The sequence below is a fragment of the Xenopus laevis genome, chromosome 1S (genome assembly GCF_017654675.1).
Source record: "Xenopus laevis strain J_2021 chromosome 1S, Xenopus_laevis_v10.1, whole genome shotgun sequence".
Classification (NCBI taxonomy): Eukaryota; Metazoa; Chordata; class Amphibia; order Anura; family Pipidae; genus Xenopus; species Xenopus laevis.
Window position 1 is genome coordinate 85,483,531 of NC_054372.1, and position 144,179 is coordinate 85,627,709.

Below are 144,179 nucleotides of genomic sequence, written 5' to 3' on the forward strand. Positions count from 1 at the left end.
ACAGTTAAAAGCAGTCAACAAAATATAGATGGACTCACATGAAGTAGGTCTAGTACTTTGCCCTCAAAGCTTAAATAAAGGAATTATGTTGATATAACTAATTCCTCTTAGTTGTATGTTTCCAAGAGGAAATATACGCTGTGTTTAGCTTGAACTGGATAAATAGGCATTGTCATTTACATGCATCTAGCCTACTGTTTTAACTAAAATGAAATGAAATGACAGTTATTTAAATTACCATAATTACCCTTTCTACTTAAACCACTTCTATAAAGAAAAATGAATGATCACTTAGGGGGGCATTTACTTAAAATCAATTTTTTCTCACTATAATAAAAAAAATTATGAGAAAATTGCAACAAAATTGTGTTTTCCCCTTTAAAAGCTCAATGAGAAAAACCTGAGGTTTAATAAATAGGCCCCTTAGTATTTTAAAATAAAGTAAATAAAGAAAATGTAGATAGTTTACATTTTCAATACATGCCTTATTTTATTTAGCTATTGGCTGAACAAAGGTCATATTGTCAATTGTCTTGCTGATAATAATTGGTACATTTGCAATTGCAAAGAACTGACATAGGGAGAGTTATCATGGCTTGTGTTCATATATACAGACAAATAGAAGAAGTCTTCTGCACTCAACCCATTATCAATATATTTAAGACGTTGTACCTTAATCTACCAAAAAATGCCTTACCATTTTAAACAAAACAGGGATTGTTTGTACATATATTGCCATTTATTTAAGCGGGCCAACTGCGTTAAAATCATCCCTGGTATGGCCAGTCTTACACTCAACTTGTATCTGATTCATTAAGAATTCTGCTGCTTCAATATACATTTTACCTGCAACTTACTTGCTGCTTTCAAGGTTAAAACTCCCAACCATGGTTGCCATTTTATTGGCCACCACTGGGATCACCTGACTATAGTTGGAAAGGGTGGGAGATATGAATTTTGTGTTCACAGCCTTATTGCACTCCTGCTTAATGTTTTAGAAATTATTGGTGAGCACAACTTTCCCTTGTTTGCTCCTGGAGCTCTAATATTGTAAAGCAGGCTCCCTTGTAACTATGTCAGCAGTCATACAAGGTTCTGTGTGCTATGCCCCAAACATTCCCAGAAGGTGCACTGTTTGGAATACAATGGATTTAGCATTTAAGGGGTCATGCTCCTCTGCCCACCTATAGAATGAAACAGTTCATACATAATTGTAGTGTGGCTGCCAAAACATATTTTGCTGAGAGGTATATGTAATTTGTAAATGCATATTTTTCGAGTATTTTCAACTGCCGGAAGCTCTTTACTATCCTACAACTTGCTGTTGTGAGGATATTATGACTTTAATTGTATATTTTATTTTAAAACAAAGTCATAGTATTCCATGTGTCCCCATCTGTCCAAGAGACATACTGGTTACGACAAAGCTGGTGGTAATTACAGTATATTTTATAGTTTACTTTAAAAGTATACTTTTAACAAAATTAAATGGTGTGTTTTTTTAGCAATACACTCAGTAAAACATGCACACTTACTTTGCTTATCCTTCATTATTATATTATACTGTTATCTGTATGGCTTTGCTTTTTTAACCTTTTCCTTGCATCCACATAAAATCTTATTTTAGGGCAAGGAGCTTACAGCAATGTAGATTCAATTAACGGGTTACATTTAAATGAATGGGGAAAGCAAGGTCTGTCTTGGACAATGTGTTACGGTAACTTCTTATGGAACAAAATTAATGTATTCTAACAGACAGTTTATTTTAGAAATCAATGTTTAACAGGTCATAAACATCATAATTAAAGGAAGACTATACCCCCCCCGAACAATGAAGGTCTCTATAAAAATATATTGCATAAAACAGCTCATATGAATAGGATTCTTTATCCAGAAAGCTCTGAATTATGGAAAGGCTATATCCCATATACTCCATTTTATCCAAAAATTCCAAAAATTTGAAAAATGATTTCCTTCATCTCTGTAAGAAGAAAACAGTACCTTGTACTTGACTCAAACTAAGATGCAATGAATCATTATTGGAAGCAAAACCAGCCTATTAGGTTTATTTAATGTTTTCATGATTTTCTAGTACACAAGGTATGAAGATGCAAATAACGGAAAGATCCTTTATCTAGAAAACCCCAGGTCTGAATAACAGTTCACATACCTGTATTAATTGTGGGGGTATAGTTTCCCTTTAAGAGGCACTAATGTTTTTTTTAAATGGTATTGTGTGAATTTAACCAACACTTCTATATCCAAAAATTTTGTAAATAATTTAATTAGTCATTTACATGCCTTGTATGCTTTATAGATGGAAGTGGGTTTGCTTTATTTAGAAAAAAGGATAATAATATTGTGATAGGAAGAAACAATAAGGATGATGCAATGGTCACCTCCAGACTGCAGATAGCACTGTTAGGCAATCCAGAAACAGCAAGGTTGATGCTATCTGACTTTGTAAGGGATGCTGGGAAAGAGGAAGTCAAGGCAACAAGGCAAGGAGAGAGCATGCACAGATCTGGCAGCAGCAGGGAGACAGAGATCCCTTGTGATGTAAAGTTGGTAAAGTGCAGGAAATGCAGTACCAACTGCAAGTTCCACTTAGTGTGCCAGTAAGGGTTGCCACCTTTCTGTGGCCCTTGATCCAGACAGGGGGAGAGTCAGTGGGCCGGGCCAGTGATGTTGCGGCATGGCTATGATGCTCCGATCAGCGATTGGCTGATTGCTATGTCAATCAAGGGAGATCCTGCCCGGTTTTCCTTATTTGTAAAATGGGGCAGACTGTCTAGATCCGGGCAACCCTTCTGAGAACCATGCTGTCTGGGTCAAATACAGACAGGTGGCAACCCTAGTGCCAGTAAGTGCCAGTCAGGGAGGGACTTCTCCCTCCTTGCAATTTAGGTCCCGTAGGTTCTTGTTCCAATAGGCCGTCACTGTAGCTATTGCAAATCTAGGGCACAGTTAGGTACAGTTATAATTCATGTCTCAATATAACCAGAAGGTTCATTAGGCAAGCTATTTTTCTGAGCAGAGTACTTTAGAGCCCCAGGTTCCAATGCCCATTAGGGTCAGCCACCGCGGCTTAGTAAGTGGCCCCGGTCTAACAAAAGGAGAGCCAGGATAACAAATTGCATACTGCACTTCCTGGGAATACCACGTGGATATCCACTAACTGATTACAAATTCTGGGTACTGGAATTCATGGATGCAACATGAGGGATAACAGATAAGTGTGCACCAACGTAAAGTGTACACAAATAGCAGGTGTGTACTCTCAGTTATATGTGTTGCACCACAGGGTTAATGAATGGTTAATCACTGTATTACTTTGTTCTTTACTTACATGCATTCTATTTACTGTTCATGGTTTTTTACGTTTTAGTAAAACAGAGACTTCTGCTTTCACTCTCATTATAAATACAGCAAGTGTGGCGTTTTTACTTTGTACCAGGCTGTTAAAGGAACCCATACCCTGCCACGCTACCTAGAACATAACAGATAATTTGGTGCATTATATCCCTATTTAAAGGAACAGTTCAGTGTGAAAATAAAAACTGTGTAAATAGATAGGCTGTGCAAAATAAAAAATGTTTCTAATATAGTTGGTTAGCCAAAAATGTAATATATAAAGGCTGGAGTGAACAGATGTCTAATAAAACAGCCAGAATCCAACTTCCTGCTCTAAAACTCTGAGTTAGTCAGCGACTTGAAGGGGGGCCACATGGTACATTTCTGTTCAGTGAGTTTGCAATTGATCCTCAGCATTCAGCTCAGATTCAAAAGCAACAGATATGACCCATGTGGCCCCCCTCAAGTCTCTGATTGGTTACTGCCTGGTAACCAGGGCAACCAGTCAGTGTAAACCAAGAGAGCTGAAAAGTAGTGTTCAGACTGACATGTTATACATGAAATCACTCCATTCTTTATACATTACATTTTTGGCTAACTAACTATATTAGAAACATTTTTTATTCTACACAGCCTATTTATTTACCCAGTTTTTATTTTTACACTGAACAATTCCTTTAAGCAAAAGGGATATTACAAGTCATCAAGGACTTTCATGAAAAAATAAAGGCACAAGGCTGTAGTCTAAGGCAGTAAGGGTGTATATTAAATTTTATACGTACTCAAGTTTATGTAAGTCATGTAGCCTGTGACATCATTAAGCACCAATTATAAAAATATGATATATAAGAGCCATGAATATCTTGTAAATCATATCCTTTTGGGCTCATCGTTTAAAATTGAGCTTAGTGATGTCATGTTTGTTTATAATAAATAAAGTACCCCCTGTTGAATAATAAGATGATACTCTGCCTTTGGCCTTGTGCTTTTATTTGGTCATTGAACTCTTCAGCGACTTATATATAGTGAATAAAGTGCCCCCACTTGTAAATTCTAAGCATATTATAAGTTACCGAGGAGTTTCGTGACCATATAAAAACACGAGGCCGAGGTAACTTCTAGTGTAAAATACTTCAAAATTCAACCATCGAATTAAAATAATTTGAATTTGAATATCTAAGTCGAAGTATTTTTCACCAAATTTGGCCATCGAATGATCAAAGTAAAATTGTTCAATCGCACGATTAAATCATTTGAACGATTCGAACGATTTTAGCGTACGAACAAATTATTTTACTTCGATGTGTAAAGACTTAGAAAATGGTTGTAGAAGGTCCCCATAGGCTAATATAGCACTTCGGCAGGTTTAATTTGGTGAAGTATTGAAGTCAAAGTTTTTTTTAAAGAGACAGTACTTAGATTATCGAATGGTCGAATATTCAAACTATTTTTACTTCGAACCGAATTCTAAGTAAATTCGAAGTCGTAGTATCCTATTCAATGTTTCGAAGTATCCAAAAAATTACTTTGAATTTCAAATTTTTTTACTTCAAAAATTCCCTCGAATTCACTTCGACCCTTGAATCTGCCCCCTAATATCCTCATATTTTGCAACAGGGGATACTTTATTATAATACACAAGTTTCAGTGAGTTATGTGACAAGAAGGACATCACTACTCATCGTTTATAACTGATGACATCAATCCTCACTGTTTATAAGGATATAATGGTCATGAAGCTCCTCGGTAACTTATAATATCCTTATATTTTACAAGAGGGGGTACTTTATTCACTATATAATGCACAAATATCTTGTAAATTATATCCTTATAATACACATAAGCTATGAATATCTTGTAAATTATATCCTTATAAACGGTGAGTCTGATGTCATCAGTTATAAACGGTGAGTTCTGATGTCATTTCTGTCACATGACTCACTGAAATTTGTGTATTATAATAAATGAAGTACCCCTTGTTGGAAAATATGAGCATATTAGAAGTAACCTCGAAGTTCCATGACCTTTATAAAAACACTCAGCCTTCAGCCTTGTGCTTTTATATGGTCATGGAACTCCTTGGTGACTTATAATATCCTTATATTTTACAGGGGGTACTTTATTTACTATATAAATAGCTCTTGGTGATAGTTATAAATGGAGCTTAGTGATGTTATTTTTGTCACATGACTCACTAAAACTTGTGGATACTTGAGGGTATTAGAAGTAACATTGGAGTTCCATGACCTGTATAAATATAGTCATGAAATTCCCCAGTAGGGATGTCGCGGACTGTTCGCCCGCGAACTAATTCGCGCGAACATCGACTATTCGCGTTCGGCGAATGTTCGCGAACGTCGCGCGACGTTCGCCAATTTGGGTTCGCCTTAGCTGGCGCTTATTTTTGCCCTCTCACCCCAGACCAGCAGATACATGGCAGCCAATCAGGAAGCTCTCCCTCCTGGACCACCCCCACACCCCCTGGACCACTCCCCTTCCATATATAAACTGAAGCCCTGCAGCGTTTTTTCATTCTGCCTGTGTGTGCTTGGAAGAGCTAGTGTAGGGAGAGAGCTGTTAGTGATTTGAGGGACAGTTGATAGTAACTTTGCTGGCTAGTAATCTACTTGATACTGCTCTGTATTGTAGGGACAGAACTCTGCAGGGATTTGAGGGACATTTTAGGTTAGGTAGCTTTGCTGGCTAGTAATCTACCTTCTACTGCAGTGCTCTGTATGTAGCTGCTGTGGGCAGCTGTCTGTCCTGCTGCTGATCTCTCATCTGCATCTGTTCTTCAAACAACTGCCACCTAGCTGTCTAAATATCAATAATAATACCGTCTCCAGAAACACCACCCGAGTGACGTTTTTCAAGCAGCAATAATATATTCCGTATCCAACGGCTGTAGTGTATACGTTGCCCTTGCAGGCATTATTTGCCCAGTCTTTAACCAAGTGCCACCTAGCTGTGTGAGCTTTTTCACATTCCGTGTCCAGAAACATCACCTGAGTGACGTAGTGTGATTTCTGCCCTTTACAGCACAAAACGCAGCGCTGTGTCAACAATGGATTTTTCAGATACATTTTTGCCCTTGATCCCCCTCTGGCATGCCACTGTCCAGGTCGTTGCACCCTTTAAACAACTTTAAAATCATTTTTCTGGCCAGAAATGTCTTTTCTAGCTTTTAAAATTCGCCTTCCCATTGAAGTCTATGGGGTTCGCGACGTTCGCGAACTATTCGCATGTTTTGTCGCAAGTTCGCGAATATGTTCGCGAACATTTTTTCCGCCGTTCGCTACATCCCTATTCCCCAGTGACTTATAATATCCTTATATTTTACAATAGGGGGTATTTTATTCACTATATATTTTACAATAAGGTGTACTTTATGCAATATATATATTTTAACTGTTACCTGTTAATTTTTTAAATTGTGTACCAACTGAATAAAACAGTTAAATGTACCATTTTTTGTGAAAAATAAAAGAGCTCAGATTAAATACACTTATCAACTCATATCTTTGAATGTAAAATATAGCGTGTGCAAAACCAGATTAGTATTGAGAGTTACTAATAAGTAGATCTTTAAAGGAATAGTTCAGTGTGAAAATAAAAACTGTGTAAATAGATAGGCTGTGCAAAATAAAAAATGTTTCTAATATAGTTATTTAGCCAAAAATGTAATATATAAAGGCTGGAGTGAACAGATGTCTAATAAAACAGCCAGAATCCAACTTCCTGCTTTTCAGCTCTATAACTCTGAGTTAGTCAGCGACTTGAAGGGGGGCCAGTGAGTTTGTAATTGATCCTCAGCATTCAGCTCAGATTCAAAAGCAACAAATATGACCCATGTGGCCCCCCTCAAGTCTCTGATTGGTCACTGCCTGGTAACCAGGGTAACCAGTCAGTGTAAACCAAGAGAGCTGAAAAGCAGGAAGTAGTGTTCAGACTGACATGTTATACATCAAATGACTCCAGCCTTTATTCATTACATTTTTGGCTAACTAACTATATTAGAAATATTTTTTATTTTGCACAGCCTATCCATTTACCCAGTTTTTATTTTTACACTTAACAATTCCTTTAAGCACAATTAAATAAGAGTACTATAATAAAAATAGGCTCAGGATTTAATTCCCCCCCCCATTTTTTTTTATAATAGCTGGTTGTTTAATAAACACAGAGTTCAGTCACTTCAATTGTATTTTATTACAATTAGAAATATAACAAAGTACACACATTCTTATGGATGGTTAGCAACATGCAAAAGTTGAGCATAAGAAAAATAAAATATAGCAATTAATAAAGGATTTGCTGATTTCTGTAAATGTGTTATCACCTATTGAACAAACGTAACATTTAAAAGGCTCTTAAAAACAAAGGCACTGCGCATTTAATAAATATCATCAATAAATTGATAAAACTTTATAAAAATAACCCCATTGGGATATTGTAAACAATAGATACACATTTTGCTATAATCTTGTGTTTTCTTTTATTTAAAACACTTTCAAATTATTTGGCAACAAAATTAAATGATGCAGAAACCAATGTTATTCCAAATATGTACAAAGGCACAACTTATATTTTTGTATATTTGGGAACTAATTGCTACCAAATGAACTAGACATTGTTTTTCTGTTAAAAAAGTTTGCATATTTAAAAAATCAGCAACATTTAAGTAACAAATATGTGCGTTGGTAATGTTCTGTATTAACATTGCAATGCTAATAGTGATATGTGGGCCAGCCAATAAACCGGGCTGGTTCGGGACAACCATGCTGCCCCATTTTACACTGCCGATTTCTGGCACACCACTGCCTGTCCCGCCCCTTTTGTGACATCATGGGCGGGTTGGCGCAGGTCTATAAAAGGAAGACGGGTGCAGGTGTGAATCGGGGGGCATGCGAGTCTGGGCTGGGTGCGGGTCGAGTTTTTCTAGACCAGCACATCACTAAATACTATATAGACATTTCACAGAAAAAAAGATTTTTCTTTAAAAGTATAGTGCTACCTACACAGCAAATTGTTTTGCAAATTTCGTCTTATTGTAAAAGTTGAATGGTGCACTGTATACATAAAAACTATAAAATACTTCTAAATCTAATGTATTTTTCATGTAAAGCTTAGAAATGTGGAAAAAAAGCTTTGATGGCTGTGGAAGCATATTCACTGCAAACAGGCTCCGCTCAACAAGGAATAGGGTTGCCACCTTTTTGCCTGACTAACTCAGGGAGAGGCGGGCTGTGATGTAGCAGGAGGCGGGGCCATGATGTAGCAGGGAGGGGATGTGACATCGGGGGTGGGTCTATTACATCATGATCATGGATTGGTCAATTGCCATGCCAATCACAGGAATTATACCTAGTTTTCCTAATTTGAGCAGGCCGTTTTGACCCGGACAGCCCTTCAAAATACCGGGCTGTCCTGCTCAAAAATGGACAGATGGCAACCCTAACAAGGAACTAGGGTATTGTAATGAATATGTATGTTTATGTACATATGTAAACACATTCAGTTATAAGTGCATTAACCATTTAGGGTAATTTTAAATATCACCAGTATTCTTAACCAAAAAGTAAAGCAAATACTAGTGATGCTCACTTTGGGTAGTGCCATATTTGGACATTGGCCAATCGAATAATTTATGTCCCTTGGAATTCAGATGAAGAGCGCAAAGAAGATTTCAGCCCAGGATGCCTCTTATTGAAATGTTTGCCTTTTCCCCATAAATGTGATGATTGCTGAACTTATTTTTAGTGTCATTTGATAAGACTTCCTGCTCGCACAGAGACATCCCATTGACCCAGCCACTGGTCATTGTCTATACCAGTTCACATCAAAGCAGGTGCGATTTGTCAGGTTTCGACTCGAATATCCATTTGCATTTGAAGTAGAGTATCGAAAGTGACTAGATCATTTGAGCCTTTTTCTTCAACTGCTATCTCCTTCCTCCCCCACAGTGTTTCCGCTCATGCTAACATAATTTAGGATCGTCACCGTGACACAACACACACATTCCTCACAAAATAATATCATATATACAGTTTGTTTGTGATGGGTGGCACTCTTCTGTTTGCCTAGTATCAATTGAGGAAAGGAGATCTTTTCACTGCTGAATCATAGCCAATACACAATTCCTTTGATTTGTGAGTAATGCACATACAGTGGTAGGTCATTCAATGTCAAAAGGCATAAAAAAGATGAGCAAAATCTTCACAGGCTGCTGCTTGCTGTTGCCTTTAATTATATTAATTAAACTTTGAAATATTCGTGCAAAGAGAGTTGCTGAATTGTGACGACGAAGAACCTTTGGAGATTTGGGGAGGGGGGATTGAATCCTCTGCAATGTCAGCTTTTTGGATTTGGGTTTCTAAAATATATAATAAGTAATATGCCTCAAAGCTACATGTTATGTGTAAAGCAAGGTACTTATTCATCTAGACTTTGTAGGCAGGGGGAAATTAACCTGCAGACAATGTGTCATGGTCTTGACATTGCAGTCCCTCAAACTTACCTCAGCTTACCTCTCGATAAAGTTTGCTTGCAGAATATTGTTCTGATAATTTCCTTCTTAAATGCATAATAAATAAAAATGTCTTCTAAAATAGAAAAAGGCAAAATCTTACTGCCTACTAATACCTTCAGAAACCAATGCGTGTGCACTTTTCAGTTCTACAATAGCAAAATTTGAGCCAGAAGTTTACCTGTAAGGCACAGGGTGATGAGATATTTTGGAAAGGGCTTGTTATATGACATTGCCTTAAGGTGGTGAACTTTTGTATTTGCTTGTCCTGGTGGAAACTATCTACTCTACTTTTGGCCTGAAGTGTCTATTTTAATGGCTCAGCATGCCAGCAGCCTATTTTCTCTAAATAAGGACATTTTATGGCAAAAAAATGTCCACTGGCCATTATTAGTTTGGTTTTGGTTTGGTTGTCTTCTGCCTGGTTTTCCCCTGTCACTTATGAGTATATTGCATCTTTTGATTTATATCAAGCTGCAATATAATGCTTACAAACTATAAATTGGCAAAAAAAAGTTAAATATAACAAAGGTTAGCTGTGCAAAACCATATTTAAATTTAAGCAGTAGGCTAGTGTTTCAGAGGAAGGCAAGAAATCTTCAGTGATATTCAGAGGCATTCCTTTGATTGTTGATTGTCAACAAACTACGCAGCGGGGTATTTTCTGCTTCAATTAGATGGGGCTCTTGAGAAATTAATACAACGACCCTGAAAAAAAACAATAAAGCATATTGGTTAGACAGGTTTGAGATCCAACAATGTTTTCAATATTTACTGCCATTTCATTGATATTCTTGGTTCCCCTTTAAGTTAACTTTTAGTATGTTATAGTATGTTATAGAATGGCTAATTTTAACTGGCCTTGAAACTTGAACTATTTGCCACCTTCTAGCTCTTTTCAGCTTCAAAATGGGGGTCACTAATACCCTAAAAAATAACTGCTCTGTAAGGCTACAGATGTATTATTTTTTTCCTACTTTTTATTGCACATCTTTCTATTCAGGTTTTCTCATATTCATATTCCAGTCTCTTATTCAAATCAATGTATTGCTGCTAGGGGATATTTAGACCCTAGCAACCAGATTGCTGAAACAGCTATTTCATTTGAGAGCGGCTGAATAAAAAGTTATTTATCTCAAAAACCAAAAAATAAATAGTAAAATAATTCTAAAAGTTAATTTAAAGGTGAACAGCCCCAACAATTTAACAGGGTGAAGAAAACATTGTTGTGTAATTGCTCTCTCTCTCTCTCTCTCTCTCTCTCTCTCTCTCTCTCTCTCTCTCTCTCTCTCTCTCTCTCTCTCTCTCTCTCTGTCTCTCCTACTATGTAGTTCACCTGTGAAATACAGAATGGATAATATCTAAACCTGATCATGACTTAAAAAAAGGGAAGGATGGGTTAGTCACTTGGTTCTAAGTTGTTTCAGTGGTATCCCAGCAGAAAATCATAAGAAATCATCTAGTTAATGCAAAGCATTATAGGTTTAACTGTTTTCAAATTAAATATTCTTGAAAAATACAAGTCTATTTCTCTCTCTTTCTCTGTCTATCTTTCTTACATAGGGCAAGCAATGTAGCCTGAACACCCTTTAAATAATTGTTATTATTACTGTTTACATTTTAATCTCCAACCTAGACATGGGTCTTGGTAAATAATAAGTAAGTTTGAATACACTCAAGATAAAAGTGGATTGCTTTTGTATAGTAGGCACATGAAAACTAAGATATACAGTAAATACTGTATAACAGAGTAAAAAAGTATTCAGTTCATTCAAGATACTACTTGCAAATAGATATTTAGAACTGCATGATAATCCTTTTTATGGTTCTGTTTTTAAGGGGGTCTCTCTTTAATGATATCTGATACCAAAATAATTGTATTCTGACATTAGAAGAGGAAATATTTCAATAATTTACTTTTAAGGAATATTAAACTGTAGAACTACACTAGCAGAACGATCTTGCTATGCCACAATACTGCACAAAACAACCCTCTAGATGCCACTGTGTTCCAGCTGTCAGCTTCATCAGCTGAAGTCTTCACAGTAAAATCTGATAGATGGATCCATCACAGTCATAATGAATTCACAGTTAATGACATTGACCACTGGGTCCTCTAAAGAATCTACATGCCAGGATACATTTGATTTCCATAGTCCTCTCAGTGACAGAAGACAATGCAACTCTGGCTAATGGCTGCATCAAATTTTCTAGTAATAAAATAGCATAATGCATAGCAAGTTTTATTTTGTTTGTGTTTTGGAATAAAATGTGCATTTTCAATGCAAAGTAATTGGTTAAGATCCAGTAACAATGTAATACTATTATTTCACTAAAATAATAAAAATAAACCCAAGAGAAAACATGTCGGACTGGCTTACTGGTGTACCAGGATATTATTCCCAGTGGTCCCTAGTCTGGGTGGTGGTTTGGGCCCCAATTCTGAACCACTGAGAAATAATTCACTACTATTTTTACAAGTTCTGCTTGTGTTTTTATGTATTCCCAGCACTGTGAAAGACAGTAAATGCCCCAACTAAACTTTTTTCCCATGATTCAAAATGTTCCCATTTTTTTATTAAAACAAAGTTTACCTCAGTCCCATCAACAAATGTACCTAGCTTATCAAAAAATAAGATGGAAAAAGTCAGAATGAAAAAACGTTGTGACAAAATTGTGCGTCAATTCAAATTGTGTGACTTTGATTTGACACTATTTATCGAAGGTCGAATTTCGAATTGATGTAAATTTTTGTTTTACTCTAATAAATTCAAATATACTCACAAATTGAATGGTAGGTTACTTCTGAAAAAAATGTGAACATCTAAAATTCAATTACTGTATATGGGAACAACTCGAAAATTTGTTTTGTATTCGTATCGAATACGAATAAAATACGAATTGAATTTTCCTCCGAAAAAAAACCTCAGATGTCAGTGGACCTCTGCCATTGACTTCTACAGGAATTTGGCAGGTTTTAGGTGGTAAATAGTCGAATTTCAACTTTTTCCAGTTTTGACCAATCTTATGGAATCTTATGACTTTATGACCAGCGTTAAAAGCCCAAAACTTTTGACAACCTAAAAGCAAAAAACATGGGGGGCGGAGCTACGATGTGATCCGTGATAGACGTGCAGTGCCAGAGCTCCCGTATTAATACATATCCTGACCCGATTCCTGCCTATATTTTCGAGCCGGACGGCATCCAGCAGAGAACCGACAACCCACAGCATTATATAATGCCTTCTAAGGGCACTGCGAAGTCCAAATCCGAGAACATCCCAAAGATGTTTGCTAGGCCGCATCGACAAGATGGCGGCGGCGGCGCTAGGGAGAAAGACGCTGACGAATTAAACAACAGCAGGCCTGTCTCCCCACAATCTGAATGCGCCGATGAGCACAACCCGGAACCTACGCTGCAAACGCTCATGCTAGCGATTACCGACTCCAGAGCCTCACTTGCGATGCAGATCTCTGACACGACTTCCACGATGACATCCAAAATGGAGGAGATCAAAGTGGATCTCTCGTTGTTGCGGCAGGATGTGCACAAGCTCCGGGAGCGCACTACTGAGGCCGAAAGACGCATTGGGGCGTTGGAGGATGATATGCCGCCAATTCAGAGACAAGTTCAGCAATTACAACGAGATCAGCGCTTGCTCATTGAGCATGTTGACGACCTAGAAAACAGACAACGTAGGTCGAATCTGCGCGTAATTGGCCTACCCGAAGGTAGTGAAAGCCCTCAGATGGAGGCCTTCATGGAGGATTGGCTTAAGACTAAGCTGGGGTCTGATACCTTTTCGGCACAATTTGCAGTGGAACGGGCCCACCGTGTACCAGCTCGCCGACCTCCTCCAGGGGCTCCCCCCTGTCCAGTGGTCATGAAGTTGCTGAACTTTAAGGACAGAGATGCGGCCTTGCGCGCAGCGAGGCTTAAAGGGGAAATCATCCACGAGAATGCCAGAGTCTCCCTGTATCCCGACTTTTCCTCAATGGTTCAGAGGAAACGCAGCTCATTCACAGAGGCGCGGCGCAGACTGCGTACACTAAAGATCTAATACGCTATGCTATTCCCTGCGAAGCTGCGCATCTCTACTGGAGACTCCACTCTGTTCTTTGATCACCCAGAGGATGTTATTCAGTGGATTGAATCGAAGCACCCCGCGGGGCGACGACAACATCCCCCAGATCAAGACGGCGACGTCGTCTAATTCAGAGGCCCAAATCTCTACTCTACGCAAGCAACAATAGGCATGCGGCTCACGAGATAAGTTATTTTTTGCTGCCTCTCCACACAAGATATTGGGGTGTTACTCTGGCACCTTGACTCCATACTCACCGGCAGGTAACACTCCTATACTATACTATTCTATTGGGATATTGGACTGTGGACTTTGCATTTTCAGTGACTGTCGGAGTTTGGATTGGTCCATTCCTATCTGCATGGGCTGTTAGCCCTACATAATGGGAACTGTACTGGCACCTACGTAAGCTATCTTTACCTCATTTATCGAAAAGTTTGGGGGTCATAGGCTTGCTAAGTTGCATAAGCGGGCAGGGGAGGGAAGGGACAAGTTGGGAAGTTATGAAGCTTGAACGGTTTCTATGCTATGTATATAGTTCTACTGGTATAAAGATGGTTGGCAGCCGTCCGAATTTACACATTCCAATCCTGCGTAGCTCCACCTCGGGTGTAACATAATGGCTTCCATCAAAATTTGCTCCTGGAATGTACGGGGCCTAAACTCAAAGTTTAAAAGGGCACAGTTATTCCAATACATTAAAACCCACTCACCGGCGCTCCTTTTATTACAGGAAACCCACTTAGTAGGTCAGAAAATCCTGGCTCTTAAAAAAGCGTGGGTAGCGCACCATTACCATGCGACCTTCTCTACTTATGCCCGGGGAGTGGCAATATTGGTCAGGAAACACATTATGTTTGAGCTAATTAAGATTCATCTGGATACTTACGGAAGGTATATTGTCCTCTACTGCAAACTGAACTCTACTCCCTTGCTCTTAGCGAATATATATCTTCCTCCTCCTATGTCAATGGACACGCTAGACAAAGTCTTTAATAAGATATTGGAATTTCCCCCTGCTCCTGTTTGTTTAATGGGTGACTTCAACTCCCCGCTGAATCCCGCACTTGATAGATTAATATCCCAAACAACAGCACTAACACCACTAGCACACTGGGCTGACACGATGGGTCTGAGGGACATATGGAGGTGGAAAAACCCAGCAACCAGACAGTATTCCTGTCATTCCGCTACCCATAATACGCTTTCCCGAATAGACCTGGCACTGGCATCCCCCGAATTTCTGCTACTAGTTTCGGGAGTTCAATACCTCCCTAGGGCCTTTTCTGACCACTCCCCTCTAATGATATCACTCCAGGTGGGCGATGTGTCATCTGATAAAATGTGGAGGCTTAGTCCATTGTGGTTGCAAAACAAAGAGGTACAGGAGACAGTTACCCGGGAATATGAGGAATACTGGGACATCAATAAGGATACAGTCTCCCCTAATATATCTTGGGACGCATCCAAGGCGGTTGCTCGGGATTCCCTCTCCAGGGCCATAAAGGGTGCGAGAAATCATACTAAACAACTGGTAGATGACGCCACAGAGGTGGTACGACAGGCCGAAGCAGCATATGCTGTAGACCCCTCAGACGCTAATCACAATCTAATGTGTCAGGCGCAGCAGGCCCTAGAATTAGCTATTACCTCCCTCACAAAAAAGAAGGAGCTGTACACGACACAAAGACTATTTGATAAAGGGGAAAAGGGCGGAGCAACTCTGGCATACCTATCAAAAAGCGTTACACCCAGCACATTAATTCCAAGAATAATAACAAACAACGGCACTATTACCTCATCCCCAAAGGTAATTACCGAGACTTTTAGGGACTTTTATGCCGATTTATATACATCAAAACTTACCTGCTCACAAATTGATATTGCTAACTATCTTGGGAGAATCAATTGTCCTCAATTAGATGAACAACAGAGAGCATACTTAGATAACCCTATTACTCCGCTTGAAGTTGCAGTGGCACTCCACTCCCTCCCTAGTAACAAGACACCAGGCCCTGATGGTCTACCGGCTGAGTGGTACAAGCGGGTGGCTAAAGAGTTGATTCCACAATTTGTACACATGGTGGGGGCTGCATCTGAGGTAAAGCAGTTACCACCGTCTTTGTACTCTGCATTGATCGTGCTAATCCATAAACCCGGCAAAAATCCTGATCTGTGCGACTCGTATCGCCCAATTTCGTTGATAAATACAGATGCCAAATTGTTGGCCAAAATTTTGGCTTCCAGACTAATAAAAGTCATAACATCAATAATTCACCCGGATCAGTCAGGATTTATGCCTAGCAAGTCCACTACTGTTAACTTGCGGAGACTCTATACCAACTTGCAGGTCGTGCATGAGAATGCGGGTTCAAGGGTGGTGGTGTCTCTGGATTCAGCCAAGGCCTTTGACTCCATTGAGTGGCCATACTTATGGGAAACGTTAAGGGCTTTTGGCTTTGGCCCCAGATTCATCTCCTGGGTTCAATTACTTTATGCAGCGCCCATCGCTCAAGTTCGGGTCAATAACTCCCTGTCCTTACCTCTTCAATTACATAGAGGCACCAGGCAAGGGTGCCCACTCTCCCCTCTCCTGTTTGCAGTAGCAATAGAGCCTCTGGCCATAAGTATAAGGAATGCCCCTAATATAGTTGGACTTCGCTACAAGACATCCGAGGAACGCATAGCCCTCTATGCTGATGATATTCTGTTATTTTTGGCAGATCCGGGTCGTACACTTCAGTCGGCCTTAGATATAATACAGGACTTCGGTATATACTCTGGTCTGAAGATAAATTGGGGTAAATCACTCATAATGCCCATAGATAACATCCCCCCACATCAACAAACCCCGGTCCACCAACTAGTCTGGGCAGCCCAAATAAAGTACCTAGGTGTAACTGTGACATCAAAGGCTACCGATTTCCCTGAGCTTAATTTAGGTCCACTGGTGGCTCAGTTTACAGCGGCTTCTACTCAATGGCAGAACTTGCCTCTGACATTATGGGGGAAGATTAATATCTTTAAGATGGTTTTTCTCCCAAAATTTCTATACTTTTTCAGAAACACTCCGATCAAATTATCGAAGGAATTTTTTCGGAAAGTCAACACGGTGTTAATATCATTTATATGGGCAGGGAAACAGGCCAGAATTTCCTGGGAATCCCTCACGGCTCCACCTTCGTGTGGGGGTCTAGGTCTACCAAACCTTTGGCTGTATTATTTAGCGGCTCAACTATCACATATTCATGAATGGTTTAATCCTGATCCCGAAAACCCCAATATGCTATTACATGGCCTGCTCTTGGGCTCCTTGGAAGCTTTGGCACTTTGTCCCATGCGTAAATTGAAAGATCTACCCCAGCTTCCCCCAGTTCTATATGCCCCATATATGGCCTGGCAGCTGGCTCTCCGACTGTGCAAGGTGTCTCCAACTTTGTTCTCCCACCACACTCCACTGTGGGGGAATTCCAATCTCCCGCATCTCCGCTACCTCACTGATTTTCTGTACTGGTCCAATAGACGGATCAAAAAACTCGGAGACATCCTGAAAGATGGGGTCTTTGTCACTCTCCCCCAATTGCAAGAGATATGTCCTGACACAGTAATCAACCCCTTCAGATACTTGCAATTAAAGCATGCCTTTAAAGCTCAGTTTGATGGGTATATACCCTCCTTTCACAAATTTGATGTTTCCAGTACATTACATGCGGAGAACCCGCGCAAATTGGTATCATGCCTTTACAGGAATTTAATGGAGGCGGGGAGTACTCCCTTCCAAGTAGCCCAGCGGAAATGGCAGAGAGTTCTACCTACGGTAACTGATGATGTGTGGGATGAGGCTACTGACAAAGCCTATAATTACCTTATCTCAACGAAAGACAGGCTGATTAGTTTTAAAATATTGCATTTCTATTACTATTCCCCTCTTAGGCTGAGTAGGATCTTCCCTGATAAGTCTTCGGCATGTCCCCGATGTGCTCAGGCTAATGCGGATTTTATCCATATGTTGTGGGAGTGCCCAAGAATACTCCGGTTCTGGAAAAGAGTGGTTTGTTTGCTTAGTGATACTTTAGCCCTTCCCCAGGTAGTCTCCCCTGAAGCCTGCCTTCTGGGGGCAATAGATGAGCTAGTTCCTAAAAGCGGTACTAGGATAATGTATAGATCCCTGTTATTTTATGCAAGGAAGGTAATTATCATGCACTGGATTCAACCTATGCCTCCCTCAATTAACCAATGGCTTAACATGGTGAATCATATGCTTCCGTTAATAAAGCTTACATATGAAGCCCGTGGTCACCCTGAGAAGTTTGACAAAGTATGGGGTCAATGGATAGACATATACCCTATGGTTTCCGGAACTGTGTGAGCGTTGTAAATTAAAAGGAATGTGGTAACTTATGATGTATAGTGTCACGTGTGATATTGTGTCGCTGTGCAACCTTTCTACTTTTCTGTTACTTGTCATTTGATGTACTGCCAACTGTTCTTAATAAATAAAAACTTTAAAAAAAAAAAAGCAAAAAACATGTTCCAATTGTTAAAAGGACCATCTGCCATTGACTTTTAGATGATTTCGACATGTTTGAGATGGAGTATTTTTGGATTCAAATTTTTAGCAGCTTTGGAGCATAATAAATCTCCAAAATTATGAGGTTTTTTTCCCTCTAGAAATTCAAGATTTCCCCATTAAAAACTTGACCAGAATAATTTGAAGTTTAATAAATAGGCTGCTTGGACTCTATTTTGGGCCAAATATATTGGCACAGATAAGCAGGAACATCCAGGGAGACTGTAAATTATATGGGACTGTCAGTGTATTGGAGGGATGTAATTAAAGTCGGTAGTGGGAAGAAATACATTCTCAATGAGAAAAGTTTTGCCTTTGTGCAAACACATTTTTACTTTGCATGAATTTAATATAGCTTTTGAGAACCCAGAAACTGTGCAGCTATCACTTACGACAGTGGAGGAAGGTTTGCAAATATTATCATTTGCGCCAATGCATAGTGAATGTAATAAAGGTTCTTACTGAAAAAGTTATGTTTGCTCCAAAAGACACCATCAAGCACTTCATTAAAATTCGCAATGCAATAAAATATATTACATTAAATTCAATTGTATTAAATGTTATTAAATTTTATTTATTCTTATTTACTCAATTTGTTCTTTTTGTGACCTTTATTACATTCCCCCATAAGTGTCTTAGTAGAATTTGAAGTGTAAATGGCAGAGCAAGAACTAATAGTTGCCAAATCTTTCATTCTCTTTCAAACATAGGAATACCAGTGTTTTTCCAAGCAAGAAGAAAATGTAGGGATCTTTAATGCTTGGGAAAATTACAGACAAAGAAGCACTTTATTGATTTAGCTATTACACGTGTAGTGGCAAAGAATAGCGGGGTTATCAGTACCTTACCTCCGTTTCTTTAAAATTGCAAAACATACTGCCCCACAACATTTATAACCAACTCTGTGTATGACATAGCTATGCATGAGACACAATTTGCCGTGTAATTTGCTTCTAGTACCATTCTAAGTGCAAACAGATTATACCCCATCTAGCACAGCAATTGCTCTTCTCCAAAGTCCGCCCATTTACTGACACAAAACATATATAACCAAATTTGTAGTATGACTTGCTTTGCATGGGGCACATTCTGCTATTTTGAAGCCATCCAACGTTGGGATGTTCATTCACAACATATTTCACAAGGTTTAGCTTGGCTAGAAAACTGTAATCACCTAATCCAATTTCATATTACCCTATACACGAATAACTATCAAGTTAAAGTTAATCCATGAGATAAGTTTTTGCTCATAAAATAAAGTCTGTCCCATTATCTGGTATATTTTTTAATTATCTGCTATATAGGACATTAAGGTGAAAGATTTGCTTGTCTGTGTCATTTATATCAATAATTTGGTTAAAACACTATCAGAATTATTAATTATCAGCGAATACTAAAACAGCATTCAAAGTTTATGCAGACATTTACATCATTCCCAGCAGAACAGTAAAACAGAAGAACATTGAATGATGACAGGCTAATAAGCTTGTTAAGTTATCAGTATGCAAATCCTTAATATTTCCCAGTAGTTTTGGAGTTGTAACAGCAACATAGAAAAGCATAAAAGTAAACTATTAACATTTGATACTGTCTAAAGTAGAACATTATGAAAGTGTAATACTTTACATAGTGCCCATAATAACTTTTCCAATGTAGACATTGACATTCTTAAAAATTTCAAGGTAAACTCAGCCTTTTTATGTGGTTGTTTATTAATTTAATGTTTTCTCTATGTCTGCAAATTGGTATATAAACTGCATTTACACAAAGAACAATCTGTAGCACCCTCCATTAGTTGGAAATGAAAAATAAAAAAGTGATGTGCAGGGTCAAATTGATATATAGATAACACAAAGAGAAAAGTTTGCACCACCCCACTATGACAATCACAGATTCCCACCATATAAAACGGTATTAAAACATAACTTTTTATAACAACAAATAATAATCTGTCCAGAAGTCACCAAGGTTAAAATATCATTAGGAGAGCAAGCTAAATCAACTCAGGGGTTACCAGCTTATTGACAGATTTTAGAGGAATAGAACTCGTAATAGGTGACTGATCACAGTAAGTAACTTCCTATACTTCTATTGTGGGCTGTTAGGTTGTGAGTGCGGTATTAAAGGATTGGCAGATGAATGCAATCCTATTGCTAGGTGACTAATGCTAAGGAGCTGGAGTGACACTAAGGCAGAAACAGGGATACTGCTACTCTGTCTTCTGTATTCAGGCAGCCTTGTTCTAAGCCAGTGCAGCTGATACGTGGCCAATGAGTCACCACAATGCGATACTATGTTGCATTCATGCTGCTCCTTGCCTGTATGTGTGAGCCAGCCCTCTATTATTTGTTACTATTAAAAGTTATGTTTTAATACCGTTTCATATGGTGGGAATCTGTGACTGTAATAGTGGGGTGGTGCAAACTTATGGGTCAAACTTTTCTCTTTCTCTTTATGTTATCTAGTATATAAACTGATTGCTAGGATGATATTTGAATCCAAACCCAGATATGATCAGACATTTGTTAACTGAAAACATCAATGGTTTCTTTAAGCCCCACATGGGGGTTGTGATAAGAATGAACCTTAAAAGTCTGTATCTAGTACCATACAAATGTACATAAATTAGAAGGCAGCACTTCTACAAAAGGAGATAGTAAAATGAATCATCTAGAGAAGGGCTGCCCCAGTGGTGGTTCATAAGTGATTTAAGGAATTTTTATGCTCATGGGCATAATGCTTATGTATAACATCATAAATGTAATAGCTGCATTGTTAATTATCAAACAATTGAGATAAATTGCTTAGTTCTCAAAAACTCAAGAAATGATTATTTACAAAATATTAGGAAAACATGGCTGGCCTGCCTACTTACAAACAAGATTTTTTTATACATGCACCATTCTGGTAATGTGCTATTCATTTATATTAATAATCACAAGCAATTCATGAAAGAGATAATACCACAGTTCATTGAAAAAGATAATAAATACTGTAAGATGGGAAAAATTGGATGGCCCAACTGCTGAGGATGGCATTTTTTTTATGCTAAAGTCATCTTTTCTTTTTCTTTCCCACAGTAGTCCATAGTTAAATATTTATGTTGTCAGTAAGCTTAACGTGGCATTTAACACATCACATATTAAGGAGCTGGGTGTATTTAGAGCTGAACTCTGATTTTTATGGCTCTATATGGTTAAACGCTGGAAAACGCTGGCAGTTAGACAGTACATCCATCTTGAATATTCCTTTTGCATAATTGTGGCAACGCCTTTACTCAATATACAAATTATTGTCTACTGTTGGAAGGTGGCAGTTATGAGTGAAGATGTTTAATTCATGTTGATAACTTGCTATCTTCATATGTCCCTCCTTCTGAGTAAGGAAGAACAGTAAAGGACAATCTTGTTAGCAATTGTTGCTTTGACACAGAAGTAGCTGTGATTGTTCCACTGATTAGCTGAAAAATACCCAAATTAATCCATGAACTAACCAATCGTTGTTCTGTGAAATATGGTGGAAATTGAATTGATTACATTATATTTCTGCATTCATTCACAAACCATCGAACTTTATTAGATAAATGATACAATTCTGTAGGTAGTATACTAGATATGAGCAGGGTATTTTACCTAGATACAGGTTACGTTTCATATTAACTAAAGGATAACCACTCCATTGTGCAACTGTGGTGCACTGACCCACATACTCTTACTCCTGGCAGATGCCACTCCTCCAAAGAATGAAGGATGCTCACAAGAAACAGTACAACTTGGAAATTGAATTGATTACATTATATTTCTGCATTCATTCACAAACCATCGAACTTTATTAGATAAATGATACAATTCTGTAGGTAGTATACTAGATATGAGCAGGGTATTTTACCTAGATACAGGTTACGTTTCATATTAACTAAAGGATAACCACTCCATTGTGCAACTGTGGTGCACTGACCCACATACTCTTACTCCTGGCAGATGCCACTCCTCCAAAGAATGAAGGATGCTCACAAGAAACAGTACAACTTGAATTTGTGATGCGCATCTGCACAGGATTCTAGGAAATCAAGTGCACCAGGTTTTGAAATCATTGACTTCTGTGCTTCCTATAACAAGAAGTAAGATAAGATAAAATTATAAAAATATGATCATAAACAATTATAATTATTTTTCATAGAAATATCTGCATATTAGAAAAAGCTAATTGATTAAGGTGCAGACAACTAATCTAAGTTTTTTTTTACCATTTTTGCTCTATTTCATGTTTGCTATATAATTTTGCTTAAAATGTAAGTTTACCATCTATTTTTTTTCTTCCTATTTTTTTTAATGCACTTTCAGATATATGTCAGTCGTTTGGCCAGGGCTATTTTGCAGAAGGAGCAGCACGCACAGATGGTACTAATGCATAAATGTAATCTAGCAAAAGGATGCCAGTGCCAACCTAGAAAATGTTCCAAATAACTGCAGCGCACTTACAGGCATACAGCAATTGGCAAAGTTAAAGCTGAGATTTTTGCGACCGTTTTGCATTCCCAAGTCACCGATGGAAATTCTAAAACAAATGAGCATATTTTATTTATTTAGTTTTCCGCTTCATGTGTTACATAGACATGGCATTAAAACATGCTGCAGGTATGTGTAATCTGGTAACTGTATTAAAATTTTGAATTGAGGTATATGATGTGTTATCCAGGATGCTCTAGATCTGGTTTGCAGTATAAGGGGTTTATTAATAAAAAGGAGCAGCAAAGAAAAATGAAATCATTCAAAAAAATAAGAATTGTTAATTTAAATATCATCTAAATATCACTGGCATTGCAGTTTTTCAGAGATTTCTGGGTAACAAATTTCCAAAAAATACACACTATTTATTGCACCTCTTACTGTAGTTTACAAGAATAGCACAAGACACCAACTAATATTTATAAAGATATGAAAAGTAAATTGATTTGTGACCATATACAGTCCAAAGGTTTTGACATTTTATAAAGGGCATGGAACTTTGTGCCCTGTATAACCAATGTAAACCACCTAAAAAGTTGTGACAGAAAATATAATCTGCCATAATTTGTGTTTGGTTTACCAAATCAAGGTGGATTGGTGCTAGCAGTAAGTTTCAAGGCCTGTGTAACAGTTGAACACCTTTTTATCTTGCATGTAAATAGTAACATTTTTGTGGGACATTGTAATTTTAAAAAAATTAAGAATACTAATTTTGAAATTTATCATGTACTGAATTTAACTATTGACCATCTAAAACCTTCCGAATTGGTGTTTTAGCCTATGCGGGACCTCCAACAATCAATTTGGAGTCATTTGGTGGACTTTCTAAAAAAAAAATGTAAAATTTTTTTTTATGTTTAGCTTACGGGAGTTGATGGGCGTTTTTAGAAATTCAACCCTTTAGGGGCAGATTTATCAAGGGTCGAATTTCGAGTTTATGGGAGTTTCTAAAAACGCCCATCAACTCCCATAAACTCGAAATTCGGAAAACGCCCCTAAAAACGCCCATCAACTTCTATAAACTCAAAATTCTGAAAAAACAACCAATCAAAATGTATTTAAAAAATCAAATTTTTTATATTTGGGTGAATAGCTTTATTAGGGTTAGGTTAACTCTATAATACAATTTCACTTGTGTCTGAACACTAACACAACATGGAGCAGTGCATCTTTTATCTCTTCATTTCTGTCCAACTTGGCCTTGTTTAGTTCTGTTTAGTAAATGTTTGCCCTTCCTACCCATTAGTTCGGTGCTGAAAGATTGTTAAGTTACATTTTTGAGCTTGCCCTGAGCAAGTCTTCTGATTTGGCAGTTTCTAAAGAAATTGCATGTTATGCAAATTGGGACCAAGCAAAAAATAGCAGCTGATTATCTGAGGCGCATATTGAGATTGTAAATAACTCCAGATTTAACATTCTCAGTCACCAGTTTACAGCTTGTTGTATTCTCATCATTGCTGACATACAGTATGTCTACCTCTATCTGCATAATGCGGTAGAGCTGCCTATGTAATAACACAGTATGCATCTTGGCTTAGCTTCTTGTATCATTTTGTTGGCAGGACTAGAGATGGGCGATTTTTTCACCGTGTTTCACCGCAAAAATGACGCTCATATACTTGTATGGCGTTGTGCGTCAAAAAAAAGATGCATGTCAAAAAAATTTCACTGCGCGACATTTTTTTGACACCCATAGACTTTAATGGGCGTCGGCGACATTTTGCCTGTGGCAAATTTTTGTCTAAACTAAATGGGTCAAATTCACCCATCCTTAGCCAGGACTTTTTGCTAGCATAAATTCGTCAGCGTGACCATTTCATAGTGATCTTTCACTGGCGTTCAATTCTGCTGAGCGAAACTTTGTAAGTACTCTTACACGTAGGTCAATTTGAATAGGGGGTACATGTAGGTGGTATGGACTCCCGTTTTGCTTCGCCAAAAAATCTGTGAACTTCCTGCAAAATTACTGAAACGGCCAAAAATTCACGAAACAGAAAGATCACGAAGAATTAGTGAAATTCTGCAGTTTTCACGATAATTTCGTGAAATTCGGACATTTTCACGCAAAATCGAGCAATTCGAACCTTTTCACAAAAAAACGAGATTTTGAAAGTTTTCATGTAAAAATCGTGAAAATCGGAAATTGCCGCAGGCGAATTTTCACTGATGAATTTTCGCGAGAGATTTGCGAATGTATTGCAAATTCATGCCTGGCGAATCTATTCACTCATCACTAGTATGGATGTCTTTATTAGAGATGTTGGTGCAAAAGCTTGAAGTGGCCACTTTTATTACTTTTTGTTAATAGTTAGGACATTTAAAGGCAATCCTGCTTTAAAAAATGAAAAAACACAAGCGTTTTTTACAATTTTTATGACTTTCCGGCATACAGGATATGATGTTACTGACATCATATTGAGGAGGATGTAGCTTGACAATTCACAATTCCAGTCATGTAAATTGAAAGATTAACACCTGCCTCAATGAAAAGCATGGTACCATTGTGACTGGATCATACTTTCACACATCTGTAAGTTTCATCCAACATCATAAATTTTGATAAATGATTGGATTTTGATAAATAACCACCTAAATGTCCAGTTGCCTTTGACTTAATTCTACTAGATACTGTATATCATGGCCAAATAAACTTGCAGATTACAGAAACCATCTACATTTTAACCTACAGTGCCGATATCAGGGAATCACACCCTGCAGCCTATGACTGGGGTTTATCCAGGGGTGCTTCGCCAATGAGGCGAGTTGAGGCTGCCGCCTCAGGCGGCAGCGCCCCACTAGGTGCCAGGGGCAGCACTAGATATTAGTGCGGACACCCATTTGGAGCAGATTTTAAAGAGTGGTTCCAATGCTGGTTATGTGGGTCCCAGCAATATGATAAAAGGAACATTTTTAATAAGAAAAGAGAAGATTAGTTCTCTATTTTTGGGGGGGGGGCAAACTTTAGAAATTCCAAGATAAAAAAGTTATAGGAATGCATATATTTGAATATGGCAATGAAGGTTAAATTATATGATAGCATTTATTATTCATATTTCCATAACTGACCATATTGACCCATTTGTAATAAGATAGGGTAGATGTTGAGGTTTTGCTGAGTAGTAGGATTATGCAGGATTTTGAAAATATAAAATGAAAATATCATAGTCTAATAACCTTATTTCTATTAGAAGTCTACAGAAAAAGTCAAGATTCAGAAACTAGATAGGCTTAGTAAACATTATAACAGTAATTGCAATATGATGTCAGGGCTGTGTGTGTTTTTTATTTGAAAGTCTACCATTTGGACAAGGCAGTGTTCACGGGGCTTTACTCCAACTGTCCCAAAGGATGGTGCAAATGAAAGTTAAATGATGAAGCTAATGTAAAAGGAAATGTTTCCTGGTCATCAGTGAGCTGTTCAGAAAAAAAATAGCATCTTTCAGTGTCTTTTCCATGGAAGTAAGGTCATTGTTAAGTGGCACATGTTGCTTTTCATTCCACAATTGTTTGCTTAACCCTTTTACACGATGTTACAATGCTCATACTGTGGAACTGTAAAAAAGGAGTGGAAGTTGGGGATTGAGAAGTGCTACAAGTCACTGTCAGGAGAATTGTTTTACACTTGCAACTAGTGATGAGTGGATTTGTTTCGCCATGTATGGGTTTGGCACAAATTTTTGCATTTTAAGAAACCACGCACAAAATCACCAGACGTGTTACCCAACCAAAAAAAAAAACCACAACAACATGAGCACCAGGAACGCATCATTTTATCCTCCCCTCTCCTTCCACTTCATTCAATCGTTTTACAGCCCTTTCACTGCCTATATAAAGAGGTGCACAAGTGGCACCTCCTTTGTGGTTAGAGTAGAAGCTAAGATTTCAGTTTACTCTTTTCCCTCTTCTGCTTGCCTGCTCACCTGTGAGAACCAAGAGCCTTTGTTAGGGCTACGTTTGTTTGTCCATGTCTATCTGTGTGTATCCCTTGTGGGTGCACACTTCTGCTAAATTTACAGATTTTTTTTACTGATTTAATTTAGTGTTTTATTTTTATGTCTCTCTGTGAAGAGGGGTGAAGATCTGTCACAAACACTGGAGAAATTGATCTCTTTTTCTAAAATCTTAGTCCAAAGGATTAACAACATGTTGAAGGTGTGTCTGTATACAGGGTCGGACTGGGGGGCCCGGGGCCCACCGGGACTACTGTCCAGGGCCCCCTGACCCCCTGACCCCCCCACCCCCCTACTGTGATGCGCACTGCGCGCCTGCGTGACGGCGCGGCTCGACGCTCCTGCTTGAAAGGCGCCGCTCAGGGATCTGTATGAATGCCGCTGCGCGCATGCGCAGATGGAGCAGCGCGGCGCTTATAGAAATCTTTTTTTTTTCAAACAAACTTGTCGGGAGAGGGGTCTGGCCCGGCGGGGGCCCATTAAGGGTCGGGGCCCACCGGGTTTTTTCCCGGTTTCCCGCCGGGCCAGTCCGACACTGTCTGTATACACAATAGGAATCAGACAACTACGGATACCAAAAGATAAATTTGGAGCAGGCATTCAAATAAAGGCAGTCTTTCACCAGATAGTTAAAGCAAAGTAAAAAATATTTATTGTGTCTTCCACATTTCGTGTCATAAACACTTAATCATATGGATACCACCAGAGGATCCACCAAATCTGCATCTACTTAAATAGAACAATAGGCACAACCACCTGAGGGGACATAATCTTGTCATCTAGACACCAATACATCTCCACTCAACTGCATGAGAACAATAGTCACTTGCTTGGAGGCTGGGTGAATAGATATAACAGGAACCCCCAGGAGAGACTTGGTAGACAGTCTTCAGAAAGGAAAGAACTTCTGCATATCAGATCTACTGCTTCAGTTACCATATAATTTATTTTGAACTTTTATATTTGCTTGGGACTTTGGAGCTTACTTATTATTACTTGTCTTCCATAGACTAATTTTTTGCTGGCATTGGATTTTTAAGGAAAGTCAAGAAAGCATCTCAAATTATGGGAGGCACATCATCAGGAAACAGGCCCAGAATTTTCAAAACATGTGGTAATGTTAACACATTCCGACTTCCCTTCTTTTAAAGAGGGCAAAGAAAGTATTAATAACTACTTATGGACTTTTGAAATCATGTGTGAGGATTATGAGGTCCCTAAAACTGAGTAGACAAAAATTCTGGTGGGCAAACCTATGGTTAAGGAAAGTGATGTTTACCGGGAAATGCCGTACCCACAACAAATTGACTATTGTGAAGTTAAACGGGTACTTTTTAACAACTATGCCATCTCGCTTCCTCACAATAGCCATGAATGCAAGTGAATGCCATGTGGCAGAAATTTCAGTAGGTTAAAGCCATTCTCCTGACTACTGACTGCTATTTAAAAATTTTAAATTTTTTTCATATAATTACTCAGTTGGTACTTTTTTGGATTATTAACACAACCATGACTATTCTCAGTCTCAGTCATGTAACATGACATTACATAGCAATTCAGATTCAATGCATATACACATACATATATATTTCATTCATTTTAAAGTGGGATAAAGAGCCCACAGATATTATCTGATGGTGGTCAGATTTATTATCCAAGCCACTTATACCCTTAATGGGACTTCACTAGGCAAATCCATTATGGAAAAGGACCTTGGAGTCCTTGTAGATGAGAAACTTGGCTGTAGCAAGCAATGCCAGTCAGCAGCATCAGGGGCAAATAAGGTCTTGAGCTGTATTAAAAGGGGCATAGAGTCACGGGAGGAGGGGGTCATTCTTCCACTGTATAGAGCACTTGTAAGGCCCCATCTAGAATATGCCGTACAGTTTTGGTCTCCATCACTCAAACAGGACATTATTGTATTAGAGAGGGTACAGAGAACGGCAACTAAGCTGGTAAAAGGTATTGAAAATCTTAGCTATGAGGAAAGACTGGCCAAATTGGGGATGTTCACGCTGGAGAAGAGGCGCTTAAGGGGTGATATGATGACTATGTATAAATATATAAGGGGATCATATAACAATCTCTCTAATGTTTTATTTACCAGTAGGTCTTTCCAGCTGACACGAGGTCACCCATTCCGATTAGAAGAAAAGAGGTTCCGCCTAAATATTCGGAAGGGGTTTTTTACAGTGAGAGCTGTGAAGATGTGGAATTCTCTCCCTGAATCAGTTGTACAGGCTGATACATTAGATAGCTTTAAGAAGGGGTTGGATGGCTTTTTAGCAAGTAAGGGAATACAGGGTTATGGGAAATAGCTCATAGTCCAAGTTGATCCAGGGACTAGTCTGATTGCCATTTTGGAGTCAGGAAGGAATTTTTCCCCCTCTAAGGCAAATTGGAGAGGCTTCAGATGGGTTTTTTTTGCCTTCCTCTGGATCAACTGGCAGATAGGTAGTTAATAAACAAAAAAAAAAAAAAAGGTTGAACTCGATGGACATGTGTCTTTTTTCAACCTTACTTACTATGTTACTATGTTACTATGTATTATTAGCTGTGCCTGTGTTTGTAAGTTAATGATATATATTCTATAGATGAGACATATATATTCTATAGATGAGACATATTGGTAAAAAAGCAATATAGTTGCCATGGGTCCTGTTTACTGACAATCAAATGTTTTCCTAAATTTCATAAAAATTCCAGTGTAAAAACCAAGAAAACAATTAATGCAAAATTAAAAGTTTTCGAGGTCATGTAGAAGACAGTGGGTACTGTGCTGATCTGATTGGACTGTTTTTGATCAATTTGGACTTTTAGAGGTTTCTGTATTTTTCTCTTGCTAGTAATTGTCCAGAAAACTCAAATTTTTAGGGGTTTTAGAGGTACTTGGATTTTTTAGTGCATCGCAATTTTTTCTAACCTCTACAGTCAACAAGGAAAAATGTTTTATTGGTAGCCCCAACGCGGGGAAAAAAGGTGCCATGAAAAATTTCTCATTTTGGTAAAAAAAGGGACTGTGACCAAAAATTTGCTGTTAAAAAATGCAAATAGATTTCGATTTATTTAGCACAAAAATGTAATAAAAATTTAGCATCTTAAAGCTGGTGATTTTATATAGAAATAGAATATAGAATATGACTTCACTGCACTTGCGTTGTTTTTTCAAAGATTTTTCTCACACGTGAAATTTTGATCTTTGAGGTTTTTTTTTTTTTATAAATGAGCACATATTTTTGAATATTTTTGAATAATGAAGAATATGTTCCATAAGATTAAAATATAATTATGATTTGATTGGAGCACCATTTTTAGTTGTTTTATTAAAGCAACATTACAAAATCAATTTTAAAGAAAACTATTCCCCTATAATGAATACTTAACCATGGTGGCCTTAATACTGGAAGATATGTACCGTATATAAGTAAATATTGACCTTTTACCTTGAGCCAACATTTTGTGATGGTCTGTGTGCTACCTCAGAGATCACCTGACCAGAAATAATGCATATATAATATATAATGTATAATAATTACAGTAACAGGAAGAAGTGTGGGAGTAAAGCTGGCCATAGATTTTTGGACTATGTGTTGATCGTCCAGACATTTCTCATGCCATGGCGATCGGTTGTTTAGTCATATCTCTGCATGTATCTGATGATATCAATGGCAGATAGTCACTACTATTTTTCAGACATACAATTTGTATGATTGCTGTCTGTTAATTCATGTCTAGAACTTGTCTGATATGTTATCTTTACTACTTTATTTATGTGAATGGTTAGTTGTAGGTTGGAAGATTACAATGTATAATTTTTGTAGCATACTACATTAGAGTCTATGGGCTTTCTTTCTTCACACCTTGTTTCTGCTTTGGGGTTACCAATTAAAATTGGGAGGGCAAAATCACATGCATTTTTCATTGCTACACACATGCCCTACATTGTTAGAGGACATAGGCTACAATTGCTTTTTAATTAGAAAAAAAGACTCCCATGTTGGAAATTTCTTAAAAACTTGTGTAGGTAATTGCTATCATCTACTACACAGGGGCAGATTTATCAAGGGTCAAACTGGAAATTTGAATACATTTTGATTGGTTGAATTTCAAGTTCATGGGAGTTTAGGGGAGTTTTAAAAAACTCACATGAATTCAAATTCTACCTTTGATAAATGTGCCTCCCTATAACTCTGTTGCTGTTTAACCAAAAAGTGAAGTATTTAAAAAAAAAGAATCAAAAACATTTACTCCATCTGTTCTTTTTAAAAAAATCTCTTAATGATATTTATAAATGTATCAATGTAATCTATGCAATATTCATGTGAGGTTGGGACATAAAATGGATACTGGTATGCTGTGTGCAGCCCATGGGCCTCTAGATGGCCGAGGCCAACTGTGCCATAGAAGATACTAGCAGCACAATTCTGTTGCAGTTTCAACCCTCTAAAGAGTAGGGAAGAAATGTTTATTTCCTTTTTAGCAGCTAAATACTTTTAGTCCCACAATAAGCAATCAACCTCAACTGTGTATGTTGTCAAAAACACTTACTGCACAAGCAAAGACCTGTGTTTTTTTTGCCACACACAATAAATCTTTAGTGCCTTCACTTGATATGCATCAATCCATTTTATCTCAAGAGGCACGCTTTGTCTCTGTATGCTTCTCTCCATCACTTAACAAGGTCATTTTTAGAAGCTTGCGTATATTACTGTTTAAGTCTGTATCTGTTTAGATTAACCCATCATGCATAGTTAGAAAGCTATGTACTCTGATGCTCAATGTGCAACACGCTTTCTTGAAATGCTGTTACTAAAATTATTTGATATGGATGAAAGTCTGTCCATACATTTAAAACAGATAATTACATTAGCAAATACTTCATAAAACACATATCAGAATCTGATGTCTTATTTAGTGTAGAGTCATATTTGTGACAGCAAATTTAGGAGGTTACTAAAATCCGTTTTTTTCTGGTCGGACTTATAAAGGGAAAAACAATTTTTTAGTAGTTTTCAAAAAATAGCGAGAACTTTTCGGCTTTTGATAAATAACCCCCTAAATGTAGGTTGTGCATATTTTTACAATTACATTTTTCATTGGCAGCAAAGACAGGATCACCACTTGTTTGGCACTTCACAAATTTATTGCACAACCAGTTTGGAAAAATCAAACTTTTGGGACACAAACTCCTTTCCTAAAGAATCATGGTGTGTGTAGTTCCTATCTTTGCTGCAAAACTTGATATGTGACTACTTGCCAGGCATCCTAGGAAATGATGCACCACAGGAAATTGGTGGAAGTGGTGTAGGAATATACATTTTTATTTACCACACTTGGCTTCTGGTGTACTATACTGCACAATTGCAATAAGACATTATACAGTTGTAGATAAACTACAAGGAATCACACTGAATACAACCATAAACAATAAAATAATAAACAATAAAAGTGCAGTATAACACATGCTCAAAGTAGATGTGTATGTGCGAACTAAAAATTATTTAAAGTGACAGCAACACATAAATTGTGCCCAATGCAGTGGTGAAAATATAGGGGTGCACCTGCACCAGGGCCCACACCCCTCGGGGGCCACCAGCAGTTCTCGCACACGCAAAATCATCTGGAAATCTGCTCTGGGGTAGGGGGTGCCCAGCTGCATGACCTGCACTCTGCCCCACAGGGTATAGTTACATTACTGATGTTCCTCTTCTACCAGTCACACAGTGAATCAGTCTACTCACCAGACTCAAATAAAAAAACAAACAAAAAAAAACAGGCATCTCAGTAACATTAACTGATAAAAAGGGGATACCTCAAAGCAAGCAAGCAAGCAGATGTTAGTATGCCAATAATCTGTACAAGAGATGGACCAAAAAGAGCCACAATCAAAATTACTAAAGTTAAAGTCTAATAGTAGTCTATAGTTATTTTTCGTGTGTCTCTTTTAGAAGCCTCAGTAAGGAAGCTGCAGATAACATCATATTTTATTAGGACCACTCTAAGGGCTGATGACACATAAACTTTGGTATACAATGTGACATTACAATGACCATTTATATAGCACAGGTGTTGTGTGGTGGAGGGATCTCAATTTTAAGGATGGACTGATGACTGATCATGGCTTGCATAGTCATCAGTCCATCCTTAAAAATGCTAAAGCCAGGACAAGAACCTAAATCAGTCAGTTATAGGCCCATTTTATGAGGTTTTTGAAACCACAAATAAACTCTCTTTCTCTCATTTAGATCTAAATTTAAAAAAAGTGGTGAATGATAAACAAAATATGAATATCTCTAAACTTCTAAAAATTCAAGTTTTTCTGACAACTAATAGCCAAAAAAGAATAAGTCCTCTAAAAGTCCAAATTGATCCTACTGGTTTCTACAGGACCTCAACAGCTTTTAACTGGCAAATTTTATATTCAGGTTTTTTGTGGTTTTTACACAAATCTTGACTTTTTAGATGTTTAAACAAATACAGAAAAACCACACATTTGCATGTTAGTAAATAGGCCACTTAATATGTAGCTAAGAAAGGAAAAATATCCAGATACCCAGGAGAAGCAAGAGATGTAAAAAGGATTGACAATTCGAGTGCTGGGCATACAGGTGACGGGATAAGTTGTAAGAGAAAGGGGGAAATATTTATATAGGATTTCTCATGTGGGTGATTTTAGGCACAGTAAGTACTGTATGTTGGGACACAGGAGCATAATTGACTTGTCTAGGTTCTCAAGGAGTAACCATACAAAATCAAAAATAAGGTCTTTAGCATGAGATCCCACATCAAATGCTGGTCACTTAAGTTATTATTAACATTATTTTTTTTATTCCGCATTGCTGTGTAATAAATAGGTTTATACAAAGAACATACAGAATTACATACACAGTGAGCAATAACAGATTCAAAATGTGAAGAGGGCACTGCCCAAAAGAGCTTACAATCTAAGGGTTATTATCATTAGTCAGTCAGTAAAGAAAGTAAGTATGTTTGTCAGACTAAATCTTGCCCTTCATTTAATTACACCATTTGATGTTAAAGCTATATCTTCTGTGAATATACACTTAATATGTGTGATACTTTTTGTGTTAGTACTGTTTGTTCACCCTAGAATAAGCAACTAAACTGGAATTATATTAAATACACCCAGAGCAGAAAATAAACAACATCTTCACTCTCTGTCACAATTGCTACTGAGATGGGTTTTGGGAAGTCTGCTACTGTAAATAGAGGCTGACAGGAAGTAATTATTCAGATTCAATTCAACAAGAATGTCTACAATGAGGTGTCAGATGCAGGTCGTTAATGCTGACAAAAGCTGGAGACGGCTCCAACATCTGTCCTCTTCCCGGGTGGGCTGACCCCACCTGCCATCATCTAGTCTCTTGGAAGTATGACTGGACATAGCACTAGACTCGGGCAGCAGGTACAGTCTCCGTGAATACTAATAATTTTTCTTATGAGCTATGCAAGCAATAATCCTTTATGTCCTGAGACTAAATAATGAGCCTGCCGATAAAAAGTCACAAGCAAAATCCTGACAAATATTTGTTAAAGCCCCTAGTAGGATATCATTTGAAGGCCAAAACAACAATGTAATATGCTAATGTATTTATGTATTTGGCATGGGGAAAGTAAAAAATGAAAAAAGAGGCTATTTTAGCCCAGCATAACAAATGCTACTTGTATTATATAGTATTTACAAAGCCTGTCCTAAATTCTAATAGATTATTTTCTTTAATAAATTTAGTTTAGAATTAAACCATCAAGCAAAAGCAATTGGTGAATTGGAATGGCATACGGGTATGTATGCATTATGGATCAAAGTGAATCATGGAGACTGTAATATAAAATGCAGTTTAGTGGCAGAAGTCAGTGATTAAACTATATGCTATACTATATTTGAAAGACACTGTACAAGAGACAATCATAAAATAATATGCTTTAACCAAGTATGGAAATAGAACTTAACTGATATTTTGCATGAATGTTATAATTGAACAAAGCAAGGGAACTAAAGTGCTTGACCGATACTTTGTTTAAAATTAATTTCTTGGGTGAAATTTTCCTGGACATTTGGCCAATATGTGGGACTGTTTCATTACAGTCCTAGGATGAGGATAATTCATCAGACTAACTATGGCTGCCTCCAGTCATATGAATAAACACAAATATTCAGTTAAGTAAAATGACCCATGCAGATGAAAAATTATGTTATGCCATTTACAAAACAGTTAAAGAACAACTGAACCTGGGTAGAAGCCCTAGTTAAAGATTTGGTCTATTTTCCTTTCAAATCTGTGTTAAAATGAACATCTTTGACACAATTAATGTAACTGGTAAAATTTTTCACAAAATCAGCTATCAAGCCTTCATTAGTTTGTGTTTACATCATAGCCACAGACATGTCAGATGCTATTCCTCCTTTCATTCCCCATCACTTTCTCCTCGATAGACACAGTAACCCTTAGAAACCTGCTGCCCCGTTCCTTCGTGTCTTAATTACTGCCTTTGTTTATTAGTGACTGGTTTTCTGTTTAAATATGTAAGGACGGGCAACAACCCTGCAATATGAATTTACATTTACATTGCTCTCACTCTAAAGACACTGAAGCATGTGGATAGTGATTGTATAATAAAATAACAGATTCATTTCCAAATCTTTATCTCCATAAAACGGAATAAACCCAGAAAAACATAAACAGTATTAGTATAAGGACTCTTTGGTCATGGCATCACAAGAATACTAAAATAGGGTTTGAAATGAAGAGCACATCAATCTAGGTTATCTAAAAGTTTTGCATGGTAATCATGGGCGTAACTACAGAGGAAGCAGATCCCTGGGGGGCCCAGGAGGTATAAGGGTCCCCCCGAGAACCAAATAATCAGCAAATTCAATATCTATTGGTAGAACAGGACAAGATCTGTTTATGTTTGGGGCCCTAAACTTAATTTGCTGTGGGGCCCAGTAACATATATTTATGCCATTGCTGGTAATATTAACTTTGTGCAATATATAGGACTTACTACATTAGCAATTCCATAGAATAAAAAAATCACAATGGGTAAGATTAATTTTCTTCATGAGAAGAATATATCACCTTTTTTTCTATTTGAAAAAGCACTGAAATCTATGTGGAAATCTGTAATTGGGTTCAGCAATAATACTAAAAATACTCTAAAAATAGTCTATTAAATAGTGAAGAACCTGTTATGCACTAGTAGAAGTACAACCATTATAAATGTGTTGATCACTGATCACATTCAATGCAATTCTATATCTAAAACCGAAATTGCTCGTTCTTTAACTATTAGGTTGTAATTGTCAAAAATTTTTATTTTCGTTAATGCTAGATGCAAGAGTACTGAGAAGCCATGTACAAACACTTACATTGCAGCAGAATTAGTGTGCCAGTTTATATCATGCTTCCTTTTATGTAAAGCAATTCAAGAAGTGAGAATTATGAGAATTCTTGGGTAAGTGGTTCATAAAAATCAAAACAAATGCTGATGTTGTCTTTAATATTAAAAGGACTTGCCATCTTATGCATTTTTGGTGAAAACATGCCAGTGATTAAAGCAATTATTTTATTGAGAAATCAGCCATTAGGAGGCAGATTTAGAGCTATTTTTTGTGTACTTCGATTAGAATTTGAAAAAAATCGAAAATTAAAATATCAAAATTTATCATGTACTGTCTCTTTAAAAATTCAGTTTCACAACTCAGTACTCTCTTTAGACAAGCTGGTAGAAAAATTTCCATTTACACACACCCACTTATACCTAAGTCTGCAGATCATTCACTTCGCGAACACTACAATCAAACTTCTAACAAATAATGACAAAAATAACATATTAAACCGACTATGGAAGAACAAAAGTAGGAAACTCACAACTTCACACATTTATCAAACCATTAAACCACTTCTAGACATAGATAACAATGATAAACCTACTTTCAAATGGATTAAGGAGATACCTAATACCACAGAATCTGACATTTTGAAACAGCACACTAAAATTATGACATTACTTCCAGCAAGCAGGTATCAGGAAATGTCATTGCAAATTCTCCACAACTCATATCTTACTCCACTCAGAAGATTTAAAATGGGTAACCTCTCCTCAGCTATGTGTTTAAAATGCCACGCCCCTGAAGCAAATCTGATACATACCATGTGGTCTTGTCCCTTAATGCAATCTTTTTGGAAAGAAGTAATTTCATATGGTGCACAGATGATAGGGAAACCCCTCCAAATACACATAGCATGGGCTCTGTTCAGTACACTTAATTCATTTCCACAAATCACGAAAACTGAAAAACACCTCATGGGCAGATTGGCAGCAGCTGCCAGGAAAACGATACTGCAACAATGGCTACACACTGACCCTCCATCAATGACGTTGGTGAAACGAAAACTACACCATATTTTCCATATGGACTGGCTGGAAACCATAACCAGGAAAGAACACAACACATCAAAATTCTTCAACACCTGGTCTACCTACATAGCACACCTCCCACAACACATCAAATGCCTCACAATCTACACCTTTAGACATACGTCATGGTATGAGATGGAGGTTCTCAAGGATCATCCTTTGATCATGGAATCATCCCAATATCTAGCAACTTTACAACAAGAACCATCAAGACCTGATACCGCGCCTCCCAGAAGTCATCAAACTAACAGACTATTGACCTCCTATCTGAATTAATCCTCACAGGTCCTACCCCCCCACTGCTATAAACCATAATTGAGCTTATGTTTAAAATGTTATTGAACTGCTATATAATCGTAATCACAATTGCTATGCTCTCCGCTTTATGGAAACATATAAATATTTGTTGTGATTATACTTTGTCATTTACAATAAAAAACAAGCTTTTAAAAAAAAAAATTCAATTTCAAACATTCACCATCTAAAACCTGCCGAATTGCTGTTTTAGCCTATGGGGGACCTCCTAGAACCCATTTGGAGTCAATTTTTTTGGGAAAAACTTTGATTCGAATTTGATCGAATGCGATATTACTTATATTAGTAAGTTTCAAATTCGAATGAATATGGACCTATTCGATCGAAAATGGACCTATTCGGCAAAAAAATCCTTCGACTTAATTTCGGTTGGTTTTTTTGAATTCGAATTTTGAAGTATTTCAAATTCTAAATTCGATAAATATGCCCCTAAGTGTTGATGTTGAGTATATTTCAATGCCATTGAAAATATAATGTATTCATATAGCACCTGAAACTGATTTCCAGAAAAAGCATGTAAGAAGTATATTGGATTGGTTGGATGTCTTACCAAGATGCATCTGAGTGCATTTAGAACGGATAGCTGTCAATACAATAAACTTTAAAAATAAAAAAATCTTGAAAACTTAACTTAATGTTTTGATAACAGCAATGCAGCAACAACTTCACTTAAAATGATACTGACACCAAACATTTTCTTTTCATAATATTAATCTACATTAAGGGGCACATTTACTAATTCACAAATTCAAATATCGAATTCGTAGGATTTACCGCAATTCCTACGATCGTACGATTGAAGGAAAAATCGCTCGATCGAATGATTCGAAGGATTGTAATCCATCGATCGAAGGATCAATGGATTACATCTGTACTAACATTGTACCTCGGTAGGTTTAAACTACCGAAGAATGTAGTCAAAGTTTTTTTTAAAGAGACAGTACTTCGACTATCGAATGGTTGAATAGTCGAACGATTTTTAGTTCGAAACGGAGTCGAAGTTGTGGTCGAAGTCGTATGGCCTATTCGATGGTCGAAGTACCCCAAAAAGACCTTTGAAATTCGAAGTTTTTTTACTTTGAATCCTTCACTCGAGCTTAGTAAATGTGCCCCTAAAAGTAACCTATAGGTCATGTTGATTATTTTTCGCTGATGGTTCAGCTTTTGTAGGTAATTGTTACTTGAAGTTCTTAAACCTTACTGTTTTGCCAACCTAACTGTCCCTTCTTAATTTGTCCGTAAGACTATGCACACATGCAGAGAACCACCATGGTTTCGTTGTGGTTTTTAAAAAAGCCAACTGCTGCGTAAATACGCTAGTGGTTTCCAGTTTAGGCTATGGCACTTCTGTTAGTGTATTTACACAGTGGTTGGCTTTTTTAAAAACCGTGCAAGGACCGTGTCGGTCCATAGGCAACATGGATGTAAGAAAGGTAATGTAAAAGCATCAGACAAATACTTTTATGGCAAAATTATAAATATCATGTTATGGTAGATATAATTATTTTCTGGTGTCAGTATCTCTTTAAGCCATAAATCTAAAAAGTGATATTTCATATTTATTTTACTAATATATTTATATATTTATATATATTTATTTCTACCATTAAGAACATTAGCATTATAAAGTCCCTGTAGAAAGTATCAGCAATACAGACAGAAACTCTCAAAATTACACCTAAGACATGGTATGAAAAATCTTCTTTAATTATTGCTATAATGTGATTGTATACTAAAAAATAATGTAGTACATGCTATGGTCAGGCCATTAAAGCTGAGCACAATAACAATTAGATCATTCAAAAAATTATTGGTTTAAAGGCTTTCCAGTTAGGGAGAAAGGTAAATGTCTTGGTGAATTATATGGGATGCCAGGTGCTCATGCAATACACCATCCACAAAAGAACTGTATATATTCACAAGGCACTAACCAGACTTCATTAGATCATTGGTGTGGATTAAACAAATGTATTTACAAGAAAATCCTTCCAAATACAAATACATTTTGTTCCTGATATGGCATTTAATCACTGCAGTTAAAAACTTAATATATACAGTAAATAAATATAAGTGGGTAGGTTTCCTGAATTTAACTTTCTAGTATTATTAGATTAAATGACTATTAAATACATAATTATTTGCATTTATTGTAAAACCATTATGCTAATAATTATTTGTAAAGGAACCACAATACATTCAAATAAAACCACAATCGGTAACTCAAAATGATCTAATAAGATTATATTGAACAGGTATGATAACATTTTGTCATTTATTAAGTACATCAGATGCACATTTGTGGATACTACCTAATTAACAAGACATATTTAAATCTCTTGACAATCAACTAAGATAACAACAGAAGTAATTCCCCACCCCTTCAGCTCTCTCTCCTGTGCCATAAAAAACAGGGTTGTGAAACTTTAATCCTGTTATCTACAGCCTTCTCCATCAGTAAAGCCTACAGATTAACACAGCAGACATTATTGAATTTACAACCAGCCGTTCGGACATCTGCCCTACTTTCAAGCAGTTAATGGAAAGGGGACTAATCTGGTTAAGAGCTGTAGGACTAGTTCATAAATCTTGGCACAGGAGATAGTTAAAGCTGTCATGTCTCCCAAGCAAAGCAGGCATGAATTGAACTGTCAGACTGCGCATTTCTTGAGGGAAGCCAGCCTATCCAAAAATGGATTAATGAGGTACTGAGACTTAACATGAGCAACATCAAGCTGACAGGCCGTTTAGGGTTATATGGAGGAGTGGGCATTATGCATATAATAATAGCTTGTGCTGGGAATCTCTTCATACACATTGTTAGTCTACTTAACCATTTCCATTGCCTGAGGTGTAGAAATTCTCTTCAACAAATCAGTGTGTACCAGTTCAGAAATCATTTCCAAGAATACGATTTGCTGGTATTAAACATAGCTAATTTTAAAAAGATATATAGAAAAGACAAACTAGACATTGTAAATTTGTTGAAATGTGCTGCTTATTACTGATTCCTAATTAGACATACAAGAAAATGTATTGTGCTGTTGGATAACAAATGGAGAAATATTTATGTATTCTTAATAATATGTATTCTTAATCATTCTAAATGATTATTTTTTTTTAAAAAAACTGAATGCCAATTTAATGTTCTATTTATTAAAACTTGTAGTATGTTCAGTTAAAAAAATCGTTAGCTCATTTTGTAGCATAAATGTCATAAAAATAGTGTAAGGGGCAGATGTATGAAGGGTCGAATATCGAGGGTTAATTAACCCTCGATATTCTACTAGGAACTAAAATCGCTCGACTTCGAATATCGAAGTCGAACGATTTAGCGCAAATCCTGCGATCGAACGATCGAAGGATTATTCGAACGATTCGAAGGATTTTAATACAACGATCGAAGGAATATCCTTCGATCAAAAAATCTCAGGCAAGCCTATGGGGACCTTCCCCATAGGCTAACATTGACTTCGGTAGCTTTTAGCTGCCGAAGTAGGGGGTCGAAGTTTTTCTTAAAGAGACAGTACTTCGACTATCGAATGGTCGAATAGTCTAACGATTTTTACTTCGAATCGTTCGATTCGAAGTCGAAGTAGTAGTCGAAGGTCGAAGTAGCCCATTCGATGGTCGAAGTAGCCCATTCGATGGTCGAAGTAGCCCAAAAAACACTTCGAAATTCGAAGTTTTTTTAATTCGAATCCTTCACTCGAGCTTTGTAAATGTGCCCCTAAATGTTTTTAAAGTATTCTTGTCAGCTTATTGTATACTGCATATGCAAAGTACTGATCTAAAGAAATGTTGGTCTAGTTTGGTGGATACTGTCCTAGTGATTTACTTTTATTTGAATTATGCAGCCCCGTTGTACCGCAAATGTTCTGGTAGCATTCAGAATACTTTCAGTGTAATGTGACAGAAACCAATGAATGTCGTTCTTCACGTTTATATAATACCACAGCAGAAGGAGTGATCCACAATTGCAAGACTGTCATCCTAATTATCTTTCAAGCATTAGTTGTGCCCTGCATTATAATTATCTGTGCCATTCCAGCCCTGTCTGGTTATGTTGAGGATATTTCTGATATAATAATCAATGTCACACTACGTCAAATCTACAAATAATTGACAAACATTCACCAATAACTTTAATTTCATAGGTAGAGAATTGAAGTTGAATTGGATAAAACTTGTTAGTTTAAGACCCATTGCACTAGCTAAAGGACACTAATATTTTTTAAAATAGATAGACTTTTCACCATTTTTTTTTAAATTCCTCCAAGTTAATCATGCAATCTTACTCATGGGGGCTTATTTATTAAAGGTCAGATTTAAGTGGTTTTAGAGGTTTTTGAAACCACGACTAAACTCACAAACTCTTTTGCCTTAGAGGTTTTTGTGGTTTTTTTTAACGTAATAAATCTTGAATTTTTAGAACCATAGTAAAACCATGATTCCTTTTTTAAATGACCCCCCATAGAAACCCCCCCACCCTTATTTCTCCCAAATCTTACATAGTTCCTGCTGGCGGGCATTATCCCCTAGGGCTATGAATTAGTCTCTCTGCCTCCCACACTTTGTGCCAAGCCCTGCCTGTTTGTTGCATGTGCTGATATCATATCTGCCCGTTTGAAAAAATGCTGTTTCTATCATCAATGAATACAATTTCATGATGATTCTTAAATTGGTTTGTCTGGGTCAAACTTTTGGTTTGGACTAGGTAGTACCTTCAGTTTGTCTGGGTAGTACCTTTCTGTACCATTCTACTATAGATTCTTTCAGGCAATGCCTAGTTGCCCAGTAGTTTTTTGCCATTAGATTTAACTCCATGCACCTTCTTAAGACATAATGCAAAATTAATAAATATACACATTTATGATTTTTGAGAGGTTAAAAACTGATTAACAGAAGCTTTACATACAAAATTAAAAAAACCTTGTTTTTTTGATGATGCTAACAATAGATAGCTTTCCACTGGGAAACATCATAAATATATATATATATAGATCTCGAGATCTTCATTATTCTCTACCTATGAATATACTTACAGTCTACATTGGTACTTATATGGGCCATCTTAAGCAAACTACTTTATCAGAAATTAGGGTATCATAGTTCTGAGCCACAGTACTACTTATGAAATGCAATAGTGCTTATCTAAAATAAGGATGAGTACCATATAGTGCTTATGTTCATTTAGAATGAATAGTACTGGATATGCCTACATTTCAGAAAGGATTTGTTTTTAGCAAGATTCTTATTCTGAAGCATTCTACACCTTAACAAATGGGTAACAAAATCCTTACATCACATATCTTAAGATTAGTTTTCTATTACGATGTCTTCAACCAAAACTATTTTTTGCACAGTAAAAGACAATGTAATCCTAAGTAACTTTTCGTTATACATTCAGCAATTATTTTCAATGGTTTTAAAGTTATTTGTAAATGGCATTTCTATTCAAACCAATAGAAAATCTAGAAGAGACCTGACTCCTTTCACAAATGAGTCAAACCCAGAGAACAGAAAGGGTTACATAAATAGTCCTTTCAGTTGCAATTACATTGACAAATACATTTATAACCATTGAAAAATGTAAAAAAGATCATGAAAGCTGAGGTGGTATACTATTTACTACATTTACAGCGAATAATCATGTCAGTGACAAACGAGAATGCATAATTTAAAGACTTCAAAGAAAAATAAGTTTCAAATCATTGATAGGGCTAGAACATGCAAAATATACTTGTTCCCTGAATGCTGTACATTACTGTGAAGATAACAGAACCCATATATTACATGCATTACAGATAATATGCTCTCAGATCCACAACAGACCATGTTTAAATATGAATGACTATGTATTAAGTTGCTGCTAGATTTGTTGTTGTTCTGTACTGGTAAGTGGTACGTCAGCCTGTGGCATGACATAGGACCCTATTTATCAGTCATATTTTTGTGATTTGCACATTTTCAATTGCATGTAAATGTTCCTGGGTGATTAAGTAAAGCCATAAGTGCAAGACCATAGGAGGAGTGAAGAAACAGTTTCTCCAAAACAGACCAACTGTTAACTATTGGCTTTTATCTACATTCCAGAAAAAGACCCACACTCTTCAGCCTGCTTCTATCTGCACTGTAACCTATGTCTATGAAAACACTATAGGATACGTCACATCCTAAGAAATGCTCTTAAAGGAAACTCCACTCAGTTTTTCTTTTTGTTCAAACTAAAGAAGAAGCACTTAAAGGAAGATATGATATTTATACTCAAATATACAAGGATCTTTGGTGCATTATTCACAAGTAGGCACTTTCAGCAGACTTTGTGATGTGGGGGTTTCACCGTCCTCTGTATCAACTAGCTGTTAGTCAAGTTTCTCTGTAATAATTGATCATTTATTTGAGGATGACTATGCTATCATAAATCCATGTTGATGGACAAGCAAACATAATTTTCAGGTTTGAAATTACAAGAGGTCATATACTGAAACCCCCTGTCTTAAGCTTTCTAGATCTAAGAAAAAAAAATCCTAACTAGACATCCTGAACAGAGAAATTAGTTGACTAGTTAAATGTTTGATGCATTAGTATTTAGGCAGTAACTAGTTCATTAGCATAATATAACCTGAAGGTTAATGTGACCGCAAAATGAGCATAATGACTCTTAAGGGACTAATCATGACAGCGGTGTTGAATTACTTTCTTACATTTTCTGCTCTGTTCTCTCTCAATCACTTTTTCATGGGCAAAAGTTTCTAGTAATGCATCATTTATAAATTACCTTGTTAGCAGATAAAACAAAATACTGCTTTGAAAACAATATAAACTCCTGCTGTGGACTCCAGCATGTTTGATGGAAGTCCATCAAAAGAGTTCATGGCTTAATGGAGACTGTTTACGTGGGGACTTCGATCTGTACCTGCTGTCCCCTGTCACTCCCTGGAAACTTGGCGGCAGATGTTGTTGCGTTAAGTTGCCTCTGAAGTAGATTTCTATCCTGGTCTCCTCACCACAAAAGAGTCAGACTACATCAGATCTCTTTATTTGTGCCGCAGGCAAGTTTGAGAGCACAGCTGTGTCCACCCTCTCTTTAACTTTGGTGTTTAAGCCCCCCAGGCAGCAAGTGTGAGACCAAAACTGTTCTGCCACTCTTAACTACATCTGCTGACAATCCAGCAGCCTTGCTGCAGGCTTGTGAAGACCCATGCCTCTGCTCTGAACAGATGTCACAGACAACTGCTAGCTCGCACCTGTATCAGCTTCCATAACCTTGTGGTTTGCCAGCTGAAACATTTATGACTCTCAGGAATTCCAGTGACAATCAAAGCTCTGCCCTGATTACTGACACAACTGTGTGCGGCCTTCTCAAGCATTGGGCCACACTCGAAACAAGCATGCAGCAGAGGGAGAAAACAGAATCAAGGAGGGGGCTGAAAGGAGACAGGACAAAGCAAGCACAAATAAACAATGATAGACTTTGATAAACCCTGCTTAGGTTTCACTTCACTTAAATTTGAGTGTATCTTTAAAAAAATTTACACCAACTGAACAAACTAATTTGAGAGAATTTTTAGATGGTTATTATTTGAAAAGAGAGCAAAATCAGTTCTGCTAATCTATCTTGCAGCATTAAACCTTCTTTCAAATAAGCAGAAGATAAGACTCTATCATACAGGTGACACTCTGAAAATAATGATTTTATTTTTATGTTGTATCCATCTATTATATTAAGCCGTACATTTTGTCAAGGCAGTTGAAACCTTGCCAGATATTTGTTCTCTAAAAGATAAAATATGACAGGTAGCTAAAATATTATAGCTTGCAGAGTGTCTTCTTCAAGTGCATTGATCATTTACAATTGTACCTTTTGTTTTTGGCTAAAAGACTGATCATCTTTAAGCTAACAAGAATAAAGAGTTGTGACAGTTGATTCTGTGCTTCAGTACATGCACTGCCCAAGCACGATATCGTTGCTGATTTCAAAAGCTCTATTCAGTATAATTGCTCACAACAGTCAATAGTGTCACAGTCAGATGGAAATGTAATACAAGTTATAAAAGGAAAAAAGATTGCATAAATGAGAACAGAAATTTTAGGAATGTAAATTTTTTCATTACACAGTTAATGCAGAAATTCAGTAAGAATTTACACTGTGCCCTGGCACAATCAATAAAACCTGCAGAGTTTTTTTCAATTGTGCATGAGCTATATTAAATTTGTGCAAAGAAACAAATTATTTGCAAATTTCAAACAGTTTTTGCCATTATCAACTTTTATTACCCTTTTTACAGCTTTTTTACAACTTTTTCATTACAACTTTTATTACCCCTTTAGTTCAAAAAAACTATGATGACCATATTCCCAGTGCTCATAGTATCAGCTAATATACAATTGTCTTATTAATGGTACAATTAATTGCCTCTCATCTTGCTTTATGTCAAGGCTAGTTTGTAGGTTATTATTTTACAAAGAAGAATACAGTATAGGCATGGGATGGATCTATTATCCTGAATGCTTGGGAGTTGGAGTTCTAGAATTTTTTTTTCTGTGCATTGGATCTCTATACCCAATGTCTGCAAAAAAATACAGTTTAAACATGAAATAATCCCAATTGAATTGTTTTGCCACCAATATGGATATACACAGCTTAGTTACTGGATATGAGATTCCATACCTGTATTGTATTTTAAGCTGTATGCAGAGATTTTTAAATAAACAATATAATCCATGAGTGGTTCCTCCAATAAGCAAATGAACAAAATGGAAAACTGAACTAACCAATGATCTCCACCAGCCCATTTAGGGTCGTAAGCAGAACAGCATGTTCTTGCCTTTTATAACCTAAACCCTTGCAATTAGGGATGGGCGAATTTTTTCGCTTGGTTCCCCACAAAAATGACGCCCATAGACTTCTATGGTGTTGTGCGTCAAAATAAATAGACGCACGTCAAAAAAATTTTGCCGCGCGACAAATTTTTTTTGACGCCCATAGACTTTAATGGGCGTCTGCGACATTTCGCCAGCGGCGAATTTTTGGCGAAACTAAAATTCGCCCATCCCTACTTGCAATATATATAATAAGGCACAGTTTTATTACAACCAACACAATGTCTGATCAGTGATCAGTATATTCTACCTGCTGACTGGTTTGGGCGTGGACAAACTTAGTACATTTATTATATAACCCCATTACAGTATTATAAAGAAGAATAGAAAGCATATTTCCCCCTGGTAAACTGTCTTGATCATTATCTGATATTTTGATAAATATGTCCTATTGTTTCCGCAGTCAGAACCAGAAGTGCAAAAAATATAAACAACTAGACAAATGCTGGTTAATTGCAATTACATTTATTTGAAAACTTTAAAAAAAAAAAAGTTTTTTAAAATTAATGTATTGGAAAGTTGCTTTGAAATAATAGATAATTTTCTTGCACTATATAAGCTTTGTGTGGGGATTTGTACTGGATTACTTCAGAGCACTGCCAAATATGTGTTTTGTAACTGCTAATAAAATTACATTGTAACAGATATTCTGCCTTGGATTGCTCTCCTCATTCTACTGGCTACGTTGTGTGGGGATTTCTTTAACAGGGAATTATGCCATCACTACCTAACATCCACAATGACTATTGCACATTTGAAAACATTCACCTTCAAAATGCTGAGAGCTCTACATTTTTAATATTATTTTCATGTATTATTCAATGCCATTTTTTGTAAACCAGTACAGAATTAAACTTGGTTGAGATTGTTTGATACCTTGAAAATGGTGATAATTATAGGGCCAGCATTAAAAAGCTATTCACTCTCAGCATGTGAGAGCCATACCTGTCATGTAGGTTAAAGATCATTGAGAGATCATTTGCAGAAATGCAAGAACAATAAAGCATGCAGGAGTATTGATATATCAGTTCTTTCAAAAAGAAGTAGAACATAATAAACATTTAGTTTAGTAAAATTGTAAACATTCAAGTCATACTGCTACTATTCTCATATAAGCAAAATCTGGTGAATTCCAACTACACTGTACAAAAGGTTTTGAAAAGTATGAAAAGTTTTGTTCGCTTATGTAGTGTGTGTGTGTATGTACAGTATATATATATATATACATACATGCTGTACACACACACACTACATAAGCTGAATAACACTTTTCAAAACCTATATATATATATATATATATATATATATATATATATATATATATATATATATATATATATATATATATATATATATATATATATATATATATATATATATATATATATATATATATATATATACACGTAGTGTATACTGAAAACAGTAAGTTTTTTCCATAGTTTTCAATAAGTTCTTTGCTGTGTATATTTTTAAGCATATTTATGATGCTGTGTAAAACACTGTGTAAAAAATCACTGGTGATATTACCCATTGCAACCAATCAGCAATTAGATTTCAACAGTCACCTACAAGTAAGAAAGCAAAAGCAAATATCTGTTTGGTTGCTATGGGCAACATCTCCGGTAATTTTTTACACAATGCTTTACACAGCATCATTAATAGGTCCTTTATTGCTTATAGTTAGCCTGTCACAAATTCAAGGGTTATTTAATAAATTAAGTATTGCTTCAATCTGTAAACAATACATGCTTATTAATGGCTTCTTTAAATCACTTATACAAGCATATAAACTGTGCTTTCTTTTTCATTCTTTGGGTCAGATTCAGTTTGGTTTAGTGAGAAAAGGGTTTATCATGTGAAAACTCATGGGGGCATATTTATCAAAGTCCTATATAGTGAAATTCTGCCACTCTCCATTCATTTCTATGGAATTTTGAACAACGTATTTATCAAAGGATGACCTTTCACTTTCACCCATTGATAAATACTCTTTTAAAAATCCCATAGAAATGAATGGAGAGTGGCGGAATTTCACTCCAGAGGACTGTGACGACCTCTAACTTCACTCTTTGATAAATATACCCCATGGATGGGATTTAATTTGAGATGCAATTCAATTCAGAAAAAGTTATCTCACTGTTTATCACGTAAAAACTCTATGGAAAACAGTAAAACTGAGCACAAGTGAAGAAGTTTTTTTCTCCACAGCTGAATCTCATCCATGACTTCACATGATAAACAATGAGATTTAGCTCACTGAATTGAATCTGGCCCATTATATTGAAGGTGCATTTAAAGGTATCATATCCAATTATTTGGTTGTCACCGGTCTGACAAATCAACAAGTGATCTGGAACCCTCCTCATACAAGTGCTGGTCAGTCAAACAGAAAACTGGGCTAATACATGACTCCGCTACTCTTATGGGTTCATTTTCAGGTATTGATTCACCCAGAATCAGAATTTACATTGATCATTCAAATCAATTCTTTTACTACCCATATAAAATTGTGCTCAGTCTCAGGCTGCCACCTACATGGCTGGAACTAGGGGTAGGCAGAAGAGTCACCTACCTAGAGTGCAACAAAGGCAGGAGCACAGGGCAGTTATCTCCTCTGCCTACCCGTAGTCTGGACTCTCTTGCCTATGCCACCCGTTGCCGCACTCTCCCTACCCTCAGCTTTACCACACATTCACACACTGTATCGCAAGTGTGCGCACAGGGGGGCGAGGTAGCTGGCTAGGTTGCCTAGAGCTCCGGGCTGGCTTGGCCCACCTCTAGCAACCTGAACATTATGATACTTGATGCTAACTTTATTAATAGGCATGGATAATTATGCAAAATAGGTGACTAATTTAGCCATGTGCAGATAGTTTAACAATGTATCTGTGTACATTAATAAATACTTATTCTCTTCTGCATAATTAACACTTCATTGTTTGGTGTACTATCTGGAGTTATAATCAACATCATCATTTATAGTGCCAGTGGGAAAAGCACCTTATTAGGAGCTACTCACAAACAAGTCCAATGAAAAAAAAAGTATATAAATAAAAAAAAATGCTTATGGTTATGCCCAACAATAACAAAGAATAACATTGTTAATCATTTTTAATTTTTAAATTATCTAGTTTTAATTTCTCTAGGTTACCTCATCTCCTTGCTGAGGCCGCATTAAAGAAACTCGGTCGTACTGTCTTCTTAACAAAGCCCAAAGTGCATCAAGTCGTCCCTTGTAAAGAAAGTGCTGTGTTATTATAGTTTATTAAAAGTAACAGTAAACATTTCTGTATATTACCAATTATTTTATCATATGATAGTTACATTTGCTCTGCAAAATCTAGGTGGCATTATTCCTCTTGATATTTCTTTTACCTGTGGAACAGTATATCATCCTTGTCTACTATAAACTTTGCAATCATTTGGCCTATGACACAAAATTCTTTCTTAGCTACTGTCTTACTTTTCAAACCACACAGTTTATCATTTTTGGGTACTTCCTTCACACCAGACATGGCTGTTGGAGAGCTTTAAAGGAAAACTATACCCCCAAACAATGTAGGTCTCTATAAAAAGATATTGCATAAAACAAATCATATGTAAAACCCTGCTTCATGTAAATAAAAAAATTTCATAGTAATATCCTTTTCTAGTAGTATGCGCCATTGAGTAATCATGAATAGAAAATTGTCATTTTAAAAAATAAGGGCCACCCCCTGGGATTGTAGGATTCACGGTACACACAAACAAACCAAACAAACTATACTTCTTAGGTCACATGAACCAATTAACAGACAGAATTTTGTTGTTTGCTTCAACACTTCTTCCTGTTTCAGTTAGGGGCATATTTATCAAGGGTCGAATTTCAAATTGAAAAAACTTCAAAATTGTAATTCAAAAAGACCAACCGAAATTAAGTCAAAGTTTTTTTTGGGTCGAATAGGTCCCTTTTTGATCGAATAGGTCCGTATACAAATCGTTTGAATAGGAATATCAAGGAATATCGCATTTGATCGAATTCGATTCAAAGTTTCCCCCCCCCCCAAAAAAATAGATTTTTCAAAGTCCACCAATTGACTCCACATAGGTTCTAGGAGGCCTCCATAGGCTAAAACAGCAATTCGGCAGGTTTTAGATGGCGAATGGTCGAAGTCGCATTTTTAAAGAGACAGTACATGATAAATTTCTATATTCAAATTTTCGAATTTTTTGCAAATTCAAATCGAATTTGGAATATTCCCTAGTCAAAGTACACAAAAATACCTTGAAATTCGAATTTTTTAAATTCAAAGATTCACTTCGACCTTAGATAAATCTGCCCCTTAGAGTTGCAGCATTTCTGGTCAGGTGATCTGAGGCAGCAGACAGACCATCACAAAATTGTGGTTCAAGGCAAGAGATGTAAAAGGGCAATATTTACTTAAATATATATACCAGTTGTTATATCTCAGTAATGCAGACAGGCTATCAATTCACCATATTTATTTCACACACACAGAGAGACTAGCTTCCCAGTCTCCTCCCACTATTCCCAAGGCACAGCTTATGCAAATACACAACACCAGTTAAGATTTTTTAATATGTCACTTAATATGATATAAACAATCTGTTGCTTAAGTATTAATTTTAGGGGTATAGCTTTCCTTTAATGCACAGTCCTTAACTTATCCTATTTCCCTTACATACTTCCTCACCTGTCAAATGAATTTCATATTATTGTCCTTAGTAGCACCTCTCTTTCACCCAAGCACCCTAATTTCCATTCACAAAATGGAACTTTTCTCCATTAGCTTCCATATCTGAATCTGATATTTTCGTACCTGCAGATAGCATGTAACCTCCCTAAAGCTAGGTTTTATATTTGGATCAGCCCTCGTTTTTATTCTCAAAATGTTTTTCTCTCTCTAGTCCTACACTAATTCCTGTTACTTTCAGCTATAGAATATAACAAAAATATTTTCCTACCTCACTAAAGATCCGACGAAGGCACTTGTTTATACATTTATCCTTTCACTTTTGAAGTACTGTGACCCCCCTATAATATGGCTGTCCAACCAGGTTAAAGTACTCATTCGATCTTTCATTTTCATATAGTTTATAGTTATTTACTCAAAGTAACCATTTAGGGTGTTCCTAACCCCTCTGACCTCATTGTGTATAGTTTGACAGTTTTTTTTTTGTTTGTTCTGTATGTGTATTGAAGCTATTATTCAATGTTAGGCAGGGGCGTTTCAGGCAGTAATGCCACCTGAGGTGGCATTCGCAATGCCGCCCGCCCTGCCGCCCGTCACCCTCACCTTAATAGCCGACGGGGGTTCCAGTGGAGTCCACATTGATAGCGCAGAGAGTGCTCCTGGTAATGTCCGCAGAGCTGCCGCCTGAGGCAAGGTGCTCACCTTGCCTCATGGCTGAAACACCCCTGATGTTAGGGACCTGGAATTTTCTGGATAAGGGATCTTACCATAATTTGGTTTACCGTTTTTAAGGGTTTAATTAAGTGCTGTCCAACTGGCGTTCTCCACAACCCCTTTTTGTGCCCCCCACATGAAAGTATGCCTACTGTGACTGTTTTCCTTGTGTAAGATTTAAAGTGTATCAGTACTGAGATTAACTGGCCCCTGCATTATTAACACCTCAAATTCAGATAGTAAATTCCTGCATTGTTCACACTTTATGTAGCACAGTATGAACTGTTCATTTTAGAGTTGTCCTAATAAGTTCCCCTGTCTCCTGCTGTATTCTGCCCTCCCTATCTTCCCTGTGTGTGTGCCATACTCTGCCTGCCCAATTCTCCCTGTGTGTGCCATACTCTGCCTTATGCTCCCTGTGTGTGCCCTACTGTGCCTGCCCTATGCTCCCTGTGTTTGCCCTACTGCCCTCCCTATCTTCCCTGTGTGTGTGCCATACTCTGCCTGCCCTATTCTCTGTGTGTGCCATACTCTGCTGCCTTATGCTCCCTCTGTGTGCCCTATTATGCCTGCACTACACTACCTGTGGTATGTGAGTCTTGTAGGCCTTGTGCTGGAGGTTTGTTAGCATTTCGATTTTTAGGTTGTTAGGGTGCCTAAGGTGTTTAATTATGTGCTGGGGGTTGCTGTGTTATCAACAGAGGTGGAGGAGGCATATGGATTTAAGGGTATGTTTTAATATGACTTACATTTTCACATATGAGTGATGAGTGATATCCCTGCAGTGAGCACCAATCATTTGGGGGCAAATTCACTAAGCGCCGAAGCGCTAGCGTTTGGCATTTTCGTTACTGCGCAAATTCACGTAGTTTCGCTAGTGTTACTTCGCACCCTTACGCCTGGCGAATTTTCGCTAGCGAAGTAACTACGCAAATTCACAAAACGCACGCAGTGTACTGAACGCTACCTTTTACACTAGACTTCCTTCGCCACCTCAGACCTGGCGAAGCGCAATAGAGTAGATAGGGATTGTTTCAAAAAAAGTCAAAATTTTTTCTAACTCCCAAAAAACGCTGGCGTGTTTTCTACATTATGGGTGATAGGCTGAAAAAGATCCTTCCCCCCTACATTTCCTGACTCATGGCAACTTACCTAGACAGTGGGCACATGTGTAGGGCAAAATAAAATTTTAATTTGATGACTTGAAGGTTTTCTAGGCATTTGTAGTGCTGATACGTATTCCTCCATTGAAATTTGAATTTGGCGCCGTATGCAAATTAGCCTTCGCTAGCGTAACTTCGCTTTACATAGCGAATCAACGCTAGCGCAACTTCGCAACCTTACGCTACCCCTGACACAACTTCGGATTTTAGTGAATTTGCGGAGCGCTGCCGAAACTACGCCTGGCGAAGTGCGGCGAACTTCGCATCTTAGTGAATTTGCCCCTTGGTTTTTTTGGTATGTTACCACCATTAACATAAACATGGTCTTGAAAAATTTTGTGGTAACATGGGTGTGGTTTAAAGTGGGTGTGGTTAAAAAACAGTGAGTGGTCAACACTTGCTTGAATGGCTTCCATTATCGGCCCTCCACCATATAGGCCAGAACAATTCCTGCCCTCGTTACCACAGAAGCTGGCCAGCACTGGTCTAACCACATGTGATTTCCTGAACTCACGCCTGGTTTTTGCTTCAATTATCTTGGCAGCTGTGTGTTTTTTTCCCAGAATGAACTTTTTAAAAAATAATAAGTTTATCCCTTAGTCTTCTAAAAAAAAAAAACAATTGAATTATTTTGCCACAAATATGCATTTATGAGCTAAGTTAGCCTTAATTACAAGGTACTATTTTATTATTACAGAGAAAAATTATTTGCTCAAAATTGACTCTGTGGGAGATGGCCTTGCTGTAATTCAGAGTTCCTGAATAATAACATTTAAGATGGCAGTTTATTTTAACAGAAAATTAAATCGATAAATTTAACAAAACTTACCTTGATAGGCGTGTACCATTTTGTTTGATGTGCTGGTGAGGTAGGCTTTGGTTTTTTAGGTGTTGATAGAGACAGCTCTTCCTCCTCTGGCATTGTCACTACAGCATTCTTTGCCTTTTCCAGTCTTGCTCCTTCTTCTGTGGAACCTTTATCCCCCCACCGTACCTAAAAAATATACCATATAAACTCTGTAAGGATACAATTAGAAAAAGCAATTACAGTTTGCAATCTCATATGAAGCCACTTTTAATCTAAATGTACTTGAATATGAAACCACTTGTAATCTAAATATACTCAAACAATAAAGAGAAGAATAAAACCCAATATAGAGGTGTTCACTTTATGCTGACCCCACTGTGACTCGTATAATAATTACTAATTCTCTTAATATCCTCTAATAAAGGAAGTCCTTTCCCACACCTTGGGTTCAGCACTATTTCTGCAGTACATTGATGCTGCCAGGAAAGTCGGGGAAGAGCAAGCTTGTAGTTCTACTGTGCTTGCCATGTCTCTTCCTCATTTTTATAACATTGATCATATTTAGTGATGGGCAAATTTCTCCCATTTCGCTTCACCGAAAAATTTGTAAATTCCCTGCAAAATTTGCGAAACGGCAAAAAATTCACGAAAAGATCGTGAAAATCTGAATGGTTCACAAAAAAAAAATCGTGAAAATTGGCAATTGATGAAAAAGATGCTTGCGTCAATTTTGATCCTGGCATAAAAGTCAATGGGCATCCGAATAGTGTTGATGTCTGGTGATTCTGATGCGAGTCCAGAATTTATTGACGCCGGCAAAATTTTGCCAGTGAATTTTTGCTGGAGATTCGTGAATTTATTCTACAGCTGCGAAGCGCGGAAATTCACCACAAATTCGTTCCAGCCAAATTTATTCGCCCATCACTAATCATATTGGCTGGCAATACTATTCATACTATGTAGATGAAAAATATGTAACAGAGCAAGTACAGTAGTGATGTTGTTGCTGCCCTGACTTTTTTTTCCTTTTCTTGCCCTGACTTTCCTGCTAAATGATTATGAAGTCTGCAACAATTACTTGGTTTGGGAGAAGTAATCTAAGCATCAATGTATATGGTATTTTTGTGTATTTGTGTGAATTATAAAGTATTTATATTTAATTGTATTTGAGAACTAGATCCAAAATACATAATCAAATACATCAGTGTTATCATTAGTTGTTACTGCAAACCTGTACACCAGAAAGCAGGACTTTTTTTCTTTACGGTAAACATCTTAGAAAACAGGGTGGAAAATAAGGGAAGAAACAACCCCTAAACATTACCGCACCTGTGAACCTCATTGACACAGGCAGTATCTAAGATGGCAATGGAAAAACACAAAAATGAATTCATCATTAACGGAAAGCATTATTCTGGAGAATGCCTTGTCCATGGCACAAACTGTAATTTTCACACACATAAAACATTATGGGGTCCATTTACTTAGCTCGAGTGAAGGTATAGAGGAAAATATACTTCGAATTTCGAATGTTTTATTTGGCTACTTCGACCATCGAATGGGCTACTTCGACCTTCGACTACGATTTCGAATCGAACGATTCGAACTAAAAATCGTTCGACTATTCGACCATTCGAAAGTCGAAGTACCGTACTACACAATTAAACATGTCTTTGTGTTCTAGAGTTATGTTTATGGAAAAATAAATAGAAAATAACCCTAGTAATTATTCAATGTATTTTCTACATACTGACATTCCTCTGAGCATCTTGCAATGTTAAACTCTGTTAACACCACAAGTTAATGCAAAGTTGGAACATGGAGAAGTATTGGTTTCTGAGGCTTGATAATGTCACTAAGAAAGGCTCAGAAAGTATTTAGAAGTTTTGTTCTGCGCTGTTGTATTTATAGGAAAGATTACCATGTAGAACAGTGCAACTATTAGTGGCAGCTGAAAGAGCCTTTCTCATAATGGAAAAAAAAAATCACTAAAAATTCCTAAGCTAAGAATTTACTCATTCATTTGAATGAGTTAAAAATATCTTAACGACTGAAATCTTTTAATTGCTCTTTCTTTACAGCAACTAACACTCCATTGTATGAGCACTGTGAGGTTAATGGCCTCCAAAACATTAAAACAAAGAACTACACATACTGTAATTGGAAAAGAAACAAGATGATTCTCATATGTTTTATAGATCAAATGAAGAAAACAGAATGCATTCTTTCATATCGTCTTAATTAGGAACTGATGTCATACAGCTTGAGTTCCAACATTTGTCTTTCTATTTTGTCGAAAGCAGTAAGACAGAAAACGAGTTCAAATTACAGTAACTACAATGAAACATACCTCCATTCTTTTAATTCCACCAACTCCTCGCCCACCATAATAGCTAGCATCTACAGTAGGCCATTTCTTTGGAGGTAATACTTCTTCGGGCTCCTGTAACAAAAGGAAAACTGTGCAAATTTAGAATTTTCTCTGCAAAATATTTAATATCTTATTTCCATATCTTAAATTATAAAAACAGTGTTTAATCACAAAGTTGCTCAAGGGGAACGTGTGTAAAGTTCCTTTGTAAACAGTATTTCACTGGCAGCAATTTGCATATTGTACTGCCCTATGGCATTATAAACAAACACTTGTCAGTAACACAGAAATTGAGCATAATACAAGCTCAAACTCCCTTATTTATGAAAGATTAAGCAGACATTAAGGGGCCAATTCATTAACTTCAGGTGAAGGAATAGAAGAAAAAAAAACTTCGAATTTTGAAGTTTTTTTTGGCTACTTCGACCATCGAATAGGCTACTTCGACCTTCGACTACGACTTCGAATCGAAGGATTCGAACCAAAAATCGTTCGACTATTCGACTATTCGAAGTACTGTCTCTTTAAGAAAAAACTTCGACCCCCTAGTTCGCCACCTAAAAGCTACCGAACCCAATGTTAGCCTATGGGGAAGGTCCCCATAGACTTGCCTAACTTTTTTTGGTCAAAGGATAATCCTTCGATTGTTGGATTAAAATCCTTCGAATCGTTCGATTCGAAGGATTTAATCGTTCGATCGAACGATTATTCCTTCGATCGTTTGATCAAAGTATTTGCGCAAAATCCTTCGACTTCGATATTCGAAAATCTAAATCTAGGGTTAATTAACCCTCGTTACTCGACCCTTGATGAATTTGCCCCTAAGGGGCACATTTACTTAGGGTCGAATATCCAGGGTTAAAAAAAATCGTTCCATTGAACGATTAAATCCTTAGAAACGTTCGATTCGAAGGATTTTAATCCATTTGATCGAACAATTTTTCTTCGACCAAAAAAAGATAGCAAAGCCTATCGGGACCTTCCCCATAGGCTAACATTGACTTCGGTAGGTTTTAGGTGGCGAACTAGGGGGTCAAGGTTTTTTTTTAAAGAGACAGTACTTCGACTATCGAATAGTCGTATAGTGGAACGATATTTAGTTTGAATCGTTCGATTCAAAGTCGTAGTCGAAGGTCGAAGTAGCCCATTCGATGGTCGAAGTAGCCAAAAAAAACATTCAAAATTCGAAGTTTTTTTTATTCTATTCCTTCACCACATGCCACCTTACTCTGCACCTTGCAGAAAATACTACTGAGAATACGGTTATATAGACTGTATTCACCTACCCATACCTATGTTCAACTTCACGAAGTACACAATTTTTAAAATACTGTATATAGTAACTACTGTACCCCCTATTGTAAAATATAAGCATAATATGAGACACATTTATTAAGGGTCGTATTTTGAATTCATGTTTTTTTAAACTCACTTTAACACCCATAAATTCGAAATTTGACTAGTCGAAATGTATTAATAACATCTAATTTTTTAAACTCAAAAAATTTAAACAACCCGAAAACTCAAATCAAATTTGATTCGAATTTTAAAGACTTGATTTGAATGTAAATATTTGATTTGAGTTTTTTTTTTTGAATGTCAGAAAGGCTACAAACATCACCAAATTGATCCCTTGTCCTCTCCCATTCACTTATACAGTAATTCAGCAGATTTTAGGTGGTGAATAGTCGACTTTGAGTTCTTAAAGGGCCAGAGTGTGATAAATCTCGAAATTCTAATTAAAACTCAAGTCGAGTGTGGAAAATTCACAATTCGAATTTGAGAGAAATTAGAAAATTTGTATTCTTATTCGAAATTTTAATTTTGAACCTTAATAAATCTGCCCCTATAAGTCACCAAGGAATTTCATTACCCTATAAACAGGTCAAGGAACTCTGAGGTGACTTCTAAGAGACTCATATTTTAGAGGTGGCACATTATTATAATACAAACGTTTCATTAAGTAACATGACAGAAATTACATCACTGAGCAGCAATTATAACTGATGACATCAATAAGTACAATTTATATTTTACTGGATGTTCATATATCTTGTCTATTATATTTGGATAACGTACTATTATTGTTATGCAATAACGAAGTCATTGAAGTAAAAGATGCCTATTAATATCCTAATATTTTGAAGAGGGGGAAATACAGTAGATGTGCTGTTTGAACATGTGTTGGGAGTACTAGAAATGAGTGAAACTGCTGGACTTCATACTGCTCTGCTCAGTCAATAGTTTGCAGAGAGTAGTGCTCACACCACACGATTCATAGACTAGATTGAGGAATACAATGCATCCAACCAGGGTTTTACCAAATCTGCCAAATCCTCAAAACATCACAGAAATTAATCCTGAATCCTAATTTGCATATTATGGTCAGGGAAAGTTGAAAAATTTATCTTTGATAAAATAATTGTCACATTGAGTAGCGTAGACCTTTACTTTGAGTTTTGGTTAAGCCAAATCCTAAACTGAATCTTATGTGTCCCTAGTGTAGATATCTTACATCTTTAACTGACATGCTGTAGATTTTAAATCTAAAATACAAACTGCTCCTGTATGAAGGGTATTTGGTACCTTTCTTGAGGAAGGGCATTGTAAGCAATATATCTGTAATTGCCAAATGATATAAAATTTTGCAGGCCAGTCATACTGTATGCAAGATGACACAAAAGTTACACACACCATACAGACTTCAATTTATATATTGCAGCAATAAAGCCTTTTGTGACTTGTTTATTTTCTGAAAATTAAATACATAAAATAATAACAAAAATATTATAAGACATTAATAGGGATATTCACATAAAAAAAGAAAAAAAGCCATCTCTGGTAACTTTAAGAGCCAAATAACAATGCAGCCCCCCTCTTGACCCTGCTCTGAGAAGACTTAGGAGGGGGTGGCATTGGGGCAGCACCACCTCCTGGTCAATTTCCAACCATGAAGTAGTCAAGGAATTTGTCAGGAGATAGAAAGAGCTCTGGTCTGATGTTCTTCTGCTTAGAAAAGTTGTGAGAAAAGTTATCTGAGGTTTCTAATGTTTTTCATATACAAAAGAACATCGGACCAGCTCTCAACTTCCTTGACTACTTCATGGTTGCAAATTGACCGGCAGGTGGCTCTGTTCTAACAAAATTAATTCATATTAAGATTAACACGTCGCTTAATATCTTGTAATGAAAATAATGAATTAATGTAAAATAATGAATTGCAAAAGTGTTTAAAACACAACTCTCATCAATTTTATATTCACTTATTTTAAAGGTTTACTTCCTTTAAGAGTGTCTCCCCCAGACTGTGTTTGTGATTCTAACCGGCCATCTTACTGAGAAATGTGGATGTATGGAACCCTTGGTATATAAACAAAAACTGGGGACCAGTGCACTGACAAAGGCACATAGAAATACTGTAATTGACATTAAGGGGCAGATTTATCAAGGGTCAAAGTGAATTAGAGGGAATTTTCAAAGTACAAAAATTAGAAATTTTAAATAATTTTTTGGATACTTCGACCATCAAATAGAATACTACGATTTTGAATTTACTTCGAATTCGATTAAAAAACCATAGTTTGAATATTAGATAATCGAAGTACTGTCGTTCGATTCGAATGATTTATTTGTTCGAACGATCGAACGATTTTACTTTGATCGTTCGATGGCCAAATTCGGTGAAAAATCCTTCAAATTCGATATTCGAAGTCTAAGGGGCACATTTACTTAGGGTCGAATATCGAGGGTTAATTAACCCTCGATATTCGACCATCGAAGTAAAATCCTTCGACATCGAATTCGAAGGATTTACCGTATTTCCTATGATCGCACGATCGAAGGAAAAATCTTCGATCGAACAATTAAATCCTTCGAATCGAACGATTCAGAGGATTTTAATCCATTGATGGAATGATTTTCCTTCCCCATAGGCTAACATTGCACCTCGGTAGGTTTTAGGTGGCGAAGTAAGGGGTCGAAGTTTTTTTTAAAGAGACAGTACGTCAACTATCGAATGGTCGAATAGTCTAATGATTTTTAGTTCGAATCGTTCGATTTGAAGTCGTAGTCGAAGGTCGAAGTAGCCAATTCGATGGTCGAAGTAGCCAAAAAAAACATTCGAAATTCAAAGTTCTTTTTCTTCAATTCCTTCACTCGAGCTCAGTAAATGTGCCCCTAAGTATTTCAATTTGAGGGAAGAATTTCAAAGTATTTATCACTTCGAAATTCGACCCTTGATAAATCTGCTCCTAGACTTATTGGTAGTCTTCACTTTTAAAATGACTACTAGTCGATTTATTTTCTCTGTTTCTGAGGAATTACAGCAGGAAGGAAATTATACTGTGGTAGGCAAGATACCTCTATAATACACAAAATCCATGAATATCTTGTAAATTATATCCTTATAAACGGTGAGTTCTGATGTCATCAGTTATAAACGGTGAGTTCTGATGTCATTTCTGTCAAATGACTCACTAAAATTTGTGTATTATATTAAATAAAGTACCCCCATTTGTAAAATATAAGGATATTAGAAGTTACCTCGGAGTTCCATGACCTGTATAAAAAAACTCAGCCTTTGGCCTCGTGAAACTCCTCGGTAACTTATAATATCCTTATATTTTACAAGAGGGGGTACTTTATTCACTATATTATAATGGTCTTGAATAACATTATATAAACACAAGTGAATACTGACCTCAACTGGAACTGGTTTTGGTGGAGGAGGAGGATCTTTGATAACCTAAAAATAATGGTACAAAAATAATAAATAAAATTATTCACTTTATATTACATTACATTATTTTGACCACAGTTACAAACATATATTTACTATGCAGAGCATCAAGTATTTTTTAAAAAGGAAGTTTATCATTTATGTCTCTCATTGTCTTTTCCTGAAACTAGTTTTCTTAATAAAGTGTTAATTAAAGTAAGCTAGGACAGCTGAAACATTTATCATGTACAAGGAGGCCAATAAGGCATGCAAAAAAAGACAAGCCAAAGTAGAGATGGAAAAGGGTATTGCAGTGAAGAGTAAAATTACAAAAAATATTTTTTAAATATGTAAATAGTAAAAAAATTATGGGATGGACCCCTTATTATCTTAGGGAGGTCAGTTGGTTGGTTGACAAAATCAGGGAAAAAGCAGAGATTCTGAACTATTATATTTTGTCTACACAACTGAGGAACCGATTAATGAAGGTTTCCTTACCAATTCTAGTAATACAACTACTGATGTAGGGGTCATGCAAGAGGAAATTCAAAAGAGACTAGAACATGTATGGGTAAACAAAGCTCTGGGACCTGATGGTATTAATCCAAGGATACTAAATGAGCTTAGCTCTGTGATTGCCATTTTTTCAAGATTCATTGAGGTCTAGAAAGATACTGAGAGATTGGCAAATTGACACTATTCAAAAAGGGATCCTGTTCTCAGTCTGAAATCTATAGGCAATTAGTCAGTGGTAGTGAAGCATTTGGAAGGGGTAATAAGGGATAATTGACTTCACCTCAATACTATGGGGCACATTTACAAAGCTCGAGTGAAGGATTCGAATAAAAAAAACTTCGAATTTCGAAGTGTTTTTTGGCTACTTCGACCATCGAATGGGCTAGTTCGACCTTCGACTACGACTTCGACTACGAATCGAACGATTCGAACTAAAAATCGTTCGACTATTCGACCGTTCGATAATCGAAGTACTGTCTCTTTAAGAAAAACTTCGACCCCCCTAAAAAGCTAAAAAGCTAAAAGCTACCGAACTCAATGTTAGCCTATGGGGAAGGTCCCCATAGGCTTGCCTATGTTTTTTTGATCGAAGGATATTCCTTCGATCGTTGGATTAAAATCCTTCGAATCGTTCGATTCGAAGGATTTAATCGTATTAGCGCTAAATTTAATCGTATTAGCGCTAAATCGTTCGACTTCGATATTCGAAGTCGAACGATTTTAGTTCCTGGTCGAATATCGAGGGTTAATTAACCCTCGATATTCGACCCATAGTAAATCTGCCCCTATAAGTTTGTGCCAACATGGTTTTATGCGCAGCAGATTTTGCCAAACTAATTTAATTGCCTTTTATGTGGAGGTGAGCAGGAATCTTGACTTGGGATGGCAGTGGATGTAATACTTTGTATACTTTGCTAAAGCATTTGATACAGTACCACACAAAAGATTACTGGTTAAATTATGCAAAATTGGCTTGGAACAAAATATTTTGCTGTCTGAAGGATAGATTACAAGGTTGAAATTAATGTGTGTATGTATGTATGTGCAATGGCATTCATATGGGGGGGTTGAATGTAATAGACTTTGGTCGTTTTTCATCCTAACTTAGCTATGTAACTTCAAGACCTACTTATCAAAATTTAAATTTGTCTAGTTTTAGAGGTTTCCACTACTTTGAATCAACTAAAAAAAATCCAGATATAAAAACTTGATTGAATAGAAATTAGTCAAAAACTCAAAACCCCTGAATTTGTGAGTTTACAAACTCAAAACAACATTTGAAAAACTCACAAAAAAATTGCTTAAAGGAGATGTAAAGGTAAAAAAATATTCCATCTACAGCTTCTTCACCTAAAAAGAAGCATATTTTCAATTTAGTCCAGTTAGCAAATCAGTACACTTTCTGTAAAATAATCAATGTTCCTCTTCTTCTGGAAGCTTTGCATTCCGAATAGTGATTGGCGAATTTATTCACCAGTCATGGATTCACAGTGAATGTCTGCATTTCGCCACCTGTGAAATTTTTTGCGAAACTGCTGCAAAAGTCATGGCGAAAAAGTCACTTGTGTAAAAATTGTCACACATCAACAATAAATAACTGGGTGTTTATTTATGACTGAGGCTACTCTTAATGAGAAACAGTCCCCACACTGCTTCTTTGCTCTTCGGAATGCAGAACATCGCTGATCCTTTCTTATTACTCTGGCCAGCTGGCTGTGAAAGGATCTCAGCGCAGCTTCCATAGGGAGAGGAACAGTAAATAAACTGCAGAAGATCGATTACTTTACAGAAAGGGTACTGATTTTCTAACTGAAGTATACTGAAAAGATGCTTCTTTGTAGGTGAAAAAGCAGTAGATGGATTGTTTTTTAAATTTTAAATTTTATCTAGGACAACTCCAATTGACTTCTACATGAACTTGCCATCTTCTAGATGCCGTTTTTTAAAATTTGAGTCTTTCACGTTTTTTGTGCTTAATAGATTTCTAAAATTTGAGTTTTTGAAAATCTAATACAAACTTATGAGTTTTAGGTAATAAAACTTGAACTGGAGCAAAAATTTGAATTCATGTGTTCATATATCAACTCCTATATTTTCAGTGTGGAGTAATAGCTCTTCAAAATCGTTGAGCTCCAACACCTATCCACTATACATGTTGGAAATGCTTCATAGGGGCAAACAACTTTATAGTTTAACCCCATATTTAATAAAAGGCACTAAGTTTTCCCAGGAGTAGTACCCATGGCAACCAATTAGATGTTTGCTTTTAAACAGGTGACCAGTAATTGCTGCCGTTTTATTGGTTGCTATGGGTTACTGCCCCAGGGCAAACTTAGTACCTTTTATTACATAACCCCCTATGAGTTTTTCCATAAGGTTTCATGAAAATCTGTAAGAAGTCTTTGAGGAAATTTGAATTGAATTAGGATAGAAATTAACTATATCACATTGAATCTGGTTAAATATTTTAGTTATTTATAAACTTTGGTAATTAATACTTTTCCTGTTCTTAAAAAAGGGTCAGAATTTTATTTTTTAACCTTCTTTCTAGAAGACACACTTAGCAAAGATAACTTTGTATTTTCCCCATAAAGTCCCAGTTCATGAATTTTTGAGACAGCACAGATGTCTAAATGGAAAAATGCTCTCTCTAATGCAGGCAGCCTGCCACAAACCCACTATTGACAAAAGGGCCTTTCGGATCTTTAAATGTTGCAGATATTTTCTTAAAGTTTTGGGTCCATGTCCTTGAGTGTGGCAAAAATTACATCCCTCATAGTCTGAAATGAATAAAAAAATGTTTCTCTTTCCTATTCCTATATGTGTGAGAAAGACATATAATTAAATAATAATATTGAGATTAACGGAAGGAAGTAAGAAGATCACAGTATGTTTCTTAGAAAACTGCAGAAAAGGAAGTAACAAAGCAAGTGCTGAGAACATAACCACATTTGATTCAAATATGAATTTTTTTTCAGCAAGTTGCAGATTTCAGATAAAAAATTTTCAATGAACTTTGAAAAATGATGGTTATTTGAATGTAGTTTATATAACCAAACTGGCACCCAGGTATTAATTTTGTCTATGGAGTGCACCATTCCTTTGGTTATATATATATATATATATATATATATATATATATATATATATATATATATATATATATATATATATATATATATATATATATATATATATATATATATACACAACCTCCACGTCTTGACAAAAAGGTTTACATGCCTGGGTGCAGTGTCCCACGTATTTATCCAATTATCCAAACCAAAATGCAATAAGGTCCGCACTCTCAGGACGCACTCTAAGTCCTGAAAGTGTGGACCTTATTGCATTTTGGTTTATATATATATATATACTCAGAGTCTATGTTTAAAGCCTCTTAATGTGAGATATTGATAGAGTGCCAAGCAATGGATAAATTATAAAAAAATTCATTAATTTATGCAATAAAATAATTGAAAGTTTTGTCTGGTGTTTCAGTCTGGCAGCTCAGTGATCCAGGTGCATTCTGTTACAATTTGATACATTTAGTTGATACAATTACTTGATACATTTCTTAGCAGTATCTGTGGAATATTATCAACTATTGTATCACTTATAACAACTCCCTTTAATGAAGCTCAGTGATTCTGCTCAGCAGGGACAAAGATAACAAATGTATGTATGTAAGGTAACTAAATGTATCAATTTAGAACAGTTAAAAAATCAGCGACCCCCCCTCCCAGAGCTGGTTTAGAAGGTGAAAAACTCAACTTTATACAAATAGAAAATAGAAAGTAATTGGAAAAAGTCTTTATTTCTGAACTGAACTGAAAAAAGTTTTGAAGCTGAACAACCCCTTTAAGGCGTTAGCCTAGTAGCTATCTGATCAACATTGGTTACGCGATCAATATTGTATGTCATGCTAGAGACTCTGGTTCAATCCCCTGTGGAAACTCCTTCTGACAGTAGACAAGTTGTTCAATCTCCTGGTGTCCCACCATACTTAAATTCATAGGAAGAGGGTGATTGGTACCATGACAACTGCATCACACCTTTATACTTTTTTTTTACATTTTACGTTGTGTCAATAAGCCCTTGCAGTAAATCCTTCTAAAACCACCTATCCAGGATGAGTTCAGATGTAATGTTTTAAACAATCCCCACATACCAGACAAGCAGGTTGTAGCATAGCATCTGCTTTGTCTCTTTGCCCTGATCACCAGCACAAACAGCCACCTGGGTAAAGCTCAGTCACAGAGGCGCTCCACCAATGAGGCGATCTGAGATGCTCGCCTGAGGCGGCTGCGCCAGGGAGGTTTCCAGGGGCAGCAAAAAGCCGATATGGTACCTTTAAGAGCTGATTTTTCGTTTTTTAAACCGGAAATTCGGCCGTACTATTGTGAGAGAGCGTAATAGCACTCTCCACACTAGTGTGCCTGCCTCCGCTCCCGACAGGTAAGCCGGCGAGGAGGGGCAGCATTGCCTCAGACGGCTCCTTCTACAGAATCAGCACTGCTAAGTCACACCATAACGGTGCTCAGCACATAGATCAGCTTATAAGCGTTCCCATCCAAAATCTCACAAGATTATCAGCAAGAAATATAATGATGACATCACAGGGTTTACCAGGTAGGTATTTTTTTCTAAAGTCACTAGTCAGTAGGGATGTAGCGAACCGCCGATAATGTGTTCGCGAACGCCGTTCGCGAACACCGGCAAAAATTGCGAACAGTTCGCGAACAGTTCGCGAACTTCGAACATCCGAAAATCGTTCGATTCGAACGATCGAAGGATTTTAATCGTTCGATCGAACGATTTTCGTTCGAATCGAACGAAAATCGTTCGATTTTAGCGATCGAATGGTCGAACGATTTTGACGCGAACGCCTATTGGCGAACGTCGCGCGACGTTCGCGAACTTGCGGCGGACGCGAACAGCCGATGTTCGCGCAAACAAGTTCGCCGGCGAACAGTCCGCGACATCCCTACTAGTCAGCAGCACCCCTTTGCCCCCCCCAGAAAAGCTCAAATAGACACATTGTTTTTATATTTAAATTTTTTTAAGGCAAACAGGTTTGGGGAGGCTTAGCCTACCCAACCCTTAATGAAAATCAGCTTGTGTTTAAATTGTGTAAAGCAATTTGTGACCCACACAAAAATTGCTATATAAAAGTGATGAAAAATAATCCATATCTTGCTTACACAGTGGGGTTTTTTTTTCACTGAATGTCCTCCTTCCCATTCTAAACAGGGCAATTTGTTAAAAACTCCTTGCCTTGAAACAGACTAACATACCCCTCCCCTCTCTACACTGGTAAAAGTGTTTTATCATATATATTTCTTAATAAAACAATGGACAAAAAGTATGTTCAGCACAAGCCTTAAGGTCCCCATACACTGAGAGATCCGCTCGTTTGGCAATGTCGCCAAACGAGCGGATCTCCCTCCGATATGCCCACCTTGAGGTGGGCAATATTGGGCTGATCCGATCGTGGGCCCTAGGGCCCAACGAACGGATCCTAACGATGCCTTAACGGGCGGTCGGATCGCGGGACCGCATCAACTAATAGATGCGGCCGCGATCCGACGGGATTTTCTGTCCCATCCGATCGAGATCTGGCCGATCTCGATCGGTGAAGCCCGTCGGGGGCCCCATACACGGGCCAATAAGCTGCCGACACGGTCTGTCGGCAGCTTTTATCGGCCCGTGTATGGCCACCTTTATTCAATGAGCTCATGTTGAAAAGGAGTGTAGGAGTGTATACTGTGCCTTTGAAAGCCCTATTCATTGAGCTGATGTTGAAAAGGGTGTATACTGTGCATTTAATAGCAATGGTGATAGCAGGTGGGCTCCCATATTCTTCCTTTGCTGTGTTTTTTTCACAAATGGTAAAATACCACCATATGTAACACCATTCTGTACAGAAAGAAATTTAATACACCAAACCTCTGTCCAGAAGATGTTCTACATATTCTAACAATGAAATTAATTCCCATCCTTTATTGTAAACCACAGAACTCTGCAAATACTCTGTGGTCAGGTGAAGCAAAATACCCACATCCTATATCCCCCACTTAAAAATACCAAAATTGTACTCAATCTAATTATGATTGCTAAGCCGACGAAAAAGACTATTTAGCAGAATCATTTTTGCTGCAATTTATGATGAAAATTGTGTTAAATTATTCAGTGCTGTGCTAAACTACTATCACTTCCTGAGCTGCTATCACTTCCATATTCAGCATATGGAAGTGGGACTTACTATTTGCCAGAAACCTACAAGGAGAATATAGTAAGTTGACTAACTATAAGCATAAATACTGCAAATTTGGATGTTTTATAAAAACTTAACTTACCACTTTGCAACAAAGAGGCCAGAACCACCACAATAAGGCAATGGCAACCAGGAGTAATATCACTAAAATTGCAATGACTGCAGCAATGCCATTAGTCTATGAAGGCAAAAAAAACAATTACAAACAGAGAAAAACACAGGATTTTTTTTCCAACTCCCACAATATTTTCACCTTATTTATAATACTGTGTAAAATGATGAATGCAATGTAAATGGTGTTAACACTGTAAAAAGCTGTATAAAATAAATAGCATATTTATCTAAGTGTTTATTTTTGTTTTTTTACAACTCTGGATTGCCACATTTGACTCCATTATTTTACACAGGCAGAAGTTGCTCTGGTAAAAAAACATAGCTTTCGACGAGTGCTGTTTAACACCTTGTGATGAGTATGATAAGTTCTACTCTGTAGTGATTCGCATATTCCCAGTTTTTGACTAAATTATATCACCGTGTCCTTTAGTACAGGGCATGTATTTAACCATTTATCCAAGCAGTTAAACTTTAACAAACAAACTTCACATTCACTGGAGGTTATCTAGATGATGCCAAGGTTAGGCCTAAATAAATATTTAAGCATTGACATCATGCTACCATCTGAACCTGTGAATAAACACCTGCATAGCACAGTATTGGTAATCCACATAGTTCCAGATATAGTAGCAGATTGGCGCTTTCTCTACTAGCGGTGAAAACACCACATATAACAAAGGCTGCTCTTTCTGTGCTCTCCAATGTTTTTTTCTATTTTATTTTCCTATGAGTAAGTGTTTGTATTGTACTGTACAGCTTTAATATGGCTCAGTTTTCCTAAACTATGTATTATTTTCTCATCGTGTTTTCTCTGCTAACTTATTTATGCAATAGGTACAATAATTCATAGCTGCCAATCAGCAAGTAGCATTTAGCCTGTTTAGAAGGCATATAGAAGGAACATTATTTGGCTTACTGCACCTAGGCAATTTTCGATAAAAGCCACTACTATTTGTTAATATAGTAGATTTACATTATTTTCTGCACCAGTGTCTTACATTGTTTTAGTTATATTTTATATTAACCCCTGGGTTAATTAACAACCAGACTACAATATTTTATCATATGGAATTGCTACACTGTAATCCAGTATCTCTGTATGTCTACCAGTGAGCCTACATTGCTTTGTGTCAGACTTTTTAGTTTTATGTTTGCAACCACTGTGTACAGGAAACAACAACATTTGCAACAAATATTTATATATATTTGCCTTACTGCCGGTGAGTTTTCTTAGGCATGATATGGCTATGGCGGCAAAGACTGGCACTTACACAGCTGGAAGCAGTGATTGTTTGTGGGTTAGTGAGTGGAGTTTTTCCGTTGTTCACGCTCACCCAAACTTCCATAGTCCTAAAAGAAAATCATGACTCTCATGAACAAGTTTTTTTAATTTTGAAGACAAAATTTGATAAGATAAAATTCAAAGTGGATATAACAATTTCTGAAATCACTATTTAATAAGGTACAATATTCCATTGCATATGTAATAATTTGCTGTACCTGTAATTTAACATAAAAAATAATATGCCTTTAGAATGACTACTTAAGCCACTCCTTGTGGCAAAAGATCCAAGTATAGGAGAAGGGAGAGGAACTCCAGCAGTATCACTGCAAACAACTTTTTATTCCAGGCAGTGGTAAACACAACATTTTTTGGGTTCAGTACCCTTTATCAAGTGAATAAGGACCATTAACACATGCACCCATTTAAAACTCAATTGCACTTTGACCTATACAACATAGTGCAGTCTGGGTAATCAATTTAAAGAAAAATGTAGTAACACATTTACCAACATTGGTGTGTATATAGGTTATATTACAACACAAAATTAGTGAAGCCAGTGCTCAGACCATAATTATGTGCACACATAAGAAGTAATAAATGAAAAATACAAAAACTCAAAGCCACACTCTCTGTTTTTCTGTAACATGGATTCTCTGCTAGAGGCTGCTGGGAGTTGCAGTCCATAGTGTGGGTGTGCTGACTAGCAGTGAAAGGATAAAGTGACACTTGTATCTGTGTGGGTAACATTGTTAACACATAAATAGTGAAGCCAGTGCTCAGACCATAATTGTGTACACTCCATTGACTTCAATGAGTTTCGTGAATTTTTCGCCATTTTGCGAATTTGCCAGCACAGATTCACCCATAGCTAATCTATAACATTTATTGAAATTTATAAACAGAACAATCTATGCATTATGAATCAACCATACTTATTTTTATTAATGCATTTTCAAAGATGTGTTTCTACTTATAGGAAAGTGGAATCTGTCTGCATCAATATTGATCAATGCACCAACTTCAATAGACTTCCATGGGGTTCAACATCCCAGACCAGTCATCCTTTTGGCTGGTCTGGAACAACAATCATTAATTTCAAAGCTGTCCTTAGATTAGCACAGAATGCACCCGAGAAGGAAGGGTGCTGGCTGTCAGTGCATGGTCAATATCTACACAGTTGGTTCAGGTTCTTTCTTTGCACCAGTAACATATTCCTTTAAACAGGTTACATTAGCAGGGCAATATATTGGGAGTAATTTAGAGTAGGAAATTGAAAGAAGCATTATCTTCAGCTGAATAGGATCATCATTAGCATACAGTAAAAATCTATTTTATCCCATTATCAGGATGGTTTCTAAAAAACAAATGCAATTTCAAATGCCCTCAGTTAATTCAGTTTTCTAACTAAAAACAAATGCAGATATACAGTATAGGGAGCAAGTTCAATTGTGGTCAATTTCATCATTTAAATTACAGCTCTTTCTTAGACATAAATGGTGTGGATTGGAATAGCACTTAACTAAATATGCACAGCAACTTTTAACTCTTTAAGTTCCAGGGTCCTTTGCCAGAGCAACATAGCTTGTTACCAGCAAGGACTTTATGCAGCATAGATCAAAAAGGAAGACTGAAATATTGACAACTCTAGAACAATGGAATTTATATCAGAATTGCACATTTGAGGGTAGATTTACTAAGGGTCGAATTTTGAAGTTAAAAAAACTTCGAAATTCGACCCTCGAATTTAAATTTTTTGCGTATTCGAACAATCGAACTTCGAAAATTCACTCGAGCTTAGTAAATCTGCCCCTTAAAGGCACAGGGCTGCCTTTGCAGTCATAAAGGATGTACTAAAGTTGTGATAGAGGGGACTCTGAGATGAAAAAGTGGGACTTGAGGATTGTGAAGGGGACAGTGCCTGTGTGTAAGTGGACAGGGTTTGGTTGGATCATGGGCAGAAGTTTGATATAACTGGAGAGTGGATCAGGTGGATGATGGCTATGCATTTGAGTGACATTCTTTTCCATTGGGACACCATTATACTTTTAGGCTAGGCCCATAACCCAGAGGGCACATGTGACCAGCGAGTCATTGGGAGCATCTGGGCTACTAAGGTAGCCCTTGCAGTCTTTGTATGGTACCTCATAATTACTGATGGCCCTGTTACAAACACCTATGGGGGTTATGTAATAAATGGCACTAAGTTTGCCTAGGAGCAGTAACTCATAACAACCAATCAGCAGGTAGAATTTACTGGTCACCTGTTTGAAAGCAAATATCTTATTGGTTGCTATAGGTTACTGCTCCTGGGCAAACGTAGTGCATTTTATTACATATGGGGGTATATGTTCAAATGGACAAACTTGAAATCAGGCAGTTACCTGTAGCCCCCTAACTCTTTAGTTCAGGTTTGCCTGAGACTAATCAGATATGCCAAAAAAACTGGAAGGATTTATCTGCATGTTTCATTATTCTCTGTTCAAAGGAGGAAATCATGGGTTAGTAAGCAATGCAGTTTTAGACAGTCTTTGCTAATAAAAGACTCTTTTATTAAAAGGCCATTAACACATGTAATGTGTTAACACATGACCTTTTGTATGCATTGCAGTTTGGGCGCTAGTTCATAGTAAGAATATTAATGAGCTGGAAAGAATGGAGAAACATGCAAGCAAAATAGAAAAAGTAATGGAGTAATAAAATTAAAAATAAAGTTTTATCTAGAGAAAAGAAGCTTGAAAGGGGATATGATAAATTGACAAATATGATACCTCATATAATAGATAATCAGAGGATAGGATTGCTTTTGAAAACAGGACAAAAAAGGAAAATAGGCCACCCATTATTGACTGGGAGAATTTTTTTGTACCTAAAGCAATGATTTTTCAGAGAACGAAATTCTCTCCTATTTATTACATGTTTGGGACCAGGGCCAGAACTAGGGGTGGGCAAAAGAGGCATGTGCCTATGGCAAAGCTTAGGGAGCGTCTGGCACGTACCTTCCCTGTCACCTACTCCTATTCCAGCTGAGTGGGTTCTGCTTGTCAAAGTGTGTGGATGTTTGCCTGTTCGAGCACATGTTTGTGCTATTTTGGAAATGTATGTTTCTGTATTAGCGGGGCGGGTGACGACACAGCCAGCCATGTTGCCTGGGGCACCCAGGCAGACCTGGCCCAGCCCTTTATGGGACCTGTTACCCACAGTGCTCTGGACCTGGGGCTTTTCAGATAACGGTTCTTTCCATACTTTGGATCTTCATACATTTTCACATTTTTTTTTATGGTCAAAACTTTTAAATTCAAATTGTAAATTATCCATACTTAATTTGAGTTTTAATTGGAATTGAAATTTCAAGATTTATCATACTCTTGTACTTTAAGAACTCGAATTTGACTGTTCACCACCTAAAACCTGCCAAGTTTATGTATAAGTCAATAGGAGAGGTCCAATTTGGACATGTTATTAGCCTACCTGACATTCAAGTTTGTGTCAGAGAAAAAACTCAAATCAAGTTTAGTGTAATTCGATTCGAGTTTTCGAGTCGGTAAATTTTGTGCAAGTTTTAGATATTCAATTTTTTTAATAAATAACCCCCCAATCGCATTTCAAGTATATTCAAAGTTAAAGGAGTTTAAAAAAACATTGACATTCGACCTCTGATAAATGTGCCTATACGTCTACTAAAAAATCATGTAAACATTAAATAAACCCAATAAACTGGTCCTGTTTCCAGTATGAGTATGAATTATGTCTTAATGTACAAGGTGCTGTTTTATTATTACAGGGAAAAGGGAAATCATTTTTAAAAATTTGGATTATTTGGATAAAATGGAGTCTATGGAAAATGGCCTTTCCATGATTAAGAGCTTCCCGTATAATGGGTTTCCAGATAATGGATCCCATAGCTGTACTACAAATGAAAAGACTGTTATGACAACTTTTTATTCTAGCTTGTTCAAGAACCTACTAGGAATAACTCTCTTTTGGACCTTGTAATAACTAACAATACTGAACTCATCTCTAACATTTGTGTGGGTGAGCATTTAGGGAATAGTGATCATAACATGGTCTCCTTTGAGATTCTGTTGCAGAAGCAATTCTATAAGGGAGTAACTAAAACACTACATTTTAGACGTGCAAACTTTGACAGTATAAGGGCATCTCTGCAACATATTAAGTAGGAAATGCTTTTCACAGGGTTAAACACAGAACAAAAATGAGAAGTTTTTAAAATGCTGCTTAATAAATATACTTGTCAGTATATTCCACTTGTAAGCAAGGAACGTCGTTGCAAAGCAAATCCTTTTTGGTTCAATAGAAGCGTTGGTGTTGAGGTGGGTAAGAAAATACGTGCTTTTAAGGCTTTCAAGTTAGCTGGTACAGCCGAAACATTTATAAGGTACAAGGAGGCCAATAAATCATGCAAAGAAGCTATAAGGCAAGCTAAAATTGATATAGAAAAGGATATTGCAGCAAGTAGTAAAAAAAATCCAAAATTATTTTTTAAATATGTTAATAGTAAAAAAATGAAGCAGGAAGGGGTGGGACCCTTACTATCAGAGGGGGATCAGCTGGTTGATGAAAACAAAATAAAAGCGCAGATTCTGAACTCATATTTTTCATCTGTCTACACAAATGAGGAACCAGTAAGTGAAGGTTTCCTTCTTAACAGTCCCAAATCTAGTAATACAACTAATGATGCATGGTTCACACATGAAGAAATTCAAAAGAGACTAGAATATGTTAAGATTAACAAAGGTCTGGGGCCAGATGGTATTCATCCCAGGGTAATTAGCGAGCTTAGCTCTGTGATTGCCAAACCTCTTTACTTAATTTTTCAGGATTCATTGAGATCTGGCATAGTGCCGAGAGACTGGCGAATTGCTAATGTGGTGCTTCTATTCAAAAAAGGATCCCGTTCTCAGCCTCAAAACTATAGGCCAGTTAGTCTGACGTCAGTGGTAGGAAAGCTTTTCGAAGGGTTAATAAAGGATAAGATACTGGACTTCATAGCAAATCATAATACTATGAGTTTGTGCCAGCATGGTTTTATGCATAATAGATCTTGCCAGACTAACTTAATTTCTTTTTATGAGAAGGTAAGTAGAGACCTCAATTCTGGGTTGGCAGTGGATGTGATTTACTAAGACTTTGCTAAAGCACTTGATACAGTGCCACACAAAAGGTTACTGGTTAAATTAAGGAATGTTGGCCTGGAACATAGTATTTGTACCTGGATAGAGAACTGGCTAAAAGATAGACTACAAAGAGTGGTGGTAAATGGAACATTTTCTAATTGGACCAGTGTTGTTAGTGGAGTACCTCAGGGCTCTGTACTAGGTCCCTTGCTTTTCAACTTGTTTATTAATGACCTGGAGGTGGGCATTGAAAGTACTGTTTCTATTTTTGCAGATGATACTAAATTGTGCAGAACTATAGGTTCCATGCAGGATGCTGCCAATTTTCAGAGTGATTTGTCTAAACTGGAAAACTGGGCAGCAAACTGGAAAATGAGGTTCAATGTTGATAAATGCAAGGTTATGCACTTTGGCAAAAATAATATAAATGCAAGTTATACACTAAATGGCAGTGTGTTGGTAGTTTCCTTAAATGAGAAGGATCAAGGATCTTTGTAGATAACGTTGTCTAATTCTGGGCAGTGTCATTCTGTGGCTACTAAAGCAACTTGCATAAAAAAGGGCATTAACTCAAGGGATGAAAACATAATTATGCCTCTTTATAGGTCCCTGGTAAGGCCTCATCCAGAGTATGCAGTGCAGTTTTGGACTCCAGTCCTTAAGAGGGATATAAATGAGCTGGAGAGAGTGCAGAGACGTGCAAGTAAATTGGTTAGAGGGACGGAAGACTTAAATTATGAGGGTAGACTGTCAAGGTTGGGGTTGTTTTCTCTGGAAAAAAGGCACTTGTGAGGGGACATGATTACACTTTACAAGTACATTAGAGGACATTATAGACAAATAGCAGGGGACCTTTTTACCCATAAAGTGGATCACCGTACCAGAGGCCACCCCTTTAGACTAGAAGAAAAGAACTTTCATTTGAAGCAACGTAGGGGGTTCTTCACAGTCAGGACAGTGAGGTTGTGGAATGCCGGGTGATGTTGCGATGGCTGATTCAGTTAATGCCTTTAAGAATGGCTTGGATGATTTTTTGGACAGACATAATATCAAAGGCTATTGTGATACTAAGCTCTATAGTTAGTATAGGTATGGGTATATAGAATTTAATTAAAAGTAGGGAGGGGTGTGTGTATGGATGCTGGGTTTTCATTTGGAGGGGTTGAACTTGATGGACTTTGTCTTTTTTCAACCCAATTTAACTATGTAACTATGTAACTATGTATAGAGAAGCATTTTTTCAAAATGTTTTAATCTTTGTTTATTTAAAAAGTTCAGATGATTGCAAATATATATAGCGATGAAGAAATTAAGCACTCCAGTATTTATTGTTAATAATTATTTATTCCATTATGCATACCAACATTTCGGTCCACATTTGGACCTTGATAAAGGTCCAAATGTGGACTGAAACGTTGGTATGCACAGTGAAATAAATAATTATTAACAAGAAATACTGGAGTGCTTATCTTCATCATTTATTCGAGTCAGAGTGCGGATACACACCTGGACTGTATGTGTATATATATATATATATATATATATATATATATATATATATATATATATATATATATATATATATATGTAGGATTGTGTATTTTAATTAAAATATTGTGATTCTCTGGAAAGAGTGCTGGTCCTTTTGAACTATGTGAATTATTTACCGTAATTAAAATTGTGATGGCCTTTCTGCAAGTTTGAGCATTTTGGATAATGAATATGTGGATAACGGATAACGAATTTCTGGATAACAGATACAGTTTTTGTAGTATTTTACAGAGTTAAACCCATTGAATTCTGCTCCCCTTGTGCCCCCTATATAAGGCTGCATTGTAAACTTGAATATGGGCTTTTGCCACATGCCTGCTTAGGATTCTCACATCAAATAAATTATGGCTGACATTTCAATCCACGCTAACTTATTTCCTAAGTATTGCTACTTGTTTTACGAGTGTACAATAAAAGATTGTCATTTTATGATCCATTAAAAGAAGATGAAAAAAATTTAAAATTTACCTCTAATTTCTGCGCACTGAAAATTAAACTGGCAATTGTTCAAAAAAGTTATTAAAATTATAATGACTGGAGATATTTTGTGATCAACTACCAGCATTAAAATGAATAAATTACTATGGGAAGTTAAGCAATTTGTAGACTATTTGTAAAGAAAATGGCATAAATTGATAGTGTTCAGCAAAAAATCCAATTAATAAGAATAAAATCATTTCATTGAACTATGAAAAAGTATAAATGTGACAGCAACTTTTTGTAGGAAGTTAACTGTGACTTAATAGAATCTGGATTGTGTTGGTTTAATTACATGTTTTTGGTCCATCATTAGGTTAGAACTCCTAAACCTATAATGTTACACATATATACAAAAATATTGTTATGAGATTTACTTTTGCCTTAAATTAATTTTCTTCAAGGCACCTATGCTCTAAATTAGATATTTTCACACTATTGGGGGAATGTAATATGTTTTGTTAGCACAAAAAACATTCGCAAACACTTTTGTGAACGTTTAACAACCAAGAGTTTCATTGTTTGCATCCTTTATGACCAATTTCAGACCTAAACAAATGGCTTTTGTGAACATTCGCAGTGTATGTAATAAAATGTAGCAGTCGCAACAAAATACTGTATATACATATATATACATTGTAACGTGCTCATATAATCCAATAAAAAAATGTTGGACATTTCTAAATCACAACATATTTATTTTTCTTCTTTTTTAAATATTTAATGACCCAAACCAAAGCAGCAGTGTGTGATGCTCCTCAATGCCATTTTGAAATTCCATTTTCTGCCACAGTTTTTTGAAAAAAATCTATTGAAAATTGTTGCATTTATAATTTTTCCAGTAAACTAGCAATTGTGCAAGTTCCAAATTTTTGTGCCTGTTCATAAATGAGTAAAAATCAATTTAATCATGCAGGACATGCGTCCCGTATTTACCACCTGCTCAGGGCAGGCATTATATGGTATATAAACCCAAATAGTAAATTGATGTAAAGTTGTCCAGAGTACTTCTCTGAGAACGTTTGCAGTTTACTTTCACATTCTATTTTTAGTGGTTTCTAAGATATTTGGGTCTGGTAAAAAACATCAAACCTATACGCCCTCTTCTTCTCTCTGGTAATCTTCGGGACTTCTTCCGGCACTTTGGCAATCTCCGTGACTTTCGGTGCATGCGCAGTTGTTAAAAACCGTCAAATTACGCATGCGCTGATATGGTGCTTACTGCACAAAGATTACAGAAGAGAAGAAGATGGCGCCCGTGAAATCCGATGAGCTGAATCTGCAACAAGGGGTAAGTAAAGAGTTAGGGGCATTTACAGAGGGTAACACCTAGGCTGGAGGGGAGCAGGGAGGGGGTCTATGTAGTGTAGGGGTTAGGGGATTTTAATATAAAGGGTTTGTTTCTCCTTTAAAGCATTTAATTTAGCCTATACTATGTCCTGTCCATTTGTTGAGAATTACTCTACAGTGTACAGTATATCTTACAGCTGATTAAGAGAAAGCTGGTTAACATTCATAACATAAATGTTATTAATTAATTTAACTTTAAAATAGGTAAAGGCTACTATGTTTCACATGCCTAATTGCAGAAAGCAAAGCACATAGTGGGAGTGTATGAAAAATAAATATTGCAGGCAAGCCATTACATATAATGCTTGGTGTGGTGTTCATGCAAATGGCCTGTAGATTTCACTGTGCTCATATGTATACTGTGCTCATACGTATACTGTGCATACTTCCTGGTAGCTTAAAAGTGAAAGTGATAGCTTACTGTTGTGTAATACCTGCATGAGCCTGCTAATAAAGCACTGTTATACTGTACTCATCATCGGTTACACAAAACATAACAAATGGCAACAAAAATGGCAGCAGCCTGCACCTTTTCTTCCAAATCCTGGTGAGCCTACTATACCTTTTACTGCTTGGATCCATATGTTTGAAAATTACATTATTGCTGCTGACCAAGGGGAGATTTCTGCTGCTAGAAAGCATGCTTTACTTATTCACTGCCTGGGATCAGAGGGACAGCGTATATTCTATGCATTACCATTACCTGATGAGACTTATGAAACTGCTCTTACTGCTATAAAGAAATTTGTCGTGCCAAGAGTAAATGTGATTGATGAAAAATATAAATTCCTCCAACATGGACAGCATAATGGCAAATCCATAGAACAATATGTTGCAGGTTTGAAAGAGCTGGTTGTTACTTGTGACTTTGGGAATCTAACAGATGAAATGCTAAGAGACCAAATAGTGAAAAAACCAACTCACCTCGCATTAGAGAGAGACTGTTTCTAGAGCAGTATTTAACCCTTGCAAAGGCTATTGAAAACAAATTGAAAACAAACCAAACTGAAACAGCAGTGGCAGAGGCCAAAACTCTCAGTCAGAGAACTGCTGGGAATGTACAGATTGTGAATTCAACGCTGTGGCCTAATAATGCACAGTCATAGGCAAAATACAGTGCTAAGGAAAGGGATTCGCCTACACTACAAAACCGTGAAGCAAATAGTGCTTTCGCTGTGGTTCAACACAACACACTGCAAATCATGTTACATGTCCTGCAAAAGTGGTACGGTGCCGCAACTGCACAAAAGTAGGAAATTTTGCTAAGATCTGCCGTAGTTCTGCTAAAGATGTTCATGAAGTCACTACTACAAATGTCACAGTATTAATAGTGGATAAAGCTGGTACATTTATTCAAGACAAGTTTATATGCACTGTCAGTGTCAGTCCTGCTTCTGCTGACAAGGGACACTCCATTAACCTGATGCTTGATACAGGTTCAGCTGTTTCTATACTACCAAAGGATATTTCCTTGAAATACTTTGCAAAAGATCCGCTTGTTGCACCTGCCCTGAAACTGGTCAGTTACTTAAAGGATCCAATCCCTGTGCTTGGTTGCTTGCCAGTGACGGTACAATTTGAATCAAATACTGCAAAATGTGACTTTTACATTGTGAATAAGGGTACTGCTATACTTGGAAGGGATCTCTTTGCTGCATTAAACCTACAATTAGTTGATGGTCTCATTACTACAGCACCAGTGCCTGCCGCACAGCCAGTGTCTAAAATTTCACCACAAAGCAACACTTCACTGGGCTGTGCAAAGAACTTTGTACACAAAGTTAGGTTGAGACCAGATTTAAAACCAGTACCATTTTCTGATTCAGCATGGGAAAAATTTGCTATTGATATTGTCGGTCCTTTTACAGATGCTCCTATAGACTCCAGATTTGCTATAACCTTGATGCACTATTACAGTAAATGGACAGAAATTGCATTTGTTTCTCATATAACATCAGCTACAGTAATAACATTTCTGTCTACAGTCTTCAGCAGAGAAGGTAATCCAAAGGAGTTAATATCAGACAATAGACCACAGTTTGTCTCATATGCGTTTGAATATTGTGCATAGGAAAACTTCAGTGTATTACCCACAAGCAAATGGAGAAATCGAGCCATTCAACAGAAGTCTGAAAGAAGCACTACAGACAGCAAATCTTACTGGGAAATCTTGGAAAGTATTAACAACAGAGTTCCTACATAACTACAGAGCAACATGCCATGCAACAACCCAATCATCTCCAGCTGAATTATTACATGGCAGACAGATGCGCAGTAAGTTACACGTTGCAGACATCAAACTTCCACCAAATACTGTTCCTACAATATCATCTACTGCTGACATTGTGAAATGTCAACAAGTCAAATGCAAGGCTTTTACTGACAGAAAATGTGGTCCCAGAGAAGTACACTTTCAGCCTGGATCTTTAGTCAGAATTAAGAAACCAGGAATACTGAAACAAGGACAATCTAAATTTACTACACCACTTGAAGTGAGATGCCAGCAAGGACCATACACATGTGAACTGTCTGATGGACGCATATGGAATGCAAATCGTCTTGCTCCTGTTAGATATGACTTTGGATGAAGGACATTTTCCTACTTCTGATGTCAACTGCAATAGGCCTGAGGAAAGTGAACCTATAAGGCGTACTGAGAGAATCAGAAAACTACCTGCATGGACCAAGGACTATGTGATGTGAATAATGTATATTATTGCTTTAAAATGCATACTGTTTAATGTTGCTGTTTATTATAGTTGTCCAAATGCTTTCCTACTATAGGGGGAATATGTGGTGTTCATGCAAATGGCCTGTAGATGTCACTGTGCTCATACATATACTGTGCATACTTCCTGGTAGCTTAAAAGTGAAAGTGAAAGCTTACTGTTGTGTAATACCTGCATGAGCCTGCTAATAAAGCACTGTTATACTCTACTCATCCTTGGCTACCCAAAACATAACATTTGGGTTTACTCTAATAATTTGTTCTATGGGGCCTATACATCACAATTAAAAGTGTTTAAAAAGTTTTATACCAATGTACCACCAAAAGTTAAACATGTATTTTAAATAATTTCATTATATAAACATATATCCTATGTATATTTTGTTTAAATAGGCTTAATGCTAACAAATTGAAATGCATTTTAGTGTTTGTCTTATGGATTTAGAATAGAAAAACAACATAATGCATAAGACACTTTGAGATAACAGCTGGCTCAGAACTTTCCTGCACATCATTGTTTCTCCAGCATGTTTTAAATTATTTAAAAGCCAAGTACAGGGTAAATGATCACCGCATCTGTCACTGACATAGAGAGAACCCTCACTCGCTGCAGCACCAGATGTGTTTATTTTCACCATACACTAACTAGCTATTTAATGTGCTTGAGCCTTAGCCAAAAGCTAATTAGGCAAACAACTAAACATTACTTATATTACGTGACATTTATTTATAAATACATCTTTACAATAGCAATGCAGAAAGTAGGCACTGATTATATGTAAAAAAATATATAAAATGTATGTGATTTATGCCATAGGTTAATACGATAATTATAGTCAGTCTTTTGTCCATAAAATACATTATTTTCCTTGTTTCTTATAGAAATTATCCCCAAAAATTTGGTAAAAATTATAATTATCAACAGGTCTAGTGACCATATTAACCAATCAGAAGGCAGCATGTACTTGTTTACATGATTGGAGGATATACATTGATTTGTATGGGTAACAAGACCTGGTACATACATTTATTGATCCAAATTTGTAATGTTTAGTGAATTAGAGATGCCTTGAAAAAAATTAAACAAATTAATTCATATAAATTAAATTCAAAAAGCAGCAAACTTGCCATGTGTTGTGACAAAAAATATTAAACTTTGAGAAAATTTCAAACAGCACTAGACTTTTGAGCCATTTTGCCATAACTTCACTAGTTTGGCAAGTAGTGGAATAGTGGAATATTGTCCAGTTTAGCCATCCGCATGGATTGCCAAATAGTATTTGATGAATTTGAATAGCCAACAGCACAGCTGAAGAGACATTTGCGCAAGTGTTTGTGGGAAAAGGAAATTGCTCACAATATGGCAACCAACACAAATTTATGTTAATTCAGTACTTTATTAAAAAAAAAAAAAGCCCCCTAATGGACAGAATTATCAAAATCCAAGCTTATGGAAAAAAACACAGAGATGAGGAAAGGAACACTGAAATAACTTGTGCAGCTATTTTTTTTAATGCAAGCTTATTTATACAATACAGGTATCGGATCCGTTACCCGGAAACCCGTTATCCAGAAAGATCAGAATTACGGAAAGGCACTCTCCCATAGACTTGGATAATATGGTTCGCACACCCTGGCCTTCAAAGGTAGACGCCTGGTGCACGGTGTTGGAGGGGTCGGCACCCTCCCAAGTAATCAATTTCAAGAATACACTGGCACTCACTGCTGGTTCAAGCAAGGGGATCCCCTTGCGTGTCTATTTGCAGGAATGCAAAGTTTCAGGGGTATACCCCTTGCTTGACAAAGGAGCATAGCCCCGAAACATTGCATAATAGGAATAACAGGTTGAATAACAGGTCCCATACTTGCACTGTGAAAGTATTCCTGTGTACATTTTTTTTCTGGAAAAAATTGCAAGCCAGTGGGATATATATTGTTCCATTCATATTTAAAGAGGCTGAAAACCTTGAATGTTTTAATAAACTGGGAGAATAAATAAATCATTAAAGTTTTGCCTTTGAGAATATTCAAATTGACTTCTATACAACTTTTCCTTGCTGAGTTTTATCATTTGGAGTGACCAATATTGCATCTAGTACAATTAAAATAAATTGTTGTAAAGATATTGCTTTATGTATATACTTTGGCCCAGCTAGTCCAATCCTATGTGCTATTATTTGGTGGAAGTGTTGTCTGAGATATCTGATATTGATTGGTGCAAATGTAAATTATGTAGCATTGTTTTTTAATGTTACTGTTCTCTTTTTGAGGAATTATAAAACCAGACAGTGTTCCCAGTTAACGGTAAACACGTTGTCTTTGCTTTGGTACAGCTGGATCTGGGGCAATCAAGATGAAAATATGGATTCATAAAGCAAAGATTTATATTTTATAGAGGGTCTATGTGAATATAATTTTTTACATTTAACTTGTTTAACCACCCACACAATTTAAGGTAATATTGTTTTGCAATTTACATAAAGGATTTGTTTCTTTCAGTTTTCATGATAGTAGCAGTTATACACTGCCAATGTAATGAATGTTAAACGGGAGCACTCTTTGCTGTCCTGGCACAGCTAAATAAAACAGCAAAAGCTCACTTCTATCTTAATCTAGAATTGAATGGAAGCAGTTGTTTCATCAGTAACTTAAGTTTTTGCTGTTCTGCCCTGTTGCCACAAAAACAAATTGCAGGGGGTGCTTCTGTTACTGTTGCATGTTCTTGATAAAAGTATTGAAAATTACAAGCATGCTCAGAAAAAGAGCACCCAGACTTCCATAGGGATGCTTTTTTACTCATTTTTGTGGATGAAAAAAACTGACACAAAAAGTGCGCAACTATTTTTTACACTACAGAATATTCATGGTTGTAGCTACTTTTGCATAAAATAACATCACACTGTTCCATTTATTTTCAATGGGGCTAAAAATAATTAGGGACAATTATAAATAAGTTAATTTGCTTAAGAAATTCCCATTGAGTTTTTTTCTGGTGACTTTGTTTTTTTCTCTTTAATAAATTTTGACTATTCAAGGTTTCAGAAAATACTTGCATTCCCTGTGTTATATGCATTTTTTTCTCATATTGGTGATGTTTTACTCTTAATCATCTGTAATGACTACATCTGCTTTGTTAACACACACCTAGGGGCACATTTACTAAGGGTCAAATATCTCGATATTCGACCATCGAATTAAAATCCTTCGGCTTCGAATATCGAAGTCGAAGGATTTACCGCATTTACTTCGATCGAACGATCGAAGGAAAAATCGTTCGGTCGAACGATTAAATCCTTCGAATCAAATAATTCTAAGGATTTTAATCCATCGATCGAACGATTTTCCTTTGATCAGAAATTGCTTAGAAAGCTTATGGGGAAGGTCCCCATAGGCTAACATTGGTACTCGGTAGGTTTTAGGTGGTGAAGTAGGTAGTCAAAGTTTTTTTAAAGAGACAGTACTTCGACTATCGAATGGTCAAATAGTCAAATGATTTTTAGTTCGAATCGTTCGTTTCAAAGTCGAAGTCATAGTCGATGGTCGAAGTAGCCAAAAAAAAACCTTTGATATTCAAAGTTTTTTTAATTCTAATCCTTCACAAGCTTAGTAAATGTGCCCCTTAAAGTGGTTGTTCACCTTCTAATTCTTTGTTCAGTTGTTTTAAAATTTTCACCAGAAATAAAGAGGGGGATCACCGACTTCGTAAACTGTTCTAAATTATACATTAGTTGATACATTTATTATCCTTGGCCCTGCTGAGCAGAACCCAAAGTTTCACTAATGGCAACTGTTATAATTGATATAAAAGACAGATGCTGCTGAGAAATGTATCAACTAATGTAACACATTGAAACAGTTCAGAATCAGCACCTGGATTACTGAGTTGAGATACCAGAGACAGGAACATTAATCTTTAAACACCAGTTTTATAAAAACATGGAAAGCAACTGAAAAAGTCTTTATTTCTGGTGAACAATCTGAAAACAACTGAACTGAAAAAAGTGTTTGGATGGTGAATAATCCCTTTAATATACCTTGTTTCACATATCATTATTATACAGACTAAACAATTAACAGGTCCCTTATTGTTATGGAAGTACTCACTGTCCAACTTCTTGGAGTACTGTAACTGGACAAAGCATATACTGAGCCTGAACGGTGATTGGTTTCTGATCTAGAAAAACAGAAAGAGACAGATTATTGAATGTGTTTTCGAGAAGTAATAAAACTTTATCTTACAACAAAATACATAATGGACTGTTTTACTAAGCTGCTACAACTACATTGTAATATTACGGTACAGGGCTGACAACACAATGTCTTAATATAGCCCGATTAATATAAATAATTGAAAATCAGTATGAAGAAAAAAAATGTAATTGTTAATCCTCCAGTTTCCTGCAATATTCCTAGCTAATTCAATTAAAATTACATTGGTGTATAGTCCACCACTTGCTTATTTACTTCAATGTATTCTGTGTAATATATATCATTACTATGTACTGAAAGATGAATAAATAACTTTGGACCATAAATGTCAACATGTACAGGTTTCTTGCTACAGTGGTCACACATGGTTTCTGCCCAGGTTTCCAAAATCCTCCTTCTTCTGTCTTTAAAAAATATATATATATATCCCTATTATATATGTACAGACATCACTATATGTAAACTTTGCATCTAAAACTGAGCTGTTGGTTGCCAATCAAAACCTGGTATGAAGGAAGGTCCACCTTTATAAATCCTGATATTGAATGTAATAATACATTAATTCTGTTTTGGGGTTAAAAATACAGAATAAAAGCATTAAAGAGAAATAAATTCTAGCCCTTATACTGCCCCCCTCCAAGCTCCCTCCCCACAAGAGACATCTTCCCCTGTCTTCAGATCCTTTAAGGCAGCCATACACAGATATTATAATCCAAAATAATGTTTTGTACGATATTCAATGCGTGTATGGTGGGAGACGACGCAACTGATATTGGCAAAAGATTTGGATATCGGTCATCTCTTTGATCAGTGAAGATGGAAAATTTTGATCTGGCACCTTTGAAGGTGTCTGAAAATCAGCAAGGGGTTTCTGAATCAGCAGATGAAGGTAGAATTCTATTGTTTCTACATATTTATCGGATAATTCAGCTCTTAGCATTTGTAAGGAAACAAACTATCTTTCCTACAACCAATCGGCATAGGAAAGATCGTAATTGTAACGTGTATGGGCCACCTTAGTTCACAAACACTGATCTTGCAGGAGCATGCACAAATTATTATTTGTTCAACTGTGCATGCTCCCACAAGATCCATATCAGGAAATTGACAGAAAAAAATATACAAATAAATAAAGAAGAAGATGGTGTCTTTGAACTCCACTGCACAACCTTGCAAATTTATGACTTGTCCCACACAGGGACACTTTTGAACAGAATTAATGTTGTGAGAGGGGGGCTGAGAATGGGCTAGGATTTATTTCTCCTTTAAAAACCACAGCCCTGGTTTAGTATTTCTGCTATATTTGAAATGCCTTTCAAAAGTGGACATTTATACATGAATATGTACTGTATATCTATGTTAGGATTTTAAAGGAATGTAATCCCTCTAAAAATATTGGTTCTAGATAACAATAAGGTCTATTTTTTCTCTTACTAATAAAAATGCTGGCATGATTTATTTTTTAACTTTGCGGTAAGTAAAAGAGGAAGTAGCATGTCACATTTGAAATTTCTTTGCAACAGTATTGGATGACAGATTTTAAATTTAGTATACTTACGTATTATTGTCTTGTTCACTTCATAAGTACAAGTAATGAGATTAGCATCGTGCCCTAATAAAAATCCATTCCCTCTCAAGACAACTTGAAATTCAACTATAAAATAATATGACAAATGTTAGATTAGAAAGATAAATAGAAATATGAACCCCTGTGAACAAGTCTGCAATATTTTTTGCCATATCAATATTCAAAGAAATCAAAAGTATACAAGATATACCAAGATATGCTAGAATGGCACCAGAAGTTATACAAACATTTTAGGGCAGAGACACACACTGCGATTTGGGGAGATTAGGCCTCACGAGAAAACTTTGGGCAACTTCAGAAAACAAAGCGATCCGCCAGAAATTTTCATTCTAGCGGGCGGGAAGTCAGGGGAAGCAGTTCAGGGAGATTAGTCGCCCCGAAGAAGAGGAGATTTGACTAATCTCGCCGTATCCCTGCGTGTGGCTCTGCCCTTAGAGATGCACCAAATACATAATTATTTTAGATTTGCACAAATATTGAATTTCTAATAAAACATTTAGTTGAATATATAACTAAACGTCAAACCAAATTTGCATATTCACATATGAGTAACTAAAACAAATAACAGCTTCATCAGTGAAAAAAAGTTAAGGGCAAACATAAGTCCTTATCTATGACCCCCCCCCCCATGCATATTTATACTATAATACCTTTATGAATATATATTCAAGTGTGGTTGCTACTCAACAATGTAGTTTTCTTTACCTAAGCATTACACTATTTTAAGCAGTTGCAAAATTCCATCACGGACTGTGTGGTTAAAAAGGGTAGTGAGTTACTAAGAATTTCTAAAGCACATGATAAATCTTTGCAGATTGTTTAAAGGACATTATAGAAAAATAGCAAAGGAACATTTTTCATATAGAAATTAACCAAATATATTGAGCCCTTTAGGTGGAGGAAAGGTCACAAACCAGTAAAACATTAACTCACTCATCTATTCACGTGAAATGATTTTATATATACTGAACAAAAATAAATAGAACAATCATGGGACTTAATACAGGTATGTTATATGTATCTGGAAAACTGTTATCGATAAAGCTCCGATTACTGGAAGTCCCATAAACTCCATTTTAATCAAACTATTCCCTTTCTTTAAAATTATTTTTCCTCTGTAGTAATCATTTTTAGTAGACTTAAGGTATGGCAATCCATATTACAATTCCTATCTGGAAAACCCATGTGCCGAGCATTCTGAATAACAGGTTCCATATCAAAAAGGTTTATTTAGTTAGCATGTTGACTAAATATTTATTATTGTTTTTTTCTCCATGCATTAAGTACTGTGAGTGTTTGTTTGCCTATTTTATTTATTTGCCTATTCAAGATCACTCTCATAATAACACAAGGAGATTGCATTTTTATTGACAGTGTACACTACAGTGTAACTCTCATGTGTATATATATTATTATTTTTTGTATTAGCCTTTGTGTCAGTGGTTTTACTTAATATGCTTAATTTTATATTCTAATCTTATAAGAAACTTTTATTTTAGTAGTGATAACTGTGTACAGACATTGTATGTGGTAAATTTGCACTATATATCAGATGAGAGATTACCAAGGAATACATAGCTAAATATGGGCAGGTTTATTTTAATCCTTCTCAAAAGAAGGATTGTAAAAATCACCATATTTATCCACTAATTTTGCATTAATATTTATTTTTTAAGGTGTTTTGTCTTATATTTCCTGTTTTGAAAAATCTACAAGCTTGTAGTTTGATGTTGAATAATTCTACTAACTGAAAAGGCATCCATAAACTGGGATTAAATATTAGGTTGCAGTGTATCCATAGCTGAAGCAGAGACCCAATAAATAGTAAGAGGTAAATAAATATATAATGTGTGCATGGAATAAGTTTAGTGTAGTTACCCTCAATCACTTTTATTTATTTTTTTGGATCAACATCCTTTCCATAAAAACATGCTTCCATGAATATTTATCTGGCTATAAGGCAGAATAGTACAAGCGGAGAAGGTTTATTTCATTTGGTACAACTACAAAGTAATATCCAGCAGCAAAAAATCTAATGTACTCTACAATCAAGATATAGGCTGTAGCAGCAAAAATCATCTTACCCCCTACACAGACAGAAGATGGATCCACATAGAGAATTTCTGTGCAAGACTTCTCTAAAATCTATAACAAAAATTGCCATGTTAGTTTTACAAATAAATTAAAATGGCTTTATTATATACAATTAACACAACAGATAACACATTTAGGACACATTTCAAATTTAGTATCCATGCAATGTATTACATCTGGTACAGAGATCAGTATAAATGCAGCACACATACTTTTTTAATTAAAGGTCCTCCTTCAGATGTGCCATGTGTCCATGTTCAGCATGTTGGAAGCTATTTTGAGTTCAGCTGTTTAACAAATGTTCTTCATTGAGATGCTTCAACACTGGCATTTGTAAGCTAATTTTGCCTGCTGCAAATACAGTAAACCAGTGGCTAAATATTTAATCTCCTTGACCTGAACTGAAAACCAGATAGGTGACTTTGTAAGAGACTTCCAGTTCTTTATATCCCCTATATGTGCTCATAGGGTGAATAGTGTTTATGCTATGAATGCATGTGCTGTTCATAGAAGAAACACTTCATTGACTGTAGCGCAGGGGCGATCCTGGTCATTTTGTCGTCTGAGGCGACCTTCCTTTTGCCGCCCCCACCCCTCCCCATGGCACTCACCTCTTCAGCGCCGGAGGGGGTCGGGGGCGGTCCATGTCTCGTTGGAGGAGTCGGGGTGGTCCACGCTGCCAGTGCAGAGAGCACAATTGCTCACTTTGCACTAGAAGAGCCGAATTTCCAGGTTGAAAAGCAGAAATTCGACTCATAGTTACCGGTAGCTGCATTTTTGCCGCCCCTGGCAAACAGGGGGGCACTGCTGCCTGAAGCGAGTGCCTCAATTCACCTCATTGGTGGAGCGCCCCTGCTGTAGCGAAGCCCCATTCATTTATATCCAAGAACAACAAAGGTAAGAACAGCAAGTACAGGAGGCACAGACAGTGAAGAAAAAACCCTTCGATAAAAACTAAAAACCTTAACAGGAAATCAGTTAAATGGTCAATTTACAATAATTCTATATGTACTGAGTATTTAGTATACAATACATATATTATATATATATGTATTTTATGTTATAAGATGGAGTAAAAATCTTATTTATTTTATCTATTATTTTTCTACAGGACTGCAACAGAACAGTGAAAAAGTCTTTTAGGAGGTCAAAGGGACCTTGTCCCCATTCCCTAAAGCTGTGTAGTAGTCATCCTGGGATGCCCTGATTCAGAGCATGGGCCCAGTTCATAGATGCTGTGCCATAACACTTTATAGTACCATGTTAGTTTGCACTATTTTGCTAGTCAGTAATATAGACCCCCACATATCAGTATTACAGGCATTACTCTAATGTATTAGATGCATGTTGCATTTTCCTTTTATCTGCATAAAGTTTATCTGCTATATTTGTGTACTGCAGTATTTATTCTCTAGTTGGATATCCTGGGAGGCATTAGTACTCATTAGATAAGGCCTGACTGCTAGCCTATCCTCAACTATTAATTTGCCTATTCCTTGTTGCACCATGCTTAATCTGATATGAACTCTATAATAAGCAGGCTCCCTGTCAGTTCCGCTGCATAAAGTTCTGTTTTTCTAAACAGTAAGAACACTCCAGCTGACACCTTGGGCTCCTTTTTTATAGACTGCTATCCTGTAGTTATGCGTTTGATGTCCAGTGGCCTCAAAGGTGCGGGCTAATAGAGCAAAAGAGTATTTTTTTTTAAAAAACATTGCCCCACCAGAGGTAGGCCACCTGCACCAGGAGGGGACTCCTCGTTTAAATTTGGCTTTTTAAGTTACCGGGAGTGGCTTTTTGCCGCCCCTGGTAACTTCTGGGGAGCTGCCGTCTGAAGCAAGGTGCTCACCTTGCCTCGTGGCAGAAACGCCCCTGGTTGGGGCACATACATGCACATAATGAGCTAATTCTGCACCTTGCTCATTATAGGCATGCTTATGACGTCAGAAGCTTGTTATGCTCATGAGCTCTGACTGACATGGCTGCTCGCACCAAGAGCTCTTTCCTGGTGCGAGTGTTCTATTGCTGGTGGGGGCAATTCTTTCATGAAAAAAAAAAACTATGACTGTTACCTCCAAAAGGAGTAAGAGCTCTATTAGCCTACACCTTTGGTTGGGGATGAAGTGTTTATGTTCATTTTCACCAGCAGGGCTGCAGTGATGAGGGGAACTTGCAGTTTAGTCTATAGAATTGAGAGTGGAACTCAGGGCACATCTTTTCCTGTCACTATATTAAACTTTTTAATGATTGTCAACAACATTTTTTTTAAAAAACTACCTTCCTAAAACTTCTCTGACAGACTTTTCCAAGAATCAGGCCAGATTAAAAACAGTTCAGTATCTAAACAACAGCAGCATCTATATTTGTCACCTTTTTTTAGTGCTCTACAACTGCAATGTGAAAAACTACATATATTTATGCAAATATAGAGGTTTGCAAGTTGAAGCCAACAGCTGCAAAATATATGTGGCCTAGTAATAAAAGATAAAAAACTGTTTGCAGTTGAAGATGGGACTAAATATTTTGCTATATTTGTTTAGGGCTACTAAAATTTGACTTTAAAAAAAGTTATCATAAAAAATAAGAAAGCGTGTTTTATTCCTGCTCTTCACCAAACTCTGTGAGAATACTGATACATTGCCTGCAGCAGAATGAACAGGAACAATCCTATAGAAGAATGAAAAATGTGACGCTCTTTAGTGTAACAGCTACAATGAATACTTGCTGTCCTATCTGTAGCTGTGTGATAATGAATTTCAAAGAGAAAGCAATTTACTGACACATAAATATTGGCAACAGCGAATGATTGCAACCAAAACAAGCCGCATCAATTTTTATTCAAATGTATTTAATGGCATCTTGCATGCTGGATGTAAGATCTTATAATGCTCCATAAAGGTTTTCCACAGAGAAACCTTTCATTTGCCAAGCTATCTAATAGTTATGTTTACAACTAAGAGCAGCAAAACAGCTGCTAATTTATTAGTTTCCATTATGACTTGATGATCTCAAGGATAATACCTTGTTTTTTAAATGGTAAATCTTAAAGAAGGGGAACTCCACACAAAAAAAACATAATTCCAAGCAACTTTGCAATATATACTGTATCAATTATAAAATATGCAGACTTTTCAAGATTTTTAATGGTGTGGAACAGTTCCCTAAGACTAGCCCCCTGTTCTCCTGCTGATCTGTCTGACTACTATGCCAAGCTGCCTGACTATTGTTACTTTGAATCAACAGCCAGCTGTCCTCAGCCTGCATCCTCCAAACCACACAATTCCTGGCACATGTGATTTCAATAAGAAATGGAACATCAAAGTGCAATGCATTGTGGGTAATGTAGTTCCTATCTGCATGCTATCTGTGGAAAAGCTGTGGAGAAGTTGTTACAATTTGTAACATCAGTGTTTTAGTCCCTCCTTCCCTGCCAGGATTCCAAATAAGGCAGAAAGAGAAGAACTGTATTTCAGCATAGAAAATGGCATTTATTCATACTTTTCGAAGAAACAGGTAACTGTGGTGGGTATATTAGGGGTTTTTGTGTTATGTAGGCCTCGTTATAAAATTTTGGTTTGAAAGTCAGAGTTCCCCTTTAACAATTAAATATAGTTACTAATTTTAATCCAATTTTTAAGGGTTGATATTTTTTTCCATTCGGTACCTGCAATGCATTTTAGGTGTAAAAAATGAATGTGTAATGAAAGAAAGTGTTTATTAATAGTATGAATTGTTATACTGTTGTACTGCACGCTTGTATAATAATTGTATTTCTCATTTCAAGTCCGTTTTCTATATGATACCGGGCATGACTCGGTATTAATCGGCATTATCAATAAATGATGATAATGTAATAAAAGTCTCAGAAGGCTTATTTACCAATGATTGAGGAAAAGGCAATGCCACCCATAGCATTGGCCCTTGTAGTCGAAGCTCTGCATCTTACATCTTATTAAAAATCCAGTGTGGTGGAGAGAGAGCATTATGTATCTTATTTATTATTTAATTTACATCAATAATATGTAGCACTGACCCATAAACTTACTTGAATAAAAACATTATATAACAGATGTAAATTATGGTCCTGGTTAATTACTGGAGGTTCATTTGATTTTGTCAGCTTAGCTAAACCACAACAACTGTCTATAGACTGACCATGCACTGCCCCCCCCCCAAAAAACCAGTATGGAGAGCTGTTGATAATATCTTTCAAGGACAATAATTGCCTATACTGCAGTTGTACTCTTCCAGTGTGAATATTGCATTCAAATTATCTACTTCTCTTTATGCTAATAGAGAAAATGATTTGTTGTACAATATGCTTTTAAACCTTGCCAGACATCTGTTGCTGACAGCATGCCACGACACAGTGATGGTTACATTATGTAATAGCAGAGTGTACTCTTGACAGACCAAAGACTCCAGCAGAGTAGACACACATTTATAGAAGGGGTAAATGGGAAATCCACACATCTATATGGTGAACAAGGCATTCTTTTCTACATGATGCATACCTATTACCAGTTTATTTAAAGCATACTGATACCAAATAAAAAAAGAAACAGAAGAGGACAAAAGAGAGAAAAATGGAGATAATTAGCCATCAATGGACCTTTAATTTACTGGATCCATTGTCATATGATCACATTTCTTCAGTACCAGTGGCAAACCAGTTAGTTTCTCCACTGCATAGAAACGTGGGTGGAGAAAAGGCTCAGTTGCTACAATCCATAGAGTGGATTTTGGTGAAAAATGCATACCTTTACATTTCTAGGAGTCATAGAGATGCAGGAAGAGAAAGCTTATAATATCACTATTATTTATATTTTTACTGTAGCACATAATTACAAACTGACATGTGTGACTGCTAGAATACTGGGCAATTTGTCCATCTATAGCCTCCTATTGACATTAATGGGGAACAGCAAAATTACTTGTGGTTTATTAGGCTGAATTTGCCAGTATTGTTACAGTATCTAGTCAAAAAGAGGCAGCATGGGAGCTTATGGTGGTTCTCTATCAGTTGAAATGTTATAGTAAAATTCATACTAGTTAACACAAATTTTTCGTGAAAAAAACCCTCAAATATTTCGACATTTATTAATCTGAAAATACTCCATCTCAAATCTGCTGAGGTCATGTAGAAGTCAATGGTAGGTCAATGGTCCCTTTTACAATTGGAAGATATCATGATCTGCCCTGGGTTTCGTATGAGAATCCAAAAAAATTTGGGGTTTATAATCAAAATCTATCGAGTGTCAAATCCAAAAAAAACATTTTCTAATTCTTTAATGATTTTATTGAGATTTTCTAGAGTCTTTTTCTGCACCAAATTTTTCAGTTTATTTATTGATAAATAAGTTAACATTGTGGATGGGAGTTTGGTTGAAGTTGTAATAAAATAATGAGAAAAAAAAAATCAGATTTTAGTAAATAACCCCCTATGTCTTTAGTTGTGCCTCCCTTCTATCATTCAAGAACTTTTTATTGATTACTGTTTCAATAATTCATGAATGAAAAGCTGAACCATTAATTGATCTGTTCTTTAGCACTTTAGCAGCACCATTCTCTTAAGTATAAGTGAAATATTTTTTTAATACTTACTGAATTGATAATTAATCCAAGATCTTTAAATCCACCTTCAACACGAAAAACATTCTCTGGATAGGCAGCAATTCTTTTAAGCTTGAAGAAGCAGACAAAAGATTTAGAAAACCAACATTCAAAATTGAGTTCTCTCTCTCTCTGGACCCTGTTGATCCATTGAGGGTCATCACACTGGTTGTCTGTGTGTTTAATAATAAACAGTAGTAGCAAAAACATAATGTGCATAAAGAGCACAAATAACCTGTAGTACAAACCTGCTCAAAGTTAAAATCTAGAACACCCACACAGTAGACTCTGGCTCCTCTTTCTCGAGCAATGTTAGCCTAGATGAAAACACTGATGTTATTTCAATGCCACAGAAAACAGTGCAAAACTAACTACTAATAATTCTAAAACTAAGGACTGCATAGCCCACCTCCTTTTCTGTCAAAATAGGTATCTGATCTGCCAGCTTGCCATCTGTTAGTGCAATAATTACACTTGCGGTACTTTTTCCACCTGCGTTCACAATTTGTTGATTTGCCTGAAAAAAAAAAATCACCGTTTGTATATATAGAGCTAACAGGTTACATTGTGCTAAACAGTAATTAGCGTATAGAGGTCTTACAATAGTTTAACAAGGGTTACATAGTAATAGGATCAGAGGACCCTTCTCAAAACAGCTCATAATCTAAAGGTTTCAATTGCTAACCTTGATGTGGTGATTCAAAAGCTTTCTGACATGTAATTTAAAGGGATACTGTCATGGAAAAACATGTCAGTTTTCCAGCTGCCCCAGTCATGTGACTTGTGCCTGCACTTTAGGATGGAACCACTTTCTGGCAGGCTGTTATTTCTCCTACTTAATGTAACTGAATCAGTCTCAGTGGGACTTGGCTTTTACTATTAAGTGCTGTTCTTAGATCTACCAGGCAGCTGTTATCTTGTGTTAGGGAGCTGCTATCTCATTACCTTCCCACTGTTCTGTTGTTAGGCTGCTGGGGGGGGGGGAGGTTGATATCACTCCAACTTGCAGTACAGCAGTAAAGAGTGAATGAAGTTTACCAGAGCACAAGTCACATGACTGGGGGCAGCTGGGAAATTGACAATATGTCTAGCCCCATGTCAGATTGCAAAATTGAATATAAAAAAATCTGTTTGCTCTTTTGAGAAATGGATTTCAGTGCAGAATTCTGCTGGAGCAGCACTATTAACTGATGTGTTTTGAAAAAAACATGTTTTCCCATGACAGTATCCCTTTAAAGTACAAGTAAAACCAAAGAATGAAAAGCACTCATCTGAATAGCAATTAGCACATATTTGCTAATATGTGAATGTAACAGTACAGAATAGCAAACTTTCATTTTGAATATGATCCTATTTCCTTTTTTATAGGTATTTTAAGGGGAACGAATCATGGTTAACCAATAACAGCCTACTCCCTATAACTGTCAGCAACTGAAATTAGTTAGTGTCTTATTTTAATTACAGGAATATTATAAATCAACATCGAACATTAAGCACATTTATTTATTATTATGCACACCAAACAAATTGGAAGAGTTTCAGTCAATTCAACAACAGCCTTGAAAAAGTATAGTTTCCAGTGTGTATATAACAACAGAGAAAAGATGAGTATGAAAAAAGTAAAATATAGTAAAAATGTACAGATGAAGTATTAAAATAAATGTATTGCCTACCAGCTTGAAGCCTTCATGCATATATGTTTCACCTGCTGGAGATACAGCACTCAAATCTTTAAGTCCTTTTGTAATTTCATACCTATAAACACATCAAAACATAGCTAACTTGTTACACACAAAAATTTTGTAAAATGCATCCATAAATGTGGCTCAAAACTTTATTTTATATTTATGGGTATTGTAATTGTATGTAACATATGTCACTAGTCACGAAACTTGTTTATTATAAAAAAAAATAATGCACCTCCTTTTGTTAGGTATAAGGAATTCCCTGACGTGTAAAAAAGCACCCAGCCTTGTACTTGGTCATAGAACTATGAGCATATAAAAAAATATCATTTTATTTTACAATCAATGGGGTTTATTATTCACTATAAATGGAGCTTAGTAATGTAATTTTTGTGACATGACTCACTTTAAAACTTGTGCAAATACTATTCAGGTATGGGACCTGTTATCCAGAATGCTCAGGACCTGGGTTTTTCCTTATAATGGATCTTTCTGTAATTTGTATCTTCATACCTAAAGTCTACTAAAGCATAATGTAAACATTAAATAAACACAATTAGCTGGTTTTGCTTCCAATAAGGATTAATAATATCTTAGTTTGGATCAAGTACTAGTTACTGTTTTATTATTACAGAGAAAAATGAAATCATTTAAAACATTTTGGCTTGTTTGATTATAATGGAGTCTATGGGAGACAAACTTTTTGTAATTCTGAGCTTTCTGGATAACAGGATTCCAGATAATGGATCATATCCCTGTACCTCCATTGTAAAATATGAGCATATTAGAAGTCAACTATAAATTCCTGTATAAAACCTGTATAAAAACACTCACATTCACAACACACATTCAGCCTCATAATGGAACACCTTGGTGACTTCTATGATGCTTAAAGTATACAGTGGCAGTACCATAATTAGTTGGAAGACTCAACTAAACTAACACCTATTTTTCAGCCTTTTATTTCCATATGCCTCTTGAAAAACAAATAACTTTATCAGTAAGTTTTATTACATACACTATGCACTGATGCAAACGACAAAATTTGCAATCCTCCTCGTGTGGTTGGGATTGCTAAGTATTAAATTAGCGCAAAGGAAACATTTTTGCAGAAAGGAATACTTTTTTACATTTCAATTATTTTTCCATTAACAAATTTTATTACATTGCCCCCTAAGTATTCAACCATTTGATACGGCAAAGTGATTTAATTTGCAAAATACTTTGTCATAAAGACACAAAAATGAATGTCTTGAAAAATGAAATAAATTACATAAAATGCATGTATACAGAAGGAGATAAATTCTATTCCCTTGGATGCAAGTGCATAGCAGAGTTGTGCAACAATTCCAGGTTGCCTAAACTTGACCTTCAAATGCTACATTATCAACTCCCTTAAAATATGCAATGTTTTCCAGGCACTGGTTTCAGGCTCACTGTGTCCAAAATGATAAACAGATGACACTGTTTCCCCATGTAATAGCATTGCCATTAAAAATGTTTTCTAATGTTTTTGAAATGGATTTCAGATATCAAAAATAGATCTGAAGTTTTTTCATGGTTATGCAGAATTTCATGAAGATTCAATCACATGGAGGAAAAAGTCACACAAATATGACTGCTGTCATTTACAAATGTATTTCTCCTTTCAGTTTAGCATACGTACTGTACCAAAGAATTGTGATCAGACCCTCCTGTGTTTATAGTGTCTGTCAGTATCTATGGCTATGAAGCACAGCTGGCATGCTTCCAAGAAAAAGGCTGAACCATTGCAGAGAGCTGGAACAAACTTTGTGTAAACATAACTTGTTTCTTATATACAGAAAGGATACTAATCAGAACTTTGGTGGTAATAAACCCCACCTTCTTACAAATCACAAAAATATATTCATCATGCACAAATTTGTCCCCCATGGGGATTATATGGAGAGCAGTGATGCAATCATATCTAATCATAACTAATACCAATATAAAGTTTTAACTTCATTAGTTATTTAATTAAAAAATGTGCACCTTTACTGCTTCCATATCTTTTAATAAGTGTTTAAACTTCAGGAAGTCTCATGAACTCTATAATAAACAGTAAGCCTGCAACATTCAGATTTAGAGTACCAGTACACAACTCCCTTCCTCTTGTTGTGATGGTTTTGTTGTAATGGGGGGATTGTCTAAGCACCGGTAACCTAATTAACAGACATGAAGTAGTTACAAATTTCCAAATTGCCCTGTTTGGTTCAACAAACAAAACAATAGGCAAAAGGTATATTCAGCACAAAAACCTAGAGGCCCATTTACTATTGGTCGAATATCGAGGGTTAATTAAAGTAAAGTCCTTCGAACTTCGAATATCGAAGTCGAACGATCGAACGAAAACGATTAAATCCTTCGATCAAAAAAGCTTAGAAAGCTTATGGGGACCTTCCCCATAGGCTAACATTGATGCTCGGTAGGTTTTAGGCGGCGAAGTAGGTAGTCGAAGTTTTTTTTACAGAGACAGTACTTCGACTATCGAATGGTCGAATAGTCGAACGATTTTTAGATTTTTTTTCGTAGTCGAAGATCGAAGTAGCCAATTTGATGGTCGAAGTAGACCATTGGCACAAAAAAGGCCCCAAAATCATCACCAATTCGAGTATTTTGATACGTTTATTTTAAACTCATAAATGTAGAAAAAGATGCAATTCAGAGGCAATTAGCTACAGTATTTTTGCCAATGTTCATAAACCAATCCTAATTAGCTTTAAACAAAAGCTTAAAGGTTTTAACCTTTTACCCTTCATTTTCCAAAGTAGCCCGAAGTTTCCTCTTGAGGTAATTTCAGGCTACTTTGGAAAACGAAGTGCCCCGAGTGCCATCCCGCCAGCGATTTAGATTCTAGCAGGCAAGAAGGCTTTTCGGGGACATTGGTCACCCGAAGAAAAGTCGATTTGTCGCCGGGTAACTTAATCTCCCAGATTCTTAGGGTGTGCCCTTACCCTAAAAGTGTAAGGTTAAGAATGTTATCTCATTTTATCACAGGTACTGCAAACACTTACCTATCTCCTGTAAGTGGAAGAATTGTTTTTGCCTGTGTGGAAAACACGATGAAGGACACTCTCATTCGGGGGCTAAAGAAATAGAAAAAAGGAAACATATTCTGAAAAATTGCAGTCATTCACGCAACACTCACAAAAAGGTAAAAGAAAATCTACTTTTGTAGTTAAAATAGATTAACCTTTTTTCTCTCAGAACAGCATATATTCTCCCTGTATTAAGATTTCTACTACAGCCAGTTTACCTGCAGCTCTTTTATTTACTTCCTTGTCTAGAGTTAAGCTCCACCCTCTTTTGCTTTCTGAGCACTCCATCTCTCTATGACTATGAAGGCTTTAAAGGAACAGTTACACCAAAAAAACGAGTATCAAAGTAATAACAATATATTGTACTGTTATCCTGTACTAGTAAAAGTTCTGTGTTAGCTTCAGAAACTTTACTAAAGTTTATTTAAACAAGCTGCTGTGTAACCATTGGGGCAGCCATTCAAGATGAAGAAACGGCACAGGCCACATAACAGATAAGCCCTGTAAAATATAATGGTGTTTTATCTGCTGTGCATCCTGTGAGTTTTCTCTTTTTTCCCATTCCCAGCATGAATGGCTGCCCCCATGGTTACACAGCAGCTTGTTTATATAAACTCTAGAAGTCTTTCTGAAGCAAACACGCCAATTTTACCAGTGCAGGGCAGCAGTGCATTATATTTTAATTACTTTGATATGCTTTCATTCTTTGGTTCCTTTAAAGAGAAATTAAATAAATCTGAATGCAGGGGGAATGGTATGTTATGATGTGTGCTGTTTTAGTAGATTTTAAAATAAAAGGCTTACTTATCCTTTATTAACTGACCGTAGATACAGAAGGAAATAGACACTGTCAGTGAATATTCAGCTTTAGCTCAGTAAAGAAATTCACATTATCAAGGCTTAGGCTAATAGCGCATGGGGTCATGGCTGAAAAATGCTCCCTGCTTCCTCTCATTGAGTTAAATATTAGCCATATATAGAACCAGTGAACCAGTGGTAGCAATTTTAAGTATACTCCAATTTTACATGGGACATGCAAGTCAGGAATAACTTAACCTGCGTTCCAACCCTAACCTGCAAAATGTTGCCATTGTATGGCCATCACCCAATCTATGTCTTCCTACTCAGTAAGCTTCCTCTGCACCTGCCTCTGGTTATTAAAAAAGGAAACGTTTCGGGAGCCGAGGAGGAGTCCAGTGTGTATATGTGTGTATGTATATATAAAATCACTAAAGAAGATGCACTTCATTATATGACAATATATGACGCACACACATATTTGATTAAAAAATCTATTTTACAGCACTGGCCTATTGTGAAATCGGACACTGATTTGACAGCACTTAATCACCAAAGTATTTCATTTGGACATAGGAGACACAGGAATTTAAAGGAGCTCCTTTCACCCACGGATCCGGTAAGCAAATATATGCCATGTGCCAAAATAAATAGATTAGGGGTTTTCAGGTGTGGCAATTGTGTCATGTGCAACTGTTTAATTGTGGGCGATTCATTTTTTCATCCACATACTGGAAAAATATACTCCATCAGACATAGACTCACGTGCATCTCTCTGAATGTGGTGAATATTATAAAGTGCACTTGTGGACTATTATATTGTGGGAAAACATGCAGACAATTAAAGGAGAGGATCAGCATGCATCATGCAACCATAAGAGCAGCCCTAGATCCTAAACCCAAAAAGGAGGGTAAGCAGGACTTTTCCAAGCAACATGTGGCACAACACTGGTTCCAGGCGAAGCACCGAGCCTCCTCTTTTAAGTGCATGCCCATAGACTGGATTGCAGACCCACCCAGAGGGGTAGATCTAGATCGCACCTTACTGCAGAGGGAGGCATTTTGGACATACGAACTGAACTGTGTGGCCCCTAGAGGCTTGAATAGCTCTTTATCTTTGAACTGTTTTCTGTGAGAAGGTTCCCCTAGTGAATTATTTTATGAATGGCCTATAAGTTAAGGATTAGAGAATAGCGATTTGATTACCTCTAATTTAATAGGGGCGTACTTAAATATCTGAATATGGGAACAAACCCTGTTACTGGAGGTTGTAGTACGTAAGTTTGTAGTGGGAATATCTACCTGTAAGTAGTGATATAATGACATAGTCCGGACCAAAAATTAAGAGTATGAGTAATTGTACAGAATGAATAAATATATGTGAATATAATGTGATAGGTCCGTAATAGTCAGATATGATATTGAAATAATTAAAGCATTGTTTTTAGATTTTATATAATATAAAAAAAATTTACACGGGCACTTGAAATTGATCCGAAGGTTACATATACAACACATGTTGGATGAGTTTTTAACTATAATATGCACTCAATGCACTTAAAGTAATAATCCATATGATGTTTTTAACTTACTTGTTTGGGTATGAGGTATAATATGTTATCTATCATCAATGAGTGAACGTATGGATATTGTCACAATGTTACACATTATTTCACTACACTCATTATGTTACAGCACCATGATGTGATAATGTCATTTCCTATTGACAAGGGGGTTGGGGTATATAGATTTATTTGTGATACAGGCATGGATGCCTTGAGAAAGATCCCAGAGAGGACTGAAACGTCACGTTGGCTGTTCATGCATTTTTAATACATTTTAATTATTTTTTCACAAAGTATCTCGGTGTTGCTGGTCTCTTTTGTTTTAATTATTTACCTTGCACCCGAGTTTAAACAGTTTGGCGGTGTGCGGCCCCAAAGGAACTTTGGGCAACCCTATTGCCACAAGTTCCCCAATGGCTCATGGATGCAACAAAGTACATTTCATAAAATGTTAACTGCACTGAAACAAAACATTCTGAGAATATATTGTATAAGTAGTTGAACATCCTTTAACATCAATAATGCTACCAATAAAGGGGATCTAAACCCCCAAAATGGATTTCTGAATTTTCCAGAATGATCCTCTGTGTACTTTTGCAATTTTCACTCATTTTCTATTTTAAGAGGTTTCTAAGATATTAGAAGTATCAGAAAATGTTATTCTGCTTGTTGGACTTGGCCTTGGAGGCAACCTTAAATTAATGTACTTTAGTTCAGTGTTACCGGGAATTAGAAGTCTAAAAAATACAAGCAGCGAGGTGTAAGCAGCACTAGCAGCATCAATCATGGTGAGTCGGGATATCACAGCCATGCTGGAATCTTTGAGACAGCAGGCTCAGAGGCACTATCCGTCTTGGTTAAAGGACCGGCTGGATAGGATTAATGGCCCCCCAGGTGGCGATAGTACCCCCCCAGTGGGCCACAACGGAGAAGCAGGCCCCCAGCGCACCGCAGCCCAGAACCTGGGGGGAAAAGAAGGTGCGCGGTCAGTAGGGTTGCCACCTTTTCTGGAAAAAAATACCAGCCTTAGCCCCACCCAAAGCCCCACCCCAATCCCGCCCAAAGCCACACCCCCTGTGCCTAGCAAATTCTGATTTTTTTTTCTGTAGGTGCCAACTGTGTTTGTTATTGTGTCCGTAGTCCAGCCGGCAGCCGCTCACACAACACACTCCCCCTCCAGTCTGACTATGAAGATTTTCATTCATCCAGGTCATGGTATATCTAGTATAGGTAAGGGGGAATTTTTGGAGCTGTACTCGCTACTTCCCAGAGAGGAATTTGTAGATGTGGATGAGGAAAAAGATAAAGAAAAAGCAAAAAAGCGTGAGGAGGAGGAAAAAAGGCGATACAGAAAAATTCCTAAAACATTTGGCACGTGGCTAAGGGCCTTTTGCATATATGCTAGTGTATTGGGGGAAAAACAACCCCAGCTATGTTCACCCCTTTTTTGTTATGTTGATGAAATTTGGTCAGCAAGCAGAGACTTTGGGGGTTACGCGTGGTGGAAATATGATGAGCAATTTCGTCAGCGCAAAGCATGCGTTGGGATTATAAGGATATAAAGTTATGGCTAAAATTGATGAGTCCTCAAAAAGGGTCGCCCTTTCAGGGGGGCACCAGCGGGCAGCAACAGTCCGGCTCGCTGGCAAGCAGCGGGAAGCCAGAATGCTTTCAGTTTAATGAGGGACAGTGCAATTGGAGGGATACATGCAGATTCCGGTGGGTGGGGGCACCCGTTTTCAAAATGCTTCAAAAAAGGCAAACAAGGCAACAAGCCCGGGGATGTGGGGGGGAAAAGGGGAGTACCCCCGTAAGGCTAGAAGGGATGGAGCGGTGGTTAAGCAGTTATAGTTGTCAAGGGGATGCCATCCTGTTAAGGGAAGGTTTTACACGGGGGTTCTGGATTCCTTTTCAGGATGCACTTGGGGTTGATTGTGGCAAAAACTTGCAGTCGGTGAATGAATACCCCCTTGTGGTCAGGGAAAGAATTGACAAAGAGGTATCACTGGGGCGAATGGCCCTTGCAGAACCTTCGTATATCCCCACTGGAGCCCGGCAAGTTCCGCCTGATCCACCACCTGTCTTACCCTAAAGGGGAGTATAGTTGTCAAGGGGATGCCGTCCTGTTGAGGGAAGGTTTTACACAGGGGTTCCGGATTCCTTTTCAGGATGCACCTGGGGTTGATTGTGGCAAAAACTTTTGCGGTCGGTGAATGAATACCCCGTTGTGGTCAGGGAAAAAATTGACAAAGAGGTGTCACTGGTGTCACATAGGAGCAGCCACGGAAGCGGCGCAATTAGGCCAGTCCAGTAGTTCCATCAGGCGCATAGGTAAATGGGAGTCAGCTAGTTTTCTATCATATGTTCGGTTGAATAAGCTATGAGTGTGTACCTTTAACTTACCACCCCCCCTCCCTTTCATGTGGTTCTTTCTTGTTATTATTTCTTTCAGGTTCATCCAGATCGGTGATTTGGCTCGTGGGTGACTCATACATTTCCCGGGCACACCAGCAGCTGGAAACATATCCACCAGGAACACTTTTATGCTTCCTTCAAACTCAAGTAGTGATTCAATGGTTTGGAGTTGGGGGCATGCGATGGGAGCAGGTATTGCTAAAGTTTGCAGCACAAATGAGAATTACTACGCCACCAGACATACTGGTGGTGCACTGTGGGGGTAATGACCTGGGCAGGGTATCCCAAAGGTAACTTATACGGGTCATGCGGCGTGATTTAGAGCGGATCATGCAGTTAGCGCCCAATGTAAAGATAGTTTTTTCAGAAATGGTGAGTAGGATCCGATGGAGGTTTGCCAACACATGGGAAGCTATTGAGAGGATTCACAAGGTGATTAATAAACAGTCGGCCAGTATCGTTAGGAAGATGGGCGGTTTTATGGTACGACACAAGTACCTGCTAGGGGGGGACCCGGGGTATTACTTGAAAGATGGGGTACACTTAAGCCAGGTGGGTTTGGACATTTTTGTGGTGGGGTTGCAGGATGGAATTGAAAGGGCACTGGGCGAGTGTGTGGGTGGAGCCCGGCCAGCTTAAGGGGTCAAGCGGCCTGAGCGTGGCTGGGGAATGCTTGTGTAAGGAAATCTGTTTTACCTGGGATTGGGGGTGCTGTAAATCGGCCGCGGGGACGCCCGCCACGCCGGCTGCGGGGACGCCCACCTCGTGGTTCCACCATCTTGCCTCGATCCTGACGCGTGTGTGCGCCGATTTTGGCGCGAAAACCTTGGCGTCCAAACAGGGTATAAATAGGCCACTTCCACTCCCAGCAAACTGCCCGTGATAGAACTTGTTTCTGGTGCTCTGTTCTGAAGCCTTGTGCTATTTTGTCTGTTTTGAATCTGATTATCCGTGTTTGACCCAGCCTGTACCTTGACCATCCCGAATTCTGTATCCTGACCAGTGCCTGATATCCGACTACTCTTCTGCTTGTACCCTTCCTGCTTGATACCCGGTTTTGACCTTTTGCCTGCCTGACGACCCTTGCTTTCTGCCTGCCACGACCCAGCCTGTCTGACGATCCTTCTGCCTTATCCTTGTCTGTTACCGTGATCCTCGGTCCCAAAGACTCTAGCTACCAGCCGTGCCCCATTGCCTGCCAGAACACTTGCTTGAACCTCTCGTAAGACCAGGTGGCACCCGATTAGGCTGAGGGCTCCTCCCGAAGCTCAAAGGTGGTCACACCACTGGTGAAGCTTAGCTCAGACCCAGGATTCGAGCACTTGTTCTGGTGTTGGGTGCCGGCCGTGACATTATCACGGGCCATGGAGGACGACGATCACACCGAAGCTGCTGCCGCTGCTCCACTTCCATCTTCTTCCGAGCTGTTGCTAACTACTCTGCTGCAACGCATGGAGGAGCAGGAGCAAGAGCAGAACTATTTGCTCCAGGGGTTTCATAACCTAACACGCCAGCTGGAACCCTCGCAGCAGCCAGCCAGTTCTGTTCCTACTCCTTCTGTGGGTTCCCTGTCCGATAGGGGTGCTGTATTCAGACCTCAGGAACCCAAGATTGCATTTCCTGCCAAGTTTGGTGGGGACAGAACCCAGTTTTTTGTTTTTCAAGAGGCCTGTAAGCTGTACCTCAGCTTTTTCCCCCACTCATTTCCCTCTGACGAGGAAAAGGTCAGGTTCGTAATGACCCTATTAGTGGGTGACCCCCAAGTCTGGGCACTTAGATTGCCAGCCACTGACCCTGCCCGTTTCTCTTTAGATATTTTCTTCCGCTCTATGGCCATTATTTACGATGACCCGGATCGCGCCTCTTCGGCCGATTCCGCTATTCGCAAACTACGCCAGGGTAAACGGGAGGTGGAGATTTACTGCACAGAGTTTCGTAGGTGGGCGGTGGAGACTGGCTGGAACGATGCAGCTCTAAGGAGCCAGTTCCGCATCGGTCTAGCCAAATCTGTCAAAGACAGCCTGGTCAATTACCCCCTATCTACCAGTCTGGATGACCTAATGTCTCTGGTTATCCAGGTAGATAGGAGACAGAGGGAAAATCGGGAGGAACAGGGTACTTCTTCTTTGTATAAGCATAATTTTAGTGCTAAGTTGTCAAACCCCTCTGTGTCTCAACCTCAGGAGGAGCCTATGCAGCTGGGCATTTTTCACCTTACTCCTGAGGAAAAGGCACGGAGGCGGTCTCTTGGGTTGTGTTTGTATTGTGGGGAGAAGGGTCACTTCCTCAATCAGTGTTCCAAGAGGCCGGGAAACGCCCTAGCCTAAATGGAGAAGGGGAGCTCCATTTGGGTGCAGGCGTTTCCTCTCCCCAATCTGCCTCCAAGGTCCTATTATCTGTTAAATTAACCTGGCCTACGGGCACTGTTAAATTGTCAGCCTTCATTGATTCTGGGGCGGAGGGTAATTTCTTGGACGCAGCATTCGCTGCTAAAAATAAAATTCCTTTGGTTGCCCTCAATCCTCCTTTGAGAATTTTGGCTGTCGATAAAAGACCCTTGGGATCAGGGGTGGTTTCCCAAAAGACCACAAATCTTTCTATGTGTGCTAATAATCTACACTGTGAGGAGATAGCTCTATACCTCATTGAGGGAGCTTCCTCTCCTCTTATTCTTGGTTTACCATGGCTCCAGAGGCATAACCCTCTGATAGACTGGGTTTCTAAGGGGGTGACTCAATGGGGTACAGGATGTAGTGGGGTTTGTTTTCCCTCTGTAGTAGCCACTACTTCTCTTGAGGGGTTACCCACAGCATATTCTGTTTTTTCTGATGTTTTCTCTAAAAAAGCAGCTGAGACCTTACCTCCGCATCGGCAGTATGACTGCCCTATTGATTTAGTTCCTGGGTCAATTCCTCCACGTGGTAGAACCTACCCTCTTTCATTGCCCGAAGCCCAGGCAATGAAAGAGTATATACAAGAAAATCTTGACAGGGGCTTTATTAGGCCCTCTTGTTCCCCTGCGGGGGCAGGGTTCTTTTTTGTGGGTAAGAAAGACGGAGGTTTACGCCCCTGTATTGATTATAGGGGGCTTAATAAAATCACTGTAAAAAATCGCTACCCCTTACCATTAATCTCCGAACTATTTGACCAGGTCAAGGATGCTAAGATCTACTCCAAGCTTGATTTGAGGGGTGCCTATAACCTCATTCGGATCAGGGAGGGGGATGAGTGGAAAACGGCTTTTAATACTAGGGATGGCCACTACGAGTACCTTGTTATGCCGTTTGGTCTATGTAACGCCCCAGCAGTGTTTCAGGAGTTTGTCAATGACATCTTTCGGGACCTGCTGGGGATATACGTAGTGGTCTACCTAGATGACATCCTCATCTTCTCTGCCAATCTGTCTGATCATCGTCTTCATGTTTGTGAGGTATTGCGTAGGCTTAGAGCTAATAACCTGTATGCCAAATTGGAGAAGTGTACTTTTGAGGTTGCTTCCGTACAGTTCTTGGGATTTAATATTTCTTCCAAGGGTCTCGAAATGGATCCAGACAAGGTAAGGGCTGTCCTGGAGTGGACCCAACCTTATTCTTTACGTGCAACCCAAAGGTTCCTAGGTTTTGCCAACTATTTTAGGCAATTCATTAAAGATTTTTCACTTATTGTGGCTCCTATCACAAATCTTACTAAGAAAGGTGCTGACCCCAGTATGTGGCCTCCGGAAGCTATCCAAGCTTTCGAGTTCCTCAAAAGGGAGTTTAGTTCTGCCCCAATCCTCCGCCATCCTGATACAACACTACCTTTTATAGTCGAGGTAGATGCTTCTGAGGTGGGAGCAGGGGCAATTCTCTCTCAAAGGCACCCGATAACTAATAAGTTACACCCCTGTGCATTTTTCTCTAGAAAATTTCTTCCTGCAGAGGCAAATTATGACATAGGGAATAGAGAACTGTTAGCTGTCAAGTGGGCCTTTGAAGAATGGCGGCATCTACTAGAAGGGGCTAAACACCAGGTTACGGTCTACACTGACCATAAAAATCTGTTGTATATTGAGTCAGCAAAGCGTCTAAATCCCAGACAGGCAAGGTGGGCTTTATTCTTTTCTAGATTTAACTTTACCTTGACGTTTAGGCCTGGTACAAAGAACGTCAAGGCAGATGCTCTTTCCAGAAGCTTTGACTCAATATATTCTGAAACTGATGACTGTTGTACAATTATTCCGGGTGAAGTCATTGTGGCTACTTTGGAATCTGACCTCTCTTCTTTGTTATCCCCTGTTCAGACAGACGCTCCCTCTAACACTCCTGTTGGGAGATTTTTTGTTCCTGAAGACCTTAGAGAACAGGTTCTAAGAGAGGTTCATGATTCCAAGATGGCAGGACATCCTGGTGTAAGTAAAACTATTTCATTACTTACTCGAAGTGCTTGGTGGCCGACCTGTAAACAAGATGTTAAATCTTTTGTGGATTCTTGTCCTGTCTGCCAACGCTCCAAGACTTCTAGAAATTTGTCCCAAGGGTTACTGATTCCCCTCCCTATTCCTGAAAGACCATGGACCCATCTTTCTATGGATTTTATTGTGGAGTTGCCTGTGTCCCAGGGGAAGACAGTAATTTGGGTGGTGGTGGATAGATTCAGTAAGATGGGTCATTTTATTGCTCTTCCTCACCTCCCATCTGCCAAAACTTTGTCCGAACTTTTTATTCAACATATATTTAAGTTGCATGGTTTTCCCAGTAATATTGTTTCAGACAGAGGTGTTCAATTTATCTCTAAGTTCTGGCGCGCATTTTGCTCGTTAGTGGGGATCGATCTTTCTTTTTCAACCGCCTATCACCCACAAACCAATGGGCAAACCGAAAGAGTGAACCAGTCTTTAGAGCAATTTTTAAGATGTTTTGTGTCCGAAAATCAATCTTCCTGGGCAGAACTATTACCCTGGGCAGAATTTGCCTACAATAACGCTACCCACTCCTCCACTGGGGAGTCTCCGTTTTTTATTGTTTATGGGTTACACCCAAAAGCCTTTTCCTTCTCTAATTCTGGTTCTTCTGTCCCTTCCGCTAATTCCTCTGTCGAACAATTTTCCATGATTTGGTCCCAGGTACATGATTCTTTGTCTACTGCTACTTCTGCTCAGAAAAGGGCTGCTGATAAAAGTCGTAGAGAAGCACCCCAGTATAAAGTGGGAGACTTGGTGTGGCTCTCTACCAAAAACATCAAGTTAAAGGTTCCTTCCCTTAAACTGGGTCCCCGTTTCATTGGTCCTTACCCCATCACTACTGTTATCAACCCTTCGTCTGTTCGCCTTAAGTTGCCTGTTAATTTCAAGATTTCTATTCTTTTCATGTTTCTTTGCTTAAACCTGCCGCTAATACTCGCCTTACTTCTGTTCCCCCTCCAGTGCAAGTTGACGGTCAGCCTGAATTTGAGATCCAGGAGTTCCTTGATTCCCGAATGGTACGTAACAAACTCCAGTACCTCACTAGGTGGAAGGGATTCGGTCCTGAGGAGAACTCCTGGGTCTCAGTTGATGACATCAAGGCTGATCGTCTTAGGAAGCAGTTCCATTTAAAGTTTCCTGGGAAGCCTGGGGGTCCGGTGTCCCCCCTAGAGAGGGGGGTAATGTAAGGAAATCTGTTTTACCTGGGATTGGGGTGCTGTAAATCGGCCGCGGGGACGCCCGCCACGCCGGCCGCGGGGACGCCGGCCTCGTGGTTCCACCATCTTGCCTCCTTAGGACGCGCGCGCCCGCGTCTCGTTTCCTTTATTGACGCGGACGCGCGCGCGTCGATCCTGACGCGTGTGTGCGCTGATTTTGGCGCGAAAACCTTGGCATCCAAACAGGGTATAAATAGGCCACTTCCACTCCCAGCAAACTGCCCGTGATAGAACTTGTTTCTGGTGCTCTGTTCTGAAGCCTTGTGCTATTTTGTCTGTTTTGAATCTGATTATCCGTGTTTGACCCAGCCTGTACCTTGACCATCCCGAATTCTGTATCCTGACCAGTGCCTGATATCCGACTACTCTTCTGCTTGTACCCTTCCTGCTTGATACCCGGTTTTGACCTTTTGCCTGCCTGACGACCCTTGCTTTCTGCCTGCCACGACCCAGCCTGTCTGACGATCCTTCTGCCTTATCCTTGTCTGTTACCGTGATCCTCGGTCCCAAAGACTCTAGCTACCAGCCGTGCCCCATTGCCTGCCAGAACACTTGCTTGAACCTCTCGTAAGACCAGGTGGCACCCGATTAGGCTGAGGGCTCCTCCCGAAGCTCAAAGGTGGTCACACCTCTGGTGAAGCTTAGCTCAGACCCAGGATTCGAGCACTTGTTCTGGTGTTGGGTGCCGGCCGTGACAGCTTGCCAGTGTGGGTAATGGGGCTGTAGTCCCCTATCTGTGGCGTGTGTTGGTGCCTCTCCGGGTAAGGGCCCCGAGAGGTAAAAGTCGAGTGGGGCCATCTGCTACTACTTGCCCATCCAGGGCAGCGCCCGGGTGGCCAGCATGGCAGTGGCCCGGTCACTCTATGGAGTAACCAGTTAGGCAAGCATTCCCGTGGAATTACTGTTATGTTACAGTTATGTGTGGTTAATACACACATATATATTAAAGTTTAATAAAAGCTGCGGCCTATGAATTCCATCCTGAGCCTCAGGTGTCTTTATTGGGATCTTTATGATATGAAAGGGGGTGAGGGAGTGGTCAAATGGAATACAGGTAACGCTGCCCGGGTCAATGTCTATTGCAAAAGTGCCTATAGAAGCTCTGAATAAGTTTGAATCAATTCAGTTTAGGTTTAGATCACATTTAACTCCCATTTTCCTCCCTTATACCAGGTTACACAGTAATAATTTGCAGACTAGCAGCCACACATTAGTACTTTTACAACGCATAAATTACAAAGAGTCATTGTCATCCATGAAAATATGTTGCACCATTTTCAATTTAGGCTCTCTAATACCTGTGCACCATTTTTGTTTGTATTTTTACGTTTGTTCTCCTATGCTTTCAAACTGCTCTGACAAATGTTCACTTTTAGGTATCAAACTGATGAGAAGAATTTTAATTTTCAATGTTTTAACATTGATCTTTATAATACAGGTATAGGACCTGTTATCAAGAATGCTTAGGACCTGGGGTTTTCCGGATAATCAATCTTTCGATAATTTGGATCTTTATACCTTATGTCTACTAGAAAATCACTTAGATAAACCAAATAGGCTTGTTTTGCCTTCAATAAAGATAAATTATATCTAAGTCTGGATCAAGTACAAAATACTGTTTCATTATTACAAAGAAAACGGCAACCTTCCTATAATTTGGAGCTTTCTGGATAACAGGTTTTCAGATATTGGATTCCATGCCTGTATTTATTTATGACCACAAAGTTACCAATGTGTAGAATGAATTTACTAGCCTATGTAGCTGCTGTGGATTACTAGGCCTGAAGCAAAAGTGACATCGCTCAAATGTTTGCTTTCATACAAGATACAGTAATCTACTGTTTGATTGGTTACTGTAGGTTACTAGACCTGGTACGAATTTTGCCCTTCCAGATTCTTAAAAAAGGGGTTTCATTAAAGGGCAATGGTTAAGTGTCAGGGAAAGGATAACGTTATTAAAGTGACTACTAGCCACAACAATGTAGTTTTAAGAGTTTACAGCTAATAAAAAAAAATCATGTTTATACTAAAAGCTACAACCCAGCTACAACTGTTTAATAGTTAATGGTTGCACTACAGCAAATTCAGCCTTTATGCTTTGTCATCCAAATTTGGTGATATCTTCATACAGGAATGTTGTTTATAAACTTAAACACAGAAGAGTTCACACAAGGATTCTCTGTCCAATGATTAACTAAGGTTTAAAAAGTAGAAAACAGACAAAGAGGACATAATTATAGTTTTCTGTATACAAGATTTGTTTTTTTCATGAAGAATGGAAATGCTGTATTTGCTGATACAGCAGGACTGAAAATATTAAATAATAAAAATTCTAAACATTTGGCTTTCAACATTTCCGTAATATATATTTAAGACAAGGTCACAAGTTTAGTTTGTTATGATTATTATTCTCTATGTCAGTGTTCACAGAGCAATCACAGTTGTTTGTCCATGCAAACTTCAAAACAAAGATTTTTTTATTATTCTGCATGCTGGCATGCCCTTTGAACCCATGACATACTAAAGTTTAATTTAGAGTTCATCGGCACTTAGTATGCTGGTAATACATAATATCTTAACACTCCACAATAGTGAAACTACAGCAGCGTAACTACACCACACTGCCCCCCGCAGGTATGCCTACCTGCCTATCCCCTCCCACTCACACATGTGTGTGTGCTGATGATAGTTTACAGCAGGTATGCAAACTTTTCTGGGATAAGATTGACTATAGAGAAACTGGACTCTGTGGTGTGGGGCCCCCCTACCCCCCCCATGCGACAGCAGGGTCTGTTTCCTCTGTAGTTACACCACTTTTTGTAAATAAAATTGTAAAAAAATTAATTTCACAAATAAACTTTAAACCAAAATACATTTCTGTTTCCAGGGGCAGTCTTTGCAGCATCAGTATTTTAGGAAATATGGTACTATATAATGCAGTAAAATACTGGGTGTACATTAGATATTCCAACAAGAAAACACTTACCTCACAAATCTTTCTGTTAGTTTTTCCACAAAATCATAGATCTCAATCCAGTTTGTTGCCACACTACCTGACCTGAAATAAATACAAAATAAGCTCAAATTAGACTAATTAACCCTTAGAGCAAGAAGGATTTCAGAAGTGGGACAACAAATTGTGTGCCATTACAAAACGAATCAAATTGAAAACATGCACCCACCAGTGGTTGCTAACATTATCTAAAAGTAGCCTATTGGGGGTCATTTATCAACACTGGGCAAATTTGCCCAGATTGCTGCATTCATTGTTCTACTTGCAGCTGGCTTCAAAAAGCTAATCACTGATGGTTGCTATAGGTAACTGCCCATGGGCAAATTTGCCCAGTGTTGTTCTGTTCCTCTGATAATGAAAAAAAAAAACTTTAAAAAAATGGCAACAAACCACTCAAAAACAAGTTCTCCATTTGCTCATGAATGCAATGCAATATGCAGTATATTGCATTAAATGTTAACTGCACTTTAAAAGGTTGTGACAGTGCAGTGTCAGTCTGGCAGGCTTCTACCTTGCCACTTATCCATTTAGCTTCCCCTTCTATCCAGGGCCGGAACTAGGAATAGGCAGAAGAGGCACCTACCTAGAGAGCAATAATAGGGGGGCGCTGGGCAAGTACCTCTTAAATTGTCTTCTGCCTACCCCAGTCTGTTTTTGCAGCCCTCTTTGGTTTCTCCCCCTTCCCTCCACCGCTCTTCCCCTCCCCTCTGTCTCTCTCCCTCCTTCCACACCATTCTCCTCCCCTGGGTCCCCTCCCCTTCTTCGCTCTCACCTCTTCCCTCTCTCTCCCCATCCTGCCAACCTGCACGTGCTCAAGTTGCCAGGTTGCCTAGGGTGCCCAGCCAACTTGGCCCAGCCCTGCTTCAATCCCCTTTCAAATCACGCCTTATTAAAGACAATGATGATGTCCCGGATGTTATATAAACAAGCCTAGCACAATCAAAGGGGTGGTTCACCTATAAGGTAACTTTTAGTATGTCATAGAATGCCCAATTCTATGCAACTTTTCAATTGGTTTTCATTATTTATTTTTTATAGGTTTATAATTATTTGCCTTTTTCTTCTGACTCTTTGCACCTTTCAAATGGGCGTTGCTGACTTACTCTAAAAAGCAAATGCTCTGTAAGGCTACACATTTATCGTTATTGCTAATTTTTATTACTGTACTCATCTTTCTATTCAGGCCCTCTTCTATTTAAATTCCAGTGTCTTATTCAGATTGATGCATGGTTGCTAGGGTAATTTGGACCCTAGCAACCAGATTGCTCAAAATGCAAATTGAATAATTGCTGAATAGAAAGCTAAATAACTCTAAAACCACAAATAATAAAAAATGAAAACCAATTGCACATTTTCTCAGAATATCGATCTCTGCAGCATACTAAAAGTTATCTCAAAGATGAACAACCCCTTTAAGGCTTCTTCCCTTAAAGGTACTGAGCCCTATTCAGGTAGATGAGGCCTGGGTGAAAGCTCCAACTTTCAGGAAAGTTACCTCCCATGGAAAATAAAATTAGTTTCATTTTCTTTGTAATAATAAAACAGTACTTTATACTTGCCCCCCATATAGGCTGCATAAATAAATATTGGTGGCAAAACAGTCCTATTGGGTTTATTAATGGATTTTAGACTTTAGGTACATTACTAGAAAAACACCAGGTCCCAAGCATAAAAGTAAGTAGATTCCATACCTGTATCAGTAATTATTGTTGTTGCATTTGGACAGTAGTCCATTCTCAGTCACTTATTTTCTTCTTAAAGTGTTAGTCTACAATTTAGGTTAATTTTGAAATGTTATTTTTAACTTGATTTTTTTATGCATCATGTTAGGGAAGATGTTCCTTTCCACATATACATCTATTCAGCTGAAAGTTCAATTAGATGCCTAGATATAGATATGTATATTCATTCCAACATGTAAGAGGGAGACTAATGAAATTGAATAAAAACTTGATTTCAGTGTAATGTCTTGTGTCTCACTCTTGTCAATATTATCAGATTAAAATTCTGCACACAATTACCAAAAAAATATGGAAATCAAGTAGGACACAATTGGCACTTGTTTGTACTTTGCACCTTGCCCTGCATTATAAATGAGCCATTTTATCTCATTGCAATTTGTGATTTTAGCATTCCCAAATATGGGATATGCTATTATTTAGATCCTAGCAACCAGATTGCTGAAACTGTAAACTGGAGAGTTGCTAAATAAAAATCCAAATACTTAAAAAACCACAAATAATAAAAAATGTCATACTAAGGGGCATATTTATCATGCTGTTTAAAAAACTGTGGCTTCTGCCGGAAGCAATGTAAACTACAGGCGGCAAATCTGGTATTTGCATGGAGTCAATTACACACACCATGCAATATTTTACACACCTTTTCACAACATTTTTTCATCTAATTTCATTTTACACAGCAAAATAAATATAATACTCAACAAATTTTAGGGGACAAAAGGCATTTGGCTGTAAATAATTCACAGGTAACATAAAAAATAAATGGATGTTTCTTTAAGGCAAATTGAACTTCCACCTTAGAAAAAGTTCTCTTTAGAAGCATGTGGTGTGGCTAGTGGTTATTTATACGCAGTGGCAGGCCACATTTCTTACTCAAAAAACCTCAAGCTTAACTGATTATGTGGAGAACTGCTTGAACAGAAAATCTGTATTTTTGTATGTATGTTTCTTAAACTTGCAACTCTCTCACACTCTCAACTTTCTTCTGGGTCAACAAAAGAATATAGCTTAAAATGCTATAATAGAATATAATAAAATAGTATCTGCCACAAGACCTCAATTAATTTATTATAGTTATTGTATATAACTGGCATTGTATATTGTGCTGGCAAATTCTGCAGAATTTTAAAGATATTCACATTAATCCATGCCTTAAAGCAGTGATCCCCAACCAGTAGCTCGTGACCAACATATTGCTCTCCAACCCCTTGGATGTTGCTCTCAGTGACCTCAATGTAGGAACTTATTTTTGAATTCCTGACTTGGAGGCAAGTTTTGGTTTTATAAAAACCATGTGTACTGCCAAACAGAGCCTCAATGTAGGTTGACAATCACATAGGGGCTACTAAATGGCCAATCACAGCACTTATATGGCACCCCAGGAACATTTTTCATGCTAGTGTTGCTCCCCAACTCCTTTTACTTCTGAATGTGGCTCACGGGTTGTAAAGGTTGGGGATCCCTGCCTTAAAGGAACAGTACTACCAAAAAAATAAAGTGTTTTAAAGTAATGAAAATGTGTTGTCCTGTTGTCTTGCATTGGCACAACTGGTGTGTTTGCTTCAGAAACTCTACTTTAGTATATATAAACAAGCTGCTGTTTCACCACGGGGGCAGCCATTCAAAGTGGAAAAAGAAGGAAAGGCACAGGATTTACAGTTGATAACAGTTAAGATCTGTAGTTTATAATGGGATTCTTTAGAACTTATCTGATATCTTCTGTGTATCCTGTGCTTGAATGGCTGCCCACATTGTTACACCGTAGCTTGTTTAAATAAACTATAGTTGTGTTTCTGAACCAAACACACCAATTGCAGAGCAACAGTACATTATATTGTCATATTATTATTATTATTATTATTATATTGAATTTAATTTTTTGGTGGTACTGTTCCTTTAATGCAGCTTGCATTTTAAGCCTGTATTTCATTCAGGCTTATTTGATTCAGACACACACACTATGGTTAATTTTATTAGCAGCTGATTGTTGTAAATACTTAAATTCATCAGCTGTATGCACTTATAAACATTGACATTTCACCATAATAGATGCACATTGTAACATTTTCATAGAGAAAATAGGGGGAGGATCCTAATCAGGAGGAAAGTGCAATACCTCGGGTAAGCCCACACATACATGGGGCAAACATACTAACTCTTGCAAATAGTGCCTGGGCTGGAATCAAACTTAGGCCCAAGCACTGCAAGGCAGCAGTAGTAACCAACAATGCTGAATCTAAATTATGTATTAATTGTTTATATGCATAGAAATCTTTGTGCAGGGCAGAATGGTTTGCACAATGAATATATTTGTCCTGTGCATGGTTATATTTATAAAACTGGAAAGAGTGTTGTATTTAGTGTGCAAACAGAATTGCAATTGTTTTTGCCCTGCAGATGTCTATAATAGCTTTTCAAATATGGCAAAAATTACAAATTGTGAATATTTATGTGCACACTCTGCATTTGAGTTACGCCATGACTTTAGAGGCGGAGAAAATATTTTCAAAACAGTTTTACCAATTGTAAATTTAAATTACTGTCAATGTTATTTTCATGCACAACAATCTCACACAATGGGCACACTCACACAAACACCTGTCTCATTTGCAAGCCATTTGTGAAAATTTGGGCACAATGCGAATTTGCTAAAAGCGGAAAGACGGGCACAGCAGTGCAATATTTTACAGTTTAGGAAAAAACATGGGCAATGCAACCATTTGCGAATAAATATGAGCTGCGCAAACTTTATATATTACCCCCACTGTGTTTTCCATCATTAATAATGGAAAATTAATTATTAGCCAGCACTCTGATATGTTGCTTTGGATCAGTTCTCTTCCCAGAAGTGTCGGTGCTCTGTGTAGAGTCCGTGTGCGCTCCCAATAAATCTCCACACCAAGGCTCCCTCGGACCATTGCCCTTCTTTTGAGATTGTGGTCTCTTTCAGATGCCTTTTTTCAGAGCATTTGAGTGACAAGTGTAAGAGACTGCAAGTTCAGAGAGCAATCCTTGATTTATTGGAAGCGCATAGGCTCCTGCCCAGGGCACTAACCCTGGAGCAAAATATTCCATTCTTTTTGATTGTCAGCACTGCAATTGAAAGAGTGGTTAGTGATTGACATCAATGTTATGTACAAACCTTGTTGGCAAGGTTGGGGGGGATGTAACATGTATAAACTTAAGAAAGTTTAGATATTTATTTTATTTTTATTGAAAATGTGTTTATATCCTTTATACGCCTAATAGCTACCTTGTCTATAGTATATTTTTGCAGGCCTATGCCAGGTGAGATACTAGCAGTATCCATGGGCTATGGATTACTTTACCTTAGCAGTCATACTGTACTATTGCTGGACATATTATGGCTACAGCGGTCACACATCTGCCTGTTCAACATCTCATTCCCAAACCAAAGGGATCTGAAATTGTCCCTCTGTTTGCTGCTTTAACAGCCCCTAATCTTCTAGCAAGGTTTCCCACTAGATGAATTTCCATGGCTGTTCATTTGGGTTGAGGTCAGGTCTTTGTGCAGTTAAGTTCTTTTATCTCAGTAAACCTGGCTTTGTGTAGGGGAATTATTGTGCTGAAACAGGAACAGGCTGGAAGGGCCTTCTCCAAACTGTTCCCCAAAATAGGTAGCACAGAATTGTCAAGGATATCATTATACCTTGTAGACTTAAGATTGGATTTTCTGGAACCCTAAAACTAGTCCAAACCATGTAAATGAATGACAGACTATGCAATTTACTTCACCAAATCTTACATCTGGCATTAGACATTAAGACATGCTCTATTCTCCTGGCATCCATCACCTGACTCACCAGTCAGACTGCAAGATAGAAAATGGGATTTATCATTCCATGCTGCCTAGTACATGCTTCCCCACCTGCAGAATCTACATCTATACCACTGTGGCTAAAAACTGCCCATAGCTATGCTTGTCATGTGTGAGTACACTTAAACTTTGTCTGATTTTAGCCATATAATGTGTGTTCCAATGTTCATTTTTTATGTTTGTTTTGAATGTAATTAAGTATTACACAGTATTTCAATATTCATTGTATATACATGAATACAAATGGGAATGGCCAAAATCATGCAGTCATTAACTATTCAGTCTGTACACCCGTTAGCTGCTTATTTTAAGTATATATTGCCTTTATCCTCTCCAAATTAAAAAATCACCCTCCTCCTATGGCAGCTATAAGGATTTTTCACACTGGGTCTGAAAATCTGCACATGAACTACCTTAGCCCTAGGTTTAGAAATATTTGCTAATTGACAAATTACGGTTGGGCCTGCATCTTTCTAATAGAATGTTTGAATTAACAATGGAACACAGCAGTTATGAATGTAGAGTTTTTGTGACATATAACTAATAGAATAGGGCATTGTCACTTGATTCATGGTTTTCACTAGAACAGGCCTAGTAATTAATATATTAGATAGCAGAATATATTTCAAAGTAAGGTTAGGAGGGGGAAATGCAGCATGTACAGCACACCAAAGAAGATATTTTGGCATGGATAGTTTGGATAGTTCCCTTTACAAAGGCATTCTTGCTGAAATGTTGCTGTAATTCTGTCATTGCTGTTTATTGTTGGGTGGTATGTATCTTTGTGGTATTGATGAACATTGTCGTTATGAACTCATTTATATATATTGTAATGTTATCTGTGTGTTTTGAATCCTGTATTTTTGGAGGATGTTAGCACATCAAATAAATGGGTAATGATAGGTAATAAATGTACATTGCACAGTGGGAACATTGGATGCTGACATGCACATCATAAAATCAATGAGATGGATACCCAGTACATTGAGTAGTAAGAGCAGTAATTATTAATGATTTATGCAAAGGAATTAGTAATGGAGTAACATAAGCACATAACAGCAATGGTAATTGGTATCTAAAACACATCATCAAATGGGCTGCATTCCCCTGAGAAGTAGTGGGCATTAGCACTCAAAGAATTTTACTCACAGAGGCAGTACTGGTACACCATATACAAAGTAAACAGTAGAACAGTAGATCCTGTAAGGATTGATAAAACTAACTAGAAGGCCTCAAAGACAGGTCACGCTGCCCATGCTGGCTAGTGTGGTGGTCCTTGCTGATTTATGATCTTGTGCTTGCAAAAGCTGGGAAAATGGGAACTAAAAGTGCTTGCTGTTATACATGGAAAAGTACCTAAGATAATTTTGTTCAAATAATCATTTAATCACATTAAAAGAATTGGTTTAATACGAAACCAAGAGCCTGTACATCTATTTTTGTATCAAAAGCAAATGAAATGTAATAAATACTTACACATGTGCTGTATTGCTAATCTGCAGTTTGGTGCACCTTGCAAATAAAAGTATCTTCTGATTTTGAGCATTATCTATGTGTCCAGATGTGGTGATATAAGTACCAACCCCTTCAATCCTTACATCCCAACCACATTATATATTGTAAAATGTTCTGATTGTTAAGTGAGTGAGTAGAGGTCCTGGCACAACAAGCATATACAGTAATAAAGTAAAAGTAAGTGGGTACTGGGCACCAAGCACTTAAAACAGAGGTTAAGACTCTGGATACTGTATGTTTATATATATATATATATATATATATATATATATATATATATATATATATATATATATATATATATATATATACACACAAATACAAGAGTCCTCTGAAAGTTGTGGTGAGCACAACTTTCCCTTGTTTGTTTGTGTGTGTGTGTGTGTGTGTGTGTGTGTGTGTGTGTGTGTGTGTGTGTGTGTGTGTGTGTGTGTGTGTGTGTGTGTGTGTGTGTGTGTGTGTGTGTGTGTGTGTGTGTGTGTGTGTGTGTGTGTGTGTGAATGTCAGACACCATAAGCACAAATGGCAGATAGAGACCGATACTGATACTTTAATCACATTATATTCACTGAGAGGCAGTGGCTGCTGCCACTCCAGAAAATGAGGACAAAATACTTTGCCAGGGTTTCCCAGCAAGATTGTTTTTCCTTCTAAAAGAGAAGGTTCCTGGGCAGATTCTACTCATTTATGCTTTTAATGTACTCTAATCTGCCTGGGAGGAAGAACTGTTTTCTCTAGTTCAGACATCTGTTTGACCTCAGAGAAAAGCCAATGCTTGTTATAACACAGGAAGGATGGTAAAGACAGAGAGCTACTCTGTCTTTAACCCATTGTTGCCAAAATGCACCTTTTCAGTATTCGGTAAACATACTGCAGTACTTACTTATCTAGAATAAAATATAAGTCAAATGCTCCTTGGCAAGATGGTTCGTCAGCTCCAGCATAAGGAAGAGTGATAGGCAGCCATAACATCAGCAGTGCCACTAGTAGCGGACGTCCCATTTGGGGGGTCCCAGTCACACTGTGCCTCATTCTCTGATTTTAGGTGTCCTTTAGATGTCTCTCATACAGTTTGTTTAGCAGCAGCAGCACAAGGGAACCGGCACAGCCTATAATGATAGGCTCTGTTCCTTTTCAGATCAGTTTCTTTGTTTCTTTCTTGCTTACTTTGTAGCTTTGTCTGTTATTTTACCTAGTTTCCTGTTTCCCATGCCACTTGTACTCTCACATTAGATCTGTGCTCGCTTTCTTCCAATGCCGCTGCCTTTCTGCTTCACTTGGTCTCTCCCTTCCTGTGCTTGTGCTGCTGTTTCCTTACTCATTCGTCTGTTCCTCACTTAGGCAGATGTCCTTCTCCTCCTCCTCACACCACAATAATATTCTTTTGTAAAAGTCCGTCCTGCAGCTAGTTACTCGCTCTTAAATCCAGCAAATGAGTTTGGATTTCCCAACAGTTTTACTCCTTTTTGTAATACATACCCCTTGCCTCTCTACCATATATAGAAAAGGGCCGGATAGAGGATGTGATTAAGACCAGATTGTTGTCTTTCTCCGACGGCTGCATTACCCTGTGACTGACTGAGCATGTGTACATGTGTGCCCTGAGGGAGGGGATTCAGCTATGCAGAAACCAGCAATGCTTCAACTGTTTCAAAGAAACTTTGGTGACATTCACTCAGTAGTTTCTTTTTAATGCTAAGCTATTACATCAATAGTTTTAACAATGAAAAACAAACAGTGAAACAGTCACACTGGTATGTAACCAGGGGAGATGCCCACCGAAATGTTTTTTTTTAACAACATTATACAGTGCAACATACAGTGCACTTTTGGTTGCCAGTACCCATTGCTTTGCACAGTAAAATATGTTTGAGGTGACAGTGAAAGGTTTGCTGAACATCTAAAAAAAGAAACAGAGACAATTTAATTAATTACCAGTTGCTTGGATACATTAATTGCATTTACAATCAGGACAATCAGTTTAGCCCTTCTGGCTGCATGTTCCCAGTTTTACTCATAACAAGGTCATCTTATATCAGTGCTCAGCTGCCACTCACTGTACAATGTACATGGGTGTTGTCTGTGGCTGCTTCCTCTCACTGAATATTGGTTTCCACTACTCACTCCCTCTCACTAAATAAGGTGATTTGAGACTCACTGGCTCTCATATTATTTAATATGCTTGGGGTACAGCATCCTTAGGATGCAGCGTTGGACTGGGCCCAGTCCCGCTATTGGTGCTGCCTCTCTGGCATCCCCCATTGGGGGAGGGGGGTTGCAGCTGCAGAGTGGAGGAGGACCTGGCCAACGCATCTTTGCCGCTGGGGCAGGGGGACTGGGGGGGTGGTGTGGGGCCCCCGAAGCAGCAGCCCTGGTGGGCCCCGTGATCCCCAGTCCAACCCTGATATTATGTACTTGGTGTGCCTGTACCTACTTCCTCTAACTGTATAAAGTGTACTTGAGCTTTTAATACCCACTATCTTTTAATGTATAATTTGCTTTGGGTGCCACTATCCACTATGTATGTACCTTCAATAAATTTTCTTTGATTTAAAACCTGTGAGTGTTGAAATTGAATAATGAACTACAACATGGTACCCAGGTATCTGTTTTTTATTGTTATATGCCCTCTATATTATGTCATGTATATATTTATATTATGTATAAACATTACTTATGCACATAGCATTGTACAGTAATTACAAATAGGGGTCACTACAATAATAAATAGTGATGAGCAAATCTGTACCGATTCACTCTGAAGAAAAATTTGCAAAAAGTCAAAAATTTTTTTGCAAAACTCAAAAAAATTGAAACGCATTGAAGTCAATGGTAGTGTAAACATTTTTTCACACTAAATTTTTTATGCTCACTGCAAATGCATAAAATTTTGTCTCAGCAACTTTTGTCTTGCCGATTATTTTGTCTCAGAAAATTTTTTGTCCAAATGCATTAAAGTCAATGGGCGTTTTTCATATGGCAACTTTTTTGTCTTTGCAACAATTTTGTTGCAGCTACGTTTTTGTGACTGCAAATTTCTGCCACCGTTTTGCAAAAAAATTTGCAGGTGGCGAAGTGTGGAATTTCACCGCAAACCCATGCCTGGCGAATAAATTTGCTCAAAATAAGACAAATTGCTGGTACCAGCGTATAAGTTCAAAAAGTGTATCGCTGTGAATTCCTAGGAGCCTGTGTCACACTCCCAAAAAGTACAGCTTCAAAGCAGTATTTTCAAACTGCATGTGTTTCTTTTATTAGCAGTGCAAAACACTACATGTTTCGGGTACAACCCTTTTTCAACTTGAAAAAGGGTTGTACCCGAAACATGTAGTGTTTTGCACTGCTAATAAAAGAAATACATGCAGTTTGAAAATACTGCTTTGAAGCTGTTTATTCCAATTTTATTACAGTATCTAATAAATTTGCTCATCACTAATAATAAATACACTGAAGATATGGGGGCAAATCCACTAAACTCCGAAAATTCGCTAGCGAACGGCTTCACTCACAGCGCAACACTTCGCCAGGCGTAGATTCGCCAGGACAATGCTAATTCAATAAAATCCGAAGTTGTGTCCAGGGCGCCGAATGCTGGCAAAGTTGCGCTAATGTTACTGCGCCAAGCGAAGCAAGGTTGCACTAGTGTTGGCTAATTTGCATATGGCGGGAAGTTCAATGGACGTATATGTTTCAGCAAATACATTACACCACACAAGCCCGGGAAACCTTCATAAAATAAAATACAGTTGTTATATTGCCCTACACATGAGCCCAGTGTATAGTTTATGTGCCAAATGTTAGGAAATGTATGCGGGAAGCCAGTTACCCCAAAAAAAAAATTATGCTCTTTTTCATCCTATCACCCTGAAAAAGGAAAAGACACTAGCGTAGTACCGAAGTACCGAAATTACGTCATGCTGGTGAATTTACGCCAACGTTAGTCACTTTTAGTAAATTTGCCCCATGGGGTGGATTTATCAAAATGGGATGTTAGCGCTTACCACAGAAAATCTCGCCAACTGTCTATTCATTCCTATGAGATTTTTAGAAGTATTTTTCAATTGGTGAAAGTTATAGTTCACAATTTGATTAATACACTTCTAAAAATCCCATCAAATCGCACATTTTGATAAATCTGCCCGTAAATGCTAATTGTTAAGTCAAGTGGAAGAAGTTCCCTGCTCGTAGAGCCTATAAATGGGTCGGTAACCGACAGACACAAATAGAAGGATATTAAATCCTGCAGATTACAGTTGTTAGAGCACTGCCTAGAACTGCCAAAACTTGGTCAAATGGTATTCATGTACTCCAAGAAGTAGTATTTTAGTTTATTTGTTATAGGGAGTGAGGGAAGATTTGTCTATACAAGCTTTAATTGCTGATACTCATTACCTGGCCTGGCTTGGACCCTATTCAATAGGATATTGCATGAATGATTGATTTGATTTTTCATGATTAGCTGAGGGTAATATTTACAACATTTTGCGTATTTTCACCAAAGATTCAAATTTGCTGCATCAGCAATTTACGAAAAGTCAGATGCAACAAGTTTTGACAAATCAACTGTACATTGGTGAACATTCACATCTATTCAAAAGGCCAATGGATGCAACCTTCTGTTCACCCTCCGCCAAAACCACCTGACTATGTTACTTGTTATGTACATGTGCTTAAACTTATGGTAAAGCACTTCCTGAGCTACTTGCAGTTGGATGAAGTGCTGGAGAAGGCATGCAGGGTATGCGGCCCAAAGGCCTGACTGGCTCATCAGTGACCTACTGATGTGCTGGAACATCTGGGGTCTGCAAAAGAAGAAGGAGGAAGGTAGAATCAAAAGAGGGTTCCTGACTAGAAGGATAAAATGAAGGAGGACTGATTTTCATGTATAGGAGACGGAGCAGCTGCAGAGCCAGAGCCCGGACTGGTAATCTGTATCTTCGGGCAAATGCCTGAGGGGCCGCTCTACCATACATTTAAGTGGGCCGCCCACTGCCTGATGAGATGCGACGCTAACTGCACTTGTCTTTGTAACCTGCAGGCAACAGAACCGTGGGCCATGTCAAGGGACCGCAGCATAGGTGGATCAGTGGGTTGCTTTACACTCTCCACTCAGTGATCGCTTACTTTTCCTGGTTCTGGCTTGTGCTGCGCATGTTTATCCCTGGAATCCTGTTAGAGAGGCGCACGCAAGCAGCACACAGCACGTGTCTGACCCAGGAGAAGGAAGAGTTTACAGATCAGGGTAAGGCCGCACTCCCACTGAACCACCAATACTGCTCAAACATTAACCTACAATTAAATTAGAGGGAAAAGAGAAAAAAACACGAGTGTGTGCATGTTGGGGGAGGTATGGAGATTCTTGGAGAACAAGTCTGTGTATTTGTGTGTGTGTCTCTGTGTATTTCTGTGTATTTGTGTGTGTATTTGTGTGTGTGTGTTTGTGTGTGTGTCTGTGTGTGTATTTGTGTGTGTGTCTCTGTGTATTTGTGTATGTGTGTGTCTGTGTATTTGTGTGTGTGTCTGTGTGTGTATTTGTGTGTGTCTCTGTGTATTTGTGTGTTTGTGTGTCGCTGTGTGTGTATTTGTGTGTGTGTCTGTCTGTGTATTTGTGTGTATGTCTCTGTGTGTGTGTGTGTGTCTGTGTATTTGTGTGTGTGTCTGTGTTTTTGTTTGTGTTTGTCTGTGTATTTGTGTGTGTGTCTCTGTGTATTTGTGTATGTCTCTGTGTATTTGTGTGTGTCTCTGTGAGTGTATTTGTGTGTGTGTCTCTGTGTGTGTATTTGTGTGTCTGTGTATTTGTGTGTGTGTGTCTCTGTGTATTTGTGTGTATGTGTATTTGTGAGTGTGCGTGTTTACATATGGGCTGCTTTGCTTTTTTTTGCCCGGGCTGCTTTTTGCTTCCAGTCCTGCTCTGGCCGGTTACGCGTTCAGTCTCTTCCTCACCTTGCACACAAGTTAGACTAACAAAACAGTACCCAATGGAACATTTTGTAATTGGACTAGTGTGTTAGTGGAGTAGTGCAGGGGTTTGTTTTTGGTCCTTTGCTTTTTAATTTATCAGTGACCTTGAGTTTGCGATTGTACCTATTGTGTCTATTTTTGCTGACGATACAATTTTGTGCAAAACCTTAAAACCATATACATAAGATCTACTTCTGTTCTGTTGAAACATAAACGGCATTCCTTTCTCTCATTTCTTTATTCCACCCTGAATCTGCTGTACTATAAATATATTATGGCCATCACAACTAAACTATTTTGTTCACTGACAAATATACCGTATAATTTTCAAAGGAGTGGCTGAAGCTGCATAACATATTGTGTAGTAACTTTGCCATGTCTCTGGGAATTCCTGTGGTATGCAATGAAGATTTGTCTCTGCTGTGCACTTAACTGTAGCTATGCCTATCCCTGACAAATGGGTCACTGTATGCTAAATACAGTGACCTAGCAGACAATTGCTTTTAGCTGTACAGTCCCTGTACTGGAGAACCTTTTAACAGTCTCAACATATTAACCTCCTTTAGTTGTGCAGGAAGGGGGGTATTTATTAACATTGGAGACAAATATCACTGGCGACTTGCCCTTAGCAACCAATCAGAAATTAGATTTGAACAGTCACCTACAAGCTAGAAAACAAAAGCTATCAGTTACTCAGGCTCTGTTGGTCTCATTCCGAAGATTACCGAAGAGAAGAAGGTGGCTCCTGTGAACTCCGCTGGACAGAATCTGCACGGAGGGGTAACTAAAGAGTTAGTGGCATTTCCCCAGGGGGGGCAGCTAGGCTGGGGGGAGGAGGGTCTATGTAGGGTGTTTTTTTATTAAGGGTTTGTTTTTCCTTTAAGGGGTCTACTCCTTACTCATACTCCTAGAGCTGGGGGTGGGGTAGGACTACTTCTCTCTCCCTGCGGTTCTTCTACCTGTTCTTTCTCTGTCATTTTCCTAATTTGAGACTCACTACTTTAAGCTATTTTCTTCTCGCATTGCTATAATATATTGACCTCCTGGACCAACCACACAATTTTTTGACAGCTTTGCTGCTTGGCTTCCTTATTTCCTATCATTTGACACCCTGTCCATCATATTAGGTGACTTTAATATACCTTTTATACAATCTTAAAAGCCTGCTGTCTCAACTCCTTTCATCCTCCATAGGATTATGTATATGCTCAGACTCCCCTTTTCACTCCAATGGCAACTCTTTGGACTCTTATTTTAACCAGATTCTGCTCAATTTCCAATTTTACTTACTCACTATTTCCCCTCTCTGATCACAATCTGTTTAAGTTTAAACCCTTACTAACGTGTATATACTGTTTCTTGCAAACAATAGACGTGTCGCGATCTCTTCTCTCTCTTCACTTCAATATCTCAGCCACCTCCTGTCCTAATCTGCTACCTCTGGCTACTACAGAACACTCCCCACTGCCCATAATGAACTTAATCCAGTCAAAACTAAATTCACTAGACCCAAACAGCTTTAACCTTGGCATACTGTTCACACAAAAGCTCTCCAATGACATTCATGTGCACTTGAGTGTTGATGGAGCAACCCCCATCTAGAATCAGACTTCTGGAGGTACAACTATGCCATGCTTTCCTATAATACCAGCCTTTCCCTAGCCGAACAAACATATTTTCCTACACTCATTAACTCTCTTTCTAAAAAAACTGCACATCTTTCACTCTTCTTTCCCACCCCCTCTGTGTGCATCTGTCTCTGCTCAAAATATTGCTGAGCACTTTGACATCATCAAAAGTTTGTAGGTTCTCCCTGTCTCTGTGTGGTGTAAACACAGGGGCTGGGAAAACACTAGAGGGAAGGTGCATATCTCCCAAAATGCTCTATGAGACCCAGCATATAAAGAGAATAATAGAGGCTGGGGAATCAGCATGTAATATAATGAATGCAGGTGTGGTGATTGATTTTACAACCTGGGGGAGAAAGTTCACCCAGGGATAAACAGGAAGTGTTTGAGACTGGCAGGCAGTGAAGCTTTCTGAAGCAAGGGGAGTTTTGTGTGGAAAACTCTGGATAAAACCAAAACTTTATAAACTTAGATAGAGACTAAGTCTCCATGATGTTGATTAGTATTTTGCAGAAGCACTACCTATTATTGCTTCACTTCTAATAGAACGCCTATTTTTAAGAGGTAATTTCACATACCTTAAGCATATGATAAGTCCGTAATAGTATTGTATCACAAAAATTAGTATTGCAAAGTGCAGAGGACAAGCATATTACAACCGAAATTAGAACATAGCCCGCAGCCCTCAGTATTTAAAATATTCACTCTGAGAGGCACTTACCTGCCACATTAGTATGACTAAAGAGGAACTCTAGGCTGTGTGTATTAGCAGTTCCTTGTCTGTTTAATGAGTCCAGTCAATTGGTTCTTTCTATTTTCTAGAAGGGAGAGAAAAAAGTTATTTTCTTCAATTAGAAATTATTGCAGATGTTATTTGTAGCTTTTTTTTCTTTGCTTTGGGGTGTGTGGGAGTGTTTAAACATATATCCAAATGGTCAAGATTTCAATTTAGATTACCATTTTGTATTTGACTGAGTAAGACTATCCCTTATTTATAATGCATTTTACGATCTAGGTTTAGTGAAACATTAAAGGTTATTCTGCACACAAATTATAACTTGTGTGTAGTGATGGGTGAATTTATTCATCAGGCGCGAATTTGCACAATCCGCTGCCAGCGAATAAATTCGCCAAACGCCCGCGAAAATTCACTGCTGAAAATTCGCTGGCGTCAAATTTTTTTTTCAAAAAGACGGATGCCGGCATCAAAAACGGGCGCCGGCGTCAAAAACGAGATGCGGCGCCATTTCGCTAATCTTTCACCGTTTCGCAAATTTTGCTGGAAATTCACTAATTTTTCGGCGAATCGAAATGGCGCAAATTCACCCATCACTACTTGTGTGCTATATTTAGTGAATGAATGTGTCTATGGTATCACTGAAACCTTGAACCTATGACTGGGTTGTGAATTTAGAAATGGGTCAGGATACAAGTCAACAAAAATTACAAGCTTTTGAATATAACAAATTATAGATATTCAGTTTGTTCATGGACTAAATAAGAATTTTGTTTTTGTGATTACTAAGGGGTGAATTATTCTTATTTGAATCTTTGCCACAATTTGCAAAAAATCTGAACAGAGCATAATCAATATTTGTATTTTTTTTCAATAATTTTTTTTTACTATCAAAAGTGTACATACTTTTTCTGAGTGTGAGGGTAATCTGTCCTGTATCTGTAATCAAGCCATGGTTGCCAGAGAAATTTCTTAGGTGTGTCATTATGATACTTGTCATCTTTTCTAGAGCCATTGTTCAATCTATTCTGTTTTTGAGGCATTCTGTAGTCTATAGCAGGGCTGTCCAACTGGCGGCCCGTGACCCCCCATTGTGTGGCTAGGGTTGCCACCTGGCCGATATTTTACCGGCCTGGCCGGTAAAAATGATGTTTGATCCCAATGTTATTAATAGGGAAAAAAGACAAATATATAGGAAGACCGGTATTTTTTTCCAGAAAAGGTGGCAACCCTATGTGTTGCCCCCCACATGAAATTCAGCCTGCATACTATGTGTAATCTTTAAAAAGTATCACTACAGGGATTAACTGGCCACTGCATTGTTTAAACCTCAAATTCAGACTGTAATCCCCCTGTATTATTCACACCTGTGACCCCCTGCATTGTTCACACTTGTGACACCTCTATTGTTCACACCCCTAAAGCCCTGTACTGTTCACACCTGTGACCCGGACTGAAACTGCCCACATTTTTCACCTGTTCACAATTTATACAAAATGCTAATGGGGCACCAGCACTGTAACACTGTATGTAGTACATCTTAGAGTGGTCCTGATAAAAAGCCCAACATATTAACTATGGCAGTATGGGGGTGGTATAGGGATCTATTATGTAAAAAAAAACCTGATGTGCTTACTCTCTCCCAATTTCAGTTTACTGCAAAGAAAACGAATAACCACCAAATCTCTTACTCCCAATGTGTAGTGGGGATAATCACACAAGAGGGAGTTAAAGACCTTCCTGATCTGATATCAAATTGAAGAAGCAAGAATTTCATTTGGGACTGCTTAGCATAAGGAGTATGAAGGATAATTCACCATATAGCATACAAAAACAAACAAAAATGTGAAATCTTGAGTACCGAAGTATAAAGGTGTAGGGTGGATGACCCATGGAGGGTCATGTTGAGCACCATGCGTAACCAAATGAGGAGTAAAAATGCCATGGCCAGCACTTTTGATTATACAGGTATGGGACCTGTTTTCCAGAATGCTTTGGACCTGGGGCTTTCCAGATAATGGATCTTTCTGTAATTTGGATCTTCAAAGTAGAGGGAGAAAAGAGGGAGGAAAGGAAGGAGGGGGATAGGACTGTATGGTGCTATCTAGAGACCAAAGGCTCTGAGACCAAAATCTCTGATCCAAGTGGCTAGCATTTTGGGATGCAGTTAATAATGCAACTTGTGTGAAAATGCAAGCACAGAATAATGTCCTGTTTAAAAGTCCAATCACAGAGTCCATAATTGTAATTAAAGGATGGGCCTTACTCATTAGGCTGAATATTGATATCAGTGTGATTTTGAACTGGACATCTCAGTATTTGAAAGGACTGCCTATTAAAAAATTTCTGTCTGGTTTAACACATTGAGAAAACTGTACAGAAATCCAGCCACTTGCCCCTAAGTGATGCAATATCCCTGCCCCTGCCTCATAACTCAACCAACATCATTGTGCCTGCATCTGATGACATCAATGCCCCACCCCCTTAAGTCTACTAGAAAATCATGTGTACTGTTTTATTATTACAGAGAAAAAGGAAATCATTTTTATAAGTTTAGATCATTTGATTCTAATGGATTATATGGGAGATGGCCTTTCCGTAATTCTGAGCTTTCTGGATAATAGATTTCCAGATAATGGATCCCATACCTGTAATTAGAAAGATGCCTCTCACTCAGGACCCAGTGCTTGTACTCACAAACTAGTGTCATCTGCCCTTTTGCATTTTAACTGCTGTCCACATTTAATTTATGATAGAACATGTTTTATTAATTACCAAAAACATCTCCCCAAAAATGCACAGATATCAAATTCATGACTATATATTTTTACTGCTGCAACCCTAAGCAGCACTGATCTCAGATATATGATTAATTGATACATAGTCTGCCTGAAAGTGAAGGGATCACATTTTGGAAAAGAAATTCAGGTTTGAACCAGTTCCCTGAGATTTCCACTGGAGGGGATCTGGACCTCTAAAGATTATCTTAGAGAACTACTGTTGAGTACTATTTTTGTGTGCTTAAGAACCTCTGGCATCAATTATTCTGACTGATTGCAGCAAGAAAGGTACAGGTATGGGATCCATTATCCAGAGACCGTCTCCCATAGACTGCATTATAAACAAATAATCTAAATGTTTGAAAAAGATTTCCTTTTTCTCTGTAATAATAAAACTTATTGAAAACAAAACCAGCCTATTGGGTTTATTCAATGTTTACATGATGTTTTAGTAGACTTAAGGAATAAAGATCCAAATTACGGAAAGAACCCTTATCCGGAAAACCCCAGGTCCCGAGCATTCTGGATAACAGGTTCAATACCTGTATAGCAAAACAACACTACTCCTTTCTTCCACATACTAATGCGAGGGCCATCTTAAAAACAGGATGATAGTGTAACTGTGTTTTACTTTCTGAGTAGACAAAAGAGAATTATCAGTTTGGGGTCCCAGCTTACTGAGTATGTATAACAAATTGTTTTTTTCTGAAAAACAATAAGCTGTTAAATCAGGCACACTTTCTTTTACAATGCGGTTTTATTGAAGTAATAATCATACACAACAATGCAATTCTATTAGAGCAAAGACAATGAGATTCAAAAGAATGCATACCTTACAGCAGAGCAAGATGAGTAGATTTTTTATAAATTAATAACAGTAACAGGGAAAGGGAACATTTTAAACAAAAAAGAAAAGTGTAAATATGCTAAATAAAGTTTCTGAATAGTGTGCGGCTGTGTCATTATTTCAAAGGGTTAGTGATAAAATTGGTTTTAGAGGGAGGGCAATCACATGTTGCTATGGTACACTCAGGGAATGAGGCTCACTGAATTTAAGTCAAGTAGCCAGATCTACTTTACCTAATGGGGAACCATAATTTTATGGTGTACATCAGTTAATATCTAGATAGGACTTGATCAACTCGTTTTCCAGAAGTATGTTTGGGGTCTTTCCATTTATTGATCATAATATGAATAACAATGCTCTCTCAGCCTAGTCAGGACCAGTTCAGTCACCTGGTTGAGCACTGTCACCTGGAGACCTAGGGGGGTTTGATTAAGGAAATCACTTACAGAGGACCAAAAGTGCTGCATTTCAGAGTAGGTCTAGACCATATGCATACAATGTGCTGGGGATTTTGGGGAGGTTCTGTGAAGTTTATATGGTTTAAGATATGCCTAATGTCGAAATTTAAAATTTGACTGATGTATTTTCCCTTCCACTGCTTTTGAAGCCTGAGCAGTTTAAAGTCATTAGCATGGATTAGGTGAGCCTTTTAGAGGTGGTGACAATTGAGTAATGGGAAATTGGGCTTGTACAGCTTGTTGAAGAAAGCAGAATATCAATCGAGTGAGTGTATATGTACACTTAAGAACTGTCACACTCCTCTAATCTAGAGTTTTAGATAATATTCCTGGCATATTTGCCCAGAGTTGCAGATCAGGGATTGTGGTAATTTAAGGTTACACTAGAAACCATATAGTTTGTAAATAGCCTTGTGGGCTACAAAATATGTTTAAAGCCATTTTCCAGACCCAGACTTTATCCCTCATTGCAACAGTTGCATTGATTGTTGTGCACAGTTTTTATATATTAGATATATGTATACGGGGAGGCCAGCAACAAACCTGTGGGCAATTGTTTCACTAAGCTAATTTTAGGATCTGGAAAATTCCTGTACAGGTAAGACAATAGTATTGTGAGCCTAAAATTTTCCTAGGTGGCTGTCAAACAATATATAAGGAACTTTCTAACTGTTGTTTATACCACTGGCATTAGCAAGAATTTCAAAATATATAGATGTGGTTGATTTGGATCATCAGCACTATGTGTTGTGTTTTTGTAATTAGTCACCAAAGCCTAGCAGGGTGCCCTAGGAAAGCCTGATCTGTCACCAACCCAACACCTCGTGCCAAGTATTCTCACCCCCATGCTCTCATTTAATCTCTACTTGTAACTATTATAACCATCCTGCTCCTTCTACATTTGCCTGCAGATGATTATATGCAAGGCCGGAGTTAGGAGAGTTATAATAGATACATGTCTAGGGTCTTAGATCCCCCCACCAACCTTGCTCCCTAAGCATGTACCTCTTCTGCTTACCCCTTGTTCTGGCCCTGTCAGTACAGAATATTTTTATGTGTGGAGTCAAGACCTGTCAATCTTTATGAACATTAAAGAATATCACCTGAGTCTTTCTGTCAAATGGCCTCCCAGCTCTCCCAATAGCCTTCTTCCTGGCAAGGAATTATTTGGGGCACTTTACAAAGGAAAACAATTTAGTAAAACAAATATTGAAAAACAAATGTATTAACATGCCTAAGGCCATGAAAATGTTTTACCATTTTCATTTTAAAATGTGTTCCCTGGAAATGATTAACTGGGTAATAGAAGTTTCTGGAACCTGCATTACTTCCTAGATGTATGAGTGTAATGGTGCAGCTTGATAAAGAAGTATGACGGTATAGGGCTTGTCCAGCATTTTTTCTGGTTCCAATTCCTTTCTAACTTTTTTGTGAAACCCTCTTGGTTCATATTATGTCACTCATCAGACTCCAGGCACCAAACAGATGGCAGCTGTCACGGGGATGGATGGGGGACTCAAGTACAGGTTCGAGTCATCCCCTTGCTGTCAGGAACTGGGAGAAGGACAAAAGTCTCCTGACATCCCTGTATGAAGTTAAAATGCAACACTTGCTTTAAGATTTATTTATCCAAGGGAAGTTAAAGTAATGAGTGACATTTTTAGCCATGCATGGATTCACAGCCAAATTCTGTATTTTGGTGCAATTTTTTCGGTGAATTTTTTTGGTGAAATTGTGGCAAAAATTCACAGAAAAAATTTGCACTGGAAAAAAAACCACCAACTTCAATGGAAGAAAAAAAACGCCCATTCACTATTTGATTTTGCCTAAAACGCAGAGAAAATACACCTATAGACCAATCCATTTTGCATGAAAAAAAAGAAACACCATGAAAAAAATGTCCATTGGACTCCCTACATTCAGTGTTTGATTTAATTAGCAGGCGCCCCTAGGCCCACTGCTGTTCATCACCCCCATCCCCTCCCCTTCCTTTGTGCACATGAGCAAATTTTCAGCATCAAGTCCGGAGTACAGGGGTATTGGTGCACAGGAGATTTTAAAAACAATTGTATCTTTTGCAAATCCCCAGTGCTTTTGAACCAATGTGGGTGTGGTTGGGTGGGATGCTGCCCCCTTAGAATCTGCCGCTAAGGTTGCCACCTTTTCTGGAAAAAAATACCGGCCTTCCTATATATTTATCTCTTTTCCATATTAATAACATTGGGATCAACCATCATTTTTACCGGCCAGGCCGGTAAAATACTGGTCAGGTGGCAACCCTATCTGCCGCCCTAGGCCCGGGCCTGTGTGGCCTTTCCACAAATCCGGGCCTGCCTACAATTTATGCTTAAAAATATGCAGTAAAAAAATGGCCATTGACTTTGCATTTTTCGAGAAAATTTTCTACGGTTTCAAGAATTTGCTGTGAAACAAGACAGAGTCACTCAACATTAATTTAAGAGCATTAATACAAACAATGAGAGAAATAGTAGCAGAGAGTGTGTTATCTTTGTTATTTCCGTAATTAATATAGCAATAAACGGCAGCCCTGTATAGATCTTAGAGTTTTCAGGTCTTTTTGGGACTTCGGCTCTTCGGGACTTCAGCTCTTCGGCTTCGGGCTTTGGGGGCTAAGGCACGTCTTTGGCACTGTCAAGAGGGCCAGCTATTTCAAAAAGTGCAGCACAGCCGGGCCCCCCTTTAGGCCCGGGCCTGGTATGAAAGTATCCCCTTTGACCCCCCCTGATGGCTCCCTGAGATCAAGGGTGGAACAACTACATTGCCAGTAAATTTGTAACACTGTCTCTGGCCTCAGTGGGTTTTATGTTTCAGAATTTAATAATCAGCTCTGTAATATCAGCTAGACCAGTGAAGCTTAACCAATGGCTCGTAAACATGTCATTAACCCCTTGGATGTTGCTCCCAGTGGCTTTAAAGCAGGTGCATATTTTTGAATTCCTGGCTTGAAGGCAAGTTTCAGTTGCTTAAATACCAGGTGTACTGCCAAACAAGTCCACACAGGGCTACCAAATAGCCAATCACAGCCCATATTTGGCACCACTCAGGAACACTGTTGGGGGCAGATTTACTAAGGTTCGAGTGAATTTTCGAAGTACAAAAAGTTCGAAGTAAGTTTTTGGATACTTCGACCATCGAATAGGATACTACGACTTCGTATTTACTTCGACTTAGATTCGAAGTAAAAATCGTTGGAATATTCGACCATTCGATAATCAAAGTACTGTCTCTTTAAAAAAACTTTGACTTCAATACTTTGCCAAATTGCTATGTTAGCCTATGGGGACCTTCCACAAACTTTTTCTAAGTCTTTACTCATCGAATAAAAATCCTTCAATCGTACTCTAAAATCGTACTCTAAAATCGTTCGAATCGTTCAATTTTTATTCGATCGCAGGATTGCCAAATTCGGTGAAAAAACGTAGAATTCAATGGTCGAATTTCAAAGTTTTTTGTACTTCGAAATTCGACCCTTGATAAATCTGCCCCTTAATGTTTGTGTTGCTCCCCAACTCCTTTTACATCATGGGTAAAAAAAGGTTGAGGACCTTGAGCTAGACAAACAAACCTCATTTTTCTGTTTGATGATTTTTGACTACCCCTAAAGATAGATTTTCAATAGATAGCCAGAGTATACTGAGAATATGACTGTTGCCCAACCAGATCGAATATGCAACCTTCTATGGCCCCTCTTTCATCTAGATCTAGATCCCTTCCATGGTGTGACTGTGGGAATGGTCAGGTGCGGGTATATAAATAGGCGTGCTAAGGTTATGGTGGGTTTTGGTAGGGTGTGGGTTCTACAGGGCCTTGTTAGGATAGAGTGCTCATACAGTAAGCATAGTATATAAAATACAGCATTTCTATTAATTTTCATTTTTAGGCTTTTGCCCTCCTTTAAGATAATTTGAAGGGTATCTCATAATATAACAGAACAGGTGCTGGAACTGGAAATTACATTTATAGAAAAAACTTTGATTAAAGGGAAATGTTACATCAAAACTAAGCCCATTTTTTGATTAGTTTCCTCACTTGGAAACTGCCTGTATTTTTCTCATATTTTAAGAACCTGGAATCGAGATATTTTTTATATGTTTTACCTCTGTGATGAAATCTCATTTACAGTGAGAAACGAGTTCACTTTTTTCTTATAAAATCATTATCTATGACAGCATTACTCGTGTGCAAGGAGGAAGCATATATTGCTTGAGGCAGGTTAGGAATTAAGTTTCTCTGCAGAAGTTTTGTCACTATTACTGGTGGCAAGGCAGGTAAGGCTTGTCATGTCCTAAACTGAAGATGTAAAACAGAATAGCCATGAGCACTTCCTCTAGAAAATATAATTAGCACATGATTTTCTTTTCTACCTTAATCCCACAAACTACAACTACAATAAGTTTTTTTCTTAAAATATAATAAACACCATTTTATCTCCATGTGAGGATGCCTAACCATCTTACTATTTCCTGCCAGTACTACTTCCTATATGTTAAAATCCAAATACTGTAGGGATTAACAACATAGGGGAACAGCCTAGAGGCTCAGGGGGTAAAACAGGATGCAATTAAGGAATGTGACTCTACTGGATGAGTAACATATTTCCAGAGGCAATTTGTCATGTTTTAATAATTCTTATAAGGAGTTACAATGTTATTCATTTCGGATACTTTTTCTGCTTCGGGGTGATACAGACACGTTTTTATTGCATTTGCACATGAATGATGAGTGTGTAAAAACAAATATATTGCATTTCTATGTGTGGTTTGTGAACACATGTCAAGTACAATAAATTGCAGCATGCTGCATCTTAAAAAAATCATAAGTACAACCAGGCAGAATATAATGGAAATAATTAGCTAATGCGTTTAGGTGTGATCAAACCTCCATTCCAAATGCATAAAAATACACCCACTTGTAATAGCCCTTTTAAGGGTTGCATTTAAGGGTTGATTTAGAATTTGACAGCAAATGTTTGAGGTGTAGCGTGTACTACAAATCTTTGCAAGGTAGGCTTACACAAGTCTTGTAACCATAGCAATCAATCAGCTTTCAAATAGTTGTCCCCCTAAAAGTTACCTTGCTGCAATTACTGGACCTTATGTAAACTTTGTAATTTTTATTACATTACCCCCCCCAAAATCGAATTCTTGTTTTCAGATGGATACAATGTGCACATTTCAAAAGCACATGGTGAGATTCAGCTGCTAGAGAATCAACGGATTTTGAAAGCCACATAGCATATGCATTATCTGTGAAATCCCAGATGCACATTATTATTAGCCTTTAGTTAAACCTTACTTATGAAGAAAAATATCTCTTCACATTTACATTCCTGGATCACTGGCAAAGAAAAACAGACAAATGAAAAATAGCTAAATATGTATTTGTTGTGTTGTATACTATTAATTCATGCAGAAGACAGTAAAGTAAAGTACATTCACCTAAATAACAGTTGTGCTGTGGCAATTCACATGGAGCAAGCAATCTGAATGACAAGAAGTATCTCTGCATTTGCATAATTGTTTTTAGGATTATTGGCAGTTGGCACAAGCCATGATGTATCTCTTTGCCAGCACCACTGAAAGCTGGTGCATATGCCATTTGAATGCCATATGCCATAGAAAATTATAGTTTTCTCCTCACTTGCATGCTGTTTTCTGTTATCAGTGAACAGACTCAGACTAGGATCAGAAATAATTAATCTTCCAATTAGATACATAACAGAAACCACATTGCAATGTATATATTAAACGTATTGTTTTTTAGTATAATCATTTTTAAATGTGTGTAATGTATATTCTATAAACAGAAAATCCTGCTGCCTTAAAATATTAAAAAACATAATAATACATAATAATGTAAAATGTATATTAAAAACACAACCATATTAAATAAACAGTATATAAAGATCTGTATTGGTGTACTTAAAGGGGTGGTTAGCCTTTGAAATAACTTTTAGTGTGATGTAGAGAGTGATATTCTGAGACAATTTGCAATTTGTTTTCAATTTTATTATTTGTGGTTTTTGAGTTATTCATCTTTTTATTCAGCAGCTTTTCAGGTGTCATTAGAACTCTGCACCACAGGGCAGAATGTGTGGCAACTGATACAGAGTCCAAAGACAAAGAGTAAAAACATCTCAGAGGAGCTTTGAAAGTGTGTGGCTACCTAGACTGGGCCTTTATCAAAACAGCAGCAACCAAGCCCAACAGGAACACCAATAGAAATAAGCGCCTGGAGACACATAGAAGGCGAAACATAGTCATCCCATATGTAGCTGGAGTGTCAAAGGAAACTCAGGAGGCGTTTCAAAAAACACCACGTCCCTGTGTCTTTCAAACCTAGCACCACACAGACAAAAACTGGTATACCAAACACCAAAAGAAAAACAAAGTAATGTGGTACATTAGTGTAGCGAGGAGTGCACTGAACTATACATTGGGGAGACAAAACAACTGCTCACCAAGTGAATGGATCAGAATGGATCAGTTTAGGAGGGTGAACTCTACAGGGCAAGACTCAGCTGTCTGTCTACACCTAAAAGACAAGGGACACTCCTTTGAAGATAGCAAGGTCCAAATCTTGGATAAAGAAGACCACTGATTTGAACAAGGCATGAAAGAGGCGATTCATGTCAAGGTGGAGAAACCATCCCTGAACATCCACACCACCTGTCTGCTACATACAATGCTGTTCTCACATCTGTTCCCCGTCGGTTTTCCAAACACTTCACACATCTCACAATTAACACCTGTTTCTAGGAGTTGCATGACACATTGGATAATCCTATCAGTAACTACACAGAATCAACACCTCTATAAAGTTCAGATGTCACCTCTCTGAAGAGTCACATTGTGCCATTGTGATTGGATTAGTGGAAGAGTTTAAATGACGAGAACTTCCCACACTAGTCAGTTGAACTCCAGTCAGTTGAACTGAAGAAGCTGCTCAGATGAATACGGGACTGGAATATGAATAGGTCAGTGCCTGAATAGAAGCATCAGTAATAAAAAGTAACAATAACAATACATTTGTAGCCTTACAGAACATTTGGGAGTTGCTTAGAATTTGCCGTTCTATAACATAATAAAAGTTGAACCACCCCTTTAACATTTTTGATGAATATACAAGCACCAGTGTTCAATTATAGAGGCAGAGTTCAATTGTCTTATGGAAAGAAAAAGGAGTTCATTACAAATCAGTGCATTTTGGTTCATTATGGCCTGTCTGTTTTTAAAGCAGCTTTGACCAATTAAAAATTCCATTTAGATATCAGAACCAATACCTTCCCCCCTACTGCAAATACTATGCCAACAATGCCATGCACCTATATTTAAATAAACCATAAGAATATTATATTATGTTAAACCTATTATAAGGATAAAATAAGTATATTATATATTTTATATTATCTGCTTAAAGAGATACTGACACCAGAAAATAACCTTTTTTTGTATTTGTCATAACATTTTTGAATGATATTTATATTTTTGCCATAAAAGTATTTGTGTGATGCTTTTACATTATCTTTCTTACCCCCGTGTTCCTCTATGAGGGGGCTGCCATATTTCTGCACCAATAGTTTAGTAATATTGTTATACCTAAATATTTATAATGTGAACCACCACGAGTTATGTTTTTTTTTGTTAATTTAGAGGGCTCTTTCCTTGTAAAGTCCCTTGCCCTCTAGGTGAGAAATCTGTAACAAATATCCATTTTGGGTATGCCATTATTTTATATTATATACTGTATGTAAGTGTTTGGGGCTGTATACATATTTATGTGTTATATACTGTGTTAAATTACAGAGCTAGTTCCAAGTCACAAAGTGACCCAAATTATGCTTCAAAGGGTTTCCTGTGAATGATAGTGTGGCTGTATGTTTGCTACTGGAGCCATAAAACTGATTTTGTATAAAAAAAGAAATTCACTTAACAGTATGTGGAGAAGTTGGGGGTTTTTATTTCTGATTTTGACGATTCTGGCCAGATATCGATCAGGAACGCCCATCGGATGGCCCCACACACGAGCCAATAAGCTGCCGACTCAGTCTGTATGGGGGCCTTATGAAGGGCCTGGTTGTAACAATGTAGACTGTATAAATAAGTAGTAGCAGTAAATATTGTAAATAAAGCTTTAGCTTAATTGTAATTGTTTAATTGTAACAATCAATTGATTTGTTATTCAATATATCCACTTTAATATCCACTTATTGGTGTGGATTCTTTGTCTGCTTGCTCAAAAAAACCATAACCATAAGAGGGGAAATAATATTATTATTAATATTAATTCAAATCTTACAAAGGGTAATATAACATTGTGAAATATGCTTTGGGCAATCATCACTTGTCCAGTCAACAATGCTTCTGTATTTAAATATGCTTTATCATTTCTTGAAAACTACTTGCACCAGGACCTGTTACTGATGAGTTTAGTTGTATGGTTGCTTGGAAATCAATGAGCCAGCAGGATGCATGGAAATTGGCCACGCAGCATGTGGATTTCATGTGAGAAAATGTTAAAGTTGCCAACGCCAGTAAAAAAAAAAGTACAAAGACATTCAGATGCAAAAATAATGATTGAAATATAATGATGTCAAACTTATAAACATATTAAATGCACATTTTATTGACTGAATCAATTTATTAAAACATTAAAAATTATAATGTATTTATTTAACACTGTTGAAACGTTGTATTGACAACCAGATTTACATATTATGTATTTTATCTATATTATAGCTTTCAGGAACTGGAAATACAACTCCAGGAGCTGAGAGTTATACAAATTAAAACAATTACAGGACATGGCTGATAGAAAATGGGGAACAACTATGGTAAAGCACATGATCTGAAGTGAACATCTGCTAAAATTAATTGACCATAGGTAGTGTTAGTATCGTGCAACAAGATATGGTTTTGTTATTGTGCATTATTACATTCTATATTATAACAATCCTTGCCTTCCAGTCATTCAAATGTATTAGGCTAATGATTTAGTATTCAGGATTTTTGCATGCACGCACGCGTCACCTAGAGGACATACTAAATGTCATTGTTGAAAAAGGTTTTTGCAAATTAGATCCCTTTTTTAATAAAAAAAAATAAGTTAAGACGTTTCATGCCTTCAAACGTGTCTTCTTTTGTAAAAATAACATCTGTCAACTAAAACTCTCAACACTGCAGTTTCTTGTCTTGGGGATTGCAATTTATGTTCTTGCCTCTTTAGTAGTATCCACATGAGAAAAAGCTTTAAATGAAAAAGAGTTTAATTGGACTACTTCTGAACATGAATTGTGCATGTTTGCTAATGTTTTATCATAATAATCTTTGATTATGCAGATAAGTTTTGCATCTTATTTTAAATCACAAGTGGCATATAAGAAAATGGTGTGTTTATTTGAAATTGCTTTATGTTCTGTTTAAATACTACAAGATTTTTAACAAGATCAACAAGATCCAAATTAATTTAGGGATATTACACTGGATAGATAGGTACTGATTATTAAGATATGGCAGACTGATTTATATTTGGAATGGGATACTTTATCTGGAAACCCATTATCCAAAAAGTTCTGAATTACAGAAAGGCTGTCCCCCATTTATCCAAATAATCCAGATTTTTTAAATTATTTCCTTTTTCTCTGTATTAAGGAAACAGTACCTTGTTCATGATTTAAACTAAGACACAATTAATCTATACTGGAAGCAGAACCAGCCTACTGGGTTTATTTAATGTTTACACGATTTTCTAGTATACTTAAGGTATGAAGATCCAAATAATAGAAGGATCTATTATCCGGAAAGCCCCAGGTCCCGAGCATTCGGGATAATGGGTCCCATACTTGTACTAATATTCCTAATACTAGTAATAAACTTGCAGAGATGTCAAATTCTAAGATTGTAAATCTGAAAGTTAAACAGTGAGGGATGTGGCTATTTAGCAGAGTACAGTTTGCTTGCACTGTGGTTGGAACAAGGTATCCATTAATTTGGGTTCATTGTTGAGTTGTTCAAGTCATCAGCTGATTAGGTTCCCAAGTTAGCCACTAAATATAGGTGTCTATACTGCATAAAACAGTTCATATGCAAATCCCTGTTTCATGTAAATAAGTCATTTTCATAATAAACGTTTTATTAGTATGTGCCATGGGGTAATCTTAAATAGAAAATTGACAGTTTAATAACTAAGGGCCTCCCCCTGGGATCCTACGATTTATGATGCACATAAAAAAAAAACCATACATGTTAGGTCTTAGGAGCCAATTAACAGACAACGTTCTGCCGTTTTTTGCTTCTGTACCTCTTCCTGTTATAGTTAGAGCTGAATTATTTAACATTTTTAAATCAGAATTTTTGGCTCTTCTAGTGCAGAGAGTGCACTAGTTAAGTGCCCCCCTCGACCCATTCCAGGGCTCTAAAAGGTATGCGCCAGGTGTGAGAGAGTATCTGAAAGGCTGCCTCAGGCAGCAGAAAGCACAGAAACGCCCCTGAGTATATCGCTGGTGGTAGGGCAGGGGGATGTTTTTAACATGTGTGTCAGGATATGCTGCCCACTAAAGTCAAGAGGGTTGATACAATAGTTAAAATATGGAAAAAGAAATGGTACAATTTGTAATGATTTCTACTAATTCTTATTCTCCTAGAATAGGTGCTGTCCAACTGGAGGCAAGTGCCCCCCACTTGTGTGCCCCCCTCCACACTGTGTCTGCTTTTGATTGCTTTCCCATGTTCACACCTGTAAGGACCTACATTGTTGAAATCAGTAAGGAACTGTATTGCTCTTGTATTGCTCACACTTAACACCCTGCATTTATCACCCCTCAGATTGTCAGTTCCCACGTTGTGTGTCCCTACTCTGCTTGTGTGTGTTATATTCTGCCTGCCTTAGTCTGCCTGTATATGCCATATTCTGCCTGTTCTATGCTGCCTGTGTGTGCCATACTCTGCCTGCCCTATGCTGCCTGTAGGCCCGAAAAATTTTGGCCCTCGGTACTACAGAAGTTGGACAGCACTGTTCTATATGAAGGTATGTGACCTGGAAACCCAACATCCAGAAAGTTCTAAATTATGTCAAGGTGATCTCCCATGGAATGCATTTTAATTAAATCGTTTCCTTTTTTTAAAAAATAATTTTAACTAATAGCACTGTTAGTTTAGCTAACCCATATTGAAGATTTACAGATATATTGCTACTCTACCTGTCTATATATTTATATATTTATATCAATGACACGACTAAGAAAAGAAGTTTAAAGTTGTTTACTCTCTTTCCAGTATATGATATATATACCAATTATTCTCATTCTCGAATACACAATTTGTCCTCTCTTCCATAATAGACAATCTCATGAAAAAGATTGTCCTCAGAAAGGCAATATTGGGACTACTGTATCTGCATCAATAAGGTCTTAAGTAATCTGTATAAATTCATATTGGTGGTAAAACAAACCTGTTGGGTTTGTTTAATATTAAAATTATTTTTAGTAGAATAAAGGCATGGTGATCTATATTACAGAACCCCCCCTTATCAGGAAGACCCGAGGTCTGTAATTTATGAAAATTTATAAACAAATTGTCCTCTATGCCAAAAGACAATATTGGGCCTACCTTCCACAGTACCAGGGTCTATGCAAAATAAAAATACAAAATCTCTTTAAAAAAAGAGTGTTAGTTCTCCTGCTCTCAGGCATACTGAACTAAAGAAATAACCATAGCTGGCACTGGTGAGGGTTGCTGCTTAATAAATATACATGTCAGTATATTCCCTTTGTAAGCAAGGAAAATCAAGCAAAACGTTTTTAGTTCAATAGAAATGTTGGTGTTGAGGTGGGTAAGAAAAGACATTTATAAGGTACAAAAAAGCAAGCTAAATTTGATATGAAAAAAGGATATTGCAGCAAGCAGTAAAAAGAATCCAATTTTTTTAAATATGTTAACAGCAAAAAAAAATGAAGCAGGAAGGGATGGGACCCTTAATATCAGAGGGGGGTAGGCTGGTTGATGAGAACAAAATAAAAGCTGAGATTCTGAACTCATATTCTTCATCTGTCTACACAAATGAGGAACCGATTACTCAATTATAGTAATAAAACTAATGTTGCATGGTTCACACATGAGAAATTCAAAAGAGGCTACAACATGTTAAGATAAACAAAGGTCTTGCGCCAGACGGTATTCATCCCAGGGTGCTTAGCAATCTTAGCTCTGTGATTGCCAAACCTCTTTACCTAATTTTTCAGGATTCATTAAGGTCTTGCATGGTGCCGAGAGACTGGTGGTATACTAATGTGGCGCCGCTTTTCAAAAAAGGATGCTGTTCTCAGCCTCAAAACTATAGGTCATTTTGTCTGATGTCCATGGTAGGAAAGCTTTTCGAAGGGTTAATAAAGGATAAGATACTGGACTTCATAGCAAATCATA

The 144,179-nt window shown here is 37.6% G+C and overlaps 1 protein-coding gene across 1 annotated transcript; it reads right to left on the reverse strand.

Moving 5' to 3' along the window:
* Positions 1 to 7,544: 7,544 nt before the first annotated feature.
* antxr2.S (ANTXR cell adhesion molecule 2 S homeolog) lies at positions 7,545 to 120,908 on the reverse strand. The gene is made up of 17 exons (XM_018243549.2): positions 120,213 to 120,908; positions 112,208 to 112,279; positions 98,759 to 98,830; positions 95,712 to 95,793; positions 94,448 to 94,555; positions 94,287 to 94,355; positions 94,030 to 94,110; positions 88,416 to 88,476; positions 86,302 to 86,397; positions 84,639 to 84,708; positions 69,280 to 69,358; positions 67,977 to 68,072; positions 61,087 to 61,131; positions 56,367 to 56,459; positions 54,038 to 54,202; positions 49,789 to 49,869; positions 7,545 to 10,588 (listed from the first exon to the last, which is right to left on the reverse strand). The coding sequence occupies exons 1-17, from the start codon at positions 120,359 to 120,361 to the stop codon at positions 10,550 to 10,552; spliced, it is 1,458 nt and encodes a 485-aa protein (XP_018099038.1). The 5' UTR covers positions 120,362 to 120,908; the 3' UTR covers positions 7,545 to 10,549.
* Positions 120,909 to 144,179: the final 23,271 nt, after the last annotated feature.

Coding starts and splice junctions, on each gene's coding strand:
- antxr2.S (XM_018243549.2), bottom strand. CDS start 120,361: ATGAGGCACAGTGTGACTGGGACCCCCCAAATGGGACGTCCGCTACTA. Junction 88,477..94,029: donor TTGGATTAATTATCAATTCA/GTAAGTATTAAA, acceptor TTTTTGTTATAG/ATTTTAGAGAAGTCTTGCAC. Junction 84,709..86,301: donor AGTGAACAAGACAATAATAC/GTAAGTATACTA, acceptor CTGTTTTTCTAG/ATCAGAAACCAATCACCGTT.